The sequence below is a fragment of the Juglans regia genome, chromosome 3 (assembly GCF_001411555.2).
Source record: "Juglans regia cultivar Chandler chromosome 3, Walnut 2.0, whole genome shotgun sequence".
NCBI classification, from domain to species: domain Eukaryota; kingdom Viridiplantae; phylum Streptophyta; class Magnoliopsida; order Fagales; family Juglandaceae; genus Juglans; species Juglans regia.
In genome coordinates this window covers 14,720,189-14,857,908 of record NC_049903.1, presented here as the reverse complement: position 1 = coordinate 14,857,908, position 137,720 = coordinate 14,720,189, and the positions used below count along the sequence as shown (strand labels likewise).

The 137,720-nt window shown below is 36.9% G+C and overlaps 6 protein-coding genes, 1 long non-coding RNA gene and 2 pseudogenes across 15 annotated transcripts; 1 reads left to right on the top strand and 8 right to left on the bottom strand.

Moving 5' to 3' along the window:
- The window catches only part of LOC109020408, a 24,352-nt pseudogene extending 10,104 nt beyond the window's left edge, over positions 1-14,248 (bottom strand).
- A 2,428-nt stretch (positions 14,249-16,676) lies between these two features.
- On the bottom strand, positions 16,677-22,138 carry LOC118347915. Its single transcript, XR_004801106.1, has 3 exons — positions 22,052-22,138; positions 17,172-17,265; positions 16,677-16,821 (listed from the first exon to the last, which is right to left on the bottom strand). It is a non-coding gene; the product is annotated as an uncharacterized LOC118347915 (long non-coding RNA).
- A 3,130-nt stretch (positions 22,139-25,268) lies between these two features.
- LOC108994249 lies at positions 25,269-38,539 on the bottom strand (annotated as a pseudogene).
- A 16,102-nt stretch (positions 38,540-54,641) lies between these two features.
- LOC109019369 (putative germin-like protein 2-1) lies at positions 54,642-55,804 on the top strand. The gene is made up of 2 exons (XM_035688150.1): positions 54,642-54,821; positions 55,183-55,804. Exons 1-2 carry the CDS (start codon positions 54,707-54,709, stop codon positions 55,716-55,718), a joined length of 651 nt encoding a protein of 216 aa, XP_035544043.1. The 5' UTR covers positions 54,642-54,706; the 3' UTR covers positions 55,719-55,804.
- Positions 55,805-57,003: 1,199 nt separating this feature from the next.
- LOC109009828 (histidinol dehydrogenase, chloroplastic) lies at positions 57,004-71,217 on the bottom strand. Of its 4 annotated transcripts, none has more exons than XM_035688148.1 (15): positions 71,123-71,217; positions 70,823-70,974; positions 70,326-70,447; positions 70,153-70,205; positions 69,933-70,005; positions 69,752-69,853; positions 69,573-69,674; positions 69,176-69,247; positions 69,047-69,109; positions 68,877-68,918; positions 66,663-66,722; positions 66,410-66,520; positions 59,330-59,500; positions 58,377-58,467; positions 57,004-57,589 (listed from the first exon to the last, which is right to left on the bottom strand). In XM_035688148.1, the coding sequence occupies exons 2-15, from the start codon at positions 70,926-70,928 to the stop codon at positions 57,306-57,308; spliced, it is 1,452 nt and encodes a 483-aa protein (XP_035544041.1). In that variant the 5' UTR covers positions 70,929-70,974; positions 71,123-71,217; the 3' UTR covers positions 57,004-57,305. The 4 variants fall into 4 exon arrangements, with proteins under 4 accessions (XP_035544041.1, XP_018846003.1, XP_018846001.1 ...); XM_018990458.2 differs by having other exon boundaries at positions 70,823-70,920; positions 71,123-71,215; XM_018990456.2 differs by having other exon boundaries at positions 70,823-70,934; positions 71,123-71,211.
- A 1,580-nt stretch (positions 71,218-72,797) lies between these two features.
- Positions 72,798-85,081, bottom strand: LOC109009829 (small RNA 2'-O-methyltransferase). 2 transcript variants are annotated; one of them, XM_018990459.2, is made up of 10 exons: positions 84,890-85,081; positions 83,394-83,669; positions 80,483-80,572; positions 78,821-79,278; positions 78,458-78,703; positions 76,807-77,765; positions 76,005-76,156; positions 75,815-75,931; positions 74,954-75,091; positions 72,798-73,545 (listed from the first exon to the last, which is right to left on the bottom strand). In XM_018990459.2, exons 2-10 carry the CDS (start codon positions 83,667-83,669, stop codon positions 73,102-73,104), a joined length of 2,880 nt encoding a protein of 959 aa, XP_018846004.1. In that variant the 5' UTR covers positions 84,890-85,081; the 3' UTR covers positions 72,798-73,101. The 2 variants fall into 2 exon arrangements, with proteins under 2 accessions (XP_018846004.1, XP_018846007.1); XM_018990462.2 differs by lacking the exon at positions 75,815-75,931.
- A 6,229-nt stretch (positions 85,082-91,310) lies between these two features.
- On the bottom strand, positions 91,311-99,871 carry LOC109012874 (probable 3-hydroxyisobutyrate dehydrogenase, mitochondrial). 4 transcript variants are annotated; one of them, XR_004801105.1, is made up of 11 exons: positions 99,650-99,832; positions 98,642-98,730; positions 98,285-98,399; positions 98,004-98,154; positions 96,927-97,009; positions 96,632-96,727; positions 93,826-93,968; positions 92,933-93,017; positions 92,327-92,406; positions 92,112-92,196; positions 91,680-91,768 (listed from the first exon to the last, which is right to left on the bottom strand). XR_004801105.1 is itself a non-coding variant. In XM_035688145.1 (10 exons), exons 1-10 carry the CDS (start codon positions 99,809-99,811, stop codon positions 91,681-91,683), a joined length of 1,092 nt encoding a protein of 363 aa, XP_035544038.1. In that variant the 5' UTR covers positions 99,812-99,871; the 3' UTR covers positions 91,311-91,680. The 4 variants fall into 4 exon arrangements, 3 of the variants coding, with proteins under 3 accessions (XP_035544038.1, XP_035544039.1, XP_035544040.1); XM_035688145.1 differs by lacking the exon at positions 92,112-92,196 and having other exon boundaries at positions 91,311-91,768; positions 99,650-99,871; XM_035688146.1 differs by lacking the exon at positions 92,112-92,196 and having other exon boundaries at positions 91,311-91,768; positions 92,933-93,011; positions 99,650-99,843.
- Positions 99,872-101,915: 2,044 nt separating this feature from the next.
- On the bottom strand, positions 101,916-107,609 carry LOC109012875 (LRR receptor-like serine/threonine-protein kinase GHR1). 2 transcript variants are annotated; one of them, XM_018994745.2, is made up of 5 exons: positions 107,252-107,609; positions 106,793-106,853; positions 105,613-106,698; positions 103,929-105,476; positions 102,042-102,795 (listed from the first exon to the last, which is right to left on the bottom strand). In XM_018994745.2, exons 3-5 carry the CDS (start codon positions 106,673-106,675, stop codon positions 102,212-102,214), a joined length of 3,195 nt encoding a protein of 1,064 aa, XP_018850290.1. In that variant the 5' UTR covers positions 106,676-106,698; positions 106,793-106,853; positions 107,252-107,609; the 3' UTR covers positions 102,042-102,211. The 2 variants fall into 2 exon arrangements, with proteins under 2 accessions (XP_018850289.1, XP_018850290.1); XM_018994744.2 differs by lacking the exon at positions 106,793-106,853 and having other exon boundaries at positions 101,916-102,795; positions 107,252-107,572.
- A 3,633-nt stretch (positions 107,610-111,242) lies between these two features.
- On the bottom strand, positions 111,243-127,760 carry LOC109012876 (obg-like ATPase 1). The gene is made up of 12 exons (XM_018994747.2): positions 127,467-127,760; positions 126,887-127,054; positions 124,973-125,096; positions 124,042-124,133; positions 117,155-117,253; positions 116,072-116,185; positions 114,433-114,497; positions 113,724-113,840; positions 112,734-112,809; positions 112,374-112,466; positions 111,818-111,868; positions 111,243-111,629 (listed from the first exon to the last, which is right to left on the bottom strand). Exons 1-12 carry the CDS (start codon positions 127,551-127,553, stop codon positions 111,531-111,533), a joined length of 1,185 nt encoding a protein of 394 aa, XP_018850292.1. The 5' UTR covers positions 127,554-127,760; the 3' UTR covers positions 111,243-111,530.
- Positions 127,761-137,720: the final 9,960 nt, after the last annotated feature.

Sequence of the window (137,720 nt, the reverse complement as noted above, 5' to 3'; positions counted from 1 at the left end):
ACGGTCAATGAGCTCCTCTTTAATCGCTGGTGGCACATCCGACCAACGCTTGTAACTCATGTCACAGTATTGTTTCACAATCCACGATACTCGTGTTGTGAACATAGAAGCATGTTCACAACATGGGGCTGTCTCACCATCGTTTATCTTCAGCATCACTTTCCCGTTCTTCCTTAGCTTGTCAAAGAAAATGCATCTAGATGGCCCACGAGTTCGTCTCCTCTGTTCTTGCGTTCCTTCGGTCTCCACTGGGGCATCTGCAGCTGTATTTTAAGGTACAATATATTAGTATTTTAAAGTGTAAAGTGGAATATTCACACTTAATGACACATTCAAACATGCTAATGCTTTCAAAATTAAGATTTGGAAAAACATGCACCAGTTTGTTCTCCAGTAGGTGATTGTTCCCCATCAGTATTTGGTTGGGGTTCTTGAATAGGTTGTGGCGCGTGAGTTGCCACAACGCATGGTGGGGGACTTGGGGGCTGTGTTGAGTCATCCGAGGAGGATTGATTACACTCCTTCGTGCTATGATATGAAGATAATTTCGTACCGCGTGGTCGGCAGTGACGACCTGAGTATGGGATATAACGCCTTCCACCTCGAAGGCCTCGAAGTCTACCTCCACCTCTTGAACTGGGTCCCGGCTGATTACCTGCACGAGTACAAGTTAAGGGCATAGTGGGATAAAATTGATGCCCTAATTGATACAAAATAATCGCAATATGCACAGACAAGTTCGTAAACAAGCAAATTTATCTACCATTTTCAGTTACTTTTAGGTAGACTAACCCTTACACTATGAGACTTTAAATAGACAAACGATTAACTGAGAGTCGGCCGTATATATACCTTGATACGGCATAGTGCATCCCAGTTGACACAGCCTCCCAATATTGGACGTAACCTGAAGCAAATTAAATCACATGTTAGATACTATTTAATTTAGGTATAGATGTTGTAAAACTTGAATACTACTCTCAAGATTGTTTGCTACTTGCATAATAAGAAAGATATGAGTTCGCATAATACGTAGTTCGAGCCAGGTAAAATGATTTTCTTCATGGTAGTAAGAAAATAAATCAAAACATATATTTCACTCCTTCTCATATTGAACTGTCTATATACACATACCAATTTCAAAGTCAATCTCATATTGTCAGATGTCTATATACACATGGAAATTTTGAACAAGAATTCTAATATCTCAACCTTAAATGAACGAAGTTCCTGCGTTATATTTATAGGTCGCCAGACTCATCAGATGTTGTGTGCCCATCCTCATCTGAATGTTCCCCCTCATTTGTTGATAGGTCCTCTTCATCTGAATATTCCCCCTCACTGGCCGCATTTCCAGACTCAGAAGTGATCATGTCATCATTGATAAAGCCTGTTGAATCTATGCGTTGACCAACCAGATCCATGATTTCTCGTGCATCTACATGGCTAGGTAGTATATCAGGCCTATTCAGTTGAGTTGCCACTTGATCTGTGTTATCACACTGCACTGGTTCATAATAATATGATGGCTCATCTTCTTGATCGGCATCAGGAGTACTTGATTCCCCATCAAGTACTTCAAGAACTCTCGGCAGTGGCGGAATGTTGTATACATTCCTATTTGCATAGTTCTGCACAACACCCCAATTCCCTTTCGCCCTTAAATCTCTTATGTAGAAACATTGATCAGCCTGACTCGTCAACACGAATGGTTCATCCTTATACCAAGTCATGTTCATGTTGACACTAATCATATGGTCATCCACCCGCACCCCTCGTTTTCGATCACCAACATCAAACCAATCGCATTCAAACAGGTACACCCGACGCCACTCCATGTAGCGTAACTCTATAATATTATTAACCACTCCATAGAAGTCCAAATTATTTGTGGCCTCATCACCAGTTACCACCACTCCAGAATTTTGTGTACGACGGCGAAGTTCACGCTGCTTCGTATGGAACCTTTTTCCATTTATTATGCAAGCAGCGTATGTTGCAACCCAACGGTCAGGCCCGCACGCTAACGCGTACAGATCAGCGGACACATCAAGTGTATGCGAGGTTCGATGTTCCTGGATCTATATATTTAAAAAAGCAAATTTCACAACGTTTATTTTCGATTAGATCCAAATCATATAAAATGAAAGCTATAGCAGCACATCTTACATAGGAGTGGATAAGAACTTACACGTTGCTTAAACCAAGTTGGGAACTCAGTTTGGTGCGTGCGCTCGATGCAATCTGGGTGTTGCACCTTACATTTATCGTAGTGTTCCCTGCATTTGTTGCATCGAGGCGAAGCAACATATTGAAGTTAGATGGTACTGGGTTCATAGGCTCAAATTGTATAGAATGAAAGAGGATTTTTAAGTAGACTCGTTAATGCTTACTCTTTATAAGGTCCAATCTCCGAACAATTATTGAGCACGTACCAGATGGCTGCCCTAAATAGTTTATCTTCTAAATGCACGTTCGAAGGCATACCCAAGGGACGAACTTTCTGGTTGAAAATATTGAACCCATCTAACGTGCCCTCTTCGTCAGCATCAATGTTGCGGTCCGATCGACTAAACCTCGTCTCAATATCTTTGAGATACATGGAGCAGAATGTCAAGCATTCGGTGTGAATGTAAGCCTCGGCTATTGAACCTTCTGGGCGGGCTTTATTCTTAACATACCGCTTGAATTTGCCGAGATACCTCTCAAATGGGTACATCCACCTATATTGTACTGGACCCCCAAGTCTGGCCTCATGGGGTAAATGGACAGCTAGGTGGACCATAACATCGAAAAATGAAGGAGGGAATATCATCTCCAATTTGCATAGAATGGTGACAACATCAGTTTGGAGTTGGGCCAGGCGGTTGACATCGAGTGTTCGAGCGCACAACTGTTTGAAGAAAGTACCAAGTTCAGTCAAAGCCAACCCAATGTCACTTCTTAAATACCCCCCAGCAGCAATAGGGAGTAGTCTTTGAAGGAAAACGTGACAGTCATGGCTTTTCAACCCTGAGATTTTGCAGTCACGTCGAGATACACAGTTCGAGATATTGGAAGCGAACCCATCTGGAAATTTGATATCAGACAACCACTCACAAAATTTATTCCTTTGCTCGACGTTTAATGTGTACTGTGCATGTGGCATTGTTACACGATCACCATGCCAACTCAAGTGTAATTCTTTTCTATAGCCCAAAAGCTCTAAGTCACGCCTTGAATTGATGTTATCCTTACTTTTTCCTGGACTGTTCATTAAAGTGAATAAGATGTTGTCGGCAATATTCTTCTCAATATGCATAACATCTAAATTATGCCGAAGTCGCACTGTTGACCAATAAGGTAACACGAAGAATATGCTACACTTTGTCCAGTTCAGCTCTTCAGCAGTGCGTTTTTTCTTCCTATGAGATTTGCCAAACTGAACATCCCCAATCATCTGCAATTGATTTTGAATCTCTTCAGGACCAAATTCCCTTGGTGGCATGCGATGATCTTCTCTACCGTTGAACAACCATTTCCTCCTTCTCCATATGTGATCTGGGGGTAAGAAACGACGATGTCCCATGTAACAATGTTTTCGCCATATTTCAACCAATTAGAGTCTGTGTCTGCATTGCAAGACGGACAAGCCAATTTTCCCTTTGTTGACCAGCCAGACAGATTCCCGTAGGCAGGAAAATCGTTGATTGTCCACAATAAGGCAGCATGCAACATAAACGTCTCCTTAGTTGAGGCATCATATGTAGGTACCCCATCTTCCCAAAATTCAAGCAGTTCATCGATCAACGGCTGCAAGTATACATCAATCTCATTCCCTGGTGACCTTGGGCCAGGAATAATCAGAGATGTTATGAAGAATTGGTCTTTCATGCATGACCACGGCGGCAAGTTATAGGGGACAAGGATCACTGGCCAAATGCTATGAGGTTTAGCCAAGTTGTTGAATGGTGTGAAGCCATCACTTGCCAGCCCGAGCCTAACATTGCGAGGATCTGAAGCGAACCAGCCATGATCTTCATCAAATTTCTTCCAGCACTCAGAGTCGGCCGGATGTCTCATACAAGTATCTTCTTCCGTCTGTTGCTCTTTGTGCCATCGCATATCACCTGCTATCTTTGCAGACATGAAGAGACGCTGCAATCTCGGTTTCAGCGGAAAGTGACGCAACACTTTTTGAGGTACCGCGGCAAGTCCGTGTGTATTTGGTATCCACCTCGAAGCCTTACATACAGGGCATTCATTAAGATTCCTATTTTCCTTCCAAAATAAGATGCAGTCGTTGGGGCACGCATGGATTTTGTGGTATTTGAAGCCCAAACCGCGCTCCAATGACCTTGACTCCTCATATGATTGTGGCAATAGGGCATCAGGAAAGGCAGACCTCAACAAATCAAGTAGCATGTCAAATGACTTAATTGACCACCCACCGATTGATTTGATGTGTAACAACTTGACGACGAATGACAGTTTTGAAAATTTTGTACACCCATCAAATAACGGACGTCGGGCATCATCTAGTAGTTGCTCGAAAGATGGTGAATCTACCGTCTCTCGTGGCCTGTTTGCCGCAGGAGTGCTATCTTGGGGCGCATCATTGAAGGTGCCTGCCCGGATGTCATCCAACATATCCTGCATGTCATCTATGTAATCGTCTTCTTGGTTGATATCATCATCAATATCTTCATCACTCAAGTTCCATGTTGTTTCCTCCTCCCCATGAAATATCCACTGCGTGTAGTTTGGGTTGATCCCTTTCATAAACAAATGAGTTTCCACCTCAAATATAGGCAGCCACAGATTGTTAAGGCATGCACGACATGGACACCGGATGCGATCCCTTCCACTTGCATGGTTTCGTGCTTGTGCGAGGAAATATTTAACGCCTTCGGCGTATGCAGATGATACAAGCCTATCGGGATCATTCATCCAACTTTTGTCCATCTGAAGCACGATATGGGAGGGGAAGAAAGTTAGTTAAGCATGGCAACCTCTACAACTAAGTTCGATGAGAAACTCACCATAGTGCGCATTCACGTTTAGAAGAATGAATAAGAAGTTGTTTGAAGAAGAGAATTGGAGGCACCTAGTTCACTCCATAAAAAGCATAGTAGAAGGTGGTTGAGACACTAGTCTTTTAGAGCGTGGCACTAATGGGAGTAACCAGCTGGTGGAATTCAGGAAACTCATCATGTCAGACTGTGAAGGATGTTATAGAGGTTGCCAGCTTATTTAAAGAGCATATATGTGTGGCACTGTTTTGGTATTGCATACCAAAGGTTAGTGTAATATAGTTTATTTAAAGAGCATATGTACTTGGGCAATGCCTATTTACTTGTATAACTCCAAGTATTTACACTTCTTGAATCAGAAGCTCACGCTTTATTATGTTGTTGAAAATTTCCATTTCATTCTTTGAGGTGGGTGAGTTCGGATTTATGTTTTCGTCTATGGAAATTACAATTCCAATCAGTTGAGTATCTGAATGTTCGTTTGAGAGGCCATCACACTGACCAATTTTTTTACTTTGGTCGGCAAAACCTGCTTATCTACCTTATATATGATAATACTGTTTTAGGCAACTCCTTATAATACTTGTCCAATATATATAATCTAAGAAAATACATTGTTTAATCCAAGGATTAAAATATAGCTGCTATAGCAGCAGTACTTAACTGAATTGAGTTTCTGACTTGGTAATAATTGTTTTTTGGTTTGCATGCAGAATGACTTTTGATTGACATCTTTTACATGGTCTTGCTTAAGGGAAAGCCCTTGAGTACTTTGTTGTTGTTTTATATCTATGAGCTGTGTTATTAAGTTAAGTAAATTTATATAAATTAATTAACTCAAATCATAAACCATATATCTAACTCAAATTCAAATTAATTAATTAGCCTTTTTAGGAAAAATACCTTTACCGGCAAACAACATCACCCCAAGTACAAAGAACAAACAACATGTGGAATTGTGAAAGTAGTATATGGTTTATGATTAGATGGATTATCTAATACACATGGCATATATATTAACCAATCAAAGCTATGTCTAGCATATATAATAACACTCACAGCACAACATCCATCTCTATTTTGAGAATTCATGAAATGAAAGGAAGAAGGAATTACGGACGTGTATGGGTATTCGTTACCTTCAATCCTCAATACGAATTGTTTCAGCTCACCCCTGGGTGAAATGGCTCACCAATAACTGAGAGTCGGGCTCAACCAAGTGCTTTTCAATCAAAATGACAGCACATCCGTCCTACAATCTGCACCCAAAAATGCAACATAAAATGTCAGATTAAATCTTAATATAAGAGCCTAACACAAACGAAATCACAAAACAAAAGGAAAATATACAAATAAAAGCAAACAAATATAAGAGTAATGATTTTAATCACAAGCTACAATGCATAAACCAACGTACAGATTTCAACTAGAAAGCACGTTCCTTACATCATGTCAACTTAGGGAAAATCAACTAACAAGCACAACATCAAACCCTAACGTCTATCCATACTTAGCACTAAGCCAAACTTTAAAAGTCCTTATTCCAAGCATACTACACAAATAACTAGAGCATACATTCTTTATTGCATGTTTGCTGTCCAAACAAGGCCGTCGGGTTTTGTACATGAAAGATAAATGGATGGAAGCAACAATTGGGTTGAGTTCCCCTAAGCAAACGAACAATAGTTTTTTATCACATATTATATTTAATAATAATAATTTAAAGGTATTTTCTTAATTAAAAAAAGAACATAAAGTAATATTTGGTGAGAGGAGTGAGAAATGAATATATAGTGTTTGGCTAAGTTACTATACGGAAAACAATTTAGTGAGTTACTGAAATTAGTTCTATTTAAATTTATCCCCACATGCTTAATTCAATGTGGGGTAGTTTTAAATGTCTTGTTAGCTAAATTTAGTTGAAGTTAGATTTGATCCAAACCAATGAGGATGTTCTAATTCCAACACAAGTAGTAGTCCAGGTTGAATGACATGACTACACCTTACCAAATATAAGATTCAACTTGATTTTTGGAATTCAATGAAAAAAATAAAGTTGCTATGTTGACACTATCGGTAGATTCGGTACTGCAAAGTCTAAAGCTGGAATTTTTATGCTCAACAGAAGACATTTATAATTGCATTTTTAAAAATAGTACGCGTTTGGTCAGCACAATATACCCAATGGAAATTAAATAGTATGACGAGACCTTTTTGTTACGTACTCTATTAGGCAACAGAAATATACACATGATCAAGATATCCAGCAGCAGATCAGGGTCCCAAAATTAGCAGCATCACACAGAGTACACACACCAAAACCAACTAGCAACACCTATATATTTCACAAGCACCTAGCTAATCGAGTACATGATACATATCCAGAATGATCATTGTTTTTATCTAAATTTGAAGATCGGGAAAGAAATAGATATACAATTTATCTTACGTGTCTATCTTTTCCCTCTTCTACACCAAAAATCAAGGAAACCAGAAATTGCCATATCCATTTCCCAACATCGATCAATCATTACCTCCTAATGATTGGTTGTAGGGGAGAAAAAGGAAGCCAAAAAAATAAATGATAATACTGAATAAATTATAATTAAAATATGGGGGCCATATAAACATGAAAATATCCTTAAATTAATCTGCTCTCTTACCAATTGAGCATAGGACCAATGTCCATATATATATAAAGTCTATATATATATATATATGAATATAGACTCTATAATTGAGTAATGATATGAACCCAACATATATGGGGGGGTCTACCAAGCCTATATAATGAGATGAACTACACAAAAAAGCTTGAAGATGTAATCATGATTTAATATTTCATGAATAACATGACTAACTAGTCTTATTAGTCGGTGACAAAGTTAGGGAATCACATCCAAATGATTATTAATTGGATCACCCTATGTACCAAGAGAGAGGGGAGAGAGAACTCTTTGGAGTACTGAAGATGTCCAGCAAAATGATGCTGGATTGGACACAGCAACGGTAGTTGTACGTGGGTCCCAAGTATATAGTGGTTCGGATGGTGGCTGTTACGTGGAAGGAATCTAGTGGCTCTTTGTCTCTATATATATGTTACTGAAAATGGGACAAATACCAGTCCAAACTGACAAGAACATCGTCCATGATCATGATGTCAAGAACCTGAAATCAGTCTATTAAGTAATATCTTAAGGGAATATGGGTGCAACCAAATATTAATATATATATATATATATATTAATTCATGAATTGAATAATTGTTTTTCATTAGTACTAATTAATTAGGAGGATGATTTCCAATCATTTAGAGGGTTAATTACTGAATTTTTTAATTAATCATGTACATGTGTATTACACAAGTACTCATCATGTGAAGTTAGATGGAGTAGAATATTAACGTGAAAACAGAATCCATATATTCAATAGTGATTATATTTCATGCATTTCGATCATTTAATCCATATATACCAGCACCATATATGTTGCAAGATAATCCCCAATATTATCCCTTAGTATATCATGAATCTCAAAAGAAATTTGCGATAATTGAAGGAAAAACAGAAAATAAATTAACTAGAAACGATATGAAAGTAATTCGGGGGAAAATATTGAATTATGAGCTTTCTACACAAAGAAATGAGAGGGCTGTGGACTAACAATCATCATGCATGTAAGAGATCATGCATAAACAATGGGGCAAAATTTCGAACAAACAGTAATAATAAGAAAAAAAATACTCCAATAGCATGATCATATTGGAATGATACATAATTGCTCAATTAATATTGAAGAATGGACTTGATTAATATTTAGGGAGTACTATATAATTGATACATATACCCAAATGGAAGAAAAAATCTGTTGTGGTGATATTTCTCTCCAAAAAAGAAGTCATTGTAAGCAACTTATCAAAGGTTCGACAAGATAATGTATTTCTAATTTTAAGAAAAATCTGATTGCTTCAGTCATGAAAAAGAGCGAGCTTCTTAGTTATACCAAAAGAACTAGTCAAAGTTATAATTGGAGTTCCAAGGTCAAAGTGTCTCATTATGTTTTCTAACTTGATTCAAACTGAAGTTTGAATCCAATATTTCCAAACCACCACAATAGCATGGACTTTGTAACAAAAGTGAGAGAAGATCAGTGTGTATACTCGTTCATCATGATCAGCTAATTAAAAAGCTAAAATAAGCTGGACAAAAAAATTAAATTAATTATTTCTAATAATTTTCTCCCGGCTGCGTTTTCATTTCCAGATTTTGTGGTTCTCTCACTTTGTTAACAGTACGTACAGTCAACGCTAATAAAACATTACAGATCAGATATGAAGGGACGAAAGACACTTAGATTACACGTTTGAAGCCACTAAGGGAGAAGCAGACAAGAAAAATCTCTTTTAATTGTGCTCTTGGTTATTGAGCAGTAGGCAGTAAAGCTCCCGAAAAACATATATATTATTAATTTCAGCATCATGTTTCCAAAACATCAAATATATCCAATCCATTAATCTTCCAAAGCCATTATACTTTGGAAAACAGAATTAGGAGTTTGTACCCCCCATACAAAAAAGTGCCCCTTCATCATCATATAGTTCAGTACTCAGTATCAAACTTTTTTACACTAGTATAAAAAAGGGTTAATCCAGCGCAATGATAATGTGAGCAAGATTCTTAGATTGGCCCAAAAGAACTAATCAAAGTTATAATCAAAAATCCTAGTTAAAGTGTCTCATTATCTGATAAAACTTAATTAAGGCTGACAAATGAGATAGGTCTGATTAATTTAGAAATAATTAGATATATCTCAAATGCCTGATTTGTTATAAGTAACTGAACGATATATCTCAAATGCTAGAAATATATATAGTGTAATTTATTAAATAACATCTTAACAAGCACTTGGTATCCCTGTTCTTGATCATTAGTATTTTTTTGAGGACTACATGCACTCAAACCAGTAAAAATAACTCATTCTAGCACACAAGATGTATATGAAGTCTGTCTTAGGGTCAATGAGGCATTTCCTATCTACATTTGGGCAGCAAAGTTTGCCCAAGAGGATTAAAGAAAAAAGGCCCTAGCTAGCACAAATCCAATTTCAAGAGCACAGAAAAATGAGAATATGTTCAGTCTATCAAGACAACATTTATCAGTTCATGAGAATTGGAAACTTGCTCAAAAAAGAACCAAATTCGTACAGGGTCATGCTTGGGGATCATAGCAAACCAGGAAAAATTTCCTCAAGCCTTGTCACTTATCCTTAAAAATGATAAAACTTATGAACTATAATAAAACTTCATAGCATTCTGCCATCTCAGGCACCTGGCCTATTGTAAACTTGCCATAACTTCTTCTAAAAAACTCCAAATTGCAAATTCTTTAATGCATCGGAAACAACAGACTTAGAATGTTGATGGTACATGGCATGTATATATATAGGCTAATTATTTCGAAATTATCCTAAACTAATTTCGGAATACCCTAAGAAATACATATTGATATATTTTTTAGCTTACCTATATTGATTCTCAATTTTGACAAAGCAATTTGATTGACCTTAGAACCAATTTTTTTTTTTTCAGTACCTTAATGATCTTCTCCAGTAAGATGATTTTAGATTCTATGGAAGGCATTTTTGTCATGCCCCAATTTTATAGATGACACGTATTTCCTAGCTCTCATTCTAGCGAATACTATATGTCCTATTTATTTGCATGCTCCTCTTTAATATCTGTAAAATAAGAAATTTTACAGGTGGAAGGTAAGTCCACGACTCGATAAGTATGATTGATTAAACTGGGTGTAATATATGAGCCTCGTTTATTCCAAAAAAAATAAGATTAAAATAAAAACGAAAACTAAAATCATAGTATTAAATGTAAATTAAAAATCTTGTACTATGTAGGGAAGCACTTCAAAAAATTTATCTACATAGGGAACTTTCCCTTCAAGGATAGCTGTCATTCCCACAAACTCTTCTCTATTTGAAATCTACACTTTCTCAATGTTATTTGGTATAATTATCCTTCCCATAAACACTAAAAATGTTTAGGGTTTACACATTTTACGTATCCTCTTGTATCGTTATCATTTCAAATATAACAGAGTAATGGTTCCATACTAATATAAGACTCATATATCATATCCCACGATTAATTCCATAAAAAGAACGTAGCACATGTTTTTCATATAAATGTAACCGTACCATAAATCACATGAAGTTTCTGAAACCACTATTTTCTTTTAGGCTCAGCCACACTTCAATACTATTTTGTCATGAGATGTCCCAATAAATTATTATGCAATGCAAATAAATTTTACTCTAATGTCACTCTCTTGGTGACTGCACCAGGGAATAGTCCCAGAAGAATACAGATTTCCTACTAATTACCGAAACACTAATTGATTAATATCTGTACATTCTGTTATGATCACAGGTTCATAGCTCAATCTCCAAGTAGGACTATAAACTCATGTTCGAGTTCGAGCCACGGACTATAAACAAGTAGGACTATAAACTAATTAGTATAAGATGTATTGGCAAAATAGCAATAAACTTACTGGGTCAACTCATGTTCGAGCCACGGACATGAGTTCTGTGAATCAGTGCAAAATGCAGATATTGAACGCAAAATTCGTGAAAAGAAACCCTAATTACTGGTACATTTCACAACTGCACAGATAGAAATTAGTCTAGCAACAAAGAACTCCTAATTTTGTAAAGAAACCCGCGGCAAAATCGATTCATTACCAAACTCCAACTGAGTTGCAGCCATACCTGTGGTGACAGAAGGACCCATGCTATCCCTCAATTGAATCTCGAATCCAAGCTCAGTTGGAAGCAGCTGACCCAAATCCCACAGGTTCAAAGAGACGAAATCGCACGGCTCCTAATCAGCTTCGAGGATACTATCTCGACCGTAGCTTCCGCGGGAGGAAAATGTGGTAAAGGAGCAAGCTTTGGGTGGTCGGGCGAAAGTGAAGATGAAATCGTTCGGGGGACGTGGGTGAAGATGAAATCTCTCGGAAAGGCAAGCTGGAGATGGAATATTGGGGAAGAACAGAGAGAAGTGGAGGGGGAAAGAAATCGGGGGGGGGAAAAACAAAATATCTTTAGGGGAATGGCGCCACTTACTATATTACGGCGAAATCGAGCGTTGCAACAGGTTTTTTCATTTGCCGGCGAAATAAATCGCTGTTAAAAATACTATTTTCGCTGCAACTCGATAAGTAACTTCAATCATCAGTTTTCGCAACGGCATTCAGCGGCGATTAAAAAATCGCCGCAATAAACACTCTAATGCGGCGTTCTATATTGCAACACTAGAAAAATCGCCGGTAAAACCCTTTTTTCTTGTAGTGTAATCTGAATTAGATTAATGCATCGCCAGAAGAAAAGTAATGCAATTATTTAAAGAAATGCAATTAACTTAGAGAAGATCTTCTCTAGAGACGCATCACGCAAAGGCATGCAGCAAGGTGTCTAGATATCTATATTTTCCCTGCTACTTAAAGAAATTATGATAGCATCAATGTAAAATAAACAAATACTGAACTTACTTTCAAGTTTCTCCCTTGGCTTCTTCACTCTTAAATAGAAGAGGTAGAAACATGACATGCACAAGATTAGTACAGCAGAAACAACAACCGACACCACTATAGCAATTGTAGTTCTTGATGAGTTACTTTCCTTCCCTGCAGACGCCAGAGTTCTGCTTTTATCCAAACGAAACTAAAAATTCGTTTAAAAGAGACTGATTTTGAATTAGATATCTGATGTTTAGGTATAAATAAAATTGTATGATCGAGTCAGTCCTTTTCTTTTCCCAAATTCGACTGAACGATATTAGCGATATTAGCTAATTTTTAAACTACCAATGCAAGTAGTTGAGGACCAAAAACAACTATGGATTCTTGCATTTCATATCTTTAAGTACTTTGTATTATTATTGTTGGTTTTCACTGAAAATAAATGAATGTCTCTAATAATTGCATGAGTTGGTGGGAAAAGAAGCTTAATTATTTAGTTAATATTTTAACAATTTTCTCACTTTTTGATCAAACTCTTATTTATTTTATTCATTCAATGTGTTGAATACTTATTTTAAATAATAATATTAAATATAGATTTAAGGTGTCCAAATTTCGTATAAATCCTATATATAAAAAAAAAGACTAATTACCCTAAAGATAGAGATTTTCTCAATTAAGTAGTTCTACTGTTTTTCAAAAGACTTGTAAATATATATATATATATATATATATATAAATATATATAAATATCTATACACCTATTACCTACGATTGCAAAAAATAATTGTCTAATCGCCGATCGAAATTCTAATTTATATGTAATATTCTTCTCTTAAAATCCATTTACGGTCAAGAAATGATAAAACGTTGGCACAGTAGGATTTATATACGTTGTAGAACCAAAACAGAATGAATCGTCGCTTACCATGCGTACCTTGTGTGGGTGGAAGCAGTTCATGTAGTGGTGGGGGGGGCGGGGGGGGGGACTGGCTGTGCTATAGGCGGTGGCGGAGGCGACGGAGGTGGTGACTCAGCTGCAGGGTCATAGAAACTGTATGTCTCATACCTTAAATAACAACTTGGTACTGCGTATACTCCTCCCTGCTTTCCATTACAACATTGTGACATTTATCCAACCAACTGCAGCAGGCAGTTGTTGCAGTTCAGCGAGGTCAAATCAGGAGTACACTGCAAAAGTGAATAGATTGTTTGGAAGTTTGGGGCTTTCTCGCTTCCCAGAGCGAACTTGCGTGTAGAATTTCCAAGTACAACGGTATTTCTTAGCCTATCTAGCAGGGGTCTTAGCACGTTGTTGAACCCTTCTATGTCGGATGCGTTTGCTACGTTATAAACAGCAATAATAAGCTGCTGGTCCATAACGCCAAATATAGATCTGTTTGAGTATCGGACATAACATTGATCACCGGACCAATAGATTGCCTCCTTCTGGTTGGGACAAGACTGTAAGAGTTCTTGACTTGTGGAATTGATACAACTACGGCATACATCCGGCGTAACGTCTCCTCTACAAAGTGCAATCGCGTTCACTTTGTCAGAATTTTCTCCGGCGGTGAAATTGTAAAATCCGTAATCGATCTTCGTGTTGGAAGACATGGAGGCCAGGAGGCCAACGAGGTTTGCTCTGTAGGTACTATTGCTGGTGTAGTTACCAGTTTGAGAGCATCTGGGCTGAGCCATCGTGGGAGCAACAGGAAGTAAGATCAGAAGGATACCGAGCAATAAAAGTCGTTTTGAATAACACATGATCTTCGTTGTGCCTCTCTCTTCGGCCTGCAAATCAAGGAACCAATATGATTAGGTTTTATGGAGAATAGGAACGATGGACTTGCGCTGTATGTTAAAGATACCAATCTGGAAATTTGCATCGCTTCTCATGTATCTGTAACATGCAAGCACTGCGGGCAATTAGAAGTTGAAAATTCCAAGTCTCTGGTCATACACGTTCATTTGTCATTACGCTTTCAACTAATAATGTATCTAGTGATATATTAATGGTGCTAGCCATCAACTTTTAATCTTATTTTTTTAAAAAAATAAAAATAATTTAAGGATGATCATATTAATATAATATCCATAGAATCTTCAATCTTGAATTGACTTTGCGATCCAATTAATCATTCAAAATCTAGCACTACACGTACAGTGAATTGAAACATTTCAAGTACCTCAAAGCACCAATATCTGATAATAGAGATGAATAATTAAGAGTAATATTAGGTATATATAAATTTCAGATAGACAAGTCTCATGCAGATCTTTTATAAAAAAAATTAGTCTCACAAAAAAAAATAGTTTTTTGACCATTTTTTAAATATTAAATTTATTTTTTATAAAGACTTGTTTATCATCTGAACATGCACAAATTATTTATCAACAATTAATGCGTTTATAGCCCATATCGGCGTGATTGAGGAATAACTTCATAAACAATGCACTTGTACGTTTACGTTTCTTTTTTCCTTTTTTCTGTATCGGTGGTATTGCGTGATGAAAGAGCATTTCAATTGCTTCCAAGAATACGAAAAATCTATTTAAGAAAAAAAATATACGTACTAAAAATCTGTACACCTTTGCTGAAATTCTGAAACAAGATAAGATGAGTGATGAAGTACTTTGTGTCGTTAAAAGATATCGAATGAGGTGATGAGTACTGGTGCTCTCAGTACCATAAAATATTTTCTCCTTCGAACCTCTCTGAAACCAAAGACAATCCTCTTTTACTTTATCTACTCATCTCGTATATCTGATTATTTTTTTAATCTAACTTTGATTAGAGAAAGATGAATGAGAAAAGTATAACTGTGTCTGCATGACTTTAGTATTTCAAGCCCCGAAGTACACGATGTTGAAAATTCCAAGCAGTCATGCGAAAATCATAAGCACCGTCTGTCTACTGTAGAAAAGGTCTACACCTTTTATGTCGTGCTTGTATGGATGATATTTTCTAAGCGAACTTTCTAGGATACAGTGCACTAAGTCCATATTTGAATTTGGGGTGGGAGCTCCGATTTTGACTGAATTAGAAAATTTAAAATTTGGAATAGAAATCGGAATTGTAGGGTGAAAAATAACCGGAGTCACAGTTTGGCAAGGCTTCGGAATACCGTCTCCGACTCCTATAAATATTTAATATTTGAACTAAATTTAAGGAAGGTTAGGTAGCTTGACAGTTAGGACTGTGTTTGTAAGGCTACGTTTGCTTTCAAATCCAGCTAAATTCAATTAAAATTTAGTTGAATTTAGTCTAATTTTAAATTGAGTTTAACATTTAAATACTCAACTCTCAAATTATTAAATTAATTCCAACTCATAACTTTCTTACACATGAGACTTACAAGTTTTTTCAACTTAAAACATATTTATACATGAGACCCACAAATTCTTTTAATTTTCTGTAAAAAATATTAAACTCATTTTAACATCCTAACACACTTTAAAATCAGTTTAGATGGTCTCCACATAATTCCTTCTACTACTTAATTCACTATTATTTATAAGGAACTCAACTTAGCTAAGGTCAGCTCAACATCCAAACACAGCCTAATTTTTTTTTTTTAAGAGTAATTGTCATCATTTATTGATCAAGAATGCCTCTCTCTTCCCCTCTCTCTTCGTTGAATAATAGATGATCTTCGTTGTTCAACTTGTTATGTTCCTCTCTAGGGGTGATCTCGGTCCGGTCTGGTTCGGTCTTTAGCGGTTTTGTGGACCGAACTGGACCTATTCGGTCCAGGGATTTTCCACCCTGGACAGGACCAAGTAATGTATAGGATCGGCCCGGTCCAGTCCATTTCGGTCCGGTCCAGTCTAGAGTCGGTCCATTCGGTCTGGACATGCCCAAAATGGGTCATTCAGCCTATCTAAATCTGGGTTTTTTTTTTTTTTTTGCCCAATTTCAGTTATTTTTGGCCCACTTCAAATTTTGTACATTTTTTAGCTAAAACTACTTAAAAAAAACTTGATCTTGAAAAATATAATGATAAAATAAAACTAATCTATATAAAAAAACTAGAAAAACCAAAAAATAATAATAACACAAAAGTTATTACAAATTACAAATTATAATCCAAAACTTAATAACTTAACATATAATGGGTAATTTCTAAACTTCTAAGGGCTGACAAATATTCTTCCAGTTGCATTTATGACTCCTCCTCCTGATGTGTAATTTACACTATATAATATAGCTTTCCCAGTGGAATTTGGTGACAAAAATGGGACAACATAGTTTGGTGCTCCCAGTTCTTCTCCTGAAAATGAAATGGTTATTGGACTCTGAATGTTTTACTGAAATGATTATTGGACTCTGAATGTTTTACTAAAATGGTTACCGAAAAAGAAAGAAGAACTGAATGACACTTTAATTAACTCAACCGCAAGACGATTAAACCAACCCAATTGAAAATGAAAACCCAATAAATTAACACAAAATATATATCATGTGAAAGAGAAGGTTAAATATTGCTAGCAGTTGCATTTAGCAGCAAAATCCAACCACCCCATCCCCACATGCACCCCACTAAACAAATATAGATAGGTTAATAAATCATAACCCACATAAAGAGATCATCAGAGCCTAGCTTACCAACAATATTCTCACCTCTTTAGTCTTTAATTAACATTGGGTGTAGTGCAAGTAGGCATTGAATTTGACGCCTCCACAGAATCAGTAAAATTTGGGTCCCCAACAAGTTCTATCCATCAAAATTTAAAACAAAACAAGTTAAATAAAGTTATATAATATAGAAGATAAAACAAAATAAACCACAAAAGATATCAAAGGTAATTATATTACATACTCATATCCAGCTGCTTCTCAAATTCCTCCACTTCATCCATTAAAGTCCTAAGGCTTATTGGAGTAGAAGAAAAATGAAGCCAGTTTTGTGCACATATAAGACCCTCAACACTCATTGGATTTAAACTACTTCGGAAAGGGTCAAGTACACGACCCGCAGTGCTAAATGTAGATTCAGAGATCATAGTAGATACCAGTATTGCAAGTACATCGCGTGCAACCTTTGAAAGTACGCGATATCTAATTGAATTCACCTTCCACCAAATTAGAAGGTCAAAACTATCATCTTCATCCTCACATCTTTCAGCTAAATATTTATCAACCACTGACTTACTTTCCAAACTGTCTTCAGACTATAACTATTGCTTAAATTCGGCCATCAAATTTGATTTTCTACTCGCCACCTTGTCAGCTGAAGGAGCTATATATTCATGTTGGGAACTTGTGTGCTGAGGAAAATGTCTTTCTTTATTTTCCCTGTATGCCTCATACATGCAGATAAATACATTTTTCACCTTCCAACTGAAATCAATTTTTTTTGCCTGTTCATGTGCATACATTTTTCCCAACTCAAAATCAAGATATCACATCTTGTAGCAAGGATCAAGAAGAACACCAACATAGAGCAACAGATTCTGATTTTCTAAGTTCTCCCAACACTTGTCAAACTTCCTCTTCATATTTGTGGTCATTAATCCCACCACGGGGTTTCGTTCTTCACACTCCATATTAATGACATCTTTAATAATAACCAACTCCTAGAAAAAAAAACATTACAAGTTACATATTCACCCCCCGAGAATTTTAAAGTTGCATCATGAAATAATTGAAGAAACCTCACAAACAACTGTACCTTTGCCCAATCGGATGCATTGGGAGGCCCTAACTTCTTTGACTTTCTCACATTCACCACATGGTCCACATTTTCATCATCGACATCGTCATCTCCAATACTACTAAGGAAACACGGATCTTCTTCCTTCAACTGATCAAAAGCCCTTTTAAATTTTGAAGTCCTCTCCAACATAAGATAGGTAGAGTTCCACCTAGTCGGTACATCTAGGCAAACTTGACTTTTAGATTGAATCTCTTCCAACCCCACACATTTCTGAAATGTACTCTATCTTTGAGGGGAGGATTTAACATACTTTACAACACCCCTCACCTTCGCAATAGACCCATTATACCCTTTTAACCCCTCACGAACGATTAAGTTTAAAATGTGGGCACAATATTGAACATGCAAGAATTCATGTTCCAAGATCGTGACTCTCCTATACTTTGTTTTTTTTTTCAAATAAGAAACAACCCTATTATTAGAACTTGTATTATCAAGTGTGAGTGCAAGTATTTTTGGTCGCCCCCAATCATGCAAACACATCTTTATGCCCATACCAAGGGTATCACTCTTGTGATTTTCAACCAAATAAAAGGAAAGAATCCTCTTGTGTAACTTCCAATCATCATCAATAAAGTATGTTGTGAGACACATACAGTTTAGGTTTTGCACAGATGTCCATGTATCCATGGTGAGGGAAACTCGCTGCCCTCGAAGAGCATTTCTCAACTTTTGTTTTTCCTTCAAAAACAAATTAAAGCAATCCTTGACAACCGCCATACGGGATAGAATCCATATCCACTTAGGGTAAACCACAAGCATAAACCTCATGAAACCCTCCCATTCAACATGCCTAAAGGGCAACTCATCAATAATAATCATCTCTGCTAAGGCTTGTTAACAAGGCTCAACACTAAATGCAGTAGACACAAGTCCCCCACTAACACTACCACTTCCTCCTTCCACTTTCCAATCTAGAGTCGTCTAGGATTTATCCATCTTCTTAAACGGATATTTCTTACATTGATGCTCAATGTGATACTTCATGTTTTTCGTATCATTGGTCTTCATATCACATGCATACAAAGCATCACAATAATTATATGCAGCCCTAGGTTTACTTGGATCATCTTTTGGTATTTTTGTAAAATCCAAAGAAAAAACCTAACTCTACCTCTTTGTGACCTACCAACTGATTGATCATTTACATTGGATGGGGGTGGGGGCATGTTTGATGTTGACTTTTGCACATCATTTGTAGAAAACTCTATCTATAAAAAGGAGAAAATGACAAAATAATTAGAAAACAAACATTAATTCATGTACAAGCAAAAAGATGATGAATAACACTTTGAAGAGTAAAGAAGATATATAGTTAAGGAGGTTCAATAAACAATGGACAGTGTGCATTTTATTAGCTATTAAAGAAGAGAAAACCTTATAACCGGTGTCTCCTATAACCGGTGTAAATCGGAGACCAATGCTAGCTTGCCACGTGAGGGAGATCATGGTAAAAATTGAGACCACGTAAACAGAGAATAAGCTCTCTCACTCTCTTTCTGTCTATCTCTTGATCCCCCTTTTTTTCTCACTCTATCTCTCCTTCGTTGGTCTTCTTCCCCCTTGCTTTGTGCATACCCTCTCTCTCTCTCTCTCTCTCTCTCTCTCTCTCTCTCTCACTCATTTCTTTTTCGCCCCGATTAACTCCTAGAGTCTCAACAACTGTGAAATGTAAGCACGTATCCACCATATACCTCGCAACGCTACATACCCCTCTCTCTCTCCCTTTCCATATTCTATCTTTGATCCTAATTGCTCTCACTTCAAAAGGAAAGACCCAAAATTCAAAAAAAAATAATGGCAACACGAGATATCAATCACAACCATTAAAATCGAAAAGAAATTACTCCTAATTTCAACCTATCCCAATATCCAACTTTCAGCCAAGGCATGATTCTTCTATACATCTAGGTATTTGCGGCTGGGTATTTGCATTTGAAGAGAATGGATGAAGTTTATCCAAACAAATATGACTTTTTTGTAAAGGGGATACGTGTGGCTAGATTTAGACTGAAACCAAGTGTCATGAGAACCTTTTCATGTTCCCACAAACCAAATTTAGACCCATAGCAAGTTTCATGTTCATGGGCCCTACTGGTGTGGGGAAAACAGAGCTTGCAAAAGCTAAGTTGGTTATCTCTTTAACACAGAAAATGCTCTTGTCAGAATCGATATGAGTGAGTACATGGAGAAGCATGCAATTTCATGACTCGGGACTCCACCTGGTTATGTTGGTTATGATGAAGGTGGGTAGCTAACTGAGAGATCTAGAGAGTCGAGCGATTTCGGGATTTTGGGATCTCGTGAGAGATCGAAGGAGAGAGAGAGATTAGGGAGATTTCAGTTCGGTAAGTGATCAAAGGAGAGAGAGAGAGAGAGAGAGAGCTTCGAGCGTTTTCGGGAGGCATTTCCCGTGAGAGATCGACCTGCATGAGAGAGAGAGTCGAGCGGGAAGGAGGAACTGAACATGATCCCCTGCTATGCGTCTCCAAAGTGGGAATGGAGGAAGGCTTACCTGGCAACTTGCTATTGGTCTCTGATAAGATGACTAAATAGGAGACACCGGCCAGAAGAGGAACTGATTAAAGAAAGTTCAAGAACTAATGATAAAATAATATCAGATATTCTATAAATAATAAAATAATAATAATGATAAAATAGTAAATAGTAAAAGATAATAAAAAATAGATAAAAAATAAAAAATAATATATAATAGTGTGTTCCTAGTGATATCTTTCCTCTGGGTGATATCTCGCCCCAGAAAGGATTTTTGGCCTCCTCATTATTCATTCGCTTTTGACTCTTGCTCAACAATCTCCCGTCTTCCAACAATATGCATAAAAGCATAGCAAGACACTCATACAATTCCTATAAACCTTTGAATTTGACTGTGGTCAAATATCCCCTATGCCAATCTTCCAACTCTACTCATGATCTATTTCCGAGCTTTCCTCGAGAAATTATCAGACAATTCCTATATATAAACCAATAAAATGACACTTCTAAGTATAAGAAATTACCTCGTTGAGTTTTTCATAATACAGGTTTAATGTTGATGTAATCAAATGCATTTTGTACAGGAGTACCTAGGAATCAGTCAATGTTGTTAATTTCTAAAAAAAAAAATCATTTTCGTAATAAATAACTGATAAGAAATAAACGTTTTTCTTATAGTATAATGTATTAATGTGTAGCATAGTTTCAATGTTTTGACAAAAATCATGAACTATGACATGGTATATATAATTATCAACTAAAAGAGAGATGTGCTCTTTCTCTCAGAATTCTTGGGAAAAATTGGGCATGCACAGAAAGTCTACCCAAAGTGAAAGACAAGCCATAAAATGATTGAAGCTAATTTTTCAAAAAAACAAAAAAAATACAAGGGCATGCATTCAACAAGAAATTGCTGTCTGGTGCCTTTTCTTGTCAAATACAGAGAAATTAACTTCCCAGGCCATATATAGTACTAGGATTATGGCTTTTATGTCATTGGAGTGCAATAACTGAGTGATAATAACGTGCTTGATTGTTGGGACTGACTTCTGTTATCCTATGTCGCACACTAATATATTCTTCTTTGAAAAAAAAAATTAAGTTCAAACATGGTTGTCCTCAACCTCAAGTAAATAATACCTAATGAAATATATAAATATTGGAGCTGTCCTCAACCTCAAGTAACCAAGCAGATGTTCCCTAGAGCAAAACAAAACCATTTTTATCACAAGGAAACGGAAACCTGTTCAGGGAGAGAGAGAGAGAGAGAGAGAGAGAGAGAGAGCACCAATCACTATCAATCGGGGCCTGCTACGATAAAGGAGACAGAGGGAGGGGGCATCGCAATTCACAGCACTTAGGGTTCGCGGGACGGCGGGAGGGGAATTGGGGAAAAGTGGAAATGGATTTCGCAGGGGGGGTGGGGGGGAAGACGAAAGTCACAATAGGTTATTTCCTAAAACGATTCCGTTTGGGTCCAAAACGGCGTCGTTTTAGAGACGTTAAATTGAAAAAAAAAATTTTGGGTTGTACTGACTAAAACGGCGCCGTTTGGGTCTAATTTTGTACCAAACGACGCCATTTCTGGTAGTAATTGAAGCTCATAAGTCATATGTCACATGTGTGTACGTTTTCACTCATTTCAGTTTTGTAACTTTATTGTGATTCTTTTATCTTTTTGGCACATAAATTAATTAAAATAATTATTTAAATTAGTAAAATTAAAATTAAATAAACTGTTTAATGTGGATTATTTAATTAACTCATTCAAAATATAATTAATGATAATTATATTTATGATGTTAAATGTTAATTGCTAATTTGTTACTAACTTAGAGTATGTTAATGACTCAAATTTAAAGTATTATAAATTTATGATAATTTTCAATTTTCCAATATATTAAACTTTTAAGTTTTTACATTTTGTATATGTAAATTTGTAATATAATTAATAAATCATTGTATTAGCCTATAAGCCTATTAGGTATATATAGTTATAACTTATAACTTATAGTGATATTAATACTATACTATTATACATATATTATGCTATAATACTATAACTTTTATAATATGCTATTAAATTATTAATACTATAACTCTTATATGAGTACAGTTATTATAACTTATAATAGTTATATAGTTAGTATAATATAATACTTATATTATACTAAATAACTATAGACTATACCAATACTAAATTACTAATAGTAATACTATAATAGTAATACCATATACTATACTAATAGTGATATTAATATTATATATAGTTATAGACTTATAGTAACATATTAAGTTAACTATACTATTAGTCTATTATACATATATTATACTATAATTCTTATAATTTATTAATATATACTAATCGTGGAATATATATTATATAATAATACATTGATACTAAATTATTACTAATATTATATACTGTATTATGTTATAACTCTCATAATATATTAATATATACTAATACTATATATTATACTATTATAGTGTTACTGTTACTACTGCATATAGACTTATAGTGTGTGTGTATATATATATATATATATTATAATGATATAGTGATACTAATACTATATATTATATAATAATACATTACTACTATAGACTTATAGTGATTAGTTATTATGAATCATGATTAGTATAAGTTATAACCATATAATAGCAGTAGTATTAGACTATTAGTAATATAGTATAGCTATATATTAGTAATATACTAATATTAGTTATAGTGATTTAGTATAAGTTATAACTATATTAGTATAACTATAACTATAGTCTTAGTCTATATTAGACTATTAGTATTTTTTTTTTATACCATATTAGAGTCTAGAAGTAGAGTCTAGACTATTAATATAATACTTGTATTAGTATAAATATTAGTATTAGTATAAAATTATAAATATTAGTATTAGTTAATAATTACTTAATGGTGAGTTATTAATAGGATTAGGTTAATTGGTTAAATGAAAATTATATAATTAATATGTATAAATTATTTTATTCTTTTTAATTTTCATTCAATCCGGTTCGGTCCGGTCTGGTCCGAAAAACCCCTGGACTGTGGTTTAGACCGAATGAATTCAGTCCTATGAAATTCGGACTGAGACCGACTAGAACCATTCCCGGTTCGGTTCGGTTCGGATCGAATTGGCTGGTCTGGCCAGTTTTTCCGGTCCGGACCGCCCGATTCTCACCCCTATAATCCTCTCTCTTTGGCCTGTAAATCGAGGAGCCTATATAATTAGGTTTTATGGAGAATAGGAAGGATGGACTTGGGCTGTACGTAAGGGTGGTGTGTAGTGTATGAGGCTTATGAATAGAATTTTTCTTGTAACATACAAGCACTACGGGCAATTAGATGTTGAAAATTCTAAGTCTCTGGTCATACACGTTCATTTGTCATTACCCTTCCAATAATGATAAAATTAATGTAAGTTAAGTCCTAAATGACAAGTGCGCCACTAGAAAACAAAGAAAAACACTATAGACATAAAGTGATTCCACAAAAGAATCTCACATACTGATGTGGCACATTATCAATGTGCCACGTCTTCTCCTATTTTTTTTTTCTTTTTCCTTTCTCCCCCTCCCCCATTCCTACCCCCTGCCATCTCCTCGTGCTCGCTCCCCGTGCCGGCCATGGTGGTTGGGGACCACCTCATGGTGGATAGAAGACGTCAAAGGTCCATGCGGCACAACCGGTGTGGAGTGCCGGTAAGGAGGTTGTCGGGAGAGGGAGGCACTACTCGGGGAGAAGGGAGAGGCAGAAGGGAGAGAGAGAGAATGGCTCCGATGGCCGGGGGAGAGGCTTACACCAACGAGGGGCGAGGTGTGGTGGCGCAGTTGGGCTGCAACGGCGGCGCTGGCAACGACGAGAGGGAGAAGCCGTGTGAGAGGGGCTCAATTTCAGGAGGAGGAGAGGGAGAGGGGCTGCACTGTGGGGGGCTGGGTCCGGTCGGGAGGTCACCGGTGAGGGGAACGGCCGCTAGTGGTAGTCGGCTACGAGCAGCGGCAGCACTACTGCGGCTAGGAGACCGAGTCGGGTGAGGCGCACGGCTGAAGGGGGAAAGAGGAGAGAGAGGAAAAGTGGGGAAATGAGGGGATATGGAAAATGGACACGTGGCACACTGTGTGCCACATCAATGTATGGGATCCCTTTGTGTCTCTAATAATATTTTGTAAATTTTATTGAGAATGATTTAACATTTTTAAGTTGAAATGAATTTAATATTTTTAGATTAAAAAATATTAAATAAGTTAAGATGAATTTAATTTTTTTAAAGAATACTCAATTTTCAAAAAGCTTGCATAGAACTACGCATCATGGCTCGTGGCCAAGAAGTAAAGATGAACGTATCACTTGCTTCTCTCCTACAATATTTTAGTTGAGGGGTAAAAACCAGTTAAAAATTATTTAAAACCTGGACGTGTTGCAGATGGCCGTAAAGACTAACGGCAGTAGTTCTTAGTGCAAGCACATTAGATTAATCATAGCTATTGAATCAAGAGTCAGAGAAGACTACAACCTTAAAGCAACAAATGAATCACATATAATAGCAAGTGAAATTTGCACAAAAACATGTACACCGTGGCCACACCCACAAAACACTACCTAGGACCTAACTCAGTAATCGAAACCTAATACTGACTCACCGGCCTACAATTAGGGTCCAGTTTCATTGATGTGGCTAATGGAACCCCATTTTGCATAAAACTTGCTGGTTGTGTGGGCAAAGGGAGAGCAATGGAATTGCTATTAAGCATGAGAACAACTGAAGCCATGTCTAGTCTGTCGGCAACATTGGCTTGAACACACAGCAATCCAATGTGAATACATCGTATCATTTTGCTCAGTGGACCACTCCTCAGTGTGAGATCCATGAGATTCGTTGATGTCCCCTCTCTCCAGCTTTCCAACCATGAAGATATACATTAATTCACGCATACATGTCAAAGAAAATAGTGTAGAATATTGTTGATTTTCATTTTAACAAAGAACAAGGGTCTAATAATTTATGTATACACTCACATTGCTTAGAAGGCACTCTATGTTCTCCCCTTCACGGAAAGATGTAATTTTTTTACCACTTACAATCTCCAGCATCAACACACCAAAACTAAAGACATCTGACTTGACTGAGAATTGCCCAAGCATTGCATACTCTGGTGCCATATATCCACTGCATATCAATATTAATAAACTCAACTTCAATTTGAAGGCAGTAGAACTTTGATTATTATTTTCAATTGATTTGATTTCCATGTCTTTATATGCCTTTCTTGATGCAAATAACCAACATAAATCAATCATATAGAAAATGGAAAATTGTAGTCATTAGCTCTACCCTATTTGGATATGTTTATATACTTACTAGGTCCCCAATATTCTATTTGTATTGCCTTCAGTCTGATCCCATACACACATCCTTACCATGCCAAAATCTGAAATCTTAGGATTCATTTCTATATCTAATAGAACATTAGCAACTTTGAGATCTCACGATGAATAATCAGAAGTCGAGAATCCTCGTAAAGGTATAAAAGCCCTTGAGCAATGCCTTTATAATAATTTTATATCTAGTCTCCCAATCTAGATTTGCACTCTTCTTGGGATCTGCATAAGCAAGGAATCGTACATACTCAATCAAATATTTAAAATTTATGATCTTTTAAGGAAATGAATGAAAATATCTTCATCCCAATGTAAAACATAGAATGCAATGGTACCAAATATGTAGCGATCAAGGCTGCTATTGGGTACGAACTCATACACAAGAAGTCGTTCATTCCCTTCCAAGCAAAATCCAAGGAGCCTTACTAGATTTTGGTGTTGGAGCTTGGCTACTAATACAACCTCATTCGTGAATTCCAAATTTCCTTGTCCAGAGGTTCTCGATAGTCTTTTTACTGCTATCTCTTGTCCATTAGGAAGCTTACCCTGAATATGTGAGAGAATAAGGCACAAATAAAGAACTCGAATCAATTTTCAGGAACTAAATACAATTGTAACGCCCCATACCCTGGTGGGGTGGAGAATTACTACATGTCACTTATAAACATGTCTCCCAACACATCTAAAAATCTCCAAAGACTTCATAAGCAAAATCAATCTCATATCTTCTAAATAAACACATTACAAACTCCACAAAGTCATTATTGCAATAATAATAAACCAATGGGTCCACAGTCTCTCGATAGTGATAACATACCAAATTGATAAAACCATACATCCTACTAAATCAAAACATAATTAAATCTCAACGTAATAAACTGATACATCTTAAGTCTCAAAAGATCCAAATAACATAAAGAACTTCAAATACTCAAGTCAAACCCTTCTACTAACATGCATGGTACCCTTAGGTACTCGACCTTCTATCCATAACTAGTCAAGCTCCAATCTCTATTCCTGAGCCCCAGTTGGGTCATCAATATCATCTGAAAATAATGAAGATAAGGGGTGAGTTATCAACAACTCAATGAGCAGAAAACCTATACTAGTGTGTAAACATGAGCCCTTTTTAGAAAGTTTGGTATGCAGAAGCAAAACATTTTATTTTTATATGCACATCTCAAAATGTATTATCACAAGAATCAAAGCGACATTTCAATCTTTTCATATTCATAAATCATTTTCATATTCAAGAATACTTTGGCATAACATAACTGAACATCTTCATCTTATCATATCATATCGTATCATATCATATACCATGTATAATCCCCGTGGTAAGGTTGTGCTATCCCCGGTGGCCAAATCAGGCAGTATCATATTGTGAAACTTTCCATTTTTCAATCTCGGAACCCCAAGTGTGGACGCAGGAAAGAATACGTAAAAGATCACTTTGTTTCCAAAGTGGGTGTACTCATATCATGTTTGTACCAACCATATCACGTGAATCAATATCATCATATTATAACTATATTCAGAATCAGAATCAAAACAGATAAGTATGCCAAAAGTTTTTCATATCCATATCATATCAAGACATGTGCTAAACATATTCATATCACTTCCATTTGATCAAAACCATATTCCAATCATTTCATATCACATGTATAAAAATCTCAATGATATCATATTCGTTCTTTTGCATATTTCAGAAACATGTCAAATATTGCTTATGTCTATACTTTTCATGTCAAAAGCATTAATTTTCTCTTTCGTACATATTTCATCAGTGAATGCAAAACATATACTGAGGTTGTTTTTCAACTTTTTTTTTAACACAACATGCATATTTTTATAAACCAATCTCAGTTCATTTCTTTTTATGCAAATCTAGCATAAGAACCCCACTTACCTGAACTTCTTAGCTTTTCCAAATTTCCTCAACAATGCAGAACAAAAATTAATCGTCACCTATAAGATAATCACGTTAATTTCCAATCAATCTCGTATTTCGATATTCAACCCTAAAACTTCTAAAATAACTTACTTTAATTCCTCAAAACCTAAAATTCTCATAACCTCAAAATATATCATCACTTTCTAAAATCATCAATGTCCCTTTAATAACTTCGACTAAAATATAAAAAAAAATAACTTACTTACTATTGAAGTGTAACTATAAACTCTAACACTATATAATATAATTATAAAAAGAATTTGAGTCTAATTACTCATATTTATAACAGTGAAACTTTAGCTTGCTTACAAAAGATCTCAGCCTAATAAAATTACTAAAACAGTTTATCAAACATAATAAAATCAAGTCTAATAAAAATAATATACAAGTCTATCAAAATATGTATGTCTAAATAATCTCAAGCCCAGCCCACTAGAAAAATAGCTCACTAGGTTTAAACATCAATCAAACAAAACTGAGCCCATAGTATAAGTCTCGTGGTCCATTAAAACACACTCTTCTTCCCACTAGGTTAATATATATATATATATATATATATATATATATATATATATACTAGTTAGGGCAACGTGCGTTGCACGTATGCCCAGTTGTCTACTATTAAATATTGCGAGATATATAATAGACAGTAAAATATGACCAACTTTAGATAGAATCATCATGTAAAGCAAATCATCATATTATCACAAGCAGCATATGCGTAAGGATTTTTGACTAAATCATTTTCTTTTTTATCTCATATTATAAACTCTAATATCAATGATTATATCCAATAGTATTTTTACGAGTTCCAAATAAAATAATATATAATGAGAATCTTAGATCTTGTTAGGCAGCAAATTCAAGAATTGAATACACTTAAATGAAATGTAACATCCATAAGCAAATTAAAATTATTTCTTTTACTAAAAATAAAATATTGTTTGTTTAAACTTACCAAAATCTCTTGTTTAAAAGGCTAATGTTTCTATAATATTAAAAAATAATATTCTAACAATATTTTATTTAACTTTTAATTTACATTTCAACTAATCTCATCTCAATTAGGATCTAACCTATCAAAAAAAAAAAAAACCACAGTATCCAAACTCACCTAATCGGCAAAAGAGCAAAAACATAATAGAACCGAATTTGATGAGAAAAACAAGAAAAAAGTGAGAGAGAAATTGATAAGAACACTGTTCATCCCTTACTTATTTTCAAATAAAAGTCTATTTGAAAATAGATTTTATTCCAAAATTTTCATATCATATCCCATCTCATTTTTAAACATAACTAAAATACAAAACTTTTAAAATAATCATTACAACTTTCTCAAAATTTCAAATTTCAAATAAAATATAATTTATCTTTTTAAATTTCAAAACAAAAATAATATTATAAAATTATAATCTAAGCGTCTTATAATATTTTAATTTTATAATATTTTTTATTTAACTCTTTCTCTCTTTCAATTATTTTTTATAAAATTTCATCTCATCTAACTCTCTCCAACATTATATAAATTTTCAGAGAAGGAAAAAATTAAAAATGTTCTAATATATATTAACATATTCTAGACTATATTACTTAACAGTTAACACTACAAATAATGTTAAATTATTGCGTTAGTTTAAAGGCAGTTTAGCTCTTAATTTAAGAATGCAAATCACATCATCTTAACTTACTTCAAAAGTTTTCATAACTCTTTTTAATATTATTAAAATAGAAACACTATAAGAAATAATAACAATGAAAAATATTAATTTATTTAACATTTTCACACTTGGCTAAATAAAATAATAATAATGACATATTATATTTTTAAATTATTAAGAAGTTATAATTTATTTCTTTATAAAAATTTGTAATTATACTAACCAACCTACTATTATTACTCTTAATAATTATAGTTGGATGCGCATGTTGTATATTTGTTATTTCCAAAATAAATATATAATGTGTCACTTTTAAAATTCAAAATTACAGTGGTAAGTATTAAATAATTTAATCATATATTTTATAAAGTCTCATCCTTTACATTTAAAAAAAGGTAATGATAGTGATAGGGTTATTATCTTATTACTAGCCAATTACTAATAGTTAATTTCAAGTTTTTAATTTTTTTATCATTTTTTTTGAAGTATTTTTTTAACATCCTTAATGGAAAAAATTAAAAAAATATATAATTTTATTAATAATCACTTCCTTAACCATTAAGTAAAATAAAAAATTTTAAAAAAAAATCAAATTTAAAAGAGTAGTAAATGAGTAGTAGGAGAGTAGTAACCTTATTATTTTCTTTTAAAAAAAATTAAATAAACTATAGTACATTAGAAACTATAGATCTACCTCAAATAGTGTAATTAATTTCAGGTTAATTAATAAACTATTCAATTTATCCAGAAATAAAAAAAAAAAATTATTTAAGTTTATTTCTTAATAAATCATTAAACAAAAATCATTAATAAGGAAAAATTACATTTATACTGAAATGTAACAATTGAATTCAATATTTACATAATTCAAAATTAAAGAAAATAAAACACAATAAAACACAATAAAGACCGTCGTTCCTATAAAAAAATTAAAATTTAAATTAAACAAAAACCAGAATGAGCCGCGGCTTGGATTCGTCGTGGCGGTTAACGGCGGCACGATAGGAGCTGATATTGGAAGGGGAGGAACGCCGGACGGAGGGGAAGAGAATGGGTGGGGCGGTGTTAGCCATGTCGGCGTGCGGCGGCGCACTGGAGGCGATGAAGAATCGGACGGGCCGCAGCTTGGATTTGCTCGTGGCGGTCAACGGCAGCACGAGAGGGGCTGAGATTGGAAGGGAATGGACGCCTATCGGAGGGGAAGAGAATGAGAGTGGTGGTGTCGAGCACGATGGCGTGCGGCGGCGCACTGCAGGAGATGAAGAAACAGACGGGGGGAGAGGGGAGGAGGGCCTCGTGCGTGGGAGAAATCAGGGGCAAAATGGAAAGAATTTCAATGGCAAAATCAAAATTTGGGAATGGAAGTAGAGGTAAAATTAGAAACGAAAATATTAGATGAAAATACTGTTTATAGGGCGATTCGCACTTTATATATAACTATATATATACCATAAGTTTCATTTTTAAGCAACCATCAACAACAACCAAAATAAAAACAAGCAGGGGCCCAACGTGAGCGGCGACAAGAGCTTACCCACAGAAAACCGAGGCAGTGGCACCGTGGGAGTGCGACGGACGTTGGACAGAGGTGGTGGTGACTTTCCGACGGCGTCGCCCAGGGAGGGAGAGAGAGAGAAAGAGAGAGAGAGAGAGAGAGAGTGCTGCTAATGAGGGAGAGGGATGTGAGAGAAGAGACGGAGGGAGAGCAAACCGAAGGGGAAGACACGGCGAGGGGGTGATAGTGGCTTACCGAGAGACTGAGGTGGCGTGCGGCGGACTGGGGCTGACGGAACGACAGCTGGTGGCGTGGTTGGCAGGTTGATGGCACACGGTGGAGATCAGTAGGTGCTCTGTTTTTTGTGCGGGAAACAGGGGTGGTGGTTTTTACCGATAGCTGAGAACCGGACGGGATACTCGGATGGCGGTGGCGCACGGCTGGGGTGATGGACTCAGAGTGGCTGAGGTACCGGCGGGACTGTGTTTGGTGGAGTTGCGGCACGTGAAATAGCTTTGCGGGTGGCGGTTTACTGGTTGCAGACTGAGCCCTTCGGTTTGGTGTTTTGCAAAGAAACGATGGCCTTCTGTGAATAGGGGAAAGCGCGGCACATATCGAGGATGTTTAACATATATATAAGATAAAAATAGTAAAGAGATAAAACCTAGAGGAAAAGGATGAACGTACATACACAAAAATGGAAAAAAAAAAAAATGAACGTGAACATGTGCGACGTATGGCGTGAACCCGTACGACGGTTTATGGAACTGTGAACCACGTGCATGGATGGCGGTGAGCTGGGTCTTACAACAATGGTTTGACATATTTTGACAATAGATGCTTGTTTGACATATTTATACCCTACTGTTTTCATACCTCATAAACGGGCCCAAATCCACCTTTCCCAACCTTATTTGCATCAGAAAAGTTGCATGTGGCAGCTCTAATAACGTCGAAATCGAATTGCAAGGATTCAATGTTTCCCATTTCATCCATGGCTTCAGAAAAGAAACGACCGCCAGGTTGATACATACTCGAATGATTTATTAATTTGCTCAATATGAAAGCATACAACAAGCTGGTAGAGCATCTAATTTGATTTTTGGGTTCGTATCTCTGGTAAGTAATAACAGAGAGTGCAACCATTTATAAGAAAAAAAACCTTTTCTTTATCCTAGCTAGGCACCCAGTGTTACCGAAGTGCGAAAAGAAAGTCATGAATTTTCATAATTAACTATTATATATAACGAGGAATACATGAACTATGTCGTACTTACTTTCAAAATGATCCTTGCGCTTCCTCAGTCTTAAAAATAAATTGATGACCAGTATGATAACAACAAGAGTGGGCACAACAATGACGACGGCAGTTCGAGTTATGGTGTTTCTCTTAGTTCCTGCAAAAACCAAAAGCATCGTTGTCATCAAAAGGCAAGCCAACCATAAATTAACATGAAACAGTCAAATTTGTCTCACAAATAACAACTTATCACGTACGACATATAGAGTAAGGACAGGACCTACGCTGACCCAATAAAAATAACTATGATTTCATCTATATATGTGGGATATATGAGGATTATAAATTTATTATACCTTTTATGGGAGGAGGTGAGATAGGTTGCTAGGTTGCTGAAAGATAAATTTCTTGTACCTCTTCTCATCAACTTAAAATTTTGGGATAAATGATAATTTAACAATTGCGAATGTTGAGAACAATAAGAGAAAAAATAAAGAAAAAAATGAATCAAGAACACGAACACAAAATTTTGTGATTGGGCAACGTACCTATGTCCATGGAGCTGCAAACAATTTTTATTCTCTTAAAAGTCGAAATACATTGTGTGGTACTATTGTTCACTCTATACAGCCATGTAGAATTACAATATATATATATATATATATATATATATATTTGTGTGTGTGTGTGCGCGCTTGGCGAAACCCAAATCAAAACATTTATCGGGTATTTCGCCCGAGTGAACTCTCTATCTAAAGTTTGTTTGAGCTAAATGTCGAACGAACTCTTTGTCTAAAGTTCACTCAAGCGACTAGCCAAGTGGACTTTCTGCCTAGCGTTCGCTCGAGTGAGTCCCTGACGAGCCAAATACCAAGCTCCACACAAAAACCCAACGATTCTCCCACTTGGAGATTAGTACAACCACATGTATTAATCATCTGCCTCCAAAATTGAAACCTCCATCTTAGTAGCTCGTAGCTCCTGTCCTTAGGCTGGAAGACCACAACTTCAGTTTCTCAAATGAAACACCCTTAGTTAACATATCTACAGGGTTCTTGCTTCCGCAGATTTCCTCAAGTATCAACTAGTCATCATCAAGAAGAGATCAAATAACTTAAAATCTAATATGAATATATTTGGCCCTAGAATGAAATGCTGGATTTTTAGCAAGCATATGGCACTCTGTCTGTCAATGTAGAGAGTACCATCCTCATTCTTCTTAGTGCTTACCCAACTCCTCCAAGAACTCTGTAACCAAATCATCTCCTTTGAAACTTCATATACAACAGCATACTCAGCTTTGTAGTAGACAACACAATAGTCTTTTGCAAATTGGAACCCTAAGACACAGCAGCAGTACTCTTCCGATTGTTAGTGTCACTAGCTAAATAGCTTCCAGATTAGAGACCAAACTTGCCTATGAGAATTAGAGTTTGAACCTTACCCTTTCCATCTTTCTATCAATTCCTTATGTAAATGGTAACCACTTTTAACTGTAAAAAGGCTATTCATACTGCACCTCCATACTAACTTGTCTAGACAATTTGAAATACTTACAGGCATTTGTTGAATCAGCTCCACCCCTGCTTAAAAAATAATATTTGATCAATAGAACATTCCAACATTTTGTGTCTGGATCAATAAGAGTTTCTACCTTTGCATTAGAGTCCAACACAACAAGCATACTTTGGATTTTGAAAGAAGATGGCTGGGAATCCAACGATCCTTCCAAATCCTCACTTGTTCACCATTACCAATCCTCCATAAAGAGCCCTCTTTCACCAAATTCCTTGCTGCAAGCAAACTCATCCAGATAAATGATGGGTTAGCACCCAATTTAGCTTAAGGAAATGAGGTTGTAGGGAAATATTTTAGCTTGAGAACTCTACTAGCTAAAGCCTCTGGATTCTTCATAATCCTCCATCCTTGTTTTGCGAGTAGTGCTAAGTTGAAGCTCTCCAAATTTCTAAAGCCCAATCCTCTTGTTGACTTGGCCTTCCCCATTTGACTTCAAGAAACCCAATGAATCTTCCTTTCATTCTGCTATTGACTCCACCAAAATTGCCTCATCACTTGGTTAATTTTATTTAAAAGGGATCTAGGGAGTTTAAACACACACATGCAATAAGTTGGCAAGGCTTGGATCACTGCCTTTAAAAGAATCTCCTTACTAGCTTTGGATAGTAGCTTAGTTTTCCAGTTACTGATCCTGCTTTTTACTCTATCCAGTATGCTAGTGAAAGCTTGGTAATGAGATCTGCCAATGAGATAAGGTAGCTCCAAATCTTTTTCATAGAAAGATGAAGATCTTACCCCATTAATACTCAGAATGATCCTCCTAACTTCCCTAGCTATGTTTCTGCTAAAGTGAATAGAGGTTTTGTCCTTATTAAGTCATTGGCTTGAAACTTTTTCACAAAAACCCAACAATCCATTCATATTGCTAAACTCCAAACGATTAGCTCTGCAAAATAATAAGCTGTCATCTGCAAAGAACAACTAATTAGTGCAAATTTTTCCTCGAACAATTGGTATTCTTGTGATAACTTTGGACACCTCAGCATGGTTGAGTAGGGCACTCAATGCCTTAGAATATCAGATGAAAAGGTTAGTGACAATGGATCACCTGTCTTTAGCCTCTAGAAGCTTTGAAATGAGCCTAAGGAGAGCCATTGAGCAGAATAGAATAAGAAACCAAGTTTAAACATCTCATGATTAGGCCAATCCATTTCTGGTTGAACCCCAATTTAGTCATAACAACTTGAAGAAACTCTCATTTCACTCTGTCATAAGCCTTGCTCATGTCTAGTTTCAATGCCATGTAACCTGTCGGACCCTTCAACCTTGAATTCATTGAATGCATGGCTTCATAAGCCACCATAACATTGTCAAGAATCAACATTCCCAGGATAAAGACACTCTAAGTAGAAGATATGATCTCAGGTAGAATCTTCTTAAATCGATTTGCCAAGACCTTAGATATGATCTTGTAAATCACATTGCAAAGATAGATTGGCTTATAGTCGGAGATTTGCTTAGGGTTCTTCCTCTTTTGAATTAACACAAAATAAGTATCATTAATGAAGCTCGAGCCTTCACCTGCATTGTTAAGAAATTCAAGAACAACACTACAAACATCCTGGCCAACAATATGCCAATGTAACTAATAAAAGCAAGCAGTGAACCCATCTGGTCCAGGGGAGCTAATAGGATTCATCTGAAAAACAACTTCCTTAACCTCTTCTACCACAAATGCTTTACTTAATCTTCTATTCATTTCCTCTGTAACTTTTGACATCTGTGGACTAAGACATTCAGGGATACCTATAGGATTTGAGGAAGTAACAAGATCTTGATAGAACTTTTGAAATAACCCTGAGATCTTTGCAACAAAAGTGACCAAAGATCCATCCTCCCTTTCAATCTTGCTAATTTTATAGGTTTTCCTTCTATGGTTTGCACACATATGGAAATACTTAGGCCCCGTTTGGAAGTTGAACTATATTGATATTAAATCAGTTCAATCAAATTTTAAACTGAGTCTAACATCCAAACACCTAACTCTCAAATCACTAAACTCATTTCAACTCAAAACCTCTTTACACATGGAATCCACGATATTTTTCAACTCAATACATCTTTACATGCGGGACTCAAAACCTTTTTTAACTTTCTATAAATATATATAAACTCATCTTAGCATCCAAATATATCTAAACTCATCTTAGGTGGGCCCACAAAACCCACTCCACCATCTCAACTCACTATTATTCATAAAAAACTCAACTCAGCTCAACATCCAAATGAGGCCCTAGTGTTTATGCCACCATCTCTGCTTGGCTCTCTGCTTCCATATTATATTCTCTTCTTCTAACAAACAGTCAACTTCCCTCTGTGTTTTTTTAATGGCAGCTGCATACTCACCCTTATTGATCTCTTGCATCTTTGAAATCTCCTTCAGCTTATCAAGCATGAATCTCCTGCTCTTGCTTGTAGACCTCTTATTCCATTGAAGGAGAGACTTCTTACAAATCTTTAGGCCATTGGAGATAGACAACAGCTTGTTGTAGCTATGCCCCTTTTTTTTTTCTTTTTTTTTTTCCAGCTATCTTTAATAATTTTACCACAATCTTCCCTTTTATCCCAACATGCATTATGTCTGAAAATTCTACTACTTTGAACATTGCAATTCTGGTTCTGGTTCTGGTTCATTTTCACTAAAATGGGAGAATGATCTTAGGTCTTTGTCGGCAAGATAATAACGCAAGAAGTCTCATACATTAAAGACAATTTTAGATTGGCAAAGGCACTATCCAATCTTTCCTTAGTGAACAAATTATCTTCTCGATTGGTACTCTAAGTGTATTTGTTACCTTGAAAACCAAGGTCACTAAGCCCACATCCATCAACTGCTTCTCGAAACCTCTCCATCTGATGGTGGGGTTTAACTGTTGCACCCTCTTTTTCATTTTGGTGGAGAATCTTATTAAAGTCACCAACACAAAACCAAGCCTTCTCATCTTTTGGTTTTAATTCATTTAGGAGTCTCCAACTCTCCTCCCTTTGACCAGTATAAGGAATTCCATAGAAGCCTGTTATCAATACCTGCGTGTCATCTTCATCACAAGTTTGAATCATTGAAATATGAAGTCTAGAGTACGAGTCCATACTCTTATTACAAGAAATATGCCAGAAAAATGCTAATCCACCACTGAGGCCCCTACTATCCACTATGAAACTACAATCAAATTCCAATTTGTTCCTTATTAACTCCACCTTATCTTGTTTGCATTTTGTTTCCATCAAGAAAACAAAATCTGAGCACTTAGTTTTCACCAAAAGGCGAAGTCCTTGAACTATCTGAGGGTTCTCAATCAATGTTTTGAATATCGTACCAGATGCTATACCGGTCAAGGCACTAGAACAAAATATTTCGGTACCGGTACCATTTCGAGATAGTCGATATATGAATAAATTATACGTATAAATATATATAAATTATATTCTAAAATAATAGTCTATATATGAATAAATTATATATAAATACATATATATATATAAAAATTATAAATAGCCTAGTCTGAATTGGGAGTCAAAAAATAAGCTTGTAGTTTAAAAAAATCAAAAAAAAAATTAAAGGCCGAAATACTGGCCGGTACAGGCCAAAATATAGGCCGGTACGGTCCGTATTTTAGCTGGTACAAAACACATATGACACCTGTACCGGCCACTGGGCTGGCCGATACAGCAAATTTCAGCCGTACCGGCCGGTATAGTCGGAAATTAAAAACACTATTCTCAATCCCTTGACAGTTCCAAATTAGGCAATTCATGGTTGTTTCAACTTATCCTGATTAAGGCACAATTCATCATAGAACCCTGGTTTAAGTCTTTTAATCATAGGACGGATTAGATTAGAGCTCATCTGTTTAACCCCACGTTTCCTTCCCTCCTTACAAGCATGTGTATCAACAGAATCAGAAACAACTACTTCCCTTGCTCTTCTCTTCCAAGAACATTTCTTTGGGAGACTAGCATTACAATTATTAGAAATTTCCACATGGGAATTAACCTATTTCATCTCAGGACAACTTATCAATTGAAATTCCTTAGATTTTGCAGTCGAGACCACCCAATCAACTTTGGTTCCCATATTCTCCTCCTTTTCAAAATTATTCAGAATATCCACAATTTCCATATTCTCATTAATAAAACCATGTCCATCTACATCTGTGATTTTAGCAAATTCATGAAGAGAATTAAGGAAAGATGAGTCATTGATACTATCTCTCTTTTGAAATTTAAAAACTCCATCATTTACTGCCATAAAATTAGAGGAATTAGTGATTGAATTACCAGGATTATCCTTTGAAATCTCCTTGGTTTGTGCCACAAAATCCGCCCCTTGATTTCCTTCCCCTTCCTTAGTTGCACTGCTGTCATCACTGCCAGAGTTTGGCGGTTGTAGGTGAACTGAAGCTCTTCCTCCCTTGTACTTTCTTGCTCCAAAGAGAGAGGAGTTCATGGGCATGCTCGAAGCCAAGGACCATATTGCTAAGTAAAGGCACCATTTCTTTGGGATCAGTTTTAAGAAAAGGACACTCCTTACCCTTGTGCTTCGCCACTTCACACTGAAAACAAAAATTCTACAATCTTTCATATTTGAAAGGTAGCCAGACTTTGTTTCCACCTATACTTAGCGTTGTGCCCCGAAGCAGAGGCTTTATCAGGTCTATATCCACACAAATTCAAAGGTATTTTCCCTTTCCCAAGCCTTCCTTGTCTACATCCACTTCATGCACTACCCCAATTCTCCTCCCAATTTGCATCCCGATCTCCTTAGACATTGTTGCCAATGGCAGATTATGAACTTGCACCCAAAACGGTTCATGAGAAAAAGGGATATCCTTTATGGCCAAACCACCATCAAAAACCTGGAGCGCTAGAAGAGCACGGTCAAAGAACCATGGCCTGATATGCAAAACTTTGTCCTTATCAGATTGCTCTTGAAAATCTATGATAAAACGACTATCACCAACTTCTTTGAACACCACCCATCCATCAAACTTCCAAACTTTGGACATAGTAGCCTTAAAAGCTTCTATGTTGAAACCTTTATCTAAGATAAGTAACACCATCAAACAATGTTCCCCTCTAACATTTGAATCTTTAACAGTATCATCTATTATCTGCATCACTTCATTTTCACTTTCCGTGAGATGGAAACCCTCCCATCTCCTTGAAAGATCATCCTCCTCCATTGCCATGCACAAGACTCAGACTAGGCTGAGAAAATAATCCAACTACCACCTTACTCTCTCAACCGAGAAGAGAAGGACCAGTCATCGTCATGCTCGAGAGTGGGTTAAATCGGTCCCGCTCCGTGATGTTCCCATTGTTCTGAGTGTTCAATAGAGAAATTCTAGGCCTTACGGCCATAGTGGAAAAGATAGACTCGTTGGAGTAGAGAATCATGCAATCGTCGTACCAAATAACAACAACCTTTTTCCCTTGAACATTTAGCGGCGAGCTTTTTGGTCGCTGCAACCACGCATGCTCGGCACATTTGGGAAGTGACATCGCCGCGGCAGAGGAAGAGGCCATAGAGGGTGTCAGAGGTGGTGTTGTAGAATTCGATGTTGCAGTTGACGTTGGAGGAGAGGGAAGAGAGGAGGGAGTTGAGACTAGAATTGTAGAGGCTATTTTGGGAGAAGGTAGTGTTTTCACAGAAGTGGTAGATGGGAACAGGGTCGGCGACATGTGTGGTCAGGCTGAGGGAGCCAAGCATGAGAATTAACACGACGGAAAAAAAAAAAAAAAGAAAGGATTGAAGGGAAGCATTTTGATGAAAGAATATCTTCCACTTTGAAATTGTGCAAGATTTGCAGTACATATTGTGCAATCAACCAGGAAGGAGAATGATATAGGGAAAAAAAAAAACATCGGGCAATAAGCCAAGCCTGGACTTGAGACTAGGGCTGTACAAAAAATAGGTAAACTGATCGGGACCGACTCAGACCGGCCTCCGGAGTTCGAAACCGGCAGGGAACCAGTCGGCCGTTGGTGGTAATTTATCAAAACCGGCGTCGGCCGGTTCGGTCCCGGTTTGAACCAGCCAAAAATCGAAAAACCAGCCGACGTCATATATATATATATATATATATTAAATATATTCATTCATCAAACGACGCTGTTCGATTTCGACGCCGTTAGAAAAAAAAAATAAAGGGAAAGGCCAAACGGCGCCGTTCCAAGTAGGGCATATTATCCCCCAGCCCTGTTTCTTTCCCCCTCCCTCTTCGATTTCGACTCAGACTCTCAGCGCCGTCCACTGCCTCCACTCCACTCCAGTGACCAGCCCAGGCTCCAGCGACTCCAACCACTCACGGCTCACTGACGCCCAGTGGTCCAACATCCAGCAGCGGCACAGCCTCCACCGCTCAACGTTCCTCCTGCAAACGGCGCAGCCCGAGAGCCTCCATTTTATTTTTTAGGTATGAACCGTATGATTTTAATTTTTGTGAGATTTTTTTTTTATAAGTATTTTATGAGATTTATGAGTCTGATAAGTTATTAGTGATTTTCTTGAATTTTTTTTTATAAGAGACTAAGAGGACCAATCGGTGGATTAGGGTTTGTGTTTTCTGGTTTGGTATTCCAATCTAGGGTTAGGGATTGTGTTTTCTGGTTTGAGATGATTAAAATAGTGAATCAATTTGATGAAAATTGATGGTATTCCAATCTAGGGTTAGGGACTATGTAGTGTGCATTCACGATTGAAGATGTTTTATAGATTTTGTACAATGAACAATCGGTGGTTTTTGAAGATACAGTGTGCATTCACGGATTGAAGATGATTGAAATAGTGAATCAATTTTATAGATTGACAGTTTTATTGAAAATAAAATAATTTGTGATGTTTATTGAAATTTGAAAGTAAAATTTATGATGTATTATAAATAATTTGTGATGTTTATTGAAAGTAAAATTTATGATGTGTTATAAATAATTTGTGATGTTTATTGAAAATAAATGTTCATAATTTATTGAAAGTAAAATAATTTGTGAGATTTATGAGCGATCTAAAATGTAGATTAGAATCTTAGATTTGTGATATTTGCCACGTTGCAAACTAGCTGTTGTGTAATTAACAATTGTGGTAATTTTTTGTTCTTTCTTGGTTTTACATGTTAGATGGATTCTTCGTCAAATCCAATTGATCTTGATTCGAACTCCCAAATACCAAAACTCTCGGCTTCAAGTGCCCCTAATAGTAGTAATTGTCCACTTCCTAAGAAACGGAAGGGGAAGGATCTGTCAATTGTTTAGGATCATTTTACAAAAGTTGAGGATTGTTCCGTAGATGATCCTAAGGCTAAGTGTAATTATTGTGGCAAGATATATGCTTGCCACTCGAAGAGGAACGGAACTTCAACCATGCAAAACCATCTACCTTCATGTCTTAAAAATCCTCATAAACGTGGGCTTTTAGATAAATATCAAATAACATTGGCAAGTGAGGTATCCTCGGAGGGGTTTGGAAAGACTGATAATTCTTTAAGAAATCTTGTAACCCATAAATATAGTGAGGAGGCTGTGAGGATGGCGCTTGCAGAGATGGTAATTCTCGATGAACTACCATTTAGAATTGTTGAAGAGCAAGGATTTAAGAAGATGGTTTGGTTGCTTGAACCTAGATTTAAAGTGCTATGTCGAGTGACGGTTGCAAGAGATTGTATGAAACTATTTGCATCTGAAAAAGCCAAACTTAAAAAGTTATTTAAAGATAGGGGAATGAGGATTTCATTAACTACCGATATGTGGACATCAGTACAAAATCTTAATTATATGTGCCTAACTGCCCATTTCATTGATAGTGATTGGAAATTGCAGAAGAAAATCATTAATTTTTGTTTAATCCCTAATCATCGAGGGGATACCATTGGAAAATATGTTGAATCGTGCCTCCTTCATTGGGGCATTGCTAATATATTTACTGTTACTGCTGATAATGCTAGATCAAATGATACTGCAATTATATATTTGAGACATTTTTTTACAGAGAATATGTTGGAGGGGAAGTATATGCACATGAGATGTTGTGCTCATATTCTAAATCTTGTCGTGAATGAGGGTCTTAAGGAGTGTGATGATATCATTACAATGGTTAGAAATGCGGTTAGATATGTGCGCTCCTCCCCTGCAAAATTAGACAAGTTTAAGAGATGTGCAGAAAAGGAAAAAATTGATTGTAAAAAAATGTTGTGTCTTGATGTGCAAACCCGATGGAATTCAACTTACATGATGTTGGAGGTTGCTGATAATTTGAAAAGACTTTTAAGCAAATGGAGAGTGAGGACTACAATTTTCTTTCTTACTTTAAGAATGGAAACATTGGGCCTCCTAGAGCTGACGAGTGGGAGACAGTGCGGGTTTTTGTAAAATTTTTGAAGATGTTTTATAATGTCACTTGTCAATTTTTTGATTCTTTACATGTCACGGCAAACACAAGTTTTTTGGAGATTTGTAGGCTCCAAAAAAAGTTGGTTAGACTGTGTGAGAGTGAGAATACTTGTTTGATGAGCATGGCCATTAGCATGAGAATGAAATTTGATAAGTATTGGGGTTCATTGGATAGGATGAATTTGTTATTGTTGATTGCAGTTCTCCTTGATCCACGTAGTAAGTTGGGACTTCTTACTTTTCATTTGAAAAAAATTTATGATCACAATTGGGCTGAAGATTTGTTGTCGAGGGTGAGACAATTATTATCAGACATGTATGCGGAGTATAATGCTACGTTCGGTTCTTCCTCGAGTAGTAGAGAACATGTTTCCCCTCCGTCATCTGTCCTTCCAAATGATGCTGAAGACAATCATGAGTCACAACTTTTTTATGAGTGGTTGCTAGCATTGACTGCCTCTGGATCTACAGCTACCAAAACAGAGATTGACCGATATTTATCAAATGGTTGTGAGACATTCAGTCAATCTTTTGACTTGTTGAATTGGTGGAAAGTGAATGAGCCTAACTATCCTATACTTGCGAGAATTGCATGAGACGTGTTAGCCATCCCTGTTTCCACGGTTGCATCAGAGTCCGCATTTAGTACAGGAGGTCGTGTACTTGATCCTTTTCAGAGTTCCTTAGCTCTAAGAACTGTTGAGGTACTTATTTGTACTCAGAATTGGTTGCGACATCCGTCAACGCCAATTGATATTCGATACTCCATGAATAATGTTGAGAGCTTTGTAGTAGAATTTGGTAATGTATTTTTCTCATTCAATTTCCATATTCATTTATTTTTATAATTTAATTTAAATTTTTTTTCATTATCCTAATTTATTAATATTGATTATTTGATGTTTTCTTATAGAGTTAGGAGTATCATACATCACAACTATTGATGATTGAAGAATCGAAGACTGCAATTGAAGAATGAAGATTTTTTGGGTTTTATTCAATAACAATTGTTATTTGTTCTTACTTGTTTAAGACAATTTAGTTTTGTTTGTAATATATATTAAATATGATCTAGTGGAGTTTTTTTTATTTATCTACTAATTAGTAATTTAGTATATAAGATAATAAGACTATAAAATATAAGTAGTATATATGTAGTAGTTATTAGTTACTAATAATATATACATGGCATGATTAAAATTAAAAAGAAATTGTACTAATAATTGTAAAAAGAAATTCTGCAGAAAAAAATCTAAATGTATATGATTTTAAATAACAAATGGAGTCCAAAAAGAGATTGAATTGGATCTTAAAATGGCCCAAACAAAGTGGCTCAAACCTGCCCAAAACATGTGGCCCAAACCTGCCCAAAACCGACCAATTGACCGTGAACCGGCCGGTAATCGAACTGGCCAGTTTTCTCCTCATGATCAGTCAGTTTGGTCTTCCCATATAAACAGACCTATCGGTTTCGGTTTGGGCCTAAAATCGAACCGATAGGTCAGTTTTTAAGCCTACTTGAGAGTAGGGAAAACGAACGAGATTTGCCATCGAGGAAGGGGTTTGTTGACCAAGTCAACCAAGCTGGTGAAGGATCAATAAATAGAACATCCTCGCGGGATAGGAAATAAGATATCGTTGATGGATGGATGGGAATTGAAGAGTAAACTGTTGATACACGTTCATTTGTCATTACCCTTCCAACTAATCATGTATCTAATGATATATTAATGGTATTAGCCATCAACTTTTAATCTTAATTTTTTAAAAAAATAAAAATAATTTAAGGATGATCATATTAATATAACATTTTTATATAATGGAAAGAAAATAAGAAAAAAATACTTTATAAAGTATTACTCTAATAATATTAGGAAAACTCTTATTATAAATTTTTATGAGATACTCATAGCATTAAAAAGAGTCATTTTTCAAGAGTTTCTTGCCAACTTAAATTCCCTCCGTTCCATCATCGTTCGATTCTTCATGAGCATTGAGCCAGGCCGATAAATTTATTACATCCACTCCAGCCACAACAAAGTGTATTACAACAATCTAATTCATAGAATCTTCAATCTTGAATCGACTTTGCGATCCAATTAATCATTCAAAATCTAGCACTACACGTACAGTGAATTGTAACATTTCAACCTCAAAGCACCAATATCTGATAATAGAGATGAATAATTAAGAGTAATACTAGGTATAAGTTTCAGATAGACAAGTCTCATGCAAATCCTTTATAAAAAAATTGGTCTCACTAAAAACAATAGTTTTTTTAAAATTTTTTAAATATTAAATTTATGTTTTTATAAAGATTTGTACAAAACTTATCTATATGAAAATGTACAAATTATTTCTCAACAATTAATGCATTTATTGCCCATATCGGCCTGATTGAGGAATAACGTCATAAACAAGAGTGGTGCTACTCTGCCGCCTAAGTAGCACCGCTAGTTAAACCGCTAGTTGTTTTTTGCAACTTTTTGTTTTTTCATTTTTCTATACACATTTTTTAAATATATTTAAATATTTTAAAAAATGAAAAAAATACACAAATACACTTAAAATTACTTCCTTCATCATTAAATAAAAAAAACAAAAAACAAAATCACTGAACGGTCAAATGGAGCGGTATATTTTAGGCCGCATGGTAGTTTTTTCCTATTTCCTAACGCGTTTAGAGGATACAGATCACTTGAAAGGGATTTATTGCACCGCGCAGGGCCATTCGTTTTCTTCACGATGGACCTCCCAGAATGCCTTTACTCTGTTCGTGGAATAAAGGTTTTTTTTTTCCATCATTTATTGATCAAGAATGCCTCTGTCTTCTCCTCTCTCTGTCTTCGTTGAATAATACATGATCTTCGCTGTTCAACTTGTTCTGTTCCTCTCTCGTTGGCCTGCAAATCAAGGAACCAATATGATTAGGTTTTATGGAGAATAGGAAGGATGGACTTGCGCTGTACGTTAAAGATACCAATCTGGAAATTTGTCTTGCTTCTGTATTTTAACATGCAAGCACTGTGTAATAGTTCAAACTTGGGATTTAAGAGTTATGTATGGATTCAGATGAACATTCATGTATATTGATAAGAAAAAGATAAGGCTCTCTTCGAGGGGAGCTCCTCCATAGATGAAAAACAGAAAATAATAAAAGGTTCACACGTTCTGGATGCCCCTCATTTCGTTACAATGCCTAGATATACTAGTAATGTAAAAGGACTGGATTACCCTTAGGTTATTGGATTACAACTTGAAAGAAAAGTAAAGCAGGAATGTGTATCAGGTCTGGCCCATTCAAGGCCCACGAACTCCACCTAGCTGCCAATTGTTACGGCCCATCCATTAACTCAGCCCACGCACAATCCTAATCAAATCCGACACAAGTCTTCAAAAAGAACCCTAAGTCCCGAACGCTCAAGTACTTCTCCCTTGCTGTTCTCTTCTCTTCATTGTCGGCGTGTAACACTCCCTCCCCCATCACAACACCTTGCCCACAAGGTGTGGGTAATCGGTGCACAACTGCATGTACAGCTCCCAGGAGGCTTCTTCGTGCGTTTGGCCAGTCCACCGAACCAAGAGCTCGACGACGGGTAAGTTTCTCACTTTCTTCAATCTGCGTTGGAGGATTTCTTCGGGTTCTGGTTTTAGTACTCCATGCTTGTCCGTGGGTGGTAAAGTTGGGATGAGATTGACCTGATTTCCCAATTTCTTCTTTAATTGCGAGATGTGGAAGACGTCGTGAAGTTGAGAGGAAGGGGGTAGTTGAATTCGGTAAGCTACCTCACCAACTTTCCGAATCACCTGAAAGGGCCCGTAGAATCTCGGAGAGAGTTTCAGACAGTGGTGGCTGCGAAGTGAGGACTGGCGATACGGTTGGAGTTTCAGGTAAACCCACTCACCGACTTCTAAATGTTGTTCATTTATGTTCTTATCAGCATATTTCTTCATTCTCTCCTGGGATCTAACCAAGTTTTGCTTCAACAGGGCCCAAAGCTGGTCTCTTTCGCGCAGTGTAAGCTCTACCTCTTCTAATCTTGCAGTTCCTGATGTATAACTTGTTAGCTTAGGTGGTGTATATCCGTAAAGTGCCTGGAAGGGTGTTATTTTACTCGAGGCATGTTGGCTCGAGTTATAGCACCACTCTGCCAAGGCCACCCATTTAGACCACTCCTTAGGTTTATCACCAACATAGGATCTTAAGTAGTTTTCCACCCATTTGTTAACAGCTTCGGTTTGGCCGTCTGTCTGAGGATGGTATGTCGTGCTGAAAGCCAACCTAACCCCCTGTAATGATAGGAATTCTTGCCAAAACTTGCTAGTGAATGTTGGATCTCGATCTGAGGTAATCGAGTTGGGCATTCCATGTAGTTTGAAAATGTGCTTGAGGAATAGCTGGGCGATAGTCTTTGCTGTGAATGGGTGGGAAATTGGAATAAAATGGGAGTATTTGGTAAACCTGTCAACAACTACCCATAATGCATTGAAACCACCAGAATTAGGTAAGCCTTCCACAAAGTCCATTGTAATGTCGGCCCACGGTATTGTTGGAATTGGTAGGGGTTGGAGCAAGCCACTAGGTAGTGTATTATCCACTTTGACAGTTTGGCAAATGTCACAGTCCTTTAGGAAATTTCTCACATCTAATTTTTGGCCAGGCCAGTAAAAATCCTTCTTGACCCGATAAAGGGTCTTATCAAAACCCAAGTGACCCCCTAAGGGGCTGCCATGTAACAAATCCAGGAGTTTGTTTATGAAAGAAGGAACTGTAGGAATGTAAACTCTGCCTTTATAAAACAGAATATCACTCTTCACTGTGTAAGGGGACTGCAGCTGCCCCTGTTTGTGTTTCTGTAAAAGAATCTTAATTTTATCATCCCTTGAGTATAAAGATTTGATATCATTCATCCAGTCCCAATGTGGAACAGAAATGAGAGACACCATAACCTCCGAGTCTAGCCCTTGCCTAGATAAGGCATCCGCTACCATGTTTTCCTTGCCTTTTTTATATTCCACCACAAAGTCATATCCCATGAGTTTCGCAATCCATTTTTGCTGCATAACTGTCCCCACTCGTTGGTCAAGCAAGAATTTCAAACTTTGATGATCCGTTTTGATAATAAATGGCTGGCCCAATAGGTAATGGCGCCACTTTTGAACTGCTGAAACTAGGGCCAGAAATTCTTTTTCGTAGGTAGAGAGCTGTAAAGATCTTCCTTTCAAAGCTTGACTAAAAAATGCGAGGGGTCTCCCTGTTTGCATAAGCACTGCCCCAATAGCTTCACCCGACGCATCACATTTAATGACAAAGGGTTTTTGAAAATTGGGCAATGCTAAGACGGGGGGTTCAGTCATAGCTGTTTTAAGTGCATTAAAAGCTGTTTGGGCTTCCTCATCCCAAGTAAAACAGTCTTTTTTTAGTAAACTGGTCAGTTTTGCTGCTATAGCCCCATATCCTCTCACAAATCTCCGATAATAGCCCGTGAGGCCTAAAAAACCTCGTAAGGCTTTAAGGGATTTGGGTGGTGGCCAGCTCCTCATGGCCTTGATTTTTTCCGGGTCTGCCCTCACGCCTTGGCCAGAAATTAAATGGCCCAAGTATGCAATCTCCACGCAGCCAAACTCACACTTACTTAGCTTAGCATACAGCTGGTTGTCTCTTAAGATGTCAAAAGCGAGCTGTAGGTGGTGTAGGTGAGTCTCTTCATCCTTGCTGTAAATCAAAATATCATCAAAAAAAACCAAAATAAACTTCCGTAAATGAGGTTTAAAAACTTGATTCATCAAACTTTGAAAAGTGGATGGTGCATTGGTTAAGCCAAATGGCATAACCAAGAATTCGTAGTGGCCTTCATGTGTACGGAATGCGGTTTTAGGGATGTCTTCAGTTTTCACCCTTATTTGATGATAACCCGACCTCAAGTCGAGTTTAGAAAACACTTTGGCACCATGTAGTTCATCCATTAATTCCTCCACCACTGGAATTGGATATTTATCTTTCACTGTGACATGGTTGAGGGCACGATAGTCAACACATAAGCGCCAAGTGCCATCTGCCTTCCTTACCAACAAAACAGGTGAGGAATACGGGCTTTGACTAGGTCGAATAACACCAGATTCCAGCAACTCTTTGATGATTTTTTCAATTTCATCCTTCTGAAAATAGGGGTAACGATAGGGTCTCACAGATATGGGTTGGGTACCCGGTAATAGGGTGATACTGTGGTCTTGTGATCTGGTTGGGGGAAGGCTAGAAGGGAGGGCAAAAATGTCAGGATATAGGTCAAGGAGGTGCTATATGAGTTTAGGAATATGGGCAGGTGTTTGGGCTTGGGAAACTTGTTCAATGAGCTGGAGCAACACCCCTTTTTTTTCCAGAGCAGTAGCTCTATTAACTGGACCTTCTTCCATTAAAGTGCTGCCTCGCAGCCCTTTTAAAATTACCACAGTGTCTTGGTAATTAAACTGCATACTGAGGATATGGAAGTTCCATAAAATTGACCCTAGTCCTTGTAACCATTGCACACCCAATACTACATCACATCCTGCCAATACTAGCAAATACATATCCACAGAAAACTTCATATCCTGGATAATCATTGGAACATTTTTAATTCTGCCCTCACTTTGAACTTGGTCGCCGTTTGCAACTTTCACCCTTACTTTGTCATTGGTTAACACATGTAAGGAAAGTTTTGACATTAAGGAAGGGTCTAGGAAGTTGTGAGTACTTCCTGAATCAATGAGAATAGTTACTGGTTGGGTACCAATTCTGCCCACAACTCGCATCGTTTTAGGATTCAAAGACCCGATAATAGCATGTAAAGTAATCTCTGGAGTTGCACTAGTGATCTCTTCAGTGATCTGGTCCTTTTCCTTCTTAGTGTCAAGATCAACTACCTCATAATTCTCTTCAATCTCCTCAATCAAGTAGAGTTTTGGACTTGCACATTTGTGGCCTGGGGACCATTTGGAGTCACACGAGTAACAGAGGCCTTTTGACCTGCGCTCTCTCATCTCATTTTGACTAACCTTATGGACTGGAACAATGGCTTTAGGGTAGTTCAAGTGGCTGTCTGTGGTTTGGGACTGGTGTGAAGGTTTAAGGTAGGGTGGCTGATGGTTTAGTGTGGCTGTTTGGTAAGGTGAATTTCGGTATGGAGGTTTCTTTTGCAAAAAAAGTTTTTCCTCTTGCATTTTGGCAAGACCATAAGCTGTAAGCAGGTCAGTGGGTTTAAACATCTTAACTGACAACCTTATATCATCCTTAAGGCCACTGAGAAAGCAACTCAATTTGTAAATCTCAGACAACCCACGCAGCCTATTAGACAAGGCTTCAAAATCAGTTTTATAATCATCCACACTCCCTTTCTGGCTCAACTTAGCCAGTTGTTCCATTGGATCATCATAAGTGGTTGGACCAAATCTAATTATTAATGCCTTCACAAAGGCCTCCCAACTATTGATACTCCCAGATTCTTCCAAGTCTTGAAACCAAACTAGTGCCTTCCCTTCCATATGGAGGGACACCAACCGTATTTTATGCTGAGGAAGGGTATTATGATAGGTAAAGAAATGATTTACCTTAAATAACCATCCATGGGGGTTATCTCCATGAAAAACTGGAAAATCCAATCGAATGGGTCTTGGCTGGATGTCGGTACTGTGAGGTACGAGTTGTGAATTCTGATGTTCCAGATTTTGATTTTGTTGGGAATTGCTAGCTACATATCCTGATAGTGTTGCCTTCACACTGTGCAGATCTGCTGCCATACCCGAAAACTGCTTCAGCATTGTCTCCATTTGATGCCGCATAGCCAGCATCTCCACTCCTATTGTAGTAAACTGGCTCTCAGTGTTTTGGATGTGCTCTTCCGTGATTTTTTGCTGAACATTGAGGCCTTCGAATAAGTCCTTCATACGCGTGCTTTCAGCCATGGTGACTCAGGGCAGGAAAGGGGCTCTGGATACCACTTGTAATAGTTCAAACTAGGGATTTAAGAGTTATGTATGGATTCAGATGAACATTCATGTATATTGATAAGAAAAAGATAAGGCTCTCTTCGAGGGGAGCTCCTCCATAGATGAAAAACAGAAAATAATAAAAGGTTCACACGTTCTGGATGCCCCTCATTTCGTTACAATGCCTAGATATACTAGTAATGTAAAAGGACTGGATTACCCTTAGGTTATTGGATTACAACTTGAAAGAAAAGTAAAGCAGGAATGTGTATCAGGTCTGGCCCATTCAAGGCCCACGAACTCCACCTAGCTGCCAATTGTTACGGCCCATCCATTAACTCAGCCCACGCACGATCCTAATCAAATCCGACACAAGTCTTCAGAAAGAACCCTAAGTCCCGAACGCTCAAGTACTTCTCCCTTGCTGTTCTCTTCTCTTCATTGTCGGCGTGTAACACACTGCGGGCAATTAGAAATTTAGATGTTGAAAATTCCAATTCTCTAGTCATTCACGTTCATTTGTCATTACCCTTCCAACTAATAATGTATCTAATGATACATTAATGGTATTAGCCATCAACTTTTAATCTAATTTTTTTAAAAAATAAAAAATAATTTAAAGGGTGATATTAGTATAATATTTTATATAATGGAACGAAAATAAGAAAAAAATACGTTATAAAGTATTACTCTAATCAGAGTAATGATATCTTTACACTTTTCTTATTACTAGTACTTTTCTAAATATTTTTATCCACAAACATAATCATGTAATTTAATTAAAAATAAATTTAATTTTATAAAAAGATCTTCTATCAAACTTATATAATATTTTTATAATTTTATATTCAAGTACTTTCATCTCATATCATGTATATAACGAAATAAAGCCTTAATATGCTTAGAGTAATGCTAGATATAAGCTACAAATTGACAAGTCCATACAATTCTTTTGAAAAAAAGTAGGTCTCATTAATAAAGAATATTTTTTAAGGTGGAGTCTACTTTTTTTTATAAAAATTTACATGAGACTTATTTATAACTTGTACTCTTAGAGCATTAGTTGTGGACTCAATAAAGTTTAATCAAAATTTAGTTAGAAAATTCTTTTTTATAAATTAGTTAGCCACTTTTCAATAACACCAAATAAAGACTCTCCAAATCTATCACTATTCTATTATTAATGTAATCATGCTAGATGAGCCGAATGCTGGGATAATTGGTGCCTACAAGGTGTTAGATTCTGATAAGTTAATATGATAAATTATTAATGAAGTTAATAATCTTACTTGTACTATTTTTTTTTTTTTTTTTTGACAAATAACTTGTAATAAATATAATAAAAATGTATTATATTTACCTGACAATCCCATATATGTGGGTAAACAAGCTGAAGGAGCATTAAGACTTAGAGGGGGAGTAAATGGACTTGGATGAGAATAGGAACTTGGATGGGCATTAAGGATCGGAGAAGCATATGGAGGTAGTGTCCCAACAAATAGAGTTATAAATTGTGTTGACTTAGCACCACAATAAGCCTAAACAAAAAACAAAAGCATTAGTTTCATTATGCATCAACAATGGTAAGAACAAGGTTGACCAAAAATATCTATACAAGTCATCACCTTCATAGAGGATCATGACCAATCCTTCGAGGATATCTTTGAGGGGTCATTATAACATCTATTATCTTTCCCTTTGTCCATCAAGTTATATGACCAAACAACAACATACACTAGTCTCAATCATTTATTTTATACAGTCGGAGAACCAACAAAAAATTATGTAGTTGATGCCTCCACAGCAAGCAACAATTATAAATTACAACCACTGTTGACAATCAACATGTTACGAACAAGAAGCTTAATGATATTTAAAAAAACTAAAAAACCTCTTTCAAAAAATTTTTATTCTTTTTAAAAAAAAGTGCCCCTTCCTGTGTAGGGAGGGGTGATAGAGGGTGGACTGTGACCCCCACCCATGCCACTTATGGGCGGGGCTCGGCCAATGAGGTGGCTCGCCATGGCCACCTCTCCTAGCACAAGGAGGGTCTTTACAAAAATTAAATATTTTAAGTTATTGGTTTTTTTTATATATAAATTTATAAATTTTTGTTTTTGTTTTTGTTTAAGTAACTAGCATTGAATGTTGATTGAGACACGTGGTATTGACATGACACTTCTAACAATTTACTAACGGATTTTGACAGTAGGGAGACCGTTGTTAAAGAGTTAAAAACTCATGGAGTACCGTGATTTCTGTACAAATCACATGGACTATGTTAGGTTATACATAATTGAGAATTCCATTCATATTTTATTCAAAGAATGGAAAGTATTGGAATAAAATTGATCAAGTGTTTTAACTATAAAGAGATTATACAAACTGATATAACTTAATACGATATATTAAATTGTAAAACTACTTTTATTATAAATAGATCTAACATATCATATGAAATCATATTAGCTTGTAGGTTTACTTTTGTGATATATTTTTATAATTGTAATACTTCTAATTGATGAAAGGGTCACTCGCAAAACTTATGAACCCACTAAATTTATTTCATTAAACAAAATGAATTTACTTGATCATCAAAATGTTCTGAATACTCCAAGATCCAAGAGATTTCAATAAGGCTGTGTTTGGTTGCAAGACTCAGCTGAACTTAGTTTAATTTTAAGTTGAATCTAACATCCAAATACACAACTATCAAATCATCTCAACTCAAAACTTCCTTACACGTAGAACCCACAACTTTTTTCAACTTAATACATCTTTATACGTGGAAGTCACAACCTTTTTCAACTTCCCATAAAAAGTATTAAACTCATCTTAACATCCAAATACACTTTAAACTCAGTTTAGATAGACCCCACATAACTTTCTTCACTACTCGACTCACTACTATTCATAAAGAACTTAGCTCAGTTGAGCTCAGCTTAACATCCAAACGCAGCCTTGTTTGCTTATTTTGTAGGCGAAATTCTTTAGCAATCCAGCAAAAAATTACATGTTCATGTAACATGAACATGAACGGTACACATAAAAAGAAAATACCTCAAAAGTTGTTTGATTCCGTAAGTATATGCCTTGGTAGAGATCATGAGATAAACAAATAATTAGGTGTAATTTCTTTAATACCTCAGGCCCGGGTTTGTATCAATTAAGAATGTGTCAATGGCACCATTTTCTATTTGTCGTAGGACATATTTAATTGACAGCTCGTCTTTAACATTTCTAAATTTTTAGGTTTCAAATCAATCATTTGAAGTACAACTCTACCTATACATGTTTTTATGCAGAATTGAGAATTTTATATGTATTGGTATGGGAATGGTTCACATATAGAAAGACAATGCTTTAAAAGTTGTTTATTTCCATTGGCCCATATTCTTCTTGATAGAGATAAGATAAACTAATTAATTAGATGCAAATTTTTAATTCCTTGGCACAACTATCAATTAAGAAATGTGTCAAGAAATGTTCTTTTTACTGTACAGCATAATGAAGAACAATACAATTCTTCTTCTTTGTTTATATCATGTTTAGTTAAGCTGGTTGGTACGATATAATTTTAAATGATTTTATAGGTCAATCATTTAAATGAAAAGTTACTTAAAATATGACATATCAGCTGAAGTAACTGAAGATGATACATAATAGGACGAAGAACATCGTTTCTTCTTATCAGCTATGCATAGAAAGACAATACTTCAAAAGGTTATTTGATTCCATAGGCCCAATACCTCTTGGTAAAGATTAGATAAACTGAATAATAAGATTATCAAGATCTTGACAACTCCTTAATGGGAAACTGTTCTAGCTGTCATGGAACATATATATCAGTTAACAAGTCATGATCTTTAACATATCAAAATGTTATTAACATATGGGTTAGATTCGAAGTACTCTAATATACATTCTCTTATGGTAACAAATATTTCTTTGAGTGAGGCATATATCTACCGTCCTTCCACTTAGACTTGGTCCTGTGTGGTCAAAGGTTAGGTGGATAAGGTATAATTCTTCCCTGTCCAAGCACATATGACAGCCGGCCTCCAAATAATGTTTGGATCATTAGACATCTTATTAAGTGAGACCACCTAGTTGCCTGTTTGCAAGCAGTGCTGCAATACAAGCATTCCTCTTCCTATATATAGCAAGCTGTGTTCATAAGTCTTTCACAACTCAAATCTCAATTGGTCTAATCTCCCTATAGAGCTTATCCTTCCATAAGTTTAAAGATTCTTGTTGGTACAATTTGCAAATGGCCTCACGCATTAATCTCCTGTCAGTAGTTCTAGCTTTGATTTTCACTGCTGCATTGGCGTCAGATAGCAGCCCTCTTCAAGATTTCTGTGTTGCAGATGCAAACAGTGCAGGTAGAAAATGAACCTTAAACATGCATGTTAGCTTTTATTGAAATTTGCAAGTTTCACTCTACAAGCTTTAGAAGTTAGAACTCATGAACGACAACCTGTTTAACACTAGGCATGCATGCTACTTTTGATTTTGGGGCTGCAATATTTCGTTACTGAGTTTTTTTTTCTTCTTCTTTTCCTCTTCTGCTACAAAAGTTCCCGCCTCATTCATTTCCTTCTTTTAAGTTCATTTTTTGTTTCTGAATTATGCCAACAAAACTCAAACTCTAATTGGATCGTCAATTTACTCACTTGCTGTACCATTTGGCTATTTCAAGTGGCTTAAGTGTTTCTTATTTCGATATGTTCTACTTCATGGCAGTGCTCGTCAATGGTTTTGTCTGCAAGGATCCTAAGACAGTTCAAGCCAATGATTTTTCCTTCAGCGGGCTTCAGATGGCGGGCAACACATCAAACGCAGTTGGGTCAAACGTGACTGCAGTGACTGTAGCCCAACTTCCAGGACTTAACACTCTTGGCATCTCTCTTGTTCGTATTGACTACGCACCATGGGGTATCAATCCTCCCCACACCCACCCTCGTGCAACCGAAATCTTGACAGTCTTGAAAGGTTGCCTTGAAGTTGGGTTTGTCACTTCAAACCCCGAAAACCGCCTAATCACAAAGGTGCTAAAGAAGGGTGATGTGTATGTATTCCCAATTGGCCTCATCCATTTCCAAAGAAATGTTGGTAAGGAAATGGCCATTGCCATTGCAGCTCTAAGCAGTCAAAACCCAGGTGTTATAACCATTGCCAACGCTGTGTTTGGGTCGAATCCAGATACTCCTAGTGACATTCTTGCAAAGGCTTTCCGGGTGGATAAGAATGTCGTCAAGTTTATCCAGTCAAAGTTCTAGAGAAGCCGTGATAATTTCCCCTGGTGATTGTATCTGGGTGTGAATTGTTAATTTGTCATGGCCTTAGTGGCATGAGTTTGTGTGCATTGTTTTGCTATTCAGGAGTATTGTTATTTGAGTGATCGAGTTTGTGCATTGTTTTGCTATTCAGGAGTATTGTTATTTGAGTGATCGAGTTTGTGTGCATTGTTTTGCTATTCAGGAGTATTGTCATTTGAGTGATCAATTGAATGTTTGTATTTGCTACATGTACAAGTTTACAAGTGGATCTTGTTCAAGTTTAACCGAAATGTAGCTTGTTTACGTTTTGTTGTGAAGATCAAGTAGTGTTGTCAAACTTAGGTACCCTTTTTTTCTCTTTTATCTTTTGAGTTTTCTGCCACAGAATAAGGTTCTAATGGATTTTCCTTTTTATTCCTATTTTCTTCTTTCCCTTCCATATAGAATCTTTATGTTCCAAAGTACTAAGCTCCAAAAGACCCCTTTTTTTAATTTTTCAATTACTATCAAGTTATTTGTTGATTACTTTAGGAACGTATGTTCAGTGTCATTCCAAGGAGTACACCGTTTGGTGATCATTACCCCTTAAGAATTACAAATTCCCACAATATCTTCCATGCTGAATTGGCAACACCAGTTCTTCATAGTTCAAATAAATGAAAATGGATGAATTGTCAACATGATACTTTCTTTTTTAGCTTAGAAAAAAAAAAAAAAAAAAAGAATCATGTTGACATATTTAGCGTCAAAACATAGCGCAATTAAATTCTATAAAGTTTGAGTAAAGTTCAAATCAAGCAAATTATAAACGACACTTTCCATCATCATTTGATTATCACTTATTTAAATTAAATAAATAATTGGAAAGAGTTTATGAGAAATAACATCGCATCAAAATGGAATAAAAGTAAGATGATATTATAGTTTGTTAAATTTTCCATATGCATGGGGAGAGAATTACTTCGTCAACACGAGTCCTACAAAAGTGATTTTAGACAATGATATGTCAATCAATTTTCTTCTAAACTGAATTTTTAATAAACCTTTTACTAAACCAAGAATTCGTAAAAAGATTATCTTACCAAGTCTTTACTAAAACAAAAATGATAATCACAGTCGTGAATGCACAAACGTCATACAATCACTTTAAAAAAAGTGAAAAAATATAAAATCCACATAAAAAAAAAAATTTATTTTTTAATAATGAATTCCACTCTTTTTCAAAGCAATGCACTACTGCGCTTGTGCACTCCATAACTGCATGTAACATTATATTAAAAAATAATTAGTTTTCCAGAGGTTTTCTTTCCTTATTCCCACAATGAATAAATATTGGGCCGTGTCTCGTAATTATGGTCATTCACATTTCATCAAAATAGCTGACCACCAAAATACAAAGATCTGTAGATATTTGATCGAACTCCACAAAGTCCTCAACCTGATTCGTTTAAGAACATTGCTACCCTATGATGCAACAATCAATCAATAAATATCCTAGGGAGGGCAGCTTTGCAGCCAAGGGGTTTGATAGGGAGCAAGTCCATCATGGTCACGTTTTGTAAATGCCAATAGTCCACAATTGGAGCATCATCTCATACCAGAAACCTGCTTAGCTTCAATATCCTGAAGCCTAAGAGTTACAGCTCTTTTGTGTGCTTCAAGCCCCTCAACTTCCGCCATTGCTGCCACATATGGCCCAAGCTTTATCAGACCTTCCTCGGTCAAAGATTGTACCGTCATGTACTTCAGGAACGAGTCCAAAGACACGCCGCCATACATCCTTGCATACCCATATGTTGGAAGAACATGGTTCGTCCCGCTTGCATAATCTCCCACGCTCTCTGGTGTCCACTGCCCTAAAAATACAGAGCCTGCAGAAGGAATCAAGCACATGATAATCCTTTTGAGACTTGAGAAGATAATATGAAGACAGTTCTGACAAGACAATCCGACAGTCTCCACCACAACTGGGTCTTCCAGATATCATTCTGTTTCAGAAGGATCTTTGACAGTCCTTTTGCTATAATTGGGATATTCTACAAGAAAATTGTATTCAACCATTGCAATGAATTGAACAAGCAGGGGCAGAAGAAAGTCAAAAGGTCTGTGGTTCCCACTGATAGATTTAGTGGCATCAAATGTAGGGTCTATAGTCTGGTGTGAAGCAAAAATCTCAGGTGGTAACCCCTAGTGCAATGTCTCAGTCCTAAGAGCAGCCATTTTATGCAATAAAGGCAAAAGGATGGGATCATATCCAAATACCCATCCAAGAACTTTCCTTAGGTAACCCCTATGAATTGGCTCAGGTGGTAAGAGCCTTGGGCTTGGCGGTATGATCTCTCTAGATCTAAGGTTCAAACCCTTGGGTGCAAACAATTTATAGGGGACATTGGACGGGGAATTTTCCCTTGAATTACCCGGGGTGAACTCGTGGAAAATTCCTTGCCGAGAGCCTGTGCACCTAAGTTGGGACTTTGTTCCCAGACACCCAGTGCCAATAAGAAAAAAAACATCCCTTAAGCGGACTGACACTGCTCAGGGAAAAAAAGTGTGGACTAATACTGCATAACCCTTAGTAGTTTCAAAGGTACTTTAACATCCATAAAGAATAAAAAGTTGAGTGCAGATAATTATGATGCCAAAATTACAACAGTTCACCTGCGTTCTCAATGAAACTCTCCCACTTTTCTGCATCCTTCACGTTAATAATCAGATGCTCAGGTGCATACATGTTTGAGAAAGAGACTGCCTGAAAAGACCAAAAAATAAAAATAAAATTATTTCAAACAGCAAGACAAATAAGCAAAAACATTTTCAAGTATACACGCACATGCTTTTGTGCACATACCGATGATTATATGAGAGCGATAAATGCTAAGGATCTACATATTTCATATCATCAAGTTTCCTTTTCTTTTCTTTTTTCCTAAGCTACTTGAGAAGGAAATATTCTACTAATGGTGCAAAACAAGGGGAGTACAATAGATTGTCAGCATTAAAAACGTCTACAGATAATTGGTGATTGTTATATGTCCACATAAGGCTTTGTGAGTCGCCATCTAGCCAATTTATGTGCTGCACAATTTGCACTTTGTGGCATGAACCTGAAGTCCCAAAATTCATTACGAACCACATTCCTTGTGATATCAGTAATTTCTGGACCAACATTCTAGTCATTGCGCTCCTTGCTTTGGATAGCTTGGCCTACCCTCAAAGAATCTCCCTAAAAAATGACTCTTGTCAACTCAAGAATGTATGTAGATATCTAAGAGTATATATGATCTAAGGTGTTGGAGACAATCAAGATTTACAACTGGGCCACACAAAGGAAAGCAATGATGAGATCACAGGTTGCAGCTCTGGGGAGTCTTTCTCGAACACGCATTTTATGTATTTAAAAAAAACCAACGAAGTCAGACCTGTCAAAGCGACAAAAACCAAACTGATACACATATCAAACTCATTTATTCAACAGGACTCTCTGACTCTTGGAACAGATAGAACATTTCATGAATGGAAATGCCGGGCACAACTGTAAAAATACCCCAAAGATGCACATAAAATGGGTTGATAGAGGCTTAGAAACATCTAGTCATGATAATAGGACTAACCTCAACCATATCACGAGCAAACACTGTGAAACTGTGGCTCAATGCTTTCAAAGCAATCTCTCCCCTTGGAAGACTTTGGCACTGCTGCTTAATCTCCTTCTCTATAGCTTCTAAATCCACACCATCCCCAGTGATGACAAGAACAACCTGACTATCAGGACCATGCTCAGCCTGAAATTACAAGTCACTTAAGGCATCACAGGTAGGTACAAGCATTCAATAAACTAAAGCAGAAATAGTTTGTTATGCATGTGTAGTAAGTTAACTCTCAAAAAGAAGAAAGCATGAGGTTAAAAGAGAATCCACCGTCCACACCTATAGGGAACATAAAAAGGAAACAACATAGAGTGTCTGGAAATTTAAGTTATATGGGAAGAGAAGAGAAGTTATAGGTAAGAAGTGATCCGACAGGACTTCAGATTGTTTTTGCTGCTTGTTTGAATGTACAGGAAAGTAAGATGTTAGTTATTTTGGTTAGGCAAACAGAAAACTTGATGTGATTGAACTTAGCTTCTAACAAAAGTTAGACTGCCAACAATATAGTACTCCATAAAGCAGGATAATTTTCAGTTCTAGCTAAAGTTAGACTAGTAATAACGTAGTACTTCATTAAACAGGATGATTTGATGATTTTCAGTCTTCAAGCAATTGATTTTTTTTTTTTTTTTTATCGGTAATCAAAGTATTTTATTCATAAAAGTAGGCAAAACCCAAGTATACAGGGAGTATACATGAGAAATACCTAACTAGAGTTTACAAACGATAGTAAAAAATCATGGACACTTAGTCTGTTACAAACAATGGCCCCCACCCATGAAAACAATGTTTTAAAGAAACTCCTCCATTGTCTTCTCGCGGTTTTCGAAGCTTCTATCATTTCGTTCCAGCCATATACACTAACACATGCAAATAGGGACCATTTTCCAGATTGCTACAACTTGTAAGTTCCCTCGGAGACCTCTCCAACTAGCTAGAAAATCCACCAATCTAAAAGGCATGACCCACGATACGCCAAGTCCTGTAAAAAAATAGTCCCACAAGGTCTTTGCCACCTCGCAATGTAGAAATAGATGGTCTACTGATTCACCCTCTTTCTTACACATGTAACACCAGTCCAACAACATTAACCGAAGTTTCCTTAAATTATCTGTGGTGAGGATTTTGTCCAATGCTGCTGTCCAAATGAAAAAGGCGGCTTTGGAAGGAGTTTTCATCTGCCAAATACTCTTCCATGGAAATGAATGTATGCCTGGACTCGTCAAAACTCTGTGGAGTGATCTGACAGTGAATTTACCTTTTGTGGAAGGGCTCCAAATCCTCCAATCCACAGTACCCTCAGTCATACGTACAGAATACAGTGCCGCAAAGAACTCTGTGATCTCCTCCAACTCCCAGTCTTGAGCTACCTTAATGAAATCAACATTCCATTGAGGGGAGCCACTAGAAAAAAGCAAGTGGTCTGCTATCGATGCATCCTTCACTCATACAAGCCCAAATATGGCAGAGAAAGTGTCTTGAAGACTTCTTTCACCACACCAATTGTCATACCAAAATCTGACACGAGAGTCATCACCCACTACAATGTGTATGTCTCTAGAAGAACTCCCAATTTTTCCTTATGTATTTCCATAGACCCACCCATATGGGCCACGTACCTCATTCGAACACCAACCACCTCATGCCTCCCCAAATTGTGTATCTATAATAGTCTTCCACAAAGCCCCTCTTTCTTGTTGATACCGCCACAACCATTTACCCAATAGAGCTTGGTTGAACTTAATCAAGTTGTGAATCCCCAGTCCACCCCCAGAAATTGGAGTACAAACCATTGACCAGTTAACCAAATGGAACTTAAACTCATCCCCCAAACCGCTCCACAAAAAGTCGTGTTGTAGCTTCTCAATAGGGTTGGCAACATTTACTGGTAGCAGGAGCAAGGACAACAAATAGGTGGGTAAGTTGGAAAGAGTGCTTTTAATTAAGGTGAGCCTACCACCTTTAGACAAATACAACCTCTTCTAAGATGCCAGCCTGCGTTCCACTTTCTCAATCACTACATTCCAAATCTGCTCAGATTTAAAGGGAGCACCCAAAGGTAAGCCAAGATACTTCAACGGTAGAGAAGATACCTTACACCCCAAGAGGGAGGCTAGAGCTGCCGCTTCAAGAATAGTCCCCACCAATACCAGTTCAGACTTTGAGAGATCAACTTTCAAACATGAGACAGCTTCGAAGCAAAGAAGTAAAGCCCTCATAGATTGGATATGCCTGAGATTTGCTCCGCAAAAGATGAGAGTATCATCCGCAAACAATAGATGAGAAATATTAATAGAGTCATAATTACCATTCCCCACTGAAAAACCATAACGGAACCCACCTTCCATGAGACCCACGATCATCTTACTGAGAGCTTCCATGACAAATAAAAAGAGTAAGCGGATCCCCCTGTCTCAAGCCACGTGAGGAGTCAAAAAAACCCACTAAAATAGAAAAGCGAACTGTTGAGATGCAAAATTCTACCCAATTCAGCCACTTCTAACCAAAACCGCATCTTGTAAGTAGATAAAGTAGGAACTTCCAATTTACATGATCATAAACTTTTTCCATATCTAGTTTGTGAAATAACCCCGGTTCTAAAGATTTGAGTCGTCCATCCAACACTTCATTAGCAATTAAGACCAAATCTAGGATCTGTCTGCCTTTGACAAATGCATTTTGCAGCTTCGAGATTAACTTTTCCATCACTGTACTCAATCAGTTTGCTAGCACCTTGGATAGAATCTTGTAAACCCCATTCACGAGGCTTATGGGACGATAGTCTCGAACATTCACTGATCCTGCCTTTTTGGGAATAAGTGCTAAAAAGGTAGCATTCAGACTTATTTCAAAACTAGCATTACTATAGAATTCTTGGAATACCTGCATAAGGTCGCCCTTTAGCACTTCCCAACAGTTTTGGAAAAAGCCCATTGTGAAACCATTAGGGCCTGGGGCTTTGTCACTAGCCATACCTCAAACGACTTTGCGTACTTCTTCTTCAAAGGACCTCTCAAGCCACACTGCACTCAATGGGTCTAGTACAGAAAAAGTCAAACCACCTACTATCGGTCTCCATGGTTGTTGTTCGGCTAGTAGATGTTCATAATATTGTGCAATGTGGTTTTTGATGATTGATTGATCTGAAGATACTGCTCCATATATCATCAACATATCAATAGTGTTGTTCCTCCGGTGCGAATTAGCCACCCTATTGAAGAACTTTGTGCACTTGTCTCCCTCTTTGAGCCATAGTGCCCTTGATTTCTGTCTCCAGGAGATCTCTTCTATTAATATGACTCTTTCCAGTTTTGCAACTCTATCTGCCTCTTGTGAGTTGTTTCGGATTCAAAAAGAGTTCTAGCCTCCTCTTCACCCTCCAAACTCTGTAGCTCCTCTAGAAGGGAGCATCGTTGTAAACCTACATTGCCAAAGACTTGTTCATTCCATTATTTCAAATCTTGTTTTAGCGCTTTTAGATTTTTTGTCATTATGAAGCTTGGAGAGCCTTGGAAAGCATAAGAAGACCACCATTATCGTATCCTGTCTACAAAACCGTCAGTCTTAAGCCACATTTTCAAATTTAAAGTACCTTCTACCTCCTTGGATGCCTCCACAGTCTAAAAAGATGGGGAAGTGGTCTGAGCATACCCTAGGTAATCTTCTCTGAGTTACCTCCGAAAAATGTAACTTCCATTCTAGAGTTAGCAAAAATCTATCAATTCTAAACCAGGATGGGAGTTCACAAGTGTAAGACCAAGTATGCGAACCTCTCGTTAGCGGAATATCCATAAGTGCCTGTTTTGAAATGAAGTCAGAAAAATCCCTCATAGCAAGTGTGATGTGGGACATACCTGATCTCTCACTCAGAAAACGAGAGACATTGAAGTCACCCCCTATGCAACTTGGTAACTCCCACCAACTAAGAAGTCCCACCAGTTCTTCCCACAAAGACCTTCTTTCCGCATCAATATTAGGGTCGTAGACTCCTGTAAAAGCCCATTGGAAACCATGCTCTACATTCTCAAAGGAGCATGCTACAGTGAATTCACCCACACAGTCCTCTAACCTTTCCACCACCATTTTATCGAACATAATAAGAACACCCCCGGATGCTCCTTTAGAAGGCAGATACGACCATCCAACATGATGTCCCCTCCACAGACTTCGAACTATTTTCCTTGTAATAAATTCTAACTTGGTCTCTTGTAAACAAATGATATCACCTTACCATTGACGAAGTAAATTTCTAACTTGGAGCCGTTTGTTTTCAGCCCCCTTACATTCCAAGAAATTATTTTTGGCTTCATATAGGATTCGTCGTTACCCATCCCTTGAAACGTCCCCGGCTAGAGCTCCTCTCCCCTCCATCATCATTCATAGCCCACGTTAGCCTTTTGAGTTCTCTTTCCCTTTTTTTTATCCAAATTAATAGAAAGATCCATTGTAGAATGCGCACTTCTAGCTTCAATAGCTTCAATAGCTGCAAGTAACGCCAAAAATTCTTCCTCAAAACCCTCACTTGTTATCCCCACACAATGCTTGATCACTATGGCTTTCTTAATTAACCAATTTGACACCCTCGGATGAAACGAATTCAATAACCTACCCCCTCAACAAAGTACCTGCCCCTTCCGGCGTCCACCCGCCTTGCAACCGTCATCACCTCTCCCCTTGTGGCCTCAAAAACAACCATAGCCCCATCCAATGCACCCTTCTCTAAATTACCCGGGCCTCCCACACTGTCTGAGTCGACATAAATGGGTTTCTCAACTGCCATACAATTTTCCGACGCCGATATGCCCCTTTCATGGCGTGAAGGTCAACCAACTACCCAGATGTCGCCGACTGAAGTATCTGTGGCTTCCCACCGTGCTCCAGCCCTCCCGACAAACCTCTTGTCATCTCCTCTGCAAGGATCTGAGATATGTCCTCCATCGGCGCCAAGGACGGCACCTTCACAACTGTGGTTGTGGGATGTGACCTAGAGAGGGCCGGCGCATCGTTTTGTGTCTCCCCTGTGGGCAGTGTCTTTGCCATCGTCGAAATCACCTCTTTTGCCTCCTCGTCCGACATCGACGGCCCCACCAGCGCACTGACCCCGCTGCAAAGATGGCCGGAACTAGCCCCAGAAGTTGCCGGTGACGAAGTCCCTTGCCGGAGATGGCCCAACATAGCAACGGGCCCAGCTGAGGACGTGGAGCCCTTTTCAAAGAAGGGCCCAGTTCTTTTCAGGCACCATTTCAGCTTGGGCTGGGCTTGGCGTGTTTGGCCCAATTTTTTTTTTTTTTTAATCAATAAAAAGAGATATTATATATATGAATGAAATAGACATAGTCCTTGTACACAGGACGTATACAAAAGAACTCCTAAATACATTCTAAGAGCGATAAATTAAAGACAGAAAATCCTGAACATTGTCCCCATGTAATACAATAGTGGAAAACCAACACATTAGAGTGTGGAGAAAAAAATTCTTCAACTCAGTCCTTGGGCGTTCCTTATCTTCAAAGCAACGCGTGTTCCTTTCCATCCAAATACACCACATAATACACAACGGAATCATCTTCCACACTGCTGCCACTTGCTTACAACCTTGCAACTTTGACCAACATCCCAACCTCTCATAGGCATAACCCAAGCAATATCAACCCTCAGAAAAATCTCATCCCACAACACTCTTGTTACCTCACAGTGTAGTAATAGATAGTCCACAGATTCTTCATTCTTCTTACACAAGTAGCACCAATCCAATACTACACATCCCCTCTTCCTCAAGTTGTTCGTGGTCAATATATTCCCAAGAGCTGCACTCCAAATGAAAAAAGCTACTCTAGAGTCTAGACGGCACACGAGACCTCCAAAGCAGTCCATTTCCTTTAGACTTAATCAGCTTAGATCCAGCTGACCGATGGCCTTGTTCCAAGCCTAGGGCTTGGTCCAGCTCCATTCTAATTGAAAAAGATTCTACAGCCTTTGTCAATAAAGTGATTTCTTCTTTCAAACCATTAAGGATTCCCTGCATCTCCCTATCCACTGAGGCAACGTGGGACAAGCTACTACCACCCCTTTCAAGTATAGTCCCTCGACCATTCTCTATCACCCCACTTTTTTCTTGTTGCAGCAGCTTCAAGGAGTGGCCTGAGCCACCCATTACAGCCGATTGTTTCCCAGCGCCACCCTTCACCACTATTGTATACGAGATTTCTTGCCTCCTCAACCCCTTTCCTTTGTCTGTTGTTCTGTCCATGGATGATGCCAACGTTGGCTTCTTATTTACTAGAACATGCTTATACAGAGCATGTTTCATTTCCCTGGAGAGGTATTTACAACCCCCCTCCCTTACCTTCCGGGATCACCAAAGGACCATTACGCCAACTGCTGCCATATTCAGTTACTTCTAAATACCGTCCGAAATCATTCGAGCGACGATGTACAAACCAAGCCTTCATACCATCCCGATACGACTTGTAGAAGTTCTTGCTTCCCTCCGATGAGGAATGCATTCCCCACTGCATTGGCCAACCACTGGGCACTGCCGAAAAAACCATCTCTTTGGTGGTCTTTCGACCCCTCTATGATACGAAACCAGTTCCCCCCCTCTAATGATAACACAAACACCTTCGTCTCTATCAAAAGGTGTTTTATAAAACCCATCTTAAACGAGTAACAGCTAAAACCAGTAGAAATCTTATGGAGAATAGTTCCGGCAAAGGTCACCAGAGCAATTTTCCATTGTAAAAGTGTACGCAAGAGAAAAGTGTACAGAGAGAAAAAAGTCTTTCCAGGGAGAGAGATATATAAAACAAACTTCTTCACTAAAACAAACAAATCAAAAGAACACAAAGTCCTTTAGTAAGAACGTATATTATTTCTTGAACTCAATTTGATGGTTAGTCAAATTTCCCCAACTTAAGCAATTGATTTTTTCAGTCACACAATTTAATTATTTGAGAAACAAAAACAAATCAGCAGCATCAATCTTTTCGTTATGGAAATGCTCCATCAGAAAAAGAAAAGAAGCATTTTGATGCAAGTATGCACCTGGGAAAGCAAATCTGAAGCTACATGAACAGGATTGGCATGTCTATCAGCAATGACCAAAACTTCTGAAGGGCCTGCGGGCATGTCAATTGAGATCATGGCTTCACTGTTCTGAAATGGAAATTGGAAAGTGGAAAAAACATTCAGAAACAAGTGAATATATAGTAGGGAAATTCACTTATACTTAGTTATAATAATAACACAAAATAGCAGACATGAGAACAAGTTCTAGATCAACAAAAAGCAAGCGTACTTGCAGAATCATTTTCGCAGCAGTGACATATTGATTTCCAGGGCCAAAAATCTTCTCAACCTGCAAATTACAAGAAAAAGGAAAAAAATGTAAGAAAAATTAAAAATTCAAATTCAAAATCATAGAAGGATATAAAACATTTTTGAAGGTTTTGTGAATACTTTTCTATAGATCAACTAATTTTCTTGGGGCCATGTCACAACACCACAAGTCATGCCAGAATTTAGTCCTAGAGCCATCATCCACCTCAAGTCTAATATGACTAGAAAAGACTCCACCTAATTAACATGTGATTTGTCATTTTTGTCATTCCATCTTAATGCTTAAATATGTGTGTTTAAATTAGAAGGGAAAAATTGACAAATCACATGTTGGTTAGGTGGAGGTGTGTAGTGTAAGGCTTTCTTGTAGCATTTCTCTTTTTCCATATCCTCATCATATGTGGATCATGTACCTCTTCACTGCAACTTTACACAAAGCATTCTTCTCATGTTGGTAATGCCAAAGTCACTTCCCTAGAAAGGCATGATTGAAAAAAAAAAAAAAACAAATTTCAAAGACTCCTAAGCCTCCCTTAGAATTTGGAGAGCACACCTTGGCTAAGTCTACTAAGTGGAATTTAGAGAAGTCTTGCTGTAACTTCTCTATTCTATTAGCCACGCTAGTAGGGAAGGAAAATAGAAGCAAGAAATATTTGATAAAGGTGATCCAGATCCTACTCCTTCAGAAAAATACATCCTTTTCCAACCAGCTAATCAGAGCTCAATCTTCTCAATCACACCAGGCCAAGGTATTTCATAGGTAAAGAGGATACCTTGCACCCCATAATTCTAGCAGACTATCCACACTAGAAACATTAAGTTGGAAAGGTCATTTGACAGTAGACATAACATGGATTGTTAAGTTAGAGACAACCAACTTGTCAATGGAGAGAGTGTAACATCCATTTTTAGACTTAACTGCCAAAGGCACTTTTTCAAGTACTTTATTTGCTTGGATGGAGGATTCTACCTCTCATTTCTTTTTGCAGTCTCCTTAAAATTTTATATTCCTTTTCCCCACTTAGGGGGATTTTCTCCTGAATACTTCTTGTTTTCCTGGATGCAATCCATCATATTTTTAATCAATTTCAATGTGGACCTCATCACTTCATGACCTAATGGGATGTGTTGATACGTCAAAATCTATCCATAGACACTTCTTCTGCATAGGATCCTCATAGTATTTCGCAAGCATCAGCTTGATAAGCATAAAACACAAATCGCTTACAAGACAAGCTTAATGCACAAACTGACATTTACACCTAAAAGAAGAAAACAAAAATCCCTCCTGTTCCATCAGTTTATTCAAAATGAACCACATGTTGGAATAATAAGCTATCTATAAATACTAGTTCAAATATCAAAAGTATAGGATAAGAGTAGCTAAATTGGGAGGTAGAGCCTTTTACAGAGTTCTTTGCGGTATTATATTCTGCAAGCATTTCAGGGGGCACTGGAGACAAGATGCTTTGGAATCATTCTAAGAAAGGTCTTTTCTCTGTCAGATCCTTTTATGAAAAGCTTACGAACCCAGGTAAGTCTATGTATCCATGGAAGAGCATTTGGCAGACGAAAGCCCCGTCAAAAGCAGCCTTTTTTGTTTGGACTGCATCTTTGGACAAGATCCTTACTATAGATAATTTGAGGAAACGACGGATTATTATCCTAGATTGGTGTTGTATGTGTAAGAAGCATGGGGAGTCAGTTGATCATTTGCTTTTACACTGTGAGGTGGCCAAGGGCATGTGGGATGATTTTTTCTCAAGGGTTGGATTAGCTTGGGTTATGCCGTGTAGATTGGTGGATTTTCTTGCAAGCTGGAGAGGACTATACGGTAATGCTCAAATAGCGGCAATTTGGAGGTTGGTACCAATATGTTTGTGTTGGTGTATTTGGAGGGAAAGAAACGCAAGAAGCTTTGAAGACAAGGAGAGAACACTGGAAGAGCTAAAAGTTGTATTTTTTAAGTTATTGTTCTCATGGGCGGGGGCCTTAGTTTGTAACAGTCTTAGTATCCATGATCTTTTTCTTTCTTTTGTAACTTCTAACTAGGCACTTCTTCATGTATACTTCCTGTGTACTTGGGCTTTGCCTATTTATATGAATATATTATCTTTGATTACTTATCAAAAAAAAAGAGTAGCTAAGGGACAAGTTCACAGGAAAATAGTACCTTAGGGCAAGATTCCGTCCCCCAAGCCATGGCAGATATTGCCTTTAAAGAGACAAATGTTAGACTTATTAAACATTAGAATTTAAAACACATAAATGCAGAAACATAAACCTACACAAGAACACAATACTCTCAACCACATAGGGGCATATTTTTAGGTCCTTTCAAACCTGAGCTCCTCCAGCTTTAAGGATATGAGTCACACCAGCCTTCTTGGCACAATATAGTACCTCCTATAAAGAAAATGATCAGAATTAGTATCTCCTCCAAAGAAAGTCTCATCAACAGTGAACAAATACCTTGCATATGCTACCATCCTGACCAGGGGGAGTTGCAAGAACAACAGTTTTACACCCGGCAATCTGTGCTGGCTGGATTAAAAAAAATGAAGTTTTTAGGGCTGGTTTGGTTACACAAAACCAAACTACCTCATCTCATCTCATATAATCATTACAAATTTCTCAAACTTCCACACAAAATATAATAAGCAATTCAAAATTTTCAAATCCCAAAACAAAAATTATATTAAAAAATTATATTATAACAATATCTTATTCAACTTTTAACAAAACATTTTATCTCATCTCATCTTAACTGCATAACCAAACAAGGCCTTAATCTAATTGCCATGATAATCACAATCATAAATTTATCGTTAAGAAACCATAAAAAAAACAATAGATGTGATCAACTTACAACAGAAAGCATCAGAGCAGTTGAAGGTAAAACTGCAGTCCCCCCAGGAACATACAGACCTACAGATGAGATGCTTCTGGCCACTCGTTTGCATTTGACACCCTGAAAATTCAGAACACTAAAGAATAACATCACTAGAAAGATGTGACAGTTATAACCAAGAAGTAATATTGACTGACTTTCATGTTCTCGATACTTCTCTCAGTAGATTTCTGAGCAACATGAAATGCATATATATTGTCATATGCCACATCAAATGCTTCTTTGACAACTGGATCAAGCTGCAGTTACACAGACTACATGTGTCAACAAGAAGAAAACAACAAAACCTCCATTGACCAAAAAATGTGAATTACATACCACTGGATCTGGGAGCTCAGAGACTTTTTCCACAATCTTTTCCTGTTCAACTTTGTCGAACTTTACAGTATAGCTTCAGAAGCAATATAGACATCATATTGCCTCGTGACTAAAGTGGCTTCACAGTGAAGTAAAGCCTTGGGAGATATACAGAAAACATGGTGTAAAATTTAAAAAAAAAAAACATAAAAATAACAAAAACGAGAGAAAGAGCACCAACTCTTTAACTGCAGAATCGCCTCTTTTGCGAACATCATCAACAATGGGCTGGACCTGATAGTATGCATATATGATCAATCCATCAAGTAGCTCAAATGAACCCAAAACCAAAAATAAATTTTCAGGTTATTGAAGAACTTTAATTCAGAGTTTAAGGAAAATCCAAAAGACTACCGAGCTGAAAATGGAAGAGAAATCTATACGAGGACGAGCCTTCAGGCTTTCAACCTCAGTCCGAGAAAGTTCTGATAATCTGTATGACTTCATAGAGCACTTTATCCCTTTATAAACAAATCCTGACGCAACATATGAACAGAAGCAATCGAGGAAAATTGAAATTATTAAGACACATCGCCCACCATCTATAAAGAGAAGGCAATCAATTAAAAAAAAAAAATTAAAGCCTAACTCACAACGAAACCCAGAACTCCAGGAAAGAAAATGCATGTTCACTTTAAAAGATTCCACCACTACCAAATCCCCAAATTCGTGAAGTAAAATATCTAAACAGTTTTTGGTACTGTATAGACATGCATACAACCCATTGAACGAAGGTCAATAAGGGATTTCAAAAATTTTTTTTTTTTTTTTTTCAGGACTGCATTGCACCCATAAACTAATTACATATTTTAGAAATTAAAAAAAAAAATAATCAAATGATAATTTTATACCTGCCGGGACACGATAAAATCGGCTTGGAATTGTTTTCCGAGCACAGATTGAGCAGGGTTTAAGCAATGAGATGTCCCGTTTAGAGCAGAGAAGCTGGCTGTCCATCACCACCTTCAATCAATTAAATATGCAACACTATGACAGTATGACACTGAAGTATTACACGCGAAAAAAAAAAGAAAAAAAAAAAAAGTCAATTATAAGGATTACTGAAGAAAGAGCTACTAAACTTGAGAACCGGACCAATTAATAGAGCCAAAAACAATTGGGGATTTCTGTATGAGCTTGGTTTTGGTTACCTGGTGGCTCTTAGGTCAGAAAGGTGAAAATGGTGCCCTGCCAGTGCCTACTCGCCTCTACAGAGCGGTGAAAATGGTGCCCTTCTTTCTTTGTCTTTTTTATTTTATTAATTATAAAATCACTACACGAATTTTTACATTTTTACATGGATATTATTCATCATCTCACGTAACATATGATATATATTTTAGATTTTTTTTTAAGTTTATCCTTGTTAAATTAATTGAATTGTTCTACTTATCATCCATACATCACATATATTAATTATAAAAAAATATTTTTTTATTTTATATGTTTTTTTAAATATGTTTTAAATCATTTTAAATATTTAAAAAAAATTATAAATTTATTTAAAAATATTTTCTTAATAATTAAGTAAAAACAGATCAATAACTTTTATCAGGATGCATCCTCCGCATCATTTCCCTTTTATATATCAAGCTTAACTTTTCAATTTTGATAAAATTGATACTTAAATTTTTTTTTAAAAAAAATTATTTTTTTCCTATGATATGTTCTCTACTATTGAGAAATAAAGCCCATTACGACGAGACCCGCAACTTTCATAAAAATTCATTGAACTTTATCTCATTTTCTTTCTTTCTTTTTTTAAAAAAAAATCAACTTTCTCGGCATCCTTTGTCCCGATTCTACTTTGAGGTTTCATTTTATGAATAATACTAGTATTTTCCTTCGTTTTATTTTCTCATTTAAATCGTTTATGTATTTATTTTTTAAAAAAAATAATAAATTTTGTTTAATAGTTAAGAAATAGACTATTAATACATTGGTTTTAAACAAAAAAAAATGTTTATACATATTTAAAAAATGTTTCAAATAAAAAATTTAAAAAAAAACGTAGGATTTACATTAAGGGCACACCAAGTAGGCAAATTGAAGAGGCATAGTAGCACCACCCTTCGTTTTATACATGAAGTATCTATATTTTTTTTTAAAATTATATTTGCAGTCTTAGAGAGTTAAATTCACGCATATTTTTTTTTTAAAATAGATAAATCTAAAACTTACATAGAAAAGTTATTTTTTTAATAATAGATCCTATCTTTAAACAAAAAAAAAAAAAATATGCAGAAATTACACATGCCAAAACTTAATTTAACATTATCCTTATATATAGACAGGACCTTTAGATGAACCAAAATTTGGCTGGGTGGCACAATATCCTAGTGGTCAAATTTGAATGGAGGATGCAAAGTGAAATTTATATATAATTTAATATATTCGAAAATGAAACTCTTTATAATCCAATGTAAAAAAAATTAAAATACTGTGAATTGTTGGTGAAAATTATAATTTCCTTTAAACAAAAAGGAAACGAAGAAAGAAACTTTTCAAATGTGTAAATTTTGGGATATAATAATTAATCCATTATAGAATTTTCAAAATATTCAGTGGTTTGTCATTTGCAAATAAAAAGCAAGGAAGGAAGAACCACCCACCAATCTTTAGGTTGTGTTTGAATGTTGAAGTGAGTTGAGTTGAATTGAGTTAAGATGATAAAATATTGTTAGAATATTATTTTTTAATATTATTATTATTTTGAGATTTGAAAAAATTGAATTGTTTATTATATTTTGTATTGGGATTTGAAAAAGTTATAATGATGAGTTGAGAGTATTTGAAGAACCAAACGAAGCCGAGTTCTAAGTAAATGGAGCTTGAGCATGATTACCAAAAAATAAAAAATGGAGCTCGAGCAAGCACCATGTTGTAAGTATATTTACAAAACCAAGTAAGTCTATATAAATATCTGAAGGCAACAGCAACATGATTTGGGAAGGGACAACAAATTGCATTAACTTTGTGACCACATGTGCATGCATACACATGCATTACCATAACTTTTTCTGCGATCAAAACTGGATACCCCAACTAGGAGTCCTAATGCACTAAGATAACTGAAACCAAAATCTCAATCTGACACATTCTAAAGGACAATACAATTGACAGTAATTTGTTAGCTAGAATATGTTGACCTATTCCACTCCCATATAACTTTGTGATGATGTGCTGAATCTGTATATTTTAGATGTTCATCTTCATCGGGTGGGGACATCCTTCGGAAGACGGCAATCTGGGAAGCAAAACCTGGTTCAATGTCACCAGATCCGCCGACCCCACTGAACTCGACACTGTAATTGTACTTTGCTGCTAAATCAGTTGCCCAGCGGTTGAACTGCTCTCTAGTCCATTCAAATTTGTGATCATGGTTGCGAAATTTACAAGATTGTGAGTGGGTTTTCTCATCTGGATCCTCTTCTTGGCTTGATAGATTAGCTTTCTGGAGTATCACATTGTACTCATAGTTTGGGGTTGAAACAATAAGAATCTTTGGACAAAAAGATCTCAGCACCACATCTCCAAACAGAAATGCCTGATCTTCCTCCATATGCTCAATAACCTGTAATATTTCCCACAACATAGCTGTCAATCAGGCACGCATAAGTAAACGGTTCACTGATTTAGGAAACTGTAACCTAATATAACAATTTACTGTAACGATATATAAGAGGCAGATTTTGTTTGCTACTTCTCAACGAAAATAAGGTACCCCGAATGCCACTAGTACATACTTTTAGCAATGGAGAAATAGTACAGTTAAATCACCTTAAATTGATAGGGCAAGATGAATTTAATCATTTAAATTATATTCTCTAACGCTTTCTTTTATCAGTAAATACAAATTTTATTTAAAATAGGCAAAGCCAACTACACGGGACTAGACGGCATGTAGACCACTGTTATGATAATATGCTAAATCACCAATTATCCCAAAAGCTGAAACTAATAGAAAATGATGAATTTAATTATTTAAATTATATTCTTTAACACCTACAAAGAGTGGCATATAAGGAACCATAGTGGCAAACTCAATGCAATCACAGTTAGTTATATAGCAGAAAAATTCTAGACAAAACTAAACACATATTGGAAATAAATAGCATTGTCATGTAGGTCAAAATTAAAGCTTATATTTGAAGCACCATTCTATGCATCCAACACAAATTTGACAAACAAAACATCCAACGCAGATGAATCCATATAAACAGATTTGTTTCTCGGATGAACGAAGCTTTTTATTTTTGAATCAAAGTTGCATGCATGTAAGGGTAAATGGGATAAAATATGCACATAATTTTGACCCATTTAAGCGACTAGCAGACAATGTATTCTAAATGTTTTCTTAAAGAATCCATCATATATGGTAAGATTTAATACTCAATCTGCAGTGTTTAGTTTGATTAACATGAAATTGAAATGATCAAGATAATACAATGCGATAATTGCTAATCAAGTCTTACTCCAGACCTCTGTGCTAATGTTACATTCATTCCACGGATCCATTTCTTATGCAATTACATCTCAATAGTAGGGGAGTACATTTGCAGCAAATAACTGAACTTTGAACTTCTTTCATAGAAGCATCAAAACGAAAAGTTTCAAAACTTTCTCCTAAATCTTTTCCCTTTCTTAATCTTCTTTTTCATTTTTGTTTGCCTCAATGCCAAAATTGCCAAAGTCACAAGTGATGTACATGATAAGAGCATATGCCATCTGTATAAAATGCATCCAAACATGCATACACAGTAACACAACACGGGCAACATGTAGAATTTTGGTGCTAAGGCTACATAAATATAAATTCCTTGCCAAGTTCAAGTCCTAAAAAGTTAAAGATGACAAACAATATGAATAAAGATAATGAAATTAACAAAATCAAATCAAGCTGGGAAAAAAACAAACCAAAAAGCACAGAACACTATGCATTGTAGGTAAAATCAAGTGAGCCGAGAAGGGTTATTGTATACCTCTAAACAAGTGCCAATATCAAATCCGCATAATCGAGGATCAAAATCTGTGACAGAACCATCATAAAGAATTGTAGATTTGACACATGTAATCGGCTCATTACCATCGGTATTCCTGCTTAGTTTTGAATGAAGTATCTGCAGTATTTAACACTAATCAAGATCCTTAAAATATGGCAAATGGTTAACAGCAAAGGATAGAAACATCATAGCGGTAAGAAATACAGAAATCTTTATCCACATACTTTTAATAAGGATGAAAAAAGAATATGTAATAAATACATTGTCAGATGTAGCTAACATACAGTTCGCATGCAGGAAATGCACTCAAACCAACAAAATATTTACAAGTCAAAATCAACCTTTAAAAGTTTGCAACCTTTAAACTGGCCATTTTAATAGCCAAGTGTGTTGACCCTACAGCATTTACATCACTGGGATGACAAGATGTTACACACCCGAACAGATAAAATTTCCTAAACCACGAGGACTACAGTTTTGGGCTACACCAAGGAAATCATTCTGGAACGAGAAACCAACAACTACAAATCTGTACGCATACCAGTAGGCCTATTATATATCACATTACTTCCCACAGGTGATTAAATAGATTAAACGTTACATATATAGCGAAGGGCCATACTTTCTTTGCTGGCTCCCAATGATGGGTATACCCATAAAAATGTAACCACTAGCCTCGAACGTATTTGAATTGTTTAGAAGCAGATCTTACATTATCTTGTCCACATGGTAACTAGCCAAATATCTAACCAAGGAGTGACCATGACTTCAAAGAAAATTTTGGGATATAACAAGAACATGCCCTATATGCAAAACTCAGCAGCTGTAAGCAGTTCAGACCTTTGCTGCGCGACTTAGACTCTTCTGTGAAATATCAATACCAACAATTTTTTCCAAAGTGGTTGGATAATTTAATAAAGAATCCAATAAACTTCCAGAACCACATCCAAAGTCAACCTGAAATAAATCAGAGATCAACTCAGTTTAACACATAAACATTAAAAATAGCAGACGAGAAATGCTTACATACCAGAGTAGTAGCACAAGATTCTCTGATGTGTTTCACAGCATATTCAACACGTTGCTTCGAAAGAGGCGGGCTGAAAAGGGCCTGCTCCATTCTGTCCTCCAGAGGTTCAGCTACACGCAACAAAGTTAGAGAATACTCCAAGCAGCAGGATTCTGCAAAGTAGAGAGAACAAAGAAGACAGCACACAACTAGTTAGATCTCATAATCAATTCTTTAAGCTAAAGAAATGAAGAAGATGACCCCGTTACAGATTGGGAATCGGTTTGAATGAAATATATCAAAAAAGTTGAGTCATAAACATAGCACCAAAAGTGTTATTTCTTTGTGCATTCAATTATCCATCCAAGTGAAAACATACTTGGGGGGATAAAAGAATCCAAAGAAATTGTTTCCACCAAATTTAATCATGCATACTGTTGATGCTTAGAGAAACCAATATTGATGCTACTGTCTCTTTAGAGTGAACAGGGAAGTATCTGCCACATTCTCCTACCCATAACAAGTAATGAGACAGAATTCTTAGCAAGAAACTTTTTTAAGATTTGAACTGGCCATTCACCATTCAGTGAAAGGATTTCCCTTTTAACAATGTCAGCCAACCAATGGATTACGACCAAACAATTGCATGCCTCGGACATAATGAATCTTTCATTCTACAGAAAACTGACTCAGCATCCATATGAAATCCAGATGAGGTAAAAAATCATCAATTTCATAATGATGAAACTCAGATTTATGTAGTCACAAGCTGTTCCATGAAATCATCCTCATAACATTGCCATGAAAGGAGAGGGTAACTCACTTGAAGATAACAATGAAAGACTCCTTGCAGAAACAGCAGCAGCAGCAGCTAAAACAAACTCTTTGGGGGCCATGTCCATTTTGAAACAAGCAGACTGACCAATGGACATCTGGGTCACAACTACTTCAAGGTTGGGAATTACTGCTCCAGCCCCTATCTCAAACTCAAACTCATTACTACTTTCAATAACTTCTTTCCTATTTCCACTTTCTGTCACCAAAGATACCGAATAACTAATAAATAACAAGCACCCATTGGAGGGGCAGACACCAGAATCTGGACCATCAATGTTTAAAGAGAAAACTCCTTGTCCAGGCAAAGTATTTAGCATACTAATATGGTTTTCGTCTAGAAATTTGGCACCTTGAGTCTCACTTTGGTAAACATTATGAATTGATCTACACAACGCAAACTCCTTAAAAAAGTTTTTCTCACAGAATCGAATTTCAAGGCTATTGGCAGTACTGTTTAGCTTCTCTGGAGTCATATCCAAGTCCCTAAAATACGCATTCAACCATGAGAGAACTTTCAAGGAAGTGTTCTGGACAGAATCATTCTGCTTCTTAAAAGAATCTTTGGGGAAACACTCTACAGTCAAATCTTGACACTTGGAAAACAGTTTTACTTCACATTGATAGGTGACAGCTGATTCTACAGATTCCCTGGCAACAGTATCTCTAGCACATCCCTTTTCATGCTCTATCTCTTCTTCAGTTGAATCTGTAACCTTCAACTTCTTGCCACATGCTGGTGACTCAGACAGTGCTTTTATAGGAGTAGTTACAGTAGAGAAGACAGGCTCAGATAGCCTATGCTGGCGACAGAAAGTACACAAGATATCTCTTGGTAAAGAACCTCTCCAATTTGTTCTTGTAGTGAAAGCCGAAGGCAGCTCTGCCATTAGTACTGCCTCTCTGGACAACTTGTAAATTCCACATGGTATCTTACTTATGAGCGTCCTGAAGGCAATGTAAATAAAACCAATTTATGCAATGGTGCACAGTTACCTAATACTGAACAGCAGAACAATAGTGGCATATGCAAACTTACTTGCCACCATACTCTCTGACAAGACCCAATAACATAAAAAATTAGCAAATTAAAAAAATAGAGTATTCAAAAACAACTCCAACCACAAGGAAGGTTTCGAGAAAATGATGATCTGACCTACAATTTTGTAATTTTCCTTCTTTTTAGTCATTTACAAAAAACGAGAGCAATTAAATGGTTAATCAGGATTATCATAATGCTAAATTAGATACCTAACCTAAAGAAAAATTAACATAATGGTGACTCCAAAAAGAGAGAGCTAATAACTTTATAAAGAGGTAAGATATAAACAAACTAGCATTGGAAACATCAAACATGTCAGACAAATGGTTTGTAGTGCACGACCTGTCATTATTTTTTGGCTTGATATGGGGGAGTGACAAAGAATTCATAAGCTTATATAGCCAATGCACCAACTATCTTCGAATTATCATTTGCAGTACTTACTGAACCTCTGCAGTAGCACAAGAATACTAAACATAGGCAGATTCTTTATGATTTCGCATCAGTTTGTATCAAACAAAAATATCAAGTATCAGTGTGGAGAAGACCCTAAAAAGTTGAATATGGTAAGACAACCAACTCAGTGAAATACACAGACCTGTAATATGATTGCACAGATACATCTTCATAGAAAAGGTCTTTGGACTTCCAGGTGTATCCAATGGATGCCAAAATTGCATCTCCATATATATAATGACCAGAGAAATAACTTGCCCTTGCATTTAATGGTCTTTCAAAATGAAGAGCTTCTTGTGCTGTTAGAGGATCGGATGACGGGTCCAACATGTACAAGTGATGGGCAACAAAGTACAATCTTGTCTCAGAAGAAGTTTTACCAACAGTCCTGGTAGAAACCAGTGCAAATTAGTACAAACAGTGGGACTCAGACTCATACATAGAAGCGACATAATAATGAAACTTCCATCTTCCTAGACCCTGCCAATACATAGTTTCCACCTACCTGGAGATCAGAACATTAGCAGCATCAGTTAAACCAAGTTTTTTGGAAATATCATCCAGGTAATACCCAGTGGAGGAAACATCAAGAGTCACAGTTTCAACAGCCTTCTCTGATGAACATGGAATACATACAGCTTCAATCAAAGTGCTTTCTGGGGAGCCAGATGGTTGGCTAATTGAAGACTCCATTATCTCAGGCGGGTATGGGCTTTGCCTCCGAATCCAAAGCTGCCCCTCAGAAGTAGCAAGAATGCCAGATAATCTTGTTGCCGCCCTCATAATTAATGGTATAACCAAGAATGGATTTGACTCCACTTTTGGATTAATGAATTTACAAAGATTGCTAAGCTTTGAATCATAGATAGCCATAACAGAAACAGGAACCAAACCATTAAATTCACCTTCTCTCTGCAAAGCTGCTCTAAGGTGACCACTCAGGGGATGAAGAATTGAGAGGAACTTTACCGATGACACAAAAGAAACATGGAAAAGGTCAGACTCAAATAAATGTACCCAAGATAATATAGAATGAGTGTACTTTCAACTGAAAGTTTCAATATTTTGTCGAATTCTCCGTAGGATGTGCTTTTATTAGAACATAAATGAAAGTTCTATAGAAAACATAATGAGACTGTAGAAGTCATCCTCTCTCTGAATTGCATTTCCAAAGTGACATATCATGGGATATAAATGAACTATAACAACAGCCACAAAAGGCATAAAGCTATCATAAAATACATACATGTGTCTGTACATATACATGGGCGCACTGAGTTCATATGCACATATGTATGTATGTATGTATGTATGTATGTATAAGATAATGATAGCAGAAAAAAAAGCACGATGACCCAAGTTTCAATGCTCAGATTTCAACCATAAGAAGAATGTGCTTATTAGATCTAAAACTTGTTAGTATAAGAATGTGTTGTAGTAGTTAATTGTCCGCTATTCTTTGGCAGTTGAAAGTTCTAGGGCTCCATGTTGAATATCAGATGATAAATTTTTTTTATATATAAGAAATTTATTGAAACCACGTCATTAGGCATAGCCCAAGTACACAGTCAGATGATAAATGTTAACATATTATCTCCCCAAAGGCTAAGGGGGGAAAATATGATCGAGTCATATGCACAGGCAATTATGACTGCATCAGTCATTGAGTAACAAAGCTAAGGATCCACACATAGGTCTGTTCATAACCAGAAACGAGAATGAGTTGAGTCATCATATATGTAAATTTAAACTCATTGGCTTTGAGGAGTTGCAGAAAATTAATAAGAGGGATATACTAGAAAGATCAGGTCAAAATAAGCTATCGTTTAGAAATAATATAAATGTGATTCCCTGATTGAAACAAATATGGGATCCACAGGCATATTAAAATCAGATAAAAAAGCATTGTACAGAGTTCAGAGATTCAGATCACCAAAACAAATTGCGATGGAATAGCACAAACACTGACACATCAGGACAGAATAATGATACTGTTCCAAGCAAGTATATGAAACTAATTCCTACAGTTACAAAGTTAGATGCTCTATACTATACAACCTCCAAGCATCAATAAAGTGTACATATCCTCATAGTAGAAAAAGGAAAGAAAGAACCAAAAAAAAAATAAAAAAGCTTTTCATAGTTCATATCAATACAAACTACCAACCTCGTTTGAAAATAAATACTTGACACGAGCAACCAGTTTATCCCAGGCTTCCTGCTGAGTAAGACTATTTGTGGAAATTTGGATGCCTAGCTGCAGTGGAAGGAATTTAATTAAAATAGAAACAACCAAAATTGTTATTACCCAACCTAGTTCCAACAAAAGTACAAATTTTTTTATTAGTGGTTCTAACCAAAGTAGATATCAGTCTATTACAAATTAAATTTTTTTTTTTTTTTTATAAGTAAGAAGTAATTGTATTGATAAAGATAGGCATAGCCCAAGTACACCGGAGGTATACATATGAGTACACCAAATTAAGAACTAGAAACTGTTACAAGAAAGTCATGGACTATTACAAATTAATTGAATCTTGCACATGAAAAAGCAGATAAAGACTATAAGTAAACACTGAAATAGCATCGAAGAATACAATAAGAAAATGTTCATAATCTAATATGCATGTTAGAGAAGCATGTCTTCTATTACATAATGTAAATTCAAATGAAAACCAAAACCCCAATGATCCGTGCCACCAAAAAGGGGACACATGGTATACGATTATAGGTAACATGAATATATAATTGACACTCCATTGCAGGGACCACTTTCACATTTCATGCTAACCTTAGGAGTGGACCAACTTTTCTGTTCTAATGGGCTTTATTTTATGTTACAGATTTCAAATTAAATGGATTTAATTAGAGTCCTAAATGACTTGGTGCATAATTAAGCTGGATAACAAGCAGACAATGAAGTTGACAGTGGTAAAGAAAACTACAGTTATAACAGGAGCAGCAAAAGATTTACCATAGACACAGAAGTTTTAATACACAAGGAATCACAAAACAAAACCACTTTCCAATGAAAAAATATGAGGTATAACTCAAAACAGCAAAAAATGTCTTCTATACTGAACAGTGTAGGCCAGAAAAGTTTTTTTGCTAATAGATATGCAATGGAAAAAGTGTATATCTATCAAACATATCCCAAGTATCAACCCATCATCACCCACCCGTGGGTAGCCCAAGTGGTAAGGGCGAACTTGTGTGCATGAGCCACATGTCACAGGTTCGATTCCCCCTAGGATCAAACTGCGATTTAAGTGGGAGGCCATGGCGGTGGGTTGTTGTGCTAGTCTCCCCAGGGGTGTAGGTTCCATGGGTAAGTCCTAAGGGCTCTACCGTGGGGTAGTTCCCCCATCATCAAAAAAAAAAGTATCAACCCATCATCATAAAATATCTCGACACATTCCAGGAATTTCCATCTTTTCATGCAATTTTGTAGCTTTTTAGTTGATTAAAAAACCTACAGATCTGTACGTATGAAAATCCTCTCCTTTTTCCCTCAAGTGGACATTACTACATTCAAAAGCAAGGAGGAAGCAAAAGAATAAAATCAAAAACACAAACACAAAAAAAAACCCTCACCTCATGACCAACAGAATACCACTTTGACATCCCCCATCACCCAAACCACTTTGACCTTTTTTCTTTCTCTAGTCTGGTGTATCTGATGTATACTCCTTGTGTACTAATAGTTACTCTTTTTATCTTTAATTAATTCATCTTACTTGTAAAAAACAGAGAGAGAGAGAGAGCACAGAAAAACAGTGACTAAACCCCTGTTCCTGGGTGCATTAGTTGTATTTGACTATCAAGAGAATAACAAAACACACAAGAATCCTTATCCCAAAAAAACAAATAAAAATAAAAAGACTAGAGAACCAAGCAACTATAAGTTAAAGTTACTGCAATTAGAGGACAAAGCAAGACTTCCAAACACATGAAATGGAAATAAAATTAAATTAAATGAACTGGTAGACCTGCTTTTAGAAAGGGGAGAATAAGAAATTATAGGTGAAAAAAGAGTAGGGTATGATTTGTCGTTCACAGAGAATAAAAAAGCCCAGCTTAATAGAGCAGGATCAATAAATCAGACTACAAAAAGTTTCATGGGCAAGTATAACGAGCAGTAGCCTGCATTAGAGATTCTGGAAAAAAAAAAAATTGGAGACAGGAAAAAGAAAATGCAGTTCACATGGCACTGCAGCCATCTGGTTTATTTAATGTTATTGAAGAGCCTTTGAGCATTTTTATTAGCTTTATATGCATGTTACAGTTTTTCTTCTTATAAATAGAAGATTATGAAATAATAGCAATACGGAATTCCTATTACCATCAATAAACATCCTCATTTGGCTTGTTAGACATGATGAGAATTTCTGGTTTTTCTTTTTTCAGCATCTGAAAGAGGTGTTTCCTTAGTTTCTCCCAAAAATATAGGCTGAGTATATTCATATTTATAGCCCTCCCAACTATGTAAGCTCGCCCAATCACAGTAGAAACAAATTGAGGCTTATAAGCTCACTGGTGAAAAGCCGTTCCAAATTTAAATATATAAGAAAGAACCTTGGATAAATAGATAGATAAATTAGTAAACAAATAATGAAGAGTGACATATTAGTCAAATACAATAGGTTCCACCGACATGCTACATTATAAAGTGCATATTTGCTTCTTAAATTAACCGAGAGACTTTGGCTCTAAGATAGGGAGCAAACAATATAATTTTTTTTTTTTTTATAAGTAAAAAAAAATATCAAGAATATTTTTTTGGTGAATTAACATATAAAAACATCAAGAATATTCTTGATATATATATATATATTTAGGTAATTGAATAATTATAGACGGTTTATGGAAAGAAAGGCAGGTCACATCTAAGCAACAGATATAAACCTTAGAACTTAGCTGAAAGGGAAAATAAAATATAATGGATATTCCTCTAGTTCAAACAAAAGTTCCATTGTTGTACTTAAACATCACACAGTTAAGGGATTCTGAAGCTACAGTTGGCAGCCAATGAAACAAGAAAAAGAATGGCGGTAAAGTAGGGTAAGAGAAATAAAAACCTTCTCGATAGCCATCTCAGCAGCAGATTGCTCAGCATCCTTCTTTTTCTTAAAGGTTCCTGAGACAACAGAAATCCCTGGTAGCTGCAAGCTGCATCGGTAAAGAGAGGGCCCCTTATGTGGGATGGCCAATCCTGGGCATCCATATTCAGCAGGTTCTTGTACTTCCTCTACATTGTAGCTAGCCTCGCCACCAAACTTTTGGTATATAATAGCTTTAGGTGTAAGGGTTGCCTTCTTTGCTGCAACAGCTGAGGATCCTCCAGTTTCCATCATCTGGGTTTAAATGTATAAACCGTTAGCACAAAATGCCATATATCTGGTGCATAAATGACTATCTCAAGGACGGTTAGTTAGATCTCATTAAGGGGGACTTACATATAATCTGAACTCCTAGTTAGTACGGAGTATAAAGTATCTCACCAAAGGTAAATATAAGTAACATGGATTGCAGTAATTAATATAAGATTATTTCTTATATTAACCAATAATAATGCAAAATCAATCACATTGAGCTTTGTTCCTATGAGTGAATGAAATTCCCTAACATATTTTAGGCTCATTACAAATATGATCACAAAATCCAATATCCTGAACATCCAATTCCAACATAGAAAAGAAAAAGATAGCAATTGAGACAATCCACTACCATAGTTCTGCATCTACATGAAAAGGATGTAATAAAGAGATTATATTTAAATCCTTGTCCAATGTAGTTCCCACTCTTGGAGCAAAAAAAATCCAATAATGCGTTTCAGAAAATCCAAATTTAGATGCAAACTGAAGATATGGAAATTAAATCGTTACCCAACTCAAAAAAAACATAAAACATGGTTACCCAACTCAAATTAATATTCTACATACGGCTCTGATCATTCAATTTTGGACTTGAATACAAAATAAAACCTCTTACACAGCATAAAAAAAATTACGATGCCAAGTCCCCAGTTCCCAAACAAATTGAGAAATGAAACCTATAAAATATATAGACAAAAGAGTGAAAAATTAATGTACTGAACTTGCAATAGCCAATTCCAATGCTAACATTTTACATGATGATTATACAAAAGCGGGAAAATAAAAACACTCAAAAAGATATTCACCGAGTAATAAGGCTAAGACGTCACAGTTAATAAAATTCAATAGGAAGTAGACAAAAAAACAAAAGCAAAAAAAAAAACCCAAACTTTATCTGCTGTGATTTTCAGTGCTTCGATTTTCTTTGCAAGTTCGAGTTGACAGAAGGAAATAAGCCTCAAAGGTCGCCAAGAAACTTACAGGGCAATCTTATAAGAAAAAGCGAAAAAAAAAAGATTTCAGGAATAAAAAAGAAAACATAAATTTGGCTATGGGTTCGGGAACCAAGCAATGTACTAAAGCAATTGGAACAAGAGTAGGCTGAAAAAGGGGGAAAAGAAAAGACAGACTTAATGGGGTTTCATTCAACCGACATTCCACGTAAAAAAAGACGGTAAATTGCATAGAATAAAGTGTACCTATACATGGGCAATGGGTTCCAGAGAGAGAGGAAGAGGCTCTTGAGCTTCTGGGTTTTTAGTGTTGTGTATGTGCTTCAAGCTTGGGAGCCGGAGGGTTTGGTGGGGGTTATGGGAAAGGCAATTTTGGAGAATCAAACGGTCTTTTTAAGGGAAAGGAGGGAAAGGTCTGCCAATCAGAGAATAAATAGTCAAAACTTTGGAAGCAAGTTCTGCATGCCAAGCCGGCAAGCCGTGCTATTTAAGGGCAGGTTTGGTACATCAACCAAAACACAAAATTATCATCTCATCTCATCTCATTATTACACATTTTTCAAATCTCCATATAAAATATTATAAACAATTCAACTTTTTAAAATTCCAATACACATTTTTCAAATCCCAAAACAATAATAATATTAAAACTTAATATTTTAAACTTCAAAACAAAACACAAAATTCTTATCTCATTCCCCAAACCTACCCTAAGTCTGATTTTTCAGGGTTTTCCTTTGATTGGCTACTCATGCATAAACCTTTTTATCCTGCTCTTTACTTCTCTTTATAAATCCTTTGCTTGATTATGTTATCAGAAAATATAAATATCAGCCTATTGTACATATCAGCCACCGCACACTCTCTTTATTGAGTGAAAAAAAAAAAAAAAAAAATTTACCTGTGGTGTGCTGCGGCTTCCGGCTGATGCGCAGCACAGCCCTTATGTTATATAGCACCCTTTACTTATCTCCTATATTACGTTTTTTTTTTTTTTTTAAAGATCTCCTATATTATGTTTACTTAGGGGTGTAAGAATTTCGGTCTAGATCAAAAAAATCAATTGGACAGACTAAGGAATTGAATTGCCTCGATTTAAAAAATTAGGAAATGAGATAAAATAAGTTGAATAAAATATTATTAGAATATATTTTTTTAATATTATTTTTATTTTCAAATTTGAAAAAGTCGAATTATTTATTTTATTTTATGTAAAAATTTAAAAAAAATTGTAATGATTAGATAAGTTGAGATGAGTTATGAAAACAAACAAGACATAAGTTTTCAATTCAATCTTGAGATGGGGTATTTTCACCCCGAACTAGAGACCAAATTTACTATATAAAATTTTAAATGATTTTTATATGGCATTTTATAATCTTTATTTTGGTAGTTATATAAATTGAAAGCAAGTAATTATGTAATTTCTTGTAACTAATTATAAGTAGTTATGTAATTTTATGCTAACCTAATTATTAATGCTTAGATTCTATAAAATATTAAAGATTAAGAATTTTAAGATAGTGTATTAACTATTAATTATTAATAATTCATATACTATTAACATTATTAATTTATTACACTTAATTAAAATACTCAATTATTTAAGCATATACTTAGTTAGAAAACTTAGATAAAATCACACTTAATTACTTTCGTTTAATCATTTTATACAAGTTTTTTTCTCGAAAACTTGAAAAAAATGGAGAAAAAGTTATCCAGACCGAAACACCTCAATAAGACCAACTAGACCCAACCAAAACAGTCTGGTCCAATCCAAAGGCCTTAACAGTCCGATCTTTTGGACCAAAAGAATCGATCTGGTCCAAAATCATTTTGATCAAAGACTGATCAAACTAGACCGATTATACCTCTATGTTGACCTAATATGTTTTGCTAATAATTTGATTAACTCTTGTTTTTACAATAGCAAATTTAAGAATTAATGAATAGTCCCTTATGGTGAGATAGCATATTATGCTAATTAAATATTATACTAATTAATGTTATGTTATAACTTATGTCATATCTCACTGTCATTACAGTATGTTTTTTTTTTGGTGCATGTCATTACAGTATGTTGATATGGCATTATCCTTCAACTATTATATCAACTTTAATTTTTTAAGTAATAAAGGAAGATGCTACAATAATAAATTCAAGTATTGGTGGATAATGGCACATTAACATAGTGAGACAGAAAATTGGGCAAAAAATTTAGTATATAGTATTTTCCCGTTAATGTTTCCTCAATAAAAAAATTACTTGCGAATCTTGTATTTAACTTTAATTTTTTAAGTAATAAAGGAAGATGCTACAATAATAAATTCAAGTATTGGTGGATAATGGCACATTAACATAGTGAGACAGAAAATTGGGCAAAAATTTAGTATATAGTATTTTCCCGTTAATGTTTCCTCAATAAAAAAATTACTTGCGAATCTTGTATTTACTTTTTTTTTTTTTAAAGCGAATCTTGTATTTACTTATTTTTTAAAAAAAAAATACTTACAACTGCAAATATCATTTCTATTTTTAAATTGTAGTAAATAAAGTAATTTTACATATCACACCCCTAGGCCCTATCCTACTAGAATAAGGCGGTATAGTCTATCAACTTTAGAGTTTTTCTTTAAAACAATGAAGGTTGATCCAAAAATAATAAAAAGGAAAATGCTGGAGCTCCCGCTGGGGGCTCCCGCTGGGAGCTCCCGCTAGAGCTCTAGTGTATTTTATATGTGTATTTTTTAATTCTTTTTTTATATAGATGTTTTTAATAATTTTTAATATTTTTAAAAAATAAAAAAATTCATAATATTATTAAATAATACTTTCTTAATCACGAAGTAAAATAAAAAATATTTTTTTAATATTTTTTATTTTACTTCATAATTAAGGAAGTATTTTTTAATAATTTTTTTTTTACTTCTTGATTAAGAAAGTGTTTTTAATAATATTTTATATTTAAAAAATATTAAAAAATTTTATATAAAAAATAATTTAAAAAAAAAACACAAACAAATACATGCTACAGCCCCCAGCGGGGGCTGTAGCACTATCCTAATAAAAAGTATCATATTTTATATAATGATATAAAAATGTCACAATTCTGTTCATGAACAGTAGTGGGCCGAAGTTCATTGTGAGCTTTGGTTGGCTCAAGCCTATGGTTGTGTTGACCTGTGACCCTTTCTTTTATTTTATTTTCAAGTTAATATCGAGTTGGGCATGGCCCATTTATTGTTATTATAATTGTTGAATTGCCCTTATTTTACAGTCTGATTAAGTAGGCCATTGGCCCATTAGTTAGTTAAAGGAGTATTTGTAGTGGGAGGACGAAGAGGTAAGGATCCGGAAAATTAATAGCATTCTCATTTTCAAGTTTATCTTCTTCTTCCTCTCTATTATTCTGGAGGTTTCTCACCCTCGAAGTGAGATTGTTCATTCAACCCTCAGGGGTGTGTTACAAGTGGTATCAGAGCCAGGTTAGTGACGACCCCTCTGCTAATCACCACCATATGCCTCATTTGTTATCCGAAACAACCCAAGTAGCAGCCAAACGACATCATCCCCAGTCCCTCCAAACCAAACATTCAATTGAGGTTGATGACGGACAAATTTTAACCCACCAAAAATTCAAAGCAAAAGCAAAAATGGGAATCAATGAAGAATTTATGGACGACAAGGTCAAGCGGATGAGAGATCTGTGCTCGAGATTCTCCTTCACCACCATTTGGAAAATTCAAACCCAAGCTGCAAGCTCAGATTCTCATATTTGGAATTTTGATCCTGGAGGAGTCACCACCATTTGTTTATTCACAAGCTCCCAACTACGGAAAAGCAACCATTCCGTAGAAACAATAATACCAGCACGTTCATTATATTCCATTCCCAAGTCCGATTCCAGTTATATCCCGTTCGGAACAATGTCAGCGTCCGCGACGCCCATTACTGCCTCACCTCTGTTCGGAGCAACGTCGTCTGCGAGAGCAACCTCCGCTTCGAGTTCAACACCTTTCGGAACAACAGTTCCATCAGTGAGTCCAGGTTTATCCACCTTCGGATCATCTATATCCGCACCGAGTTCCACCCCATCCATATTTGGAACAACAACATTCTCATCATCATTGTCATTTGCTGCCACCTCTCCATTTTCAAACACTAAACCCAACAGTAGAGAGGGAAAGAATCCACCATGTAGGGCTTCTCATTCGGTTCTTCATCCTCCTCTTCTTCCTCACAAGCCGCACCAATCTCTTACTTGCTGCTCGTGCTTCCTTGGTCAACTGGAGGCAATTCCCCTCAAACTTGCAGGTGGAACGGATATATGGGGTTACACTTCAACGGGCGATGCTGTGAGATTGAGGAGTGGCAATCAGAAATTAGCCAAAGGAAATGTTGCCTGGGAGTTGTTTGATGAAAGGCATGAAGGGACCCTAGCTGATGAGAGCAAATTAAATCGGATGAAAATTAAGACCGTTATACCGGTGGTAGAGAAGCGCTTGGATCGTTTGGTTCAGCTCTATGAAGAGGATGGCCATTATTTTATCAATGTGGAGCACTGCGGTGATGATTTTCTCACAGCAGTAGCTGATTTAATGCAAAACACTGAAAAAGGGGATGATTTACAAGCCTTTGAGTCAGAAGCTTGTGGAACCTTACAGAATATGTTTGACAAAAATGTTTGCAACAAATATGAAGTAGATAATGATGAAGCTGGAAGAAGCTATATCAATGTTATAGAGGATTCACCCAAATCTCAGAAGGATTCGAGTTTTATGAATTTGGATTCTTCTAGTTATGGTGAAGACTTAAGAACTCCAAAGAGCAAGGGTGTCAAATATACCCCTTCTTCTACGGATTGGAGCAGTCTTGCCTTCATGCAAGGGTCAAATAAACGTCATTCAAAATCTGTGGATTATTGGAGCAGCATCATTCAAAGTCCAGCTACATCAATTTCCTATAAAAGACGGTGCTCCCAAACATCGAAAGAGGAACATGAGAGTCATGAGACTCTGAGTTATGAAGAATTACAGTCTCTGGATGATTTTGAAGTGGCAGATGTCGTGATATTTGGTATGGTTGAGGTATATAAAGTCATTTCTACCTTGCTTGTAATTTATGGTGGAGGAAAACTATTCATGGGCTTGCAAGTTTTAGGAGATAAGAAATTTGCACCTCAACTGCTTGATTTTTTGCCACTTAGAGTTATTTTCAAACCTTTTGATAGAGGAAGAGAAAGAAATCATGTGGGGATGCATATAGATGGAAGAGTTCTTTCAGGTAGAAGTGTTGTTGATGAATCCATGATTACAGGAGAATCACTTCCTGTGTATAATGAAGAAGGCCTTACGGTCTCTGCTGGGACAATAAATTGGGATGGTCCTTTGAGGATTGAAGCCTCTTCCACATGCACCAACTCAACGAGGTCCAAGATTTTTCACATGGTTGAGGGTATTGCAAACAAGTTTGCAACTCCAGTCAACATGGGCGTTCCAACTTCTGAGCCATTGTTGAATCAAAGAGTAGAGATTTATGGTATTAATGAATTTAATGAAAGCCCATCACGAGGTTTTTGGATCTTTGTGTGGGAAGCCCTTCAAGATACAACCCTTATGATTCTTGCTGTTTGTGCTTTTATCTCTCTTCTGGTGGGCTTAATTATGGAAGGATGGCCAAGGGGTGCCCATGATGGCCTTCGAATTATTGCCAGCATTTTGCTTGTCGCCATAAGTGATTACAAGCAACCCCTGCAGTTCAAGGATTTGGATAGAAAAAAAAAAAAAAAAATCATAGTTCAGGATGGATCAGGCAAGATGCTCGTGACTACTATTGGAATGAGAGCTCAGTGAGGTAAACTGATGGCTGCTCTTTGTGTAGGAGGAGATGATGAGACTCCATCGCAGGCCAAACTTAATGGTGTAGCAACCATTATTGGTAAAATAGGCCTATTTTTTGCTGCTATTACATTTTCTGTTATGTTGCTAGGGCTGATCACCCGCAAGCTGCAAGAAGGGTCCCACTTGATCTGGTCTGGAGATGATGCAATGGAAATTTTGGGATCCTTTGCAATTACTGTTACATTAGTGGTGGTTGCTGTTCCTGAAGGAATGCATTTGGCTGTGACCCTAAGTCTTGTTCTTGCCATGAAGAAAATGATGAAAGATAAGGCACTTGTCCGTCATTTAGCTGCGTGCGAGACAAGGGGATCTGCCACATTTAGAACCTGGTCTCAACTACAAAGGAAGCGTTGAAGCCTAACCGCACCTTGTGGACAAGGTGCTTTGAAGGGGGAGGGTTTGTCACAATTCTGTTCATGAACAGTAGTGGGCCGAAGTTCATTGTGAGCTTTGGTTGGCTCAAGCCTATGGTTGTGTTGACCCTTTCTTTTATTTTATTTTCAAGTTAATATCGAGTTGGGCATGGCCCATTTATTGTTATTATAATTGTTGAATTGCCCTTATTTTACAGTCTGATTAAGTAGGCCCTTGGCCCATTAGTTAGTTAAAGGAGTATTTGTAGTGGGAGGACGAAGAGGTAAGGATCCGGAAAATTAATAGCATTCTCATTTTCAAGTTTATCTTCTTCTTCCTCTCTATTATTCTGGAGGTTTCTCACCCTCGAAGTGAGATTGTTCATTCAACCCTCAGGGGTGTGTTACAAAAAATGAGATAAAAATAACCTAAAAATAAGTTGATGTGAAATTTCATACAAATTTACATCCTCAAGGAGATGTCATTGGAATCAGCTCCAAAAAGGATAATTGAAGCTTTTTCCATACTGTTATTATATATATATATATAGAGAGAGAGAGAGAGAGAGAGAGAGAGGTTTCTAGCTTTCTCCAACCATCCTTTATGTCAAATAGACAAACGACAGCAGCACCGAATTCGATTAGTAAAGAAACGAACAACTGTATCAAATAGGAGTAGAGTTAAACACGAAGCCCGTGAAATGGCAGCATGATGACACAAAAAGGAGAGGATGAGCTTTTCCAAAGTTTGAGCTTCTTCTTCCAGAAAACTTTATTGCTTGAACTAAAACTCATCCATGCCTGAGTAATAATGACGGAAAACACAGGAGAAGTCCCTGGCCTCATGGCCATCCTGGCAGAGTTCTGTATATCTGTAGCAAATAATTAAAGTTTTCTCGGTTTCCAGTCATTTTTTTTATTAATTTCATATGCTTAACATGTGATAGAAGAAAAGATAAAAAGAAAGGAAAATAATTTATATAGTCCCGGAATGTACAAGCCTCGTGCAATCAATTTGAAAGGTAGAAAAAATCTAAAATTCACATGAAAAAACTAACTTTTTCTTAGTGGGTCTCACTTTTTTCAAAGGAAGTAGTGCACATTACTTGCATATTCTAGTACTGTATCTATCATAACTCTAAAAGGAATATACCCATTTATGTGATGGAGTGATAAGCACGACTTTAAGGTTAATTATACTGCAAATTTGAGAACCTTAATGATGGAGCGATATTGCAACCGATCTCATCGTTCAAGGGGTTGTTGATTGCTCAAATTGAAACTTTAGGGTAGAATACAACTGAACAAATAGTTTAGGATTAAAAGGCAAAATGTTACACAAATTATTTACAAGAAAATAGAAATTGTATTACATTTGAGGTTATATTTATTAGGATCAGGAGTTGGTATATAAAGGCAAAAGCACTTACATCTCTAGAGCTTGGGACGTCAATGGGCATTTTCGACCAACATCAATGGCCGATGCTGCAGCAAGGTTTAGGTCTTTTGCCTGCATCACGTAGAAGAACATAAGCATACATGCTCAACTACTCATGCTGTGTACAATCATCCAAAGATTATTGGAGGAGAAATTCAAGATATTTTCCGGCATGTCTCAAAATGATCTTCCAAGGCATGAAGGAACAATTGATATTAAAGAATGCATGATTGACGAAAGCTAGATAAGATTTTCTATACAATCGGGTGTGATGCAAGTACTGGTGTCACATTATGAATGAGGAATATAGATGAAATATCTATAAAGTCAACCTAGTCAAATATGCATAGACTATACCGCTTGACTGAGCTTAGATCTTGATTAAATAAAGAGATATATCTTCTCGCAGAACACAACATAGGTTTTCACATCCCATCTAAGTTGTGGCCCACTGGATAAAGTGCCCACCTCCCAATGATTGAGCAACCAAATGAAACTGAGGGTGAAGGCTCAAGACATCTTTGAGCACATGGCCATGTCTTGTACACTAATATTAATACAATTATAATCTCAAAAGCAATAGTGTTAACTCACTTACCATTAGCTTAGATGCAAACCCACCATCATAATTTCTCGAAGAGGGTGCTGCTTCCATCACTCCAGGAACTGGATTGTAACTGTCACTGCCATTCAAATTCTGTATGTACTAAAAAGTCTTAAATATTAATTACCTAGATAAGATTTAAATTTTCTTAAAATTGAGCCACATTAACATTTGATGTGGTATAAAGCAACATGCACTTGAAGGATATGATTGACCATGGGTTCCTACATCCACCAATTTCTTTATAGTTATTATACAGGAATGAGGCTGCTCTTGGCTTGCATAGTTTTTTATGTTCCACTAGGAAAATCTCATTTGGGAGAGAAACTCAATTATACTTATCTTCTACATCTCTAAAGACTTCTTATCAACAAAATCTTTCAAGACAACTATTGATCTACGACATCTCATGCTTTACTGAAGCTACTATTTCTGATGAGTTTTTATTTGTTTGATGATGTGTGATATACATTTTTGGCCTTCTTCTTAGAAAACTTTTGGGATTGAAAATGGTAGCAGATCCAAAAAAAAAACCACAAAGGTAAGTGAAAAGAAGAAAAGGACGAGTGTGGGAAACTATGTTATGTGTCTGCAAGGAACCTGTTTTTTTTTTCCTTTCCTTCTCTTTAATTTTTCGGAAGTGCTACCAAATCAATTGTACTATAAGGAAGTGCCACCGTGTCCTTTAGCATCTAGTCACATTAAAATTGTCGTTTTGCACAAGCTCCAGCATTGATTTAGAGTGCTGGTGCTTCCAATGTGGTCTTGATCAAAGTGAAAGTAGTGATACTCTCACATAGACAAATATTGAATACCTACTCCAACAGCAAGCACTTTAAGAGTATCGAATCTCACCAACAGGTGAGTAGTGGACAAGTATTAAATACCTACTCCAACAGCGAGCACTTGAAGAGTTGAATACTCTTGTCAGAGTGCTGGCAGCAATTCCAAGAGACTGACCAAGAGCAAGGGCTTCTGAGATACCAAGCATGCTAACAGCCATTGCCAAATTATTGCAGATCTTTGCTGCCTAAACAACAACGATGCTCAAAGCATAAAATACTCGCAGCAAAATCTGATAGCATAAGAATTAAGCACAAGTTCAAGAACAAGCTGAGAACCATATTTCCTTCAGTTGATGGACTGTTATACAGGCAGCAGGGAAGTGTGTGCTTGTGACGAATAAGGGCAAGGGAAGGAAACCTGATGAGAATGCCCAGACAGATATAACTTGATCCTACCTTAAAAGTTTCCACATTTCTCAGCATACAACATTTGCCATATCTCACTCATGAATGGTGAAATACCACACAAGCAACATGAAGACTTAAGCACGATCAAGGTATTTGTTTTTACTTCAAACTTGAGTTGACCAGGGTTGGATCCATTTGATTCAATTATTTATGCTCATGTCCATGTCTGCATTACAATAATATGACAGATACCTTCCTATCCAAACAAACATGTATATATGGACATGCTAGAAATACTTTCAGTGTCAAAATACATATACAGTCAGTGTCGTATTGGAGATGAGAAAATAAGAGGTAGAATATGTTAAATTATGCCACAGAATCACTGCATAGAGAACCAAGTAAATTCAAGTGATCAAAATCTCCATTACCACATGAATCAGACTGTAAAATACTAATGCAACAAACCAACTGAACAATCTAATTGATTCTTGGAGTCTACCAAGTGATAGTCTTTAGCTCTCCATTGGACATCTTGAGATTATCTTAATCATTTATTCTTATGCCACAGCAATAAGGCTTCCTTCATCAATGGTTCTGATACTAATGCTTGATAGGACCTAAAATAGCTCTTGGTATGCATTAAAAATTTGCTTCACTCGCTTGTATTAACTTTTTTGATAAATAATGTAATCTTATTCAAAGCACAGAGGGGTGGAACCCAAATATACAAGAGGTATACAATAGGATACAACCAACTCGGGGAATAAAATAAAAAAAAGAATGCAGTTCAATGAATTCTGTTATTGTCCCACATTGGCTAGGAGTCAAATGGTATGTGTGCATATAAGCTTGGGGGCACCTCCACCTAGCATATGTTATGGTCCCACATTGGTTAGGAGTCAAATGGTATGTGTGCATATAAGCTTGGGGGCACCTCCACCTAGCAAGCCGGTTTTCTAGGATGTGAATCCTTAGGCCATATATGGACACATTACAAATAGTATCAAAGCCGGTTGTGGGCTCCCATGCTGCCTTGCCTAACGGGCTAGGCTTGCGGAGTGGCCGGCTATGGATCTAGTGGGACAGGCCATGTTGCCCCAGCCTGGTGAAAGCCTCCCATAGTGCTCGACCAACGTGGGCATTGGTTTCGAAGGGTGGGGGTATGTTATGCTCCCACATTGGTTAGGAGTCAAATGGTATGTGTGCATATGAGCTTGGGGGCACCTCCACCTAGCAAGCTGGTTTAATAGGATGTGAATCATTGGGCTATATATGGACACATAACAAATTCTAAAAAGCTGGAGGAATGGAAGCTATCGTGCACCAGGATCCAAACAAAACTTTATTGAATTGCTGCCCCTGGATATCATTGAGGAGGTTGTTTCACAGTCATAGGAGTCATCAGAGTGAGTTTTGCATAAGGTAAGAGGTTGATGGCTTGTGAGGGGTTTGAGGAAGAGTTGATGGCTTTGTTACTGCCATTAAAGTCTAATCAGAATCCCTATGTTTTCTTCTAGATCTTTAGAAGAAATTGACAATTAAAGAGGTTGATGCATTCTATTAAGTATGATAACAAGTGCGATAACTATAGTAGAGGTAGAAGAATGGAGAGAGAAACATCTTTTCGAGAATGAGGCCTAAGATATTGTCTTGGAAAGTATGAGGGCTGAATGAGAGAACAAACTATTGAGGATTAATAACTTGGGAACTGGAAGGACTAAATTGGAGATTGTCTAGGGCTACTGTATAAACAGTAAAACTAGTGGGGCTGTCAACATATGAATTGGTGTTATGTGGGTGCGAGAGGGTCATGAGGAGGAATATTGCTCATGTGGAATGGAATGGCAGTGGGAAAATTTGATGTTTGTGTGGCAGAATATACTGTAGCATGTGATTTTTAAAATGTTGATGAAAACTTTGAATGGGCTTTTGCGGGTGTTTATGGTTCTAATATTGATCATGATAGACAACTAATTTGGGATGAGTTGATGAGTCTAACCAGTTGGTGGAACCTACCGTGGTATATGGGTGTGATTTTGACACTCCTGAGCAATGTTGAAGTTAGATTTCATCTCTCACGTGACTGCATTTAAAGTGGCTTCAATTCAACATTCAATTCTGCCTAGAAAGATGAGAATAAAAGGAATGGAAACAGGCAATGCCTACAATTGATTTTTTTTTTGTTAAATAAATAAAAAACCACATGGTTTCAATATGAGATCTTCATTCTCTAATATCATATTGTTTCCTAATGTCTCATCCCAACAATGTGCAATGACATATATTATTCTCCGTTAGTCCAAGTTAATCAGAAAAAAGCAAAAGCAAAGTAAGATCAGCCTCAGAAGGGAAATACAACAAACTGATTTAAGAGTGTATACCGAGTCTTAAATAATTTCCTCTATCATTATTGACACATACATATACTCAATATGAACAAAATTAAAAAAGAAACAACACCAGAATGTGGTGACTTCCAGTAAAGAAGAAAACTTACTGAGCCATTTCCTGCTTTCCCACAATATATTGTGTTTTTCCCCATTGAAAGTAATAAGGGTTTTGCAGCCAGGTAAGCTTCCTCAGACCCACCAACCTGGACAAATGTTAGTCTTTGTTAAGATATTGATTATTACCAGGACACAAAACTTCGGTGCCCGAAATATATACATCACTGAGGGAAAAAGTCCAAAGTGTTTCCACAATGGTGATGCGTTATTTTTCAATCTTAACACCATAACTAAATCAGAATGAATTAAACATCTGGACATCAAAGGTCAAAAGTGCAATTATACCATGAAAGCAAGTGTCCCAGCTTCTGCAGCAAGAACACCTCCAGACACAGGAGCATCCAACATGACAGGGTTCACCCAATGATCTACAAATAATACAATCTGCCAGTCTTTAGATATAGAAAAAAAATGCGACATACAATTAAACATAGTTAAAGATAAAAATTACAAGATTATTTATCAAAATTCTAGCCTCTCCCCCCAATATAAAGAATGTAAAAAAAAAATCAAACACATTGATCTCTGATTCAAATTTAATACATGGCAAGTTTCATGGAAAGTATCCACTACTCAAAGCAAGATGAAAATGTAGTTTGAAGACAATTCTAATTTTTAAGATGAGTATGATGCTACATACGTATTCCATACTAAAGTGATCCATACCTTTAAGATATGTCTAGATTTATGGTACATGTCGTGAAAGCTCTAATGAATGAATAATAGATTATTCAGTGGATGCGGCACTCTTTCATTCCACCCTGTAGTTTCGTAATTTCTATACTTGACGGATACTTTGTTTATATCTCTTGCTTTCCTCATAGATAAGTGTGGTACTTTTAATATTTATTTTGAATGTTTCATGAATTAGATAAATCATATTAGCTTACCACTTGAGCAAGTAACTCAGATTAGGAATTTTTGTTGTGAACTCAGTACCAAAGAGTCATGGATTCTCAGACCTAGCACCCTTAACAGGATTGTATTCTAGTTTATGAAATTGGTGTTGTCCAAGAGTGTTTCCTAACTTGTTACATATGTAACTCTTTCGTTATGTAATTAGTTTATCATTCCTTCTATTTTCGTTCTTCCATATGGATCTTGAACGAAGTTGAGAGAGAGAGAAAGAGAGAGAGGAGAAGACATTAAAAAACTAATGACTGCTCCACATCCCTACTCTGTGGATACACTACTTTATAGCACTATTATGCCAACGGCCATCTGCACCATAGACGAGAGAAGTAAATTATGATAGGCAAAAGGATAAACTAACATATATAATGGACAAGTAAGAATGCAGAATGACTAGCGGTCAAGTCAAGTTAAAACAGTCTGCTTAGGACTTTAATTTACTAGTTTTACCTTTCTTTTCCTTTAAAATACATTTAGATACAGTCACAGAAAGCTTTCTCGATGTTTGTGGATCAATAGTAGACGAATCTATTAATAACCATGGTCTTAGGAGATTTCCACCTTGAAGCAAACCATTTGGTCCAGTGAACACATCAAATACCTACATAAATTTTCAGTTTTTTCATTCAGTCATTAAACTCAAAAAAAAGGGTCATTCTAATATTCACAACAACAAGCAATGAAATAGATTTTTTAGAGAGAGAGAGATGGATTTATAAATTAAAACTCACATGAGAAGAAGAAGGCAACATTGTAATTACGACATCACTTGCTTCTGCAACTTCAAAAGGTGTTTCTTTTGTAGAGACTCCCATGTCAGAGAACTTCTTTAAGACATTACAGTTTCTGAAAACAATAAAAAATCCCAAGTTAACTAGTATCACACTTGAAAGGGCTTTAATGCTATGAACTACAAGTTCATTGGCAGCCACACATACAGAATCATTTGAATTTGAATTTGCACCGAGCGAATCATCTCGTTTCGAAATGTAAAACAAATGAAATAATTAATTGAAGTCTGACTAATTTTTTTTTTCCCTGGCAAAAGTCATGAAGAACTCAAAAAAGAAAAGAACCAAATACATTACATGTCATGAACGGCCACTTTGTATCCTGCCTTTATTAGATTATGCACCATTCTGGAGCCCATATTTCCCAGCCCTATGAACCCAACACTCTGTAATACATCAATGGTTTGAGAAATTTGAAGTAACTCCGCAAAATGCATAACAATCTAAAAACCCGGAAGGAAAACACCAGATTTTCAAGCTCTACAGTGATCAATGCTAACTGGATACTAGAAAAGAAAGAATAATCAGGTAGCCCATACAATTTCAGATGCCCAATTGAGAGGCATCACTAAACTTAATTAAAGTCCAATATAGAACCCACCTCCCTCCCCCACCCCCAAAAGGGGGTCTCCATATATCTGCAAATAATTGCAGAGTAACACAGAATTGGAAGCCCAAATCACGCTTAACAGTTTCAGAGCCTGGTTTGTTCCTTTAAAACATGTATCCCATTATAAGTTTGAATTATCAAAGCCCGTGAAGTAACAAAGTTCATGCTCAAACACAAAAACTGTTTCACTCACAACAAAGAAGCTGGCTTTTCATTCACGTATACTAAATAATAGTATGACCCAGGAGCTTGTTTTCACTCTTAGAAGTAAATCCCACCAAAGAGATGAAAAAGGGAAAAAGTCTCAAGACTACATGAAACTGCGAAAAAGAAGCTGGATTCTGTAGCTTTTAGTTCACAAGAATAATGAATGCACATATGTATTTAGGTAGACGTGTAGGTATACATGTATGTATATATGCTAACTGAACATGTTTATTCTCCCGCTTTAATTGTCATGTTTTTTTTTTTTTAAGTAATTGTCATGTTTTCTATAGGTGTCATACACATATCCAGACGAAGAACCATCAAAACAAACAGATGCCCATCAATTTTGTCACATACCCAATCGAGAATCAGCACAAGTAATTGATCATTTGTATCCAAGAGCCTAAAGGACCCAGAACTATTGGCTTTAAGGAAACGAGCATATAAAAGCTGTTAAAAGGCCAATAAGAAGAAGAGGAAAAGCTCACCTCAAACTCAGATGACGAAAAACGGCGTATCGGAGAGAAATGAAAGAGAGGGGATAAGAGTGTAGGCTTGCACTTGGAGAAAGAAAAAAGCGCTCTCGCCCTGCACATTGCCATGGTTATCTCTTCCACTACGTTCTGATGAAAACAGCTAATCACGATCATTGGACTATCGATACAAGTTAAGGGGAGAGAACAAAACGACAAAAATTGTAGGATTTGTTTTCTTTATTATTTTGCTGCCAACTCTGTTGTTTTCTTTTGTTTCGGGGAGTGGAATATCCACCTAATCCATTGCACGGCATAATGCACATTGCCTGTCGGAGTTTTGAAGGTACCAATTTATGTTGTAAAATGTTAAATATTTTTAAAAAAAAGTTACAAAAAATTTTTTCTTTTACATGTTGGTAAGTTAAAAATCATGACATTTAAATTTTAAATTTAAATTTAAAAAAAAATTAATAAAATAAATCTTATAAATAAAATTATAAATACATATAGTATTACTCATTTATGTTTGAGATGTGTTAAAATTTTTGTAAATATTAACAAGATATTTTATAAATAATAATGAGATAATTTGAATTAAGTATTTATTATATTTTAATAAATGAGAGAGAAAAAGTTAAATAAAAAATATTATAAAATTAAAATATTGTTAGAATATAATTTTTATTTTGAGATTTAAAAAAGTTAAATTATTTTTATTTTTTATTTAAAAGCTTGTGAAAGTTGTAATGATTAGTTTGAAAAAATTCTAATAATTAAGTTAAAAGTATTTATATTTGAATGATATTTGAGAAATAAATGAGATAAGATAAAATAAGATGAAAACTATTTCCAAACATCCCTTAAAGCATTCCCCTTGTATTTTTCATTTATAAGTAAAATAATTAAGAAATCTTCAAAAAATTATTTTTAATTGATTATCTAAATAAAATGTAAAATATATATTTTTTTGTTAAATATCAATCTAAACGTAGCTTTATATATTTCTCTCTCTTCCTCCCTCTCTCTTTCCTTTTTTTTTTTTTTTGTTAATTGTTTTATAAAAAAAACGTAGCTTTATAAAAAAACGTAGCCTTTTTTTAGTTAATTGTTTCTTTCTGTCCCTCCTTTCATCTATTTTTTTTTTTGTTATTTTTCTCTCTACTTTTTTTTTTCATTTGTTTAATTTTTAAAAAGAGAAAAAATTATATTTGCAATCTTAAAGAATACAAGTCACGCATTCTCTTTGAAAAAATAAATAAATCTGAGATTCACATAAAAAAATTATTCAATAAAACTTACTTTTTTTAAAAAGAGAGTGTGTGAAGTTTGCACGCTTTTAGAAATTAAAATTAAAATTAACTTCAAAATTAAAAGTAAAAAATATAGATAAACCATTAGAAATGCTTTTATATATGCTTGAAATTCAATCCAGAATTAGGATCCCTTAAAAAGAATAATTTTCTTATATTTTTTATTCATTCAATATATAACAACAACCTGACTTAAAATTTTTTATGTAAAATTGACTTAAAAAATTAAAAACAAAACAGAAACATAATAACATGATAACATAATTTTTTTTTCAAAAATATATAATTAACTTAAAATTAAATGCTAAAAATAGAAAATAAAAACTTTTTAAAAATCTCAAATAAAAAAAAAAACTTTAATTTTAGATATATATATATATATATATTTAAAAAGGGCCACCCACCAGGCCCAGGACGACCACGGAATGGTCGTAGCTTACAGGAATCATATGATCCACGAGCCTGAATTGTTTCTTCACCTCTACATTAAACTCACAACAAATGTTCTGTCGGGGAACTTCCGCCATAATAGTTATATCATATATGGATAACGTTTTTGCAACATTTCAATTCTTTTTTTCTTTAGCTTTATTGGATTGAATCGTTTATCTTCCTCCTTCAGCTTAAGCGGCAAAGATATCCCTCCCCAAGCAGAAAACAGATTGGAGCATTTTAAGTTACTTAAGTCTCGAGTTAAAGAAGACTTATGTAAAGGGATTGAAGATCACGAAGCTTTGGATCCTTTTGACTATTCTGTTTATGAGAAAGCACGTTATGTCCATTGGCATCTAAATATATCTATTGTTTGTAATCTCTGGCAAAGAGTTGAGAAAGAGATCCTAAATTTGCAGTACATGTTTCTTAGTACTTCTGAACCTCCTACACGAATTGTCCAGCTAAAACGGCATCCTTGTTATCTGGAGATGGTTTCCACATGTTAGACATAAATCATGCAAGGCAGAGATTGGAAATAGGCTAGCCATTCAATGATCATTTTCCTCTAGAATATTTCTGGGTTACTCCCAACTGGATTTGTCAGTGTGAATGGAAGTTACATGACAAAGTAAAGGTCATAGCTCCTCATGGTGGCAACATTTAAAATTTTGTACCCATTCATTCAAGTATGCTCCAATTTTACAACAATGGTTAATACAATTTGCTGAGCAAGCAAAAATGCCACCACCAAGGATTCAGAAAGGGAGGCCAATGAGATATTAAATACCCAGAAAAACTCAGAGAGCAGAGACATTGGATCCACACCATACTAAATAGATGAAAGATCTTCATATATGTTCTTGATACCTGGCCTGTCCGAAACTGATCGTATACATCTTAAAGCTATTCCAAGAACCTCCTTCATTCCCTTCTCGGCTGCCGGATTCCCCATTTCTGGAGTCATTGCAGGGTCAAAACAATCTGAGCCACGACCTTCTGCTACACTTAACTGCACCCAATCTGTCAAATCAACCCCACCCTCTTCACCAGAGATAACATCACCAGCACACCTTCCTGTTAAAAGTTCCAACAGTATCACTCCAAAGGCATAAACATCAGACTTGAAGGAGGGCAGTGGTTTCTTGGATGCAGCCAACTCCGGTGCACGATAACCCAATACACCAGCATCAAGAATCTGTTCAATGGTGCCAGCTTGGGTCATTAGGCGGTGGAGGCAGTAATCAGCAATGCGTGCATTCAGATCAGGCCCATCTAACAGAATGTTTGTTGCTTTAATGTTGCCATGTGGTACAGCACGATCAAAATGGAGATAGTTTAGGCCTCGTGCAACATCAACTGCTATTTTGAGCCTTTGGACCCAAGTTAATGGTGGACCTTTTCTTCCTGGCCGATCTGAAAATAAGATACATCAGAAATCTTTAAAAAAAAATAAAATAAATAAGCATGAAAAATAAAATGCGTGAAAAGCCAAAATTGCTTGAATCCTGAAAGTTTAATGAACAAGCCATATGACCTTAGCTACAACCTATAAGGTGCAATCGATTGACCAACAATGCTGATGTTCTAATATAATGGTTTTGGACAATGGTTATACAAGAATTTAATGAGCTTTGGGTCATATAGGAGCATTCATGCCATTCGGCCCCACTAAGAATGTCTTTTAAGTAGTGGAAAACAACTATTACGGCCCAATAGGACATACAATTAATTAGCTAAATCAGTGAACATAATTAGTAAGAAACAAATCATGGGATGAGTCTAGTCGATCTTTTAAGAATACCCTGCCAATTGTTGTGCCACACTGCCATATGACACGCCATGAATCAAATTTAGAACATGCTGAAATCATGCTAGTGCGCCAGTCAATTAAGAACGTATCTCACTTGAAACAGGCAATATTACTGAGCTCGTACAGATTGTATCAACAGGTAAAGCTACATTTCCCACCCAGAAGAAAACTAAGGCATATGCAAAGGACTAACATAGTTTTCCCTTTTGAGGTGTTTTAGGTGTAAGTTTACTGACACTAATTTAACAATGATGTGTAATTGCAAAGGGTAAAAAAGACTTCTGCACTCGAGGCAGATCTCCTTAAATATTTAAAAACCCCACCACAAATTCTCGGATGAGAAAGGATACAGACAAAGCGCTTTTGGACATGATCTCTACCTTCAATCTATACTTCATTAACTTAACAAACTTGATATTTTTGTAATTACTTCATCTTTATTTCTTTCACCAGATCATGAAACCATGTGCAAGATTATTTTTAGGACTCAGACAAGGTCCACTACAAAGTGATCCGATGTGTGTACCAAAAGCTATGTTTAGATATATAGATTACAAGGAGATGATAGGCTTTGTGCACACCCCTCATTGTAACCGTGGTAAAGATAGCTCCACCTTTTACAGATTATAATGTCCATGACTAAAAACATCCCACGACAACTGTAGAATCAAAGCAAAGTAAAGGAGAAAAGGTTTTTCTTTTGATCGGTAAACAGACTAAGAGGAGAAAATGTTACCATAAAGAAAGCTTGCAAGACTTCCAGGCGAGACATAATCTGAAAGAATGAGCTTTTCATGTTGTGTGGGCCCCCAATAGTACCCTCTCAAACCCACCACATTAGGATGCCTGATGTTTGCAAATTTTTTAGCCTCCTTAGCGAACTCCTTTCTCTGTTTTGCTACCCCTTCTCTCAACCACTTAACTGTCAAGAACACCCCATTATCCAGAGTTGCCCTATAAGAAGTCCCATGGCTGCTTCTCCCCAATACTTCTGCCGGGGCCCTAGACAGCTCCTCAGGTGTCAGTGTTATGGTATCATCGAGAAAATGAAGCTCACCAACCAATCGATCTGGTGACCTCACATCTAACCTTGCAAAGTGCTCAGCAATGAACGAATCCCCAGATTCTGGTGACCAAGAAAAGTGGCTAGCCTTTGATGGGGAGAAGCCAGTTACAGCAGCCATTTTCTCATCGGGACTGATTATCCCAGATGTTGATCCTTTCCGTGAAGCCACAAGATCCTCAGCTGAAACTACCAAAGCACCACCACTCTCTGCTCCAGTAAGAGCGGAGGGGTTTGGTTGAGCTCGCCGGCGAATGTCTTTATCTATTTTGTGCTCTGGTGGAGGTCTCCTTGATATACGAATGTAACGTATGAAGATAACAAGAAGGATAAGAATGAAAACAGCAACCACACATGCAACTATAATTATCACTTTGACAATAGTGTTCATCGATCTCCTCTTGTGATTTTCATCTGGATAATTGGTTCCTCCAGAAGACTCTCTAGGAAAACTTAACTTATTATTTCCAGGGTAGAAAGAAGAACTTGGGAACTTTCTCAGGTTTTCAGGGACAAACCCTGAAAGATCATTATATGAAGCATTAAAGCTTATGAGGCTGTTAGGCAAGTTGTTTGGTAAAGAACCAGTAAAGTGGTTCTGTGATATATCCAATGAGCTTATTGAGCTCATGTCAGCCATGGAAGTTGGCAGAGAACCAGAAAAGTTATTTCCAGCAATATTGAGTACTTGAAGTCCAGTCAATGACCCAAATTGATCAGGAAAATAGCCACTAAACTGGTTACGAGAAAGATCAAGAATCTGAAGATTGCTTTCTCCAGGGGAAGGGGGAGAAAACTTAATATCACCACTCAGTAAATTATTTTCAAGATGAATCTCCTGCAGAGTGGGCATTGTCAACAGATCAACTAGAAGATGACCATTTAGCTGGTTGGAACTGAGATCAATAACTCTAAGCTTCGGATAATGTGTGATAACAGTTGGAAGAGAGCTAATAAGAGAATTATGGGAAAGGTTGAGATAATTTAAACGCAAAAACTGAGGGGTAAACTCAGGGATCAGCCCTGTCAATTGGTTCTGACTGAGATCAAGGAATTCAATGTTCCCCCATTTTACCATCCTGGTTAAATTTCCTTCAAATTTGTTATTTGATAGATCGAGTACCGCACAACTTCCAGTCAGCAAAGGAAGCTCGCCTGTGAGCCCATTTGAGGAGAGATTAAGAAAGTGCAGGGTTGTTGACGTGATCATACTTATCGGCCCTGAAAGAAGAACATGACTGTGAGAGACTCAATAATTTATATCACATAGTAGCAGTGCAGACAAGATCCATTCAAGTGAACATAAAATGTATTATGAATTTCAGTCTGGGAAAACCAAATTAATTGTTATAAGTACCTGACAAATTATTGGCACTCAAATCAAGTTCAGTTAATACCAAAGAATCTCCTTTCAACAGACCATTAGGAATGAAACCTGAGAATCCGTTGTTGCTGAGCTTCAGGACTTGGAGTTCATAGACAAAATTAAATCCAGGCAATTCTCCAGAGAGCTGATTGTAGCTCAGATCCAGCACCTTCAAGTTTTCAAAGACCTGTGGCTCACCTCCACTCACCAGTGATCCCTTGAGCTGATTGTGGCTAAGATTCAAATACTTGATAGTCTCAGAAATTTGCGGTAAAAATCTTTGCTGCTGTGAACTAGAACTAACTAGCATGTTACCACTGAAATCAACGTGGGTTGCACTTGATAGAAGCAAGAATTCCACATCCAGCTGACCATTGAGCATATTTCCATGCAAGTCAAGCAGCTCAAGACTATTAATTAGCTCAAAACCTTTAGGTATTCTCTTGTTAAAGCCATTCAAAGATAGATTTAGAGATACAAGGTTATTTAATTTTGTAAATGCTGACGGCAGTGAACCAGAAAAGGAATTACGGCTCAAGTCCATAGACTGGATTGAGGTAAGACCAGATATAGAATCCGGAATTGAGCCAGAGAAGTTGTTCCCAGCCAATGAGAGGTTCCTTAGGCTTGCTAACCTGCCAATCCCCGTTGGCAAAGACAAGGAAAACAGATTATTAGATATGTCTAGAAACTCAAGGCTTTTCAAGTCTGCAATATTGTTCGGAATCGTGCCCGTCATGGAATTGTTTGACATGGAGAGTCTCACAAGCTTCGTGAGATTTGAAAATACACTCAAGTCCGCATCAGCTGAGAGACCCAAGTTATTAAGAACAACCCCGGCAACATTTCCTCCATTACAAGCAATTCCGTTCCAAGAAGTAGGGCAGCCATTAAAATCAATAGACTCCTCATTCCATGAATTCAGAACATAACCAGTGGGATCATGCTTGATTCCCTTCTTGAATTCGAGCAGCGCCAAAATGTCCTGTGAAGGAAGCTGCCCCATGGCAGACAGAAAAAACAGGGATGCAACTAAAAGCTTGATGAGCTTCATGCTAATCCTATCAATGGCTCCACCTAGGTACGGAGAGAAGTTCAAGAACATAAGAAAGCTTTTCAGCTACTAACTCACATATTTCAAACAGACCCAATTGATTTCCAGAGCACTTACTTAAAAAAGAAAACAGTACCCACGACACAGCAGCTCTTTATTCAATATTATGAGAAACAGCCTACGATAGTAAAGAAAATGGCTCTTTTAAGCTCTTAAAGAATCAAGTTAAAAAAAAACCGACTAAGCTGCGGAAAAGACAATAGACATGCAACAACCTTTCTTCAGAAGCATGAATAATCTCCACTTAGGTAAGCAAAACCAAGAACTTAGGATAAACATTGGAATAAAAATCCCTAAACGTATTCACCAACCGTATACTTTTAGCTCACAAACAAGTAAACGTTTGGAGACCATAGCCTCAAAAGATTGATCCTTTCCCGGAGGTCAGAAATACAATACTGATTTAGCAAAGAACAATTTTTAAGGGCACAACCAAAGCATTGAATGACTGAAACGCACTACGCAAACTGAGACACTTTCAGAGATCTAACAAAAGCAAATGCAGGATTTTCTTACCAATATCCCCGCTTGATGAACAATATAGCTTAAGTAACTCTTCCAAAGATTCAATATTTGAAGCAACAAACACACTTCCTTGCAGGGCTCAGAGCTTGGAACATTCTGACGATGCTATCAACTTACACATGGATTACAGCTACAAAAACCAAACCCATGAATAAACAAGAAGTGCGTCTCCAGTAGATTGACAAAGAGACTGCATTAAAGACAAGGGACCCAGATATATTTTGGCCATAAAAGTTCTACTGGAAAGTACTTTAAGCTCTAAAACAGTCCAAAGCCCTAATCTTTCTTTAATGGAGATGACAAACAAACCACCCTTAAAGAAAAAATGCCACTGTCCCTTTTCACTATTCTCTGTTGGGGCGGCATGTGAAACTGTGAGGGCCCCAAAAACAAACCAACCCCAGTCTAGTTTGTTTGCATCGGTTGAATATGGGAAAAAATATTCTGTAAATAATAGATTAAAGTAAGAAAAATGTAATAATAAAATATTAAATAATAATAAAATATTTTAAAAACAAGTCCATTCTTTTGAGGGATCTGGAAGTGTCAGCTAGTGACAACATAAGCGGGAAAATCTTTTAAGTCTTATTGGTCGCGTGGGATTTACCCGCCAAATAAAAAAAAATTAGAGAGAATCTCTCTCACTTTCCTAGTGGACGTCAAAGGATTTATCAAATCCGCTTTTAAGATTTGCGCTTTTCTAGAAGTGAAAAATAAAAAATAAAAAATTGTATTAGGGCGTGGGGAAAAGTGTGGTGGTCAGTGACAAGTAGGACATGGGTCCCCCATATGCCCCTTTGACGAGGGTTCTTCATTTCATCTCTCCCCAAGTCCCAATAGGACACTGATACACAGAGGTGAAGTTGGTGGAGGCATAATGATAGTATGTGGGAGTAAGGTGCCCATTTGGGAACAACCTGTCATTTTATGACACGTGTGCTAGTGTCCCACAGTTTGCAGTTTGCAGTCCATATCTTGGTGGGCTACGAAGTTTTGGGGAGAAAATGCTGGCATAGTAAAAGGGAACATGCGTTGTAGATTTCTGTTTAGGGCTCGTGCTCATGTACGAGTTATCCTAAAGAAAGTTTTTGGGTTTTGCTTTCTACTTCATGATCAATCACTTTTTGACATTTTGTTCTCTCTTTTTAATTTTGTCAAATAGTTATCATAAATTCATGATCACCACTTCTACACACCATTATATTACCACCAAAGTCCACGAGAACCGCAACACATTTGGCAGGGAGATAGATAATTATAGGCCTAGAAGTACATACCATATTCATTAATTTATAAACATCTTATAAAAGTAAATTTTTGAAAACTTCTTCTCAAAGCCTTCTAAAATCTCCCATGCATCCTGTCTTAGAAATTATACAAATCTTCATTTTCTTTTGACCCCTCTAAAGTAGGGTTGGATTCCAATTCCGATAGAGTTGAAAAGTTCAACTCGAGTTTATGATTCCGACCAAAGTCGGAGGCCAAGTGGGGCTTCGACTTCGACACGGAATCAAAGTAGATTCCATCTTTAATCGAAATTGTTGGAATTGAAGGTCGGAACTCTGATCGAGGTTGAAGGAAAGAAGAAAAGCAAAAAAAAAAAAAGAGCGGAAAAGAAAATAGCAATTTTCATCTTATACTGCATTGAAATAGTATTCACACATTCACAAACAAAACTTTTAGCATCTTACAACATGATCCCCCAACAAAAACCACACAACAGCAGCTGAAGAAACAAAACACTTTTCGCAAAAATTATAACAAAGAACAACTCCTCTTTTCCTTTCCTTAAAATTCTCCATTACATTTTATGAACAAAGAAATCAATTAAAGAATTTGAAATCCGAAAAATAGAAAAACTCTAAAGATCGCATGTGAAAATTTGCAACTTTCAAGCAATAAAAGTACTGGAAGACAGGGAAGCCATGGACAGGCATACATACGTACAAACTACTTTTGGTTGCATTGATGTTTGCTTTGAGGACGAACACTTTTACTTTCCTTGATGCTCGATCTCGCATTCTATGTGGTGCTCGCCTAGGGGTGAGTTCTTTTGCCTGCCTTGGTGCTTGTATAGGACGAGAACTTTTACTTCACTTTTGCTCGCTTGGTACTTGCATGGAGGCGAGCACTTTTATTTTTCGTGGTGTTTGCCCAAGGTATAAGGAGTACCTGACATTGCTCGTCAAGGTAAATAATATTGTGCTTCATCTAGGTTGTTCACCAAAGTCCAAATAATTTTCCTTGATAACTTGTATTTTCTTGTAGGTTTTCCTTTAAGAAAAAATATATTCATCATCCATTTTCTCATCATCACATGATGTAATATTAGATTATAGGTTTACAAATGAAATATAATAAATCATCTTCAATTAGTTATGTCATATCATAAGATGATGAGTAGCATTATTCTTCCTTCAATAGTTAGTTTAGGAAAGTCCTTGTACTCGCAATGCTCTCTTGAAGGCGAGCTCTCTTGCATTTTGCGATGCTCGTTTAGGTGGCTAGCACTTTTACTGTCCATTATACTTGCACGTGCAATGACAACTTATGTTTTTTTTAATAGTTAGTTTAGAAAAGTCTTTCTGGTCCCTACGATGCTTGGCTGTTGGCTAGCACTTACGTGTTCCGAGGTTCTTGCCTGGATGACAAGCACTTATGATCTTGGGGTGCTTGTCTAGGTACGAACACTTGTGTTCTATGTAGTGCTCACTCAAATGGCAAGCGTTTTGTCTTTTCACGAAGCTTGCCGAGGTGGCGAGTATCATACTCATTCTCACTGCTTGTCGAGTTGATAATCACTTTTTCTCTTGAGCATATTCGCTTAGGTGGTGAGCACATTTACTTTCTACGGCGCTTGCATGGGGCCAAGTACTTTGCCTTTCCATGATACTAGTGGAGGTTCTCACCTCCACACTCTTAGATTAAAAAAACCATAGGGAGGTAGAGAGAGAGAAAAAACAAGAAAGAAAAAGATAAATCTAACCCGAAGTAAATGCCAAAATTTATGCCCTAAATCTACCCAGGCCATGGCTAAGACCAGCCATTAGGTGCAAATGACCACACCAAGACGCACGTCATCATACAACCGAGATGAGTTTTAAGCACGACTCCAAGCCAACGAAATTGTAGCATTCAAAACCATGAGTTGTTAAATGGCTCAAAGTGGTAAATGCGGTGGTTGGATGGGCTGGCAGTGCGAGTGGCGGTGATGGTAGTTGGGAGAGAGCAGGAAGAGAGCAAGAGATCACAGTTTTGAGAGCGTGGGAGAGAGTTTTGAACTATATAATTAATTCCATCAATAGATCAACATTTGATGTGTGTAGTCATGCATGATTTCTGGCTCAAATGATTTCTGGCACCCTAGCTGCACTCATTCTGAAAAGATGGTACAAGGGAAACTTTGTGGGAAGCATCATGATGAGCGCAGATGAATTTTGATCATCACAAATGCCAAACACAGTTATATCCATTTCTTATTTTTAGCGTCATGAGTCTGAGGACCAGACATGGCTGGTTCTAAAACATAGCCTGCCCCTGCCAATTTCAAGAATAGCTTGAACATACATCGATTAATTGATTTTTATAAGCATTTTGAGATTTGAAAAGATATTTCTTTTTTTTTTTTAGTTAATTGCAAAATCAGTACTTCGATTCGAAATCAACACGAAATATTGATATCAAAACTAACACGTAACATGCCAATACCATATGGCAACCTTATCATTAATTTTCAAATAGAAGATTGATGGAGGCCTTGAATTACAAAAACATGAAGACTCAAAGTATTAATTTTGCAAAAGTTGAAAAATTGAGGTCACAAGTTGTAAAAATTGAACAACTCAAAGGACTAGGTTTTGCAATTAACTCTTTAATTTTTCATATTTGAGGACCTCGCACTTCAATTCAAGTTCAGCTATAGCATTTGTTCAAAGCATCCGGCAATGAAGATCACCAAAGATTTAAATAAAGTACTTAATAATTAAAGTATGCTCAAAATCTCTTTATGCAAATCCTTAGATATCTCTAAAACCATTATCAAACACATTCGACTTGGTTCAAATAACTACTGAAAAAATTTCTCTATGTACTGAGATCATTAGATTTTAGTTTAACAAACATGGGCTTCCACAAGCTGGCAACAAGGAATACAAGTAGTAGTTCGTACTTCTTTTTATCACCTCTTGGTAATAGAAAGCTTATAAATATAAATTCAAGAAAATATCCAACTCACCAGAGTAATTTAACGGCCAACTAAAGATATATCATTTCACTTTTTCCCACCTCCGGAAACATTGAATTTGAAAAATATTACGTCTGCATCCTGAACCACATAAGTTTTTCCCTCCTGTCTATATTTCCCGGCCGCCTGCAAGAAAAATAAAAAAATAGCAGCACACATTAGTTTCCAAACTCGAAACGATCAAAGGAATTCAGTGATGAACCTCACACGTAGCACCCTCGATGATGCCAAGTGGTAGATTTTGGTAGCAATGGCAAGGTGGATGTAAACATTCGTAACCATATATGTTGACATCTGAAGATTAAAGTGTATACCTTCACAGCTGACTCGCTACCAAGCTCCTTTAGATCATCAAATTTCATTACCTAAATATTATCACATTATATGCAAGTAAATATTAAGGGTCTAGTAGACACATCAACAACAAATAAAACAATAAAATAAAGTATGTATCAAAACGGGAAATGTTTGGACAGCGATAAGAAGTTTTTGTTTTCCCAGTTATGCTTTTAGAGGTTTTTTGACAACTAGGAAACCCACGTAATGCCTTTTGCAATTAACAGCATGGTGAAGTAAACCATGATTGATGAAACTTCAACATCAACATTATACTAAAAGTGGGGTAACATCTTATGTTGATTTTAGCTAGGAAAGAGGTATGACAGTGGAAGTATAGGAAGAGGTCAAGGTAATCATATTCAGCTACGATGGATCAAATGGTGGGGCAGAAAAGTAATGAAGAGAGTGTCCATGGCTGCGTTAACAATGGTCAATATGCCAAAGCAACTTTCGAAGCTTGTTGGAAGAGAATGAAAAGAACCAACAATAATTAAATAAAGACAACATAAATACATATGAGCAAGGGGCAACCTCGGCACAAATGAATCCTCTCTCAAAGTCAGTATGGATGGTCCCTGCAGCTTGAGGAGCCTTTGTCTGTCGTCTAATTTGCCAGCATTTCACCTACAAAATGTCATTATTTGGACATTCAACCATTAATGCTTCGAAGCAATGATGAGAAACACAGTACAACAAATAAGTGCAAATCAATAAATATGGGTGATGATGGTGGAGACTCTTTGGTTCAATAACTTCAGATACTGAAAGTAAGACATGAGAAAAAAACACTCCAACAAATAAAGTCACTGTTAGAGAACGGAGAGAGACAGCAGCAAACAAAAGAAAAGGATAATAAAACTACTTTTGTTTTTATTAAGGAAGTTACATTACCTCATCAGCTCCTGCTGTGAAGAAGTATATCAGATTGATTGCAGAAAAACCAGTCTTTATGATCTTTGGAAGGGCACTGTAGCAAAGTAAAACATAGTTGTCACAGTTGACTACGCATTTACTATTTATCTCTGCTGCATGACCAGTAATACTATTTCAGGAAAGTTGAAGACAAAACATGATGAGCAAATAATTGGAAGGAAAAACCTGATATGGCAAGAATGTTTTAGACAACTGAGAAATTTTTTGAAACTCCAGCCGCTTGCAATAATTTCAAACAATTCCAAGATTTCTTTAGGGCAGTGAAGCATATTAGATACTGACCTCAGGAAACGAGAAGACTCCAATTCAAGATTTTCTAAACTAGGATCAAAAGCATCAGTTCAAAATACGTAACCATAATGAGTCCCTTCTCCTCCACTTGTAAATAACTAATTATTAATATTGGAGCCCAATTCCATTCTCATACTGTCACAGTCTCCCCTATATTTCTTATGGGGGAAAAAAAAAACTTAAAACAAAACACTACAAAAGTAAGACTTGTCTTTGGTACTCGACTTTACAGTTTGCAATCAAAGTTGTAGTGCGGGTACCTACTTCAAATTTTTTTTTTTTTATAAGTAAAAGAAATTTGATTAATACGAAAATAAGCATAGCCCAAGTACAAAGGAAGTATACAAGAGAATGAAACTAATTACGAAAAATAGGCATAGCCCTACTTCAACTTTGTTATGAGGGAAATAGAAAGAATTGAATAATTTATGGGGAAGTTAGCAGAAAAGTACAGGGTCCCTTTAAAACATAAGACAGCATAATAGCAGAAGTAATCAATTGCTAATAGGTTTACAATGGTCAGTCAGCACATGACCAGGCTCAAATTCATGTTAGGTTTGAAAACACAGACCACATATTTTTGTGCCTAACATCTACATCAAATGTTAGCAGTCATCTGTACCTCATCGATATACATCTTACTAGGTTTGGACTAACCTTTGTAAGTTGTTCTCCTCACAATATTTTGCTGCTTCATCTGCTGGCAAGTCAGCAAGATTTCTCTCTAACACACAGCTGAAAGGAATAATCGGTTCACCTCCGTGTTCCTGCACCCTGATAATAAATGCAATTATTAGACTCTCATTTCTTGCAACAAAAAGCAAATCTTGAAGAAAATGAACATAAAAAAGTAAAAGGCATTACATGGGTTTCGTGGGCAAGCTAAAGCTAAAGACTCCATTAGGACCATGCCTAGCGGGCAAGCTAAAGCTGAAGACTCCATTAGAACCGTATACAACATTTTTTTAATTCAGAATATCTTAACCAATTTTGCTGGGTTAATTCCAACCATGTTTTGAATGGGTTACTTATGTCACCAAATAGCAGTATTAGAGTAGACAAACACCATACTTTTATCTTTTGAAGAGAACATAATACCTAAGTTAAGTTATGATGAGACATCTTGAGAGTATCAGATAGAAGCACACAGGCAAAAACATCCCCACAAGTGCATGCACAAACACAAAGGAGAACACATTGCCTAGTTATTGGTGAGAAACCTTAAGGGTAACAAAGAGATGTGCACAACCAGGTGGCCACCGGCGGGGGGGCGGGGGGGGGGGGGGGGGGGGGGGGGGTTGGTGGACCATAAAAAAGATAAGCTTAAAAAAGTCAAGATATAACTTAAAAAAAACACAGGACATACCAAGCATGAATCTTTGGCAAGAATTTGTTCTTTTTTCTTTGGTAATCTTTCTCATTCATGTTAACCTGTAGAGAAAATAGGGTATAATTACGATCACACAAGATTTTCATTTTCTAAACTAAATATGACTCAGTTCATTCCCAACAAATAATACACAACAATATCTCTTTACTATGTTTTAAATCTAAGAAAATACAGAGTGCTTTGTAAATGCTCGCCTGATAAAAGATATGCTACAAGGCAACTAGCTTTTCACCTTGGAAAACCTTATTTAGAGAGAAATTACTAATTTAGTTTTAAAAAGCAAACAATGCCACTGTTCTATTCATGAAACATTGATTTGCAACGCAATTGATATTTTTATTTGAAAAAGAAATTATCTAGTTGGTGTGAGATTTCTTAATGACTTTTTTTTTTTTATCAGTAAGATCTCTTATTGAATTTACTTGTATATCCCGATATTGATTAGCACTCAATCCAAGCTTTTTTTTTTTTTGATAAGTAACTCAATCCAAGCTTTTACTTTTTATTTGAAATTAACAACATGAATTTCCCCAACAGAATGAGAAGCACGTGCCTCCTTAAAGTTGTAAAATCCTTCCCACATATGGATCATCATCAATGGATAGACAATCCATCATATTCAACAACAAATGTGCAAAATGACTAAGTTTCGCCTGCCCCTTGTAAAAAACACATAATTGATGGCTACCACATATCTTGAAATTACTGTATATATATATATATATATATATAAGTTTATAACCAATTTGCAGCCACACAAAAATTATAGGGAATCAGGAACCCAGATTCTGTTGAAAGTATAGACTCGAACATATAAAGAAAATCAGCTTACTAGACAAACTTTAAAGGCACACAAAGACAGACTTGTGGTGGACCAAGGTTACTTTATTTGGGTTGAGGTGTGTATCACCTCTAGTTTCTAGCAACTTGTTTTTATAAGTAAGAATTTTAAGTTTGTAGCAGCTTTATGCCTTTGATATAGAAGATGGTACAAGGAATCAAGAAACCTTTAATCTAGCATGGCAAGCCCCCTCCCCCCCCCCACCACCCCCCTTTCAAAAAACAAAAAACAAAACCCACAAGAACGTCAGTTATTTCATCTTTTACTTACAAAAAAAAAGTTATTTCATCTGCTGCTACGGAAGAAGTATGCCACATATTCACCTAGCTTTCCTTTATTCCAAAAAATAATTGTAAGAACTTCAAATAATATCAACTGTTTTTCTATGGATAAGATTTTTTTATCTCTAAACATTTTTCTATAGATACATACAATTCATACAACTGAACGGAATTGAATCCATGGCCTCACCCTCAACGCCTTGTTTATGTGGGCAGGGAGACCATTTAGGCTTCTATCCGCACGACTAGTCCATGAGTTTCTAGTCATATTTTTCACTCAAAGCCAAAACTAAGCAAAACTGATTATCAAAAGAGCCATCGGAACAACGGCTAGATTTTTTTTAGAGCAGGGTGAGGGGCTAAGACTTGAACCTAAGTTTACTGAGCCAAGGCCTAGGTGCAAAAAAAAAATAGAGATATTAAGAAACAAACAAAGCTAACTTAACCCAGGACCATTAAAGATTATCCTATTATTATGAAGATCACAACTCACCAAGTAAACAACAGGCTTCGCACTAAGCAATTGAAAAGTATTTAAAATCTCAATATCAGCAGCTTTCCAGTCCCCAAGACGGACATCTTTTCCATCCTCGAGCCATGCCTTGACCTGTAGAAATGAACACCATTTTGTGACATACACCATATAGAACGAATTCAAGATTCTATAACACCAACTGTGTGCAAATAAACTTGAAGAATACAGGCATGCTTGATTACTACAGAAATTAAAGCCTCTAGAAAATCTTAGAGTATAATATAAAAAAATGTTAAAAAAAGGGGGAAATTATTAGGTACTTCGGGGGTAGAGATGATGTGGTACTCTCATCCCATCCCATCACATGCCATGCAATTAAAATTTTTTATATAAGCATCAATTTTAATTTACATGGCATCCTATGATAGGGAAGAAGTACCACATGTTTGTACTCTGGGAGTATCTAATAATTACTCCAAAAAAAGATGCTCGAAGAAATCAAATTTCATGCTTTAACAGAAAGCTTAATTAGCATCCTCTCAGATACTAGTGGTTCATTTAACGTTCTAATTCCCTTGGTCTCAAGTGATCAAGTACTTGAGAGTCTCCAAATTACCATGCCCACTTTTTTTTTTACTTTTCAGAATGCTATCCATTCATGTCAACATTGTTGGACCATGACCTTTTTTAGAAAGTAATGCAATCACATTTTATATATAGATGCTTACAAAGAGAGATAAATGTGTAAATGTAAATGGTTACAAGTGAATTCACATAGCTGTAAAATAAATAAACACAAAATTAATTATCTAATTCGGATTCATGTGTACATCTTGTGTACTGGGGTATCATCCTCTTTTATCTTTATGGGTACCATCCTTTATCTTACTCATGAAAATTTATTTGAACTCAATCTGCAAAGAAACCATCAACAGCAGTGGATGACACTGACCAATAAGAGTTAAAAGCAAGACTGTGTGCTATCGAAACCTTTTCAGCTACTTCAACATTTCCATATAAGATATACGATTTGCTAATACACAAACAGAAAGGTTACACATTCAAGTATTGATACCTATTTTAATCTATCAAAACACAAACCTTGTCACAGAGCTCATGCTCTATTTTTAACTGCTTGTCATTGCTCCTCTTCATGCTCTTTTCAAGATCTTCTATCCTCTTTTCCATAAACTCAAGATCCTATGGTTAATTCAGGAAAAAGAAGCAAGGTTCAGAACATTTCTCTCAATGTATACATTTTATTCCAAATAAAGAAACATGGCAGACAATTCAGAAAGAAACTGACAGCAACACTACAAAGATATTGAGAAAAGATATCCATTGAACATAAAAATCATAATTACGAGCAAGAACACTGACAAAATAAGAAATTAAACATAAAGCACAAATTGCAGGGATCATATTTAAATTCCATCTGGTTAACAGTTCAAGATCTGCATTCTGGTGACTTCAAAGATGTTTGGGTTTCAGAAACTTGCTTATTTTAAGAGAATCTTCTTGAGAGATGATTAGGGCGTAATGCCACGGAGAGGGAGGACTTGTGGTGATTGGATGTGTATGCCAAATATAGTAGAGCATGCAGATAGGGTCATGTTCTAATGGCGTTAAGTGGTGTCCAGATTTGGGTGCGGAAATATTTTTTTTTATGAATAAGAAAATTTTAGGAGGAGTGGGAGGATTTCTCTCTTTTTGTCAGATTCAGGGTGGGTGATGGGTCCAACATCAGATTTTGGCATGATGTATGAAGTGGGATCGACCTTTGAAGACAACATTCCCAAAGCTGTATCTCTTGACTGGTTGTTTAGTGTATCTTGTTACTTATAAAAAAAATTATTTAGTATATCTTCTTGTAAGGAGGCTTCGGTGGGCATATCATTTACAACCCTCTGATAACACTTGATAGCAGAATGTCAGCTTTACTAAATCAATGTCACATCGTTCCTTACTCTATTGTATTCCCATGGGCTGAAGAAGGTGGCAATGATAAAATTTGTTGGATCCTCTCCAAAGACTTTCGAGGTCAGATCTATATATCACATGCTTCACCCCCATTGGCCCTTCTTTTCCTTCGAAGCGTATAAGGAGATCTAACATACTTTCAAGGATAGCATTTTTGTATGGTTGATAGCTTTGGAGAAGATTTCAACTTTGGATACCTAGAGAAAGGCATGTCATACAAACGGAATAGTGTTGCAGAAGTCCATTGGAAAGTCATGGCAATTTAGCAATCTAGAGGATGGCCCTCTTGTGCTTAACCTTGTGTATCTGGTGGGAAAGCAATGCTCACAATTTTCAAGATTGCAAGAAGAAGGTTATACAATTAAAAGCCTCTATAACAAATCCCTTTATGTATGGATGGTTGCTAACAATAGCTTTTGAATTTGGTTGAAGTGGTACAGAGATGAGAAGGGATTTGATATATTTGAACCTGTACATGATGTAGTACATGTTAGCAAATAACTTTTTATAGGTATATAGTAAGAACCTTCTACTCCTACAGCCATAAAAAAGGTTCCATTGAGTACCTTACACACCGTCTAAGAGTGCATACGAACAAAAAAATCAGTTAGGGATTTTGAACTGCATAGACCTTCTAAATTCTATAAATAACGAAGTCATAATGCCCCCATAAGTCCAAATGTATAAGAATCATCGACGATGATATAAATTATAACCATTCAGTAACATAGAGCAAAACTAATTGAAAATTTAAAAGTCATCAGATTGTAGTACCCTAGGTCGTAGACCCCCACTGCTCCAGAAAAACTAGAAGTCAACTTGGCCAACCATTACCATTATATTTGTATGCATCAGATAGGGCAAAAAGATTAAAAAATAACTAGCAAGAGAAGCATAGACTAAGTTATCTTGTCCCCTATAAGTGTGATAATTGAAATAAATTTTTTTATCGGTAAATATGAATTTTATTGAAAAAGGCAAAGCCAAATACACGGGACATATACAAGAGCAACACCTATGCATGGGTGTCTAAAGATACAAGGAAATCATGTATGTTCATGCCATTAAAGTCTATTACAATCGACCAATGGAATAAAGTGTGAAGAAAAAAAGTTCTAAGCTCTTCCTTTGTCCTTTCAAGATCCTCAAAGCTGTGACCATTCCTCTCTATCCAGATGCAGCACCATAGACATATTGGTATCATCTTCCACATAGTTGCAATTTGAGATGTACCCCAGAGGCCTTGCCAGCTGGCCAAAAACTCAACAACCCTTCATGACATCACCCAATGGAGCCCCGCTCTAGCAAAGATATCATTCCACAAACTCCCAGCCACATCACAATGCAATAATAAGTGATCCACAGACTCCCCACTTTTCTTGCACATACAACACCAATCCAATACAATGGGTCGGCGTTTCCTTAAATTATCCAAGGTGAGGATCTTCCCTAGTGAAGCTATCCATACAAAAAAAGAAGCTTTTAGAGGAGCCTTAGTCTTCCATATGTTCTTCCATGGGAATGCTCTTGTAGAATGTGTCATTAGGGACTTATAGTATATGCTCGAACAATAAATCTCCCCTTCTTGGAAGGTGACCACAACATCGTATCAGCACCTCCATTTACTTTATAGTTATACACAAGATAGAAGAAATTTGTAAATGTGTCAACTTCCCAATCTTGGGTAGCTCTAATGAAAGTGATATTCCATTGAGGATAACCACTAGATAGATCCAAGAGTTATGAGACCAAAGACTCTTGTTGTCGTGCAATGCCGTATAAAAGTTGGGTAGGCTTCCTTAAGATTTCGGTCTCCACACCAAAGGTCATTCCAGAATTTAATTTTGGAACCATCCCCAATTGCAAAGCGTGTATATCGATGGAAGTCGGTCCAACCTCTTCTTATGCTTTTCAAAGCCCCACCCCATGTGATCCACTCACCTCATTCAAGCACCATCCTCCCTATGATCGACCATATTTTAAATCGATTATGTCTCTCCACAACGCTCCCATAACCATTTACCCAATAAAGCTTTATTGAAAACCAACAAGTTCCGAATTCCCAACCCGCCTTCACGTATTGGGGTACAAATCATATCCCAATTCACCAAGTGAAACTTGAATTCTTCATCCATTCCTCCCCATAGGAAATCTCATTGCAACTTCTCTAGCCGGTGAGCCACCTTGCATGATATTGGAAATAGAGATAAAAAATAAGTAGGCAAGTTGGAAAGGGTACTTTTTATCAACGTAACTCTACCACCTTTGGACAAATAAATTCTCAACCAACTTGCCAGTTTCCGTTCCATTTTTTCCAACACCTTGTCCCAGATAGATTGCGACTTAAAGGAAGCACCCAAGGGAAGACCAAGATACTTCATTGCCAAGGTGGAGACTTTGAACCCCAGAATATTGGCATAGTTCAAAACTCTGGGAACATTACCAATTGGAACTAATTCTAACTTGGCAAGATTCACTTTCAATCCCTATGCCGCTTCAAAGCAAAGTAGTAGAGCTCGCAATGCTTGAATATGATTGCGATTAGCACCACAGAATATAAGAGTATCATATGCAAATAAGAGGTGGGTCATCTCCAGTGTGCCGAATCTAGCATCCCCTACTACAAAGCTAGATAAGTATCCACCTTCTACGAGACTTGCGATCATTTTACTAAAAGCTTCCATAATAAAAACAAACAGTAATGGAGATAGGGGATCACCTTGTCTCAGTCCCCTTGAGCTTCCAAAAAAGCCCATTGAAGTACCATCCACCAAAATGGAGAACCGTACAGTGGATATACAAAATTTGATCCAAGAGCACCATCTCACTCCGAGGCCACAGCTCTCAAGCATATGTCGCAAAAAGTCCTAGTTTACTCGATCATAAGCCTTCTCTATGTCAAGTTTGCATAGTAACCCTAGAGCTCCTGACTTAAGGCGACTATTCAAACATTCATTGGCAATGAGAACAAAGTCAAGAATTTGTCGACCTTATATGAAGGTATTTTGGGGCTTGGAAATGATCTTCTCCAATACCGTACTTAATTGATTAGCCAATTCTTTCGAAAGGATTTTGTACAATCCACTCACCAAGCTTATCGGACGAAAATACTTAAGTTCCACCACCCCCCGTTTCTTTGGAATAAGAGCAATGAAAGTAGCATTGAGACTTTTTTCAAAACTACCTCATTCATGGAACTCATGGAAAAAGCTCATTAGGTCATCTTTAACTACTTCCCAACATGCCTTAAAAAAAGCCATGGTGAACCCATTCGGACCTGGAGCTTTATCACTTGCCATACTTTGCCCTACCTTACAAATCTCCACCTCCTCGAATGGCCTTTCTAGACAACTTGCTTCTTGATGATCAATCGACTAAAAAACGAGGCCATCCAGACATGGTCTCCAAGAAAACTACTCCGATAGTAATTGTTCATAGAAGTTGGTAATATGGTCCATAATCTCAGATGGGTTCGAAGTAATCCTCCCATTTACTAATGACTCAATGACATTGTGTCTTTGATGTGAATTAGCCATGCAATGGAAGAACTTGGTACATTTATCCCCTTTTTTTAGCTAGAGAGCCCTTGATTTTTGTCTCCAAGAAATCTCTCCCATTAATGACATCCTTTCAATATCCAAGGTAACTTGCTTTTGTGACTCTTTTCTTCTTCTGAGAGACCCCTCTCCTCCTCCACATCCTCCAAACCCTATAATTCGTCAAGGAGGGTCTTTTTTCGGTGTTCCACATTCCACTTCTTCAGGTCCTCCTTGAGAGCCTTGAGCTTTTATGCCAGCACGTAACTAGGATTGCCCTGTATATGATAGGATGACCACCATTATCTAACTCTCTCTCAACAAATCCTTCAGATTTCAGCCACATGTTCTCAAACTTAAAATATTTTTTACCTCCCTAGATACCTCCACAGTCAATGAGAACGGGAAAGTGGTCCAAACATAGCCTTGGAAGCAGTTTCCGAATGAGATCCGGAAAGTGTGCTTCCTAGTCAGGCAAAATGAGGAATCTACCAAGTCTTGACCAAACTGGATGTTCTCTATTACTAGACCATGTGAAGGTTCCACCAACTAAAGGGATGTCGAGAAGATCTTGCTCATAAATAAAATCAGAAAAATCTATCATTGCTAAACTACAGCTAGGACCTCCTACTCGTTCGCTTGGGAAGCGTGTGACGTTAAAATCTCTCCCAATGCACCAAGGAAGTCTCCATAAGCTACAAAAAGCAGCCAATTCATCCCACAAGCCTCTTATTGCAATATTAGAGTTGGGACCATAAACACCGGCAAAAGACCATTGAAAGTTATCTTCCACATTCTTGAAAGAAATAGCCACTATATATTCCCCCACACACTCATCTGTCTTTTCCACCACCCGTTTATCCCACATCACCAATATACCTCCAGAACACCCTTAGACGGCAAATACGACCATCCCACATGACAACAATTCCACAAGCTCCGTATTATAGCAAGGGAGATGAGTTCCATTTTTGTCTCTTATAAACATACTACATCCACTTTCCAACCACGAAGCTGATTTTTTTTTATTTTGGTACGCTTCTCTAGCTTGTTCAGCCCCCTAACAATCCACGAGACTATTTTGAGTTTCGTAAAACCACTGACTTTGCCCTACCCTCTGTCCCGCCATGAATTGCACTTCCTTCGTAGTTTACCGAGCAAGTCGCTTTAATTCCCTTTCCCTTTTCTTCGCTGAGTGGCATATCATGGCTGGATTGGACTGTCCAGCTTCGATCACAGCAAGTAGGGCCAAAAATTGATCTTCAAAACCAGTACATGGTAGTCCTACACATCGTTGAATCTCCTTGGTTTTAAGTAGAAACCAATCTAAGGCTAGAGTCTGGTCTTTCAACGAGATTGAATTCAAGGGGATGGGCTCATCCCAGTGATCTTCCACTTCAATATCCATATCATCTGCTACCTCCACCCCCTTATTACCATGGTCAGAAACTCTGGGTGTAAATATTTTACCAAGGTGCCATCCTCTATTTGGGTGTCCTAAGCTCCCCATGTCTCAAAATTGCCCTTCATAGGTGTCTCCTTTTCCATTTGAGGTTCCCGTGCAAATAGATCAGCAATGGGACTTCCCATTCCAACAGACAAGGTTGCCAACTCATTCTAGTCTTCTTCCTCAGCCTGAGACCCCCTCTCACAGCCAAAATGAGCATTCTCGGCTTTTACCTCCTTCGGTGGCATCATCTCTGGCAAGTCATCTACCAGAGGCCCACCCACCAGATCGTCTGTTCCCGGAGATGGAGTCTGTGTGGTCACCGACTCCGTCTAACGCTGTTCCACTGCCCCATGACCATTATAGTTAATCTAACAAGCACATATTATAGTTAATCTTGTGTAATTAATTTTTTTCGATAAGTAATAAGAATTTTTAGCTAAGTATATAGGAAGTATGTAAGAGAAAATCTCACTATGTTAACATGGCAATGTTTAAAAACCCTTGGATAACGGTGGGATATGGATAGTGGGGTAGTTTCTGACATTTTCTTTTAACAAATAATTGCATGAAACAAAAGGAAATCATTTAGTGGATTTGGAATGTGTTCGTCTCTCCCTTTGTCTCATCTCTCTCTCAAACATGCCATTGTTTAAGCATTCATAGGACACCAATCACCCACTCATATCCTTTCCATGCCATGTCTCTTTCTCCTTCTCTCACCATATAAACATCTTGAGGACACCAACTTTACCCTTCCATGAATTTTTTCATATTTTCATTGCAACATAAATCATGACAATTCAATCAATGGAGGGATTAGCCATATCTACATAATACCATAATAAAGCTGACCAAATAATAAAACAATCAGTTCTGCGCTGCAACAATTAATAAGACTCTAATCAACCCTCCATAATCGAAGCATCTTTACAAGCATTTGACAAGAATTATGGAGGTGGGACCTATAGATACCAAACTCAAGTTAATAGAAAGTGCCAAAACCTCAAAAAATATTAGCATACCTTTAGCCGCAATTCTGCACTAATAACCTCTAGATCCCTCACAGGATCTATAGAATCATCTACGTGGATAATATCAGGATCTTCAAAGGCACCTAGGGGAAAAGAAAAAAGTGATAAGGTAATATTGATTGTTAAATTACACTAGATACATGAAATATTTTTTATCAGTTACTAGCTACATGAAAATCAAAATATAAAAGCTAAAAAATAAACATATTCGCAAAATTGATATTCCAACTAAATTCCAGTATTATTGCAACAACATGCAAAAAAAAAAAAATCAATGGCACCACTCAATATAGATAGGAAAACTTATTGACTACACTTTGCTCCGCTTACCATCTGATGAGGCCAGAACATGCAGGTTCACTAAGAACAAAAATGTATCAAACCTCTTGACCTCAACCATACTACTAACTCGACTCATTTACTAATCGAGCCAAGCTCTACGTTAGATAAGCTTTCTTGTAGACTCACAAACCTATTTATACTTTATTTAACTATGGTTTAAAATAAATAGCAATCATTTTATTATAACAAAGATTTTCTCTAATATTTATATTTATATAATTGTGCCAGGACTGGGCTTGAACTCAAGCATGGATTAGACTTGTCGAGCTCAATCTTGTTAGTTAAGCAAAGCCCTTTTGCCACCATAGATCTCACAAAGGAGTACGAACAATAAAGAAAATTGCTCTAATCAGGTAACTACACTACACGCAAGACTATAGGCTGAACTATATGCCAAGTCAAATACCAAGTAAAAAAACATTTCTATGCTTGCAACCCATGAATATTTCTTATCCATAGTATTCATTATCTTGTTCTTCTCTCATTTAAGCTAGTGAATTACTTCATCACACACTCACCCACGCCCACACAAATCGAGTCAGCATTCATATATGTACCACTAAAAATATAAGCTTCTTACGTAAAACATGGAAGATGCCATCAACTGCACGTATATGAGATAAGAAACTATTGCCCAACCCTTGTCCTTCATGAGCACCTCTCACCAATCCAGCTATATCATGGATTTCTAAAAATGCTGAAACCTGAACATGAAAATAACTTGAATAAGACGTAAGAAGTAAAAGCTCCATTTTTGTGGACAAAACTGCACGAAAAAGTATATATATCTATATATAGAGTCCAGAATCAGGTTTTTTTTTTTATAAGTAAAAATAAAATTTTATTGATAGAAATAGGCATAGCTTGGTAACACAGGAAGCATACACAGAAAATGCTTAAGTACCATTCAGCACTAGTGAGGGATATAAACAGATCATGAAAACTGTCCTCATTTCAACTAATGACCGAAGCCCAAGTATTATAAAAAAACTCTTCAGCTCATCCAAGGAACGTTGCCAATCTTCAAAACAACTCTTATTTCTCTCCATCCACAAACACCACATAATGTAGAGGGGAATCATTTTCCACACAGCAATAATGTATGCATTTCCCCTAATTCCTTTCCAGCACCTAAGAATATCCTTAACTCTTCCAGGCATAACCCAAGCCACACCAGTCCGGTTAAAGATATCATTCCACAAGAACCGAGCCACCTCAAAATGTAACAAAAGATGATTCACAGATTCCCCATTTTCCTTACACAAGAAACACCAATCCATAATGATGAGACCACGTTTCCTCAAATTATCAGTAGTGAGCAATCTCTCAAGAGAGGCAGTCCATACAAAGAAAGCAATCTTTGGAGGGACCTTACACTTCCAAATAGCCTTCAAAGGGAAACAATGATCATTAGAGAATCCCAAGAGAGCCTTGTAATAGGATCACACCGAAAACCTATTACTACCACCAGGATTCCAAATCATCCTATCCTTCGTCACACTACCGAATTACATAGCATACAAGGAATCGAAAAAATCAGCAAACATTCCAAGTTCCCAATCATGAGCAGCTCTCAATCAGGTTTCTGAGTCAAATTCTGGGCAAACCCTTGGTTGAGGGACACTCTCTCATAGATAATGCCACCCCCACCTAACTTCCACTCTCTATAGGCCTCATAATTTTGAATTTTTAAGGAACCTAACTGATGCGGGACAGGGCAAGGTTTTTTTTTTTTTTTTTACGCTATCCATTTTTAAAGCTATAGATTATTCACATTCAAAAGTCAAAATCTTGGGCCTGAAATTTCAACATCCTTCACTAATGGTTTTCAGTTCCTTCACTAAGTAATTGTAGTACTCTTCCCATCAATACATTCTATGCAGTATTTACTTTCTTGATAATCAATAGAAAAATTTACTGAAGAATGCAAAATGCCAAGCCTAAGTACACAGGATATATAAAAGAGAAACACCTAATTAGAAATCTATATATCCTGGGTTCAGAGAAAGCATAGAGAACTGCTTCTTTATTCTGGACTGTTCTGTCACCATCGTCATCATTTAGGACAGTCACAAGAAATAGGAGTTTAAATCTCAAATAAAGAGCACGCAGCATCAACAAGACCAACACAGATATATAAATACTGAGGCTAAGCTCAATATAACTCGAGGCAGATATATTAAATATGATGCATAATACTAAAAACATTTCATGGAGTTGTTGATAATAGATTTTGGCAAAAACACCTCACAAAGCCACTCGTGACAGCATATGCTAGATGTTCCTATGCCGGGAAAAAAAATCTGGCAGTACATACAGCTTTCAATAGGAACGAAAAAAACATGCCAAAACACACCTCCCACAGTTGCTATTTACATGAAAAGTGCTGGCAGTATCTGTAGCTTTTATTAGGAATAAAAAAATACCAAAGACGTCTCCCACAGTTGCATATGTACATCTCCATAAAGTATGAGCAAGAGGCTAAGTCACAAACCTCGCTTTTCGGCTTATACAATTGGCAAAGCCATTCAAAACGCTCATCTGGGATGTATACCCGCGCCTCATTTGGCTCAATAGTACAGAAAGGGAAGTTTTCCGCAGGTATTGAGAGCTTTGTAAGTGTGTTGAACAGGGTCGATTTTCCAACATTAGGTAATCCAACCTAAAAAGAAAACAAAATTTCAAGGCCCATCAACAAATTCTAAGTTGTAGATTACTCAGAGTTGCAATGATTTAGATTCCAACAAAATCTATAATTCAATAAAAACGTGAACTTGCAGGGACATTTCAGCATACTATGATCGGATATGAAACCAGAAGGGGCAGATATACACGAAGAAACATGTGATGAAGGGGCCCAAAGACCAGCAGAAGTGGAATGCAACTGAATTCCAGTTCTAAATAGACCAAGGATGAAAGTTAATAGGGGTACGGATGAAAGTCTAAAATCAGGAGATTCATTTCTTCTGTTTTTCTCCCTTTTCAGTGTTTTCAAGGAGACCAAACAGAGAGAACTAAACAATTAATTTCGAAATGGAAAGAAGACGTGAAAAGAAGATGAAGAAGAAGCTTACAATCCCAATCTTGAGGTGAGATGAGAATCGGCCAAGGATGGGCCTCTCTACTGGTGCTTCCTTAGACTTCGAAGCTTTGGGCGGCATTGTTTCACAGAGAGAAAATGGAGATTTCTAGGATTTTGTAGTAAGCGACAGCGAGCGTGGTGGTGCCTGAGTATGGCTGCAGCACTTGTACTCTAACCCTAGTCAAGTCCTCGCGTCAGCCGAACGCATGGCTAGCTCTAAACCCTATCGTATTCCATTTTCTCTCCCTTTCTTTCTTTTTTTTTTTTTCCCCTGCAATACCTTTTTCCCTTCAAAGTTCAAATTTGGTCGATTATTTTTATAGGAATTACATTTTCCCCCCAAATATTATCGGTTTTTTTACTTCACAGTCTAAACTCTCAAAAACACTAAAAAAAAACTTCAATTTATACTCCAAATAATCTAATTTCGAAAGAGAAATTCTATTCCTAGTCCGGTTCCCATTTTCACACTCCACACGAAAGTCCACCTGGCAAACCGGTTCGTCTTCCTCCGGTCCAATTCCAAATTCGTCTGGTTCTCGCCCCCAAAAACATTTCCCTCTCTCACAAATCAACTTCATCTCTCGCCTCTCCCTCCCTGAATCAACTCCCCCTCTCGCCTCACTCTCGCCTCACCCGCGCCATCTCTCGCTTCTCCCTCCCTGAATCAACTTCCTCCCTGACACTCCCTCTCTCGCCTCTCCCTCCCCTCGCTCGTGGCTCGCGGCTCTCGCCTCTCCCTCCCAGAATCAACTTCTTCCTCTCTCAAGACCTTGACCGCCACTACCACGAAGGCAACTCAACGGAGCTCGACTCCCAAAGCCGCGACAACGGGCTACGCTGACCTGGAAGAAAAATCACATCTCTCGGCCCCGAGAGAGGCTTCTTGCAGATTTTCTGGGTAATTTTTTCAAATTCCGTGTAATATTTTGAGTGATTGTATCTCTTTGTTATGGTGATTGTAATCTGGGCTAGAATGTGAGGATATGGATTGATAACGCCACTTTGAGAAATGAATAGCAAGTGTTTGAAAAAAAGACTCAAAGAAAATATTTTGCCCCAATACTCACGGTGCCCCTCAGTTTTGGTACCCTTGATATATCTTATGTAGAAGGTATTTTTTCCGATGCTGTTTGCCTAATGAATTTTGCCGATGTCTTTGTTGAGATCAAGTACAAATTGCAGCAAAGTGTTGGGTTCTGGAACATGGTCGGTGGCTTTGGCGGTCCTGGACGGTGCCGGAGGAAAAATGTGATGGCAAACGTGAAGAGGAAGAACGTGATGGCAGAGGAAGAATGCGGGGGAGGAAGAACGAGCGCGCAGGGAGGGGGGGAGGAAGAACATGGGGGGAGGGGGTATTCGAAATGTTTTATTCTATCTAAACGCACGTTTAGATAGAATTAAAAAAAAAAAGGCCACGTCAGAATTCGTGTGCCGTATGTGAGGGAATGGGCAGATGTATAGACTTTCTCATTTCGAAAAAGTCTAAAGAAAAAGTTGAATAAAAATATAATAAATTTAAAATATTGTTTGAATATAATTTTTTAATACTATTTTTATTTTAAAATTTGAAAAAGTTGTATTACTTTTTGTGTTTTGTTTGAAAATCTAGAAAAATTGTAATAATTAGAAATTAGATAAAAAAAAAGTTGAAGATTTAAAATTAAAAAGTATTTTATGTTATAAAAGGAAATTATAAAAAATTTTGAGATGAAATGAGATCACTATCTAAGTACCCAAACATAGCCTTAAAGTATAAATTAGGGTGGACCGATGATAGCAACTTAGACAATTTCCTTAGACTATCTCGCACCTTATATAAGGCCTCCAACCATTAAAATTGATGCTAAAACGGTTAAGATTCTTACTATGTGAATTTAATACCTTTAGTAGAATATATATTACAAATTTTCTCTTCTAATCTCTAAGTGAAGAGAGAATATTGCCATGTCTATAGTTATTATATAAGTGGGAATCGGCGTGCTATAGTTCGCTACAGTAATTTCACATTCCGTTTTTTCTTTTTCTTTCATGTGTTTGTTTTGCCTTTTTTGCCCTTCCATTTTTGTCCTTTGTTTTAGTGTATGGGGGGTTTTTTTGTCTTTTCCTTGGATAGATATTTAGGTGAGTTTGTTTGGACGGGTGCTTTTCATCTTTGCATTTTCTCCATTCGGTCTTCTCTCTCTCTCTCTCTCTCTCTCTCGCCTTCTCCCTTTTTGCCGTAGGTTTGTTTGGAAGCTTGGGTGGCTTTTGATTTTGGCGTTTCATCCGTCCATTGTATTTGTTCTTCTCTCTCTCTTTCTCTAGGTTTTGACTTCTCCTTCTCTGTCGTTCTCTCCGTGTGGTTCTCTGTATGGGTTTGTTTGAGACCTTTGGCTTGCTCTTTGTGTGGGTTTGTTTGTTTCGGTGGGGATGTTATTGTGGGTTCAAAGTTGAGATTTTTTTGCTGGTTTGGGTTCAAAGTTGAGGTTTTTTTGCTGGTTTGGGTTCAAATTTGAGGTTTTTTTATGGCTTTGGAAGGGTTTCGGATTTTTTTGGGTGTATCTTGTATGTTTTTTTGGAGTTTTTGGGATGCATTTTGGTCGGTTTGAAGGTATTTGGAACGTTTCTCTTGTTTCTCATTTTGCATTTTCGTTTATGATAGGCCACGTCGTTCCGCAAGACTTCGTAAACCAAATCCCAAATATTTGAGATAATCTGTTACGGACGATAGCATGCGGCGTGACTGGGTCAATGGGCAACTGGGTCCGTGAGCATATACGCGTAAGGCGCGCATGAATTGCGCGCGAGCATAGCATAATTGCGCGCGAGCGTAGCATGCATAACTGATCAGCGAGCTTATACACATGAAGCGCGCATGACATCCGCACAAACGCACGAAGCGGAGGATTTCCGTTTAGTGTCAATCTATGTTAAGCTTTCGGTTTTTACGCTCTGTTTTTATTCTGTTTTAGGCTCTGTTTTGTGAGCTGCAGTTTCGGTACTTAGTCCGCAAGTCAGTCCGCGTCTTTCCATTATTGTTCCGCAAGTCAGTCCACAAGTCTGTTATCTGTTTCCTTTTATTTCGGTGCAATCCTACTTTTTAAGCAGAGGAGAATTATGAATAAAGCATCTAATCATTGTTGAGTCAAAGTGTGGTACATTCTCACCCGAAGAGAATACAATTTTTTCTTCAATATTTTCTGTTCATTTGGGACTTATCAATTGGTATCAGAGCCAGGTTCATTTTACTATGGGAACCAATAAAGAAAGAATTGAACATCTGGAGGCTGGACTTGGTGAAGTTCAAGAGGGGCTACACCGGATGGAGCTGGGCATGGCGGATCGATTGCGACACGTTGAAGAGACTCTTAACCGTCTCTCTGATGTGCTCCTGGCCAACCAAGAACCTCCAAACCATGGTAATCCAAACCGTGAAGGTCACAATGGGGGACGGTTTGTAGTATCCTCCAAAACGGCAAAATTAGAATTTCCGCGATTTTCGGGAGATGATCCGACAGAATGGTTCAACCGTGTAAACCAGTTTTTCGAGTTCCAAAATACTCCCGACAACCAAAAGGTTTCTTTAGCATCTTACCATTTGGAAGGAGAAGCCAACCAGTGGTGGCAATGGATTCGCAAGACTTTTCAAGATGAAGGTCGAGTGCTGTCCTGGATCGACTTTGAAGAGGAACTCTGGGCGCGTTTTGGGCCATCAGACTGCGAAGACTTTGACGAGGCTCTGTCCCGTATCCGGCAGACGGGTTCCATGCGTGATTACCAACAGGAATTCGAACAATTAGGCAACCGGGTCAAAGGTTGGACACAAAAGGCGTTGGTGGGCACCTTCATGGGTGGTTTGAAGACAGAAATTTCGGATGGAATCCGTATGTTTAAACCACAAACTTTGAAGGATGCTATACGTTTTGCAAGGATGAGAGATGATCAACTAATGAGACAAAGGAGGGTCTTACGACCTACCCCTCCATTACGAGCTCCCCCAGCTCTTCCACCAGCAAATCGAGCAGCAAATGGCGCTCCAGTTCGACGATTGAGTTGGGAGGAAATGCAGCGACGACGTCTCCAAGGTTTATGTTTCAATTGTAATGAACGTTTTACTGCAGGTCATAGATGTCAAGGGCCACGGATACTAATGTTGGAGGGCTACGAGGACGATATTAACGTTCCCTATGATGAAGTCAATGAAGAAAGAGATATGGGAAGACACCAGGAGGAGAATCTAGAACCAGAAATTACGTTGCATGCATTAACGGGCTGGCCAGCGCCCAAGACCATGCGAGTAACGGCTAGAATCGGGGACCACGACGTCATTATATTAATCGACAGCGGATCAACTCACAATTTCCTGAGTGAGCGTTTAGCTAACTTGTTGCGATTACCGGTTATTCCAACAGAGACTTTTCCCGTTCGGGTTGCCAATGGAGAATCTCTTAGATGTCAAGGAAGGTTCGAAGGGGTACAAATCAATTTGCAGGGCACTGTGTTTTCCTTAACTCTTTATTCCTTACCTCTCACAGGCTTGGACGTAGTACTTGGAATACAATGGCTTGAATTACTTGGTGCCGTGGTGTGCGACTGGAAACAATTAACCATGGAATTTTTATGGGAAAACCAACCCAGGAGAATAATCGGCGTCGACGGGCAAGACATCCAAGCCGCGTCACTCAAGGAACTAACCAAGGAATGTCGCCCCAGTCAAACGCTGTTTGCGTTATGCTTCCAGATCGCTCAAGCAGAACCACCGATGAAGATTCATCCCAGCATGCAAAAATTACTGCAGGAATTTTCTGATCTATTCGTAGAGCCCTCTTGCTTACCACCACCAAGGGAAGTCGACCACTGCATTAATCTGAAGGAAGGAACGGAACCAATAAACGTTCGGCCTTATCGGTATGCACATTATCAGAAAAATGAGATCGAAAAGCAGGTTCAGGACATGCTGCAATCAGGGCTTGTTCAAACCAGCACTAGCCCATTTTCATCACCCGTGTTGCTAGTAAAAAAGAAAGACGGGAATTGGCGCTTTTGCACAGATTATCGAGCACTCAACGCCGCAACGATTAAAGATCGATTTCCGATACCAACAGTAGATGATATGTTGGATGAGCTACACGGTGCTTCGTATTTTACCAAACTCGATCTGCGAGCGGGCTACCATCAGGTACGAGTTAAACCAAGTGACATCCATAAAACTGCTTTTTGGACACATAATGGTCATTATGAATACTTAGTGATGCCGTTCGGTTTATGTAACGCGCCTTCAACATTTCAAGCTATCATGAACTCCATCTTTCGTCCGCATCTTAGAAAATTTATATTAGTTTTCTTTGATGATATTCTAATCTATAGTCCGGATTGGGACCGCCATTTATTACATGTAAGGCAAGCCTTTGAAATATTGAGGCAGCATCGATTTTTCGTAAAATCGAGCAAGTGTGCATTTGGGCAGCAAGAACTGGAGTACTTGGGGCACATCATCACTAGTCAAGGCGTGAAGGTGGATGACAATAAAATTGCCGCTATGGTAGCCTGGCCACAACCCACTAACATTTCGGAACTGCGTGGTTTTCTAGGCTTGACAGGTTATTACCGGAAGTTCGTCAAAAACTATGGTATCATAGCTAGACCTCTCACTAATCTTCTCAAAAAGGGGCAATTCGGATGGCACGAGGAAGCTGAACGTGCCTTTCTTGCGCTCAAACGGGCCATGACGACCACTCCTATATTGGCCATGCCAAACTTCAATGAATCTTTTACTATTGAAACAGATGCGTCGGGAGAAGGCATCGGAGCAGTCCTATCTCAACGCGGCAAGCCAGTGGCTTACATGAGTCGAGCTCTCGGAGTGGCTTAGAAATCATGGTCAACGTACGCTAAGGAAATGTTGGCTATCATCGAAGCCATACGCACATGGCGGCCTTACCTTCTAGGCCAGAAATTCTACATTCAAACCGATCAATGTAGCCTTAAATATTTTTTAGAGCAGCGAATAGCAACTCCGGAGCAACAAAAATGGGTCGCTAAATTGTTGGGCTATGATTATGAAATTACATACAAACCAGGCCGCGAAAACTCTGCAGCTGATGCCCTCTCTCGAAAACAGGGCAGTCTCGTCCTTCAAACTATTTTTTTTCCGCAAGTTAGCTTGTGGGAAGAAATAAAAAGAGCTGCGGAAAAGGATCCATACATTCAAGCAAAACACCGTGTGGCCACGGAACAACCTGGAAGCTCGTATACATGGTGCAAAGGACTCTTACGTTACAAAGGCAGGATTATTGTTCCGAATGACACAGCCTTACGGGCTAAATTGCTGCACGAGATGCATGACACCAAGGTGGGGGGTCATTCGGGTGTCTTACGTACATTTAAGAAGCTGGGACAACAATTTTACTGGCCGGGGATGCATGGAGCAGTGCAGAACTACGTAAAAGGATGTGAAGTTTGCCAGAAAATTAAAACAGAAACCTTGTCTCCAGCCGGACTCCTTCAGCCATTACCCATTCCGTGTCAAGTATGGGACGACATCTCCCTAGATTTTATTGAAGGTTTACCAACCTCACAAGGGAGAGACACCATAATGGTAGTTGTCGACAGATTCAGTAAGTCTGCACATTTCCTGACATTAAGCCATCCTTTCACTGCAAAAAATGTGGCAGAAAAATTTGTCGAAGGTATTATCAAGCTGCACGGGATGCCCAAGTCTATTGTCAGCGATCGGGATCCGATTTTCATCAGCCATTTTTGGCAAGAATTCTTCAAGATGTCGGGCACCAAACTGAAACTCAGTTCCTCATACCATCCACAAACGGATGGCCAAACGGAAGTCGTCAACCGTTGCATCGAACAATATCTACGATGTTTTGTTCACCAGTGGCCCCGGAAATGGTGTTCATACTTACCTTGGGCTGAATATTGGTACAATACAACATATCACATTTCGACGGGAATGACTCCTTTCCAGGCGCTGTATGGGCGGTTACCACCCTCTATTCCGACGTACAAAGATGGCCTCTCCTCAGTACACGAAGTTGACCAACAACTCATGCGCCGAGATGAACTGCTACGGCAATTGAAGATTAATTTAGAGCGATCGCAGAATCGAATGAAGCAGTTGGCAGATAAAAAAAGAAGGGACATTACGTTCAATATCGACGACTGGGTGCTATTGAAGCTACATCCATATCGCCAGCAAACGGTCTTTAAACGAGTCCACCAAAAATTGGCTAGCCGTTTTTTCGGACCCTACCAAATTCTCAAAAAAATTGGACCAGTAGCATATAAATTAAAATTGCCGGAGGAAGCACGCATTCACCCAGTGTTTCATGTATCGCTACTTAAAAGCTACCAGTTTAATGAAGACCTCAACCGAGAGGGGGCTGAAGCTAAACGAGTTGAGTTACCACCTTTCTCCGACGAGGGAGAAGTCATCTTAGAACCTCAAACTATTTTAGACTACCGATGGCTCAAACAAGGGACTCAGATGGTTGAAGAAGGCTTGGTGCAATGGAAACACCTTCCACCCGAAGAAGCAACATGGGAATCAACTGCCAAGCTGAAAGAAATGTTCCCGCGTCTGGACCTTGAGGACAAGGATCCGCTTGTTGGGGGGAGTAATGATAGGCCACGTCGTTCCGCAAGACTTCGTAAACCAAATCCCAAATATTTGGGATAATCTGTTACGGACGATAGCATGCGGCGTGACTGGGTCAATGGGCAACTGGGTCCGTGAGCATATACGCGTAAGGCGCGCATGAATTGCGCGCGAGCATAGCATAATTGCGCGCGAGCGTAGCATGCATAACTGATCAGCGAGCTTATACACATGAAGCGCGCATGACATCCGCACAAACGCACGAAGCGGAGGATTTCCGTTTAGTGTCAATCTATGTTAAGCTTTCGGTTTTTACGCTCTGTTTTTATTCTGTTTTAGGCTCTGTTTTGTGAGCTGCAGTTTCGGTACTTAGTCCGCAAGTCAGTCCGCGTCTTTCCATTATTGTTCCGCAAGTCAGTCCACAAGTCTGTTATCTGTTTCCTTTTATTTCGGTGCAATCCTACTATTTAAGCAGAGGAGAATTATGAATAAAGCATCTAATCATTGTTGAGTCAAAGTGTGGTACATTCTCACCCGAAGAGAATACAATTTTTTCTTCAATATTTTCTGTTCATTTGGGACTTATCAATTTACTGCATATGGATCTTGGTGCTGTGTGGGGTTTGTTTCGGACGTTTGGGTTTTTTTTTTCATTTTGCCCCTTCGGTGATACTTGTCGAAAAGCAAGGGTTTTTCCGAAAGTTTTAATTTTTTTTCCATGTTGAAAGTTGTGTTTTTTTGTAGGTTCAAAGTTGCGGTTTCATTTCTATGGATATATTGTTGTAGGTTCAAAGTTGAGGTTTTTTTGCTGGTTTGGATTCAAAGTTGAGGTTTTTTTTCGGTTGAAAGTTGCTGGTGTTTTTGCGGGTTGAAAGTTGTAGTTTTTTGTGAGTTCAAAGTTACGGTTTTGTTTCGGTGGGATGTTGTTATGGGTTCAAAGTTGAGGTTTTTTTGGTGGTTTGGGTTCAAAGTTGAAGGATTTCGAATTTTTTTAGGTGTATATTGTGTGTTTTGTAAGGGTTTTGGGTGGTACATTTTGGTCGGTTTGAAGGTGTTTAGAACGTTTACCTTACTTTTCATTTTGCCTTTCCGTTTTCTGTGTATGGCTCTTGGTGCTATGTTGGTTTGTTTGGGTTTTTTTTCATTTTACCCTCTCGGTGGTGCTTGTTGAAGAGCAAGGATTTTTCCGAAAGTTGTTATTTTTTTAGGGTTGAAAGTTGCAATTTTTTGTGGGTTGAAAGTTGCGGTTTTGTTTCGGTGGGGATGTTATTGCGGGTTGAAAGTTGAGATTTTTTTGCTGGTTTTGGAAGAGTTTGAAGGGTTTGAGTTTTTTTGGGTGTGTCTTGTGCTTTTTTTTTTTTTGGTGGTGCATTGAGGTTTTTTTATTGGTTTTGGAAGGGTTTGAAGTTTTTTTTGCTTTGATCCCGTGGTCAATGATGCACTTTCTTTTGGTGAAAAGCTATATATAGAATGCGGATTGCCTTTCCGTGTTCTTCATGTATTTTATCCGTCGTATTATTGTGGTGGTAGTTGAATGTTGTTTGCGGATTTGTTGGATTTGCTTATGGGTTTGAATGTTAATTATGTGGTCGATGATGTACTTTTTTTTTATAGGAATTTTTATTAAAGTTATGCATTTTATTACTATTGTTGTTTGTAAATTTTAGATAATTGTTTTAATTCTGGTTTTTCATTTTTTTATGGTTATATGTTTACCTATTACATATATACGGAGTGGGGGTTCTATTTTAAATGGATGTGTCATCCTGTGGTCAGTGCATTAATAGTACTCTGAGTCTGCTGGTCACTGTTGGTGGCTTCGGGAATTGTATTTTTGAGATTTTTTTCTGAATAATCATGTAGATATTTTTTATGCGGTTTTCAAGATTTTATTTTATTTTGTATTCGATTTCATAGCTTGTTAGTTTCTCAGTTCCTTTTGTTTTGTTGCTTCTGCTGTTCTTTTTTCGTTTGGTTGCTACATTCTGATTTTCAAGATTTTTTAATTTTTTTTTTAATTTTCAATTTGACAGCTTTTTAGTTTCTTGGTTCCTTTTGTTTTGTTGGTTCTACTGTTCTTTTTTCGTTTAGTTGGTACATTCTCGTTTCATTTTTATATGTATGTGACATTCAGTTTCTAAATTTGAGTTCTCGAGAAAGCTTCTGAAATATCATTTTGCCCTTTTCTAGATCTGTCTGAAGTATTTGTCAGGTTAAAAGGAAGTGTTGAGTGTTTGGGTTTTTGTGTCATCAGTGTAGTGGGAATGGAAAAAGAAGATTTGAATAATTTGATTTGTATTTTCTGTGCAAAAGTCTTTTCTTGTTTTATTACTTTTGTTTTTGTGCGTCCTTCCTTTCAGATCCATACTTTATGTCCACACTTATATGAACTGTTATATATCATTTATCAAATACTACATTGCTTTCTATTCTCTCATGCTGTTTTTTCTTTGGTCGAGTATATCAAACACTACATTGTTCTTCTATTCTCTTCCATTATTTTCTCTTTAGTCGAGAGTTTTGTATTAAAAAATCAAGATTGGATTTGGAGTTCTAAACTACAGCCTCGCTGCAGTAATTCCCCGCCCCCTCCATTTTATCTTTCTATGCATTTTGTGCTGTCTTTTTTTGCCCTTGGGTTTATTACGGTTTGTT

Bases quoted from the DNA above. Each gene is read 5' to 3' on its own strand.
- LOC109019369 (XM_035688150.1), top strand. From the start codon at position 54,707: ATGGCCTCACGCATTAATCTCCTGTCAGTAGTTCTAGCTTTGATTTTC. The intron at 54,822-55,182 runs GTAGAAAATGAA...ACTTCATGGCAG, and splicing joins TGCAGATGCAAACAGTGCAG to TGCTCGTCAATGGTTTTGTC.
- LOC109009828 (XM_035688148.1), bottom strand. From the start codon at position 70,928: ATGGACAGCCAGCTTCTCTGCTCTAAACGGGACATCTCATTGCTTAAA. The intron at 69,675-69,751 runs GTCAGTCAATAT...CTGAATTTTCAG, and splicing joins GAAGTATCGAGAACATGAAA to GGTGTCAAATGCAAACGAGT. The intron at 69,110-69,175 runs GTATTTGTTCAC...TTTTCTTTATAG, and splicing joins AGGATGGTAGCATATGCAAG to GAGGTACTATATTGTGCCAA.
- LOC109009829 (XM_018990459.2), bottom strand. From the start codon at position 83,669: ATGATGGAAACTGGAGGATCCTCAGCTGTTGCAGCAAAGAAGGCAACC. The intron at 77,766-78,457 runs GTCTGTGTATTT...CATTGCCTTCAG, and splicing joins TCTGTGCAATCATATTACAG to GACGCTCATAAGTAAGATAC. The intron at 75,092-75,814 runs GTCTGAACTGCT...TAAATACTGCAG, and splicing joins GTCTAAGTCGCGCAGCAAAG to ATACTTCATTCAAAACTAAG.
- LOC109012874 (XM_035688145.1), bottom strand. From the start codon at position 99,811: ATGATCGTGATTAGCTGTTTTCATCAGAACGTAGTGGAAGAGATAACC. The intron at 93,969-96,631 runs GTAAGTTTTCTT...GTTGTTGTTTAG, and splicing joins GGAAAGCAGGAAATGGCTCA to GCAGCAAAGATCTGCAATAA. The intron at 91,769-92,326 runs GTAAGTGCTTTT...TATTTGCTACAG, and splicing joins ACGTCCCAAGCTCTAGAGAT to ATATACAGAACTCTGCCAGG.
- LOC109012875 (XM_018994745.2), bottom strand. From the start codon at position 106,675: ATGAAGCTCATCAAGCTTTTAGTTGCATCCCTGTTTTTTCTGTCTGCC. The intron at 105,477-105,612 runs GTACTTATAACA...TTCTTCTTTCAG, and splicing joins GAGTGCCAATAATTTGTCAG to GGCCGATAAGTATGATCACG. The intron at 102,796-103,928 runs GTAACATTTTCT...TCTTATTTTCAG, and splicing joins TCTTGCAAGCTTTCTTTATG to ATCGGCCAGGAAGAAAAGGT.
- LOC109012876 (XM_018994747.2), bottom strand. From the start codon at position 127,553: ATGCCGCCCAAAGCTTCGAAGTCTAAGGAAGCACCAGTAGAGAGGCCC. The intron at 117,254-124,041 runs GTATGCTAATAT...AATTAACCATAG, and splicing joins GTGCAGAATTGCGGCTAAAG to GATCTTGAGTTTATGGAAAA. The intron at 111,869-112,373 runs GTTGCCCCTTGC...GATAATATTTAG, and splicing joins GAGGATTCATTTGTGCCGAG to GTAATGAAATTTGATGATCT.